A 110,644-nucleotide genomic window follows, 5' to 3' on the forward strand; every position below is an offset into this window, starting at 1 on the left:
CGGAGAAAATCAGCGACGTAAAACGCTGTGTGGGTCATAAGAAGGCACGTAAACGGTTACGCCATGACGCAATAATTCACCTTTGAACCTGCATCTGTAGCAATGAGTGGACCAAAGAAAAGAAAAGTCAACATTGAGTGTTTTTTTACCGATCTGCTACTGGCCCGGCCCGTCTGTCAAATTTAAAACTCATAGTGGCCCCCGAGCCAAAAGGTTTGCCCACCCCTGCCTTAGCCTGTTACCTCTACGGAGAGCTCACAGTGCCACTTTTTTCAGTAAAGACTTTCTTTTGTACTTTGTTTGTCAAGTCGTGCTTTTGGGTTCATACTGGTTTGTCTAGCCGTGACAGTAAATAATCTACAAAATGGAGGAGACCGATCTGATCGGAGCAACTGTGACAAATAATCTGAAACCGGCATGGACAATGACTATGTTTTAAAAATGCGCTTATCCAGAAAAGCCTGGTTTGGACACTTTACGGGCAGAAGAAACATTTCTATTAAAGAAAGAATTATACATTTCTGTCTTTTTTTGCCTAGCTACTAACTTGAATTTTTATTCAAATTAATTAATCAATTATTTTGTATATTTTATTGTAATGTAGAGACAAGGCTTTTAGTGACAATCATGTATTGCGTTACAATTATATGTAAAAAAAAAAAAAAGTCATGATATTTGGCCTCAAGTCATCTGAGGCCTGGCGCCCCCCCTGCAATCTTTGGCGCCCCCCCAAGGGGGGCGCGCCCCCCAGGTTGGGAACCACTGACCTAGAGGATGTGACCCCCCAATTCAAACATGTTCATACAATACTGAATACATTTGAAGCCATTTTGACGTATATTACCTATGTCAATAAGTTTCTGTTTTTGTAGTGTATTTGTCTTTTGTAGAGATCTTTCATTTATTCTTTATATATAAAATCTCGCCTAAAATCTCATCTAGGGCAGCAAATTGTCTAGAACTGGCCCTGGTACTAGGCCTCAAGAGCCTTTCTTGTGCTGGCAGACACATAGAAACAAATTGGCGGGGCGCACTTCGCACGTGCACACACTAATAAATTCCACGCGCTCCGCGCTCACATTATGCTGGGCCCACGTGCCTTAGCACCACTGCTATAACTCCATCCTAGGGGAAACACTGTATATGTGTATATATATATATATATATATACATACGTCCATATACATTTATAGATTTATTTAAAAAAAAGTCTAATATCAAATTTTGTTTATTAAGAAAAGAACTGAACGCCTTTATTGTAATGCACGTTCAAATACCATTACAATAAGTACAAGTACAATAACATTACAATAGCAATCCTGACGCATAATTCATACATATGAAACAATAAATACAAAAATACACAATAAATACAAATTACAGTATATGCTGTGACCTGATCATCATCAGGTCCAATGTAAATGAAAAACGTGGTTCTTTGTGGTTTATAAAACAACGATGAGTTAATAATGATGAAGCCTACGGCAGTCCAACAGGGCATTGTGGAACGTTTAGAGTTGAGTTCTGGTACAGTAGACAGGATTCTTTTGTCATGAGGAAACTAAATTAAACACTTCATTTTGCGTCTCGTACGAGTGTAAACTATATGGATTTGTTGTGCTTGTTTGTCAGTGCAGGTTACATTCAAGCAGGGGAGTGAAGTATGACATTAGCAGGTAAATTATCATTTATAGAAGACACTTGAGCATTGATCTGAAGTTGTAACACTTGGCTGAATTCAGATTGAATCTAGTGGTCCGGTTTGCTGTAATAAAGAGACTGAGACAATAGCAGGGTGGCAGATAGACATGCACAGACAACAGGACATTATACCTCTAAGAATAAAAAAGGCTAAATAAATTATTGAAGAGTTGATGCCCTTGCAGTGAGAAGCAACTAATTAGCTGGTCGTCATTAGAGGAAGTGGTCAGTGTGACAGTTGTGAAGCCATCGATTGCACCTGGCGATTTGGTCGACAATCCCCGGAGGTTAATCATCGACAGGATGGGGGGGTCAAGCTCTCCGTGGCTCAAGGCAGAGGGCCGCTCAATAACCCTTCATCTGGAACACGCTGAGGATCGTCTCAAGAGCCACTCCTCAAATCACCAATAGCTCCCAACTTTATGAAAAGACTAGAAACATGGAGGATGAGGAGGATGAAGAGGATGAGGAGGATGAGGAGGAGGCATGGTGAAGCTGTCTGAAACATTTGACATTCAAACCAACAGAATACTGCAGGGACATCATTTCATAGACTATGCTATGATGGAGTGAAATAAACCTGTTTAATATAAGAATACGAATAATAACGTTTTAATATTGCACAAAGCATAAGACAATAGCACCCATGCAGCCTGTGTACATGATGCATATGACTCCATGGAATAGACAAGAGAATAAATACAATAAAATAATCCGAATGTTAACAACAGATGTCCAGCTCATTAAAGGTGAGGTAGGTAATTCACTTCAGAAACACTTTTTGTTATATTCCATGGAATGCTCTTAACATCCCGATAGCAATGAATATCTTAAATGCTTTGACAATAAATCCATTAAAAAATGTCATCTGTGGAAGCCGTAGTACTGTAAAAAGCACGACCAATCATTTTAGCCGGCCCGGCTAAAATAACTGGATGGCCTACCTGCCTGTCAGCCTTCCATCTGTGCACAAACTTATCTCGTTCACAGTCTTTACTGAGCTGTGTGGGGTTTGTTCAACTTTTAAAAGATGTTTGAATGGTGATATACACAGTGATAGATGTTAAGGACTAACGTTTTTAATAAATACATTTGTATTGATTTTAAGATCTTTTCATACAATCATACGTATTGGGATCATTTGTATTAATGTGGGAGAGGGTGACGAGCATAAGTTTCACTTTCCTTTTTTATTTCAATTCCAACTTTGGTCATGAACAATATGTTTCTCTGTTCATAAAGCATAAAACAACAGCATCAGAGCACGGTGCAGAGTCTCTAGATGAGTTTACAGTAGTCCCTCGTTCTTATTAAACATCCATGTTGTAGTCCGCTGTATAGAAAACTGTAGTTTCCATAGTTTACCCACAGCAGCAGGCGCACATTTATGACGTCCGCTGGCGCATCATAAACACGTCGGATAGTGAAAGTGCAGTCGATTCTCTAAAGTACCGCAGTCTCTTCTCCTAAGTCCTTTTGAATTCTCCTATCCACTATCCCTTAACTCCGTGACGTTTCACTCCGAGGTCAAGGGATAGACGATAGGGTTAGAACTTTAGGAGCTGATTTTTGGACTATTCGTCCGCAACCTAAGTCTGTCGGCCTCTCTCCATCCTCAGTGTTGTGCCTCCTTGATTCCTCTCTCCTCAGGTCCCTTCATTGCCTCCTCTGCTCTCATCTCCTACGGGCAGGATTAAGAAGTGAGGCAGAGGAAAGGCATCGTGGATGTGCAAACTGGGAATTGAAAAGGCCTGAGGATGGATGTTAAAGGGTTAAATAACTTGTTACGTCTATCTCTTCCTTCCCCCCACCCCAAATGAATCCATACACTCAAAGCCACTCACTTGAATGTTTATGAGGTTTCTCTTTTTGTCCTGTTGAGGTATATGTATGATACCAAACACACCCACAGGGAAACATGTGTGGCACAGACATACAGTAATGGAGATATGGGAAATGGGACACCCCAATAAGCTATGTGAAGCTTTGGAATATAGGGGACCAGAGAATAAACAGGAAATATTTACAATGTTTATTTATATATTACAAATGTAAAATAAAATAGAGTTCATGTATAATGCACAGGCTTGGGGAGAACTGCATTGAACTGGATTATGTATACTGTATTCCCTCACAGTTACATTTAAAACATTGTTTTTATCAGACTACTATTACATTTCTAACCATTGGGGATTACTATCAGGATTACAATGTTACTAAAAACCGAAAAAGAGCATATAGTGTTTGTTGTAAAGGATCAGATGTGATCTCTTCTCTGTGAGCTGTACTGTTCTGTAGGATAATACTTTAAGTGTGAATCTAATCTATACGCCTACTGCCTGAATCTGCTTTATGGTTTTCACTTTCTTTGCTTCATTTGTTCTGTTCTTAATTCAGCAGGTGAACCTATATGTTCATAAAATAGTGTGTGTGAGCTTAACTGTGTGTATTAAACTAAAACGGAGCATTTTCTGTCAGCTCAGATTTTAGTTCTGCTTTTTTAAACTGTAGTATGTGCTCATGTGTTTCAGTGTTGGTGTATAGGCTGCTGTCTGAATATGCTGAGTGACAGGCAGGTTTTCCTATAAACACACACACATTTTTGATGCTAGATATCTTGGTTTCTTCTTTTCTAACGTCACATTGTTCTGTTGTCTTACATAATACACTTACAGTAAGTAAAACACATCTTATTGATATTTATTTTCTGTTGTTTTGCATTGCATTTGATATTGAGGTAATCCAAGAGTACCAGAAAGTAATCAGGTTACATCACTTTTATATTTTAATTACTGATTACATTTTTTACAGGTAACTATTATTGTAACAGACATTCTTTTTTTTTTAACCCTCCCAGTACAGACACATTACAAGCTATAAAAACCGACCACCAACCAAATACTCTAACATCTAAATTAATAAACACAGATGCATTACAAGGAAGATAATGATATAAATGAAATGCATTTCAGATTAAAGTAAACTTGTTTATTAATGTATAAGCGTTGACATATTTGAACTGCTGTTTTTAGAACTTCTTAAAGACTTAAAGACATTTGTATTGGTTTATTAATCTCAATCAATACCTGTGCAAACCACACTAAAGCTGGTTCATTTAAGCTTACTTTTTAATTCTTTATAGGATGCTTTTTTTTAGTCTTATATGTACAGTATGCGACGGGGAATAAACTGGGATAAGGTCACGCAGTATGTCATTGATCATATTATACATCAAACAGGCGTAGTGAGAGAGATTAGGGGAGAGTGGGGTAAAATGAGCCAATATTTACTTATGTTGTCCTCTAGGCAAGGAAAAATAAGATAGAAGTCAAATGACAACAACAACCTGTCCTTCAGAGGCCTGTACTACGAAGCCGGTTCAACTTAACCTGGATATGTTTGAGTTAGCCGGTTGACCTAATCCAAAACATACGCGCTCTCGCTAAACGGTCCTACGACGCGGGTTATCAACTGGATCGCTCAAGCCAGCCGTGTCCTATCTAGTTAGGTGCGCGTTCACATGAAAGGGGTGGTATTTGGAGCATTCGACCAATCACAAACACGGACAAGCGTACTGACAGCGCCGCGTCATACTTCCTGAATGAAAAGTCAACTATAATATTAGACAAATATGAAGAAGTTAAACTTTAAACATCCATGACTTAAACACTTTATCCAGGATCAAAGCCACATAGCTGCACCTGCAAGGTGAATACAGCTGGTAAAAGAAAAAGTGTTTGAATGCGTACATTAACAGGTTTATGATATCACTGCCCCGTTAAGACACGATCTGACTTTAATTACATTTGACTCGAGTGTTTCGTCAACTTAAAGTGGACCTATCATGCTATATTTGAATAATATAGTGTAGGACCATACCTATATAAGGCATATTTATACTTTTTTTTTTTCAAAATACCAAACAGATCATGCATTTTAGCCATGCCTCATTTTGCTCAATTTGACATTTTTTAGCTCTGTTTTAGCAAGGGCAGATTCTGTGAGAACAGCTCCATCTACAGGCCTGGCATATGTACTACAGCGTCTCCAGCGCTTTCGAACGGCAATGGCCGTGGCTGTCTCCTCCTGATTGGTGGAGTTGGCCCAATAGCCGTAGCGCCACTGTCCTGACGTCAGGACAGTGTTCAAATCTGGATCAGTTTTTATCAGATCCGTTGCAGCCCCTTTTTTAGAGATTTGGGTATGGAGGAAAATAGAGAGGGTTGTGTTTTCTGACACTTGGTGAGTTCCCTGGAACACCGGGGACACATATTCATGTATAAAAGACGTACAAAAGTGCATTTTGCATGATAGGTCCCCTTTAATGTATTGCTTAAAATAATACTTCTGCATACAGTATGTGACACTGTGAGTGTTGCACGGCCAGATACGGCTCAAGAAGCTGACTCAGATAAGGAAATATATGATACATTATGATGTGATATGATGTGATATGAATGATAATGGGACACATCGACGTCTGCACTCACAGTGCCGCGGACTGTACGTAATGTTACTCTGATCCGGTTACTTATGTTGTGGCAGATATTTAAGTAAGCTTTCTTAACGCTAATGTTATAATAGTCAGATTGCTCTGAAGATGGGAGGTGATATTCTATTCATTTTCACGTTCACACAGTCGGTGATTTTGGCCGGCCGTCTTTCCTGCAACGGCAGTTTAAACTGTATTTCCTTTCTCCTGTCATATAAATTGATCGCTTTAAACTCCGCACACTGAGCTCTGATTGGTCAGCAGGCAGTGCTTTTATCCTGGAACCTATCCTGCTCCGGAGGCTAGCCGTTCAGAATAAGTTATCTAGCCCGCTAAGAAGTGAACCAGCGTCGTAGGACCGGAAACCCCCAGTTTTCCCTGAAGTTAGCTCGCTAACCGAAAATCCGGCTTCGTCGTACACGGGGCCTATACTACGAAGCAAGATTTTTGTTTAGCAAGCTAACTTCAGGGGTTTCCGGTCCTACGAAGCTGGTTCACTTCTTAGCGGGCTTTTCATTCAGGAAATATATGACGCGCTGCGCTGTCAGTACACGGCTTGTCCATGTTTGTGATTTATCGAACACTCCAAATACCACCCCTTTTATGTGAACGCGCACCTAACTAGATTGGACACGGCTGGCTTGAGCGATCGAGTTGATAGCCAGCGTCGTAGGACCGTTTAGCGAGAGCGTTTTTTTGGGGGATTTAGTCAACCGGATAACTCAAAACATATCCAGGATATGTTGAACTAGATTCGTAGTATACCCCCCAGGCCTCTGGATGTCTTCTGTCAATCAACATGAAAATAATGCATCTATCACAAAGGGCCATGAAAATATGATTTGAAAAAGTGGTATTGTGGTCTTGTGGCTTAACATCCAATCTAAGGGGTAAATTGATCCATCTGACCAATTGACTTTTTCAAGTTGAAACTTGAGTTGTGTGGTAGGAATGTTGTTTCTGTCCGTAATTCAAAGCCAGTTCACAGATTTATTTGGATTGAGGCCATGGAACTGGTCAGCAGTTTTTGGATCTGGTCTGAAGCCCCTTCTCTCTCCTGTGTGAAGCCCCTCTCTCCTCTGATGTTCCTCTGTACTACTGTTTTCACTTCCTTTCCTCCTTCCTCTTTATGTCTCTACCCAGGGTGGACTTTCTTGGCATGATGGCTTTTCTACAATGTTTAAAACATCAAAAACTTAACTTAACTTCAGTGCCTCATGAATTAAGCTGAACCACAGACACTTTTTTGGATACAAACTAGCTGAGTCATTCATGCTAATCTTTAGCTAAATGATTCTCATGGTTTTACACCTTGCTAAATAACCAACATGTATGATACATATTTCCAGACCTCGATACGTTTGTTTTGACATAACAGTAATTATACCTGACATGTTGAAAATTAACTTTGACGAGCAGAACATGGTTTATTTTCAGATTAAGAATAAATAAAAAATAAAATGACATTACAAATAAAATCACATAAAAGGAATTGATTTTATAAAATATATTAAAGGTTGGGTAGGTAATTCACTTCAGAAACACTTTTTGTTATATTCCATGGAATGCTCTTAACATCCCGATAGCAATGAATATATTAAATGCTTTGACAATAAATCCATACAAAAATGTCATCTGTGGAAGCCGTAGTACTGTAAAAAGCACGACCAATCATTTTAGCCGGCCCGGCTAAAATAACTGGATGGCCTACCTGCCTGTCAGCCTTCCATCTGTGCATAAACTTATCTCGTGCCCTCATTGGTCATGTGCGCGTTCGTGTGTGTTGGAGGAGGGGCTCTGTAAGGAAGTCTGAAGGAAGGGGCAGATTTTTTCCGGTTGTGTACTTTCAAATTCTAGCGCACTCGAACTGGTTTCTCCATTCTTACCTACCCTATAAGTCAGCACATTTTACATAACTGTATTAGGTTAATTAAAAGCAATAATATTAAGTTGAACCCAATATTTTGTATTTATACTTAATATTATTGCTTTCAACTGACCCAATACAGTTATGTGAAATCTCCCTTCCGCTGTACAATAGCTGCGCACTGCTCTAGTACTAGGATGGGTTAAAAGCAGAGAACACATGTCACTGTGTGCATGTGTATGTGTGTGCCCATTAAAGAGGGTTTCATCCTCCAATTCTATCTATCTATCTGTTGACTTAATACAACTTAATCAGTTTTTTCAGTGTGACTTAAAGGGGACCTATCATGCAAAATGCACTTTTGTACGTCTTTTATACATGAATATGTGTCCCCGGTGTTCCAGGGAACTCACCAAGTGTCAGAAAACACAACCCTCTCTATTTTCCTCCATACCCAAATCTCTAAAAAAGGGGCTGCAACGGATCTGATAAAAACTGATCCAGATTTGAACACTGTCCTGACGTCAGGACAGTGGCGCTACAGCTATTGGGCCAACTCCACCAATCAGGAGGAGACAGCCACGGCCATTGCCGTTCGAAAGCGCTGGAGACGCTGTAGTACATATGCCAGGCCAGTAGATGGTGCTGTTCTCACAGAATCAACCCTTGCAAAAACAGAGCTAAAAAATGTCAAATTGAGCAAAATGAGGCATGGCTAAAATGCATGATCTGTTTGGTATTTTGAAAAAAAAAAAGTATAAATATGCCTTATATAGGTATGGTCCTATACTATATTATTCAAATATAGCATGATAGATCCACTTTAAAGAGCCGACAGATTGTGCAGGTCGTTTATATGCATGTGAGTAGTAGAGGGGAGGCCTGGTTGGATCAGAGATCAGTTTGATATTAACAGGAGGGTGCTGCCTGCTGATCTGCAGCTGCAGGCCTCTGATCCTCCACTGGGCCGCGCTGTTCTCCAGCACACTGTCTCTGTACACCTGCTGACACACCACCGCTCCTCATGGCCATTAAAACAATGAATGATCATTTATTTAGAGGTATGTATAATGTTTGAGAAAATAATTTTAGGACATTAAACTTTGGAATGTCTCAGCAGTTATTGGGCTTACCTGGAAATATGTAATATACAGGTTTAGAAGAGTTACTTACAAATAATCTGTTACATTTAGTTACCTGTAAATACAAAGTGATCAGTGACAGTAATTGAGTATCAAAATGAATACAACTAAGAGTAATGTAACCTGATTACTTTTCATTACTCTTGGAATACCTCAAAGAGACAATAAATATAAATATTTAGTAACATTGTAATCCTGATAGTAATCCCTATTTTTCTGATTATGTCTTTGTAAACTAACTGTAAGCGAATGCAGTCGCTTTTTATTTTATGTAATCCCGTTGCAGTTAATGCAGGTATCATTGCAGTACCTCACCCTCACTTAAAACAATCTAAAGAAAAATCTACATATGTACTAAATATCAGCACAAATGTGGACCACAAATAGATGAGATACAAATTGCTATCCTCACCTTAGACAACTGGCTAACCCCTAACTGAAGACATCTCCAATGTTTTTGTTTGTTTCATTGTGTTAAACCCCTCTTGAGAGAAAGGCATCGAGTTTAAGACGCTACGACCTGACCCTGTAAACAGCCCCTTCCTCAGGTTGGAATATGTTAATAGGTAAATCATTGTATATGAACAATTTGTAAAAAATAATTATATGACTTTTATCAATTGCGGTATATTGGAAGGATGATCATTATTGCATCATTATTCTCATTGAAAAATATATTATGATGAAGATAGTGTGATATTTTTAGAGGATCTGAAGCAAGCAAATTAGTTTTGTCTCCTCAGCACCATAATACTTCATATCAAATGGTATTTGAACACATATTTAGCCTTTAACAAATATTTTTCTTTCTCTAATTTGAAGTCCATATTGCCATGACGATGACATTTAGATTGATTGTGCAGCCCTAGTACATACACTCTGAGTGTTAGAGTTTGGGTTGTACAACACTTTTCCTAAACTATTGACACTGATCGCATTGCTTGATGGTCATGTCAAGTTCAGATTTGACTGAAGATATCATCTCTGAATGAGATCCCTCCCGGGGCATGTCAGCCTCTGAGCTGCAGGCCATGATCAAACCCTCTCTTCCAAATCCTCTTCGACAGAGAAAGAAAACCGGTGTAAATGATGGCAGCACTTTTCTCTTCAATATTTAGCAGGAGATGTACACTGAAAACAGAAAGGGACTTATGGGAAATGTATGTATGGCTTTTTCTAAACAGTTACCCTACAAGACTACATTTTCAGATAAAAACATACATTTTAAGTGAACAAGAAGAAAATGAAGACCCTCTGCTTACAACTCAGGTTTCTACTGATGTTATAACTTATAAGATCAACATTACCTACAAACAGAGAGGAAATCATCACCTTTCATTTTGCATGAATAACAAAAACCTACCTGCTTCCTTCTGTATGGCAAACTCACACTGTGTTATTCTTCTTAATACTATTCATCTTATATAAGAGGAAATCGCTTACAAAGTGGCAGAAATTGGTCTTTTCATGACTCCATGAAAACATGCACTGAAAAAACTAAAACATTGACTTTAATTAAATGTATTATGTCAACAGATTTCAACTAACCTAATACATGCAAGTTATGTGAAATGTGTTGACATAATACATGTAATTCAAGTTAACGTTTCAGCTTTTTCAGTGTATACAGTGTGTACATTTAACTCAGCAAGTAGTAGATAAACTGATAGTATAACACCTGTTTTATAGCTCAGGTAGATGTTGGGAAAACCTTTTTTAAATGAGGCTCAAAGTGCAGAGAAGCAGCTCTTCTCTGAGAACAGATGAGCGGCCGGTGCTGACCCTGCTGATGATAATTGATTTGCTTCAGCTAAATGATATATCCTACCTTACACTAAGCCTTAATTGTAGGGTCACTGTGGTAAATGGTGGCAAATTGCAGGGTTCTCAGAAATGATATTTTAACTGCAGTGCAGACATGGACATGTATAATTCACTTTAAACAACATTTTTGAAAGTAAATATAAGAGTTAAAGTGACGTGATTTTGGATGTGATCATAAAACACTGGAAATGCAGGACTTTCTAAAATGTTTCTTTGTTATTTGGAGTGGGCTCTCATATGAAGAAGCAGAATTGTATTATGTATTAGTGGGATGGACCTGACAGCAGGGGGGGGGGGGGCTGTGTAATGTCAGAGTTAAATATGCAGCAGGTCTGAGATGGACGACAGGTGTCCTTTTTCTCTCCATGTGTAAGCAGCCGCTGCAGGAGGGGTGTGTCCCGTCCCAGGTCAGATAGTTCTGATTGTAGTGATAATGAAAGGTACACACTGTTTGATACAGGGGTGTAGGTGAAGCCGGACATTAAGGTCAGTGCAGCAAATCAATAAGAAGAACTGGATTTTGCATCAATATGATGAGAAAGGCTGGCTCGATTTGTCAGAAACAGAATTAGACAGTCGACTATTAACTTTATCTTTAATTAACATGTGATTTAATGCGCAACACGCATAACACAATATAATAACACACCAAAGAGTCAAATACAAAAAATATATAATATAAAAATGAACAGAAATAAATTAAATGCATTTGAGTAATTATTAATATTATTTTGATTATGATTTATGAATTCAATGTAACAATTATCAAAACAGTAATTGTATTATTATTTATTATTATTATACATTTTTATACATTTTTATTTTTATTTTTCAATGAAGAATAACAAGTTCTAAGTTGACTTAAAACTACATACACTGGATCACCATATGCATATACATTGCAATTATTACAAAAACTTAAAGAATTGGTGCCGTCTTAAGCAAGTATTCAAATGTTTAGACAGTCAGTCAGTTTTAAACGTTTTAAACATATATTTTTGTATGTGTTCCCGTGGTTTATGACAACTGAAATCAAACAATACATGAATAAATGATAATTTAATCATTTTATGTCATATTTATTCTAAGTGTCCCCAGGTCGCAGCGGTTCGCCTCAGCCTGTAGGCCTACTGTCATACTGTCAGTATATTGACGTGTAGTTAGCAGATGGAGCAGGGGGCTGATCTCCACCTCCAGAGGTCATCCTCTCTACAGTCACCACTTGTTGCCAGAGCAGCTCGGGGCTCCAGCATTCAGCAGCAAACACATTTCAAGTATTTATTCCGCCTATCGAGACCTACATGTCTGGATGTTGAATGCGGAACGTTACGCGGACTGAAGCAAGACTCCTGTGATCCGGTTCCTAATATCTGGCGCATCTGACGGACAGAAGCATGGTTGATAATATAGCTACTAAATCTGCTTTGGTAAGGGTCCAGGCTTCTATTGGATTATTACACCTAACTACTTTACATAGTTTTCTATTCCAAATGCATTCATAACTAATAATGTAACTCCATTAGGAACTTTGTTTGTCGACAGTTTATCGGCTCATTTAGTGAAGTTTGTCACGTTCGCTTGTATGAGTAAAATGCAATCCTCTTTATGTTACAGCAGCGGTGAGCCAAACTGTGTAATGAGGCTAATTGGTGGAGCATGTGTTTTAATCGTATAAAGTGCCGCTGATAATAATTTCGCCACCGCCCTCTCCCCGCAGCAAGGCTCTTTCTCGTCCGCCAGCAGCCTTCCCCTGCCCGCTCCCTCCGCATCCTCTCACAGCCTCTTCCCCGGCGCACAGTCCCAGCAGCCCGCCAGCGGAGGCATGAAGCTCGAAGCCGTCATGGAGAACCTGCAGCGGCAACAGGCGGCGCGGCTGGCCCTGGAAGAGAAGCTCCGGCAGGCGGAGACAGAGAAAGACCTCCGCTCCATGGTGGAGTCCCAGATCCACCAACAAGCTCTGGCTTTCCGACACTACCAGGCGGCGATGCGCGGCGCCCTGGCCGCCGGAGTTGCCAACTCGTCCCCCGGGGTGACGCTCCCACACATGGAGGTCCGAAGAGCCGACGAGGACAGCTCCAGACCGGGCAGCGACGACAGGGAGCGGGACGATGAGGGAGAGGACATGGATGAGCAGGACCTGTTGGATGAAGACGAGGAGGGCGAAGAAGATGTCGGTTTGAACCACTTCCAGCACCGGCAGTCCTCGCTCCTGCAGGGAGCCTGCATGCCTCCGAAGAGCACCCCGATGCATCTCATGGCCAGAGTCCCGGCGGCCTTCGCCCCGGGCCGGCACGCAGAGTCTCCATCGGCGCCCCCGCCCCAGCACCACGACTGGACCTACGAGGAGCAGTTCAAACAGGTAGGACAGCCCGAGCTGCTCACACTGAAAGTAGCCGAAGTTACTCCACTGTTTGACCTTCTCCAGTCATGTATGTGCGCTCTGAATAACTATGCGGGTTCTTCATTAGATTTGCCGTCTATTTAAAAAACAAGCTTGTGCCATCTTAGCCTTCCTTTACGCATTTGGATACATTGTTTTTGAGTGTCACTTCATGTTGCTGTATTTTGCATTCTGAAGAAAAACATGGTGATGAAGAGTCTGTTATCCAAAGGCTCTGTGTCGAATGTATTTGCAGATAATAATGAAAATGTTAAATGGTAAATATGTTCATCTATCAGTTTCTGTTAGAATGAGGCTTTCTAACAAACTGCGAAATTAGTCCATAATAATCAAAGTGTTAATGCTCAGCTATAGATCAGATATAAAAAGAACAACTCATAAGTTGACAAGTTGTGAAGATTCACAGCAGCTCCAGATTCCTTTATTTACATCAAAACAAGCAATATTTGATAGGACACAAACTAATATAACTGTATTAAAATGACAGACTATAAAGTACTCAGCTATTTACAATTAATAAGAACACGTTTCTGGTTGCCTGTTTTTTAAAAAGGCGTTCCCTTGTGTCTATTGTTTATATGGCAATAATGCAGTTAAAAATGTTGATGGTACATTAAAAAAATAAATAAAAAGGATATTGCTTCAAACATTTCCATTAGACAAGTTGCCATATATGATCGCTCAAATTGACTTTTTACAAACTAATGACCAAAGGTTTTTCCTGTTAATGTCGTATATCTAGAAAACTTAATTTGTAATGAAGCCATTATAAAGAAGAATTCATGATTTGCTCTTTTATTTTGTTAGCAGCTGGTTAATGACACTGAGTTATTTGATTGATATACGGCTGTGTGTATGTTTCCAGCCGGCAGCAGCAGATCTATACTCTGTGAGCGAGTGTGGATGCTCCATGTCATCCTTTATTTATGATGGATCATTTACAGACTTCCCTAAATGTGATGTGTACATTAGTGACTGCATTAGCGCTGCACATTAAAGCAGCCCAATGCATGGAAATGCAATTTAAATAGGGGCTGAAACCAATAGCCTCAATATAGAGATAATTATGTGTGGAGGATGGTGAGATGAGTGTGTGCAGAGAACGCTCAATCGTCGTTTTCTCTTCACATCTATGCGTCATTAATGCTGTATTTTATAATTAATCTTCAGCTCTATAGTCATGTTAGTGGATAGCTTGCTTGACATTTGCCATCAATGAGATCTGATGGTAAGTTAGCGTTCATTTCTTAAGTTACTACATCTTATAAACAACAGAAAAGCTTCAGCGAATAGATTTAAAATCTACCAGTTATTATTTTTATTATACATGTTCTTGTTTCCCTGTGTCCGTACATGTGTGCTCCATGTAACATCAGGCAGCACGCATGAAGGATTCCTCAGGATGTGCAGTTATTGTGGGGTCATTTGTATGTAGTCATTCAATGTAATGGTCATGGGACAATAAAAGGATGCTTATGGCTGCTAGGCAGACAGAGTGGAGCCAGCATAGTAAGCATGCTCAAAGCTGCAAAACAAAACCACATTTGAAGGCAGTAAATGCATCTTTGGAAATAGGAACAAGATGTGGGCTAAATATAAAAAGGCCTAAGTGAGGCGGAGAACTTTTAATCTGATCTGAACCAAATGGGAGCAGGCGGTGTTTACAGTAGCTGCTAAATCACATGTGTTCACCTCAGGCACAACAGGAAGGCGTGTCAGGCAAGAAAACATTACATTAATAAACATACATATAAAAAAAAACACATATTTTTTTACATAACATTACATTTTCCATTGCTAAATAGAAACAAAAGGTAACCACAACCTAAATATTTATTGTACAGAATGATGACAGGCTGGTGAAACTTATTGAGTTGAGTATTGAGTTTTAATGACCCAGCAGGAGACGACGCAAAGAGATAAGAGTGTAAAACATAAAATAAATTCCTGGTGACAGAAAAAGATGCTGACGACAAAAAGATGCAAGGCAATGAGAGTGTGTGAGGCTGGAGGAACGGAGGGAGAAGCGTGGAGCTTTGGCAGAGGCTCAGGAAATGCAGGAAACTGGATCTGGTGGTATTCCAGCCTGGCTCACACCCAAAAACGCTGGGATCTCCCTGTCTGGCAGCAGCGTGTGTGTGTGTGTTCGTGTTCGTGTGTGTGTGTGTGTGTGTGTGTGTGTGTGTGTGTGTGTGTGTGTGTGTGTGTGTGTGTGTGTGTGTGTGTGTGTGTGTGTGTGTGTGTGTGTGTGTGTGTGTGTGTGTGTGTGTGTGTGTGTGTGTGTGTGTGTGTGTGTGTGTGTGTGTGTGTGTGTGTGTGTCTGTGTGTGTCTGTGTGTGTCTGGGAGTCGGCTCTGTGCCAAACTATTACGAAACAGAAACAAAAACGCGTGCTGCTACACACTCGGCCATGCTTTCTCTCTTCAACACACACCCTTACAATCGTGCAGATATGTGAGCATGCAAATTGCACTTCTCAGTATCCTCTTAAAAATGAACCAATGACAGAAAGAAAATGTAATAGTGCACACTGAATAAACTAAAACGTTGACTTAATTAAATGTATTATATCAACAGATTTAACATAACTGTATTAGGTTAGTTGAAAGCCATACTATTAGGTTTGAATATAGATTATTAGGTTCAACTTAATATTATTGCTTTTAACTATCCTAATACCGTTATGTGAAATTTGTGACACTATACATTTCATTAAAGTCAACGTTTCAGCTTTTTCAGTGCATTATCTTTGGCATGTACAGCCTTGTGTTTAATGGTCACTATAGACTAAACTTTGAACTTGCTTTTAGTGTTGTCAAACCTCTGCTGCTGAATGTGCACATGGATCGTAATCCGCAGCGCTTTACCACACGGCAATAATGTGACCAAGAAGAATGAAAGCAGATATAATGTTCATGTGGCGGGCTGTGGTCTCTGCAAGGTGATTTTCAGAGTGCACTGGAACAGTCTGGAATGAAGAGAAAGACAATGTCACCAATGTTACCTGTCAGTAAGAAATATTACAACACTTTTTGGATTTGAAGAACATTCTCATAAAGTCTGATCCTGAAATATATGTGCATGATTTCTTCACTAAATTCACTGCATCATGAGGACATTTTCTGACTATACTTATATGGGAAATCTTTGTATTAGTACTGCTCCTTTATCTGCAGAATATCATGCATCTTCAAAAGCGATAATGCAAGGCACAGCACGCGTATCAGCAAGTTGTTTTTCAGACATAAGAATTATTGTCCAATACTACCAGACTTCAATCATTTCCTCCAGTCAAATGTATTTCCCTAATTAGTGTTAGTGTTCCTACTCCGTGATGTTTAAAGACAGTCATTTCTAGAGGCTTCACTGAAAAAAACTGAAACGTTGACTTTATTATTAAGTACGTTGATATATATATGTTTTTTTTTAAACATAAAACGATTGCTTTCATCTAATCTAATACAGTTAGGTGAAATCTGTTGACATAATGCATTTAATCAAAGTCAGCATTTCAGTTTTTTCAGTGTTAGTTGAGGGCTGAATTTCTGAATTTGAGACGAAAGGACTTGTTTGAACAGTTTCTCTTAAATCAGTAGAGCAGTTTCGTGTCTCGTGTCCTTCTCAGAGACTCCACAGACAGACAGTAAAGCTGATTGTGAACCAGACGAGACATCTCCCTGTCACGATGTGTCAGTATACAGAGCCACTCCTTGTTGTGGATTGTACCTCTTCCAGCTTGTTTTTCCAACAACTATAGAAAAGTGGTGGAGTGGGAGCGTCAGCTGTACCGGTGTATGATTTCAATCCCCTCCCCCCCCCCCCCCAGGCCACTCAAATTATCCACACTGCTAAAATGAGTCCTTTTAGGCAAATCAGGTGAATGTTTTCAGAACAGTCATCTTTATTCACCTGCAGCTACTGAATGTACTATAGCTTATTTCAAATACTGTCAGTGTTTTTTGAAGTGGATTCAAATTGAAAACAGATTTTAAATCTTACCAATATGGCAATTCATTCAGTTGTTTAGACTCAAGCATGTAATAACAGACAAGATGAATTTATAAGATATTTGTTAAATGGCTCTTTTCCCCAATAAGTAGTGTAAAAACAGAGACTGTGTACCGTTCATTTATTATATAGAATATAGATGATATGGTAGCCTATAGCCAAATATTGACAACTGTAAGGGAACTGTGCAGTGAGGCCACAAACACATCACGGGATTGCTTTCATGAGGATTCTTTGAAGGACCAGATCTTAGATGCAAACATTAGACCTTTCTGCCAATTTCTCAATGCATTTTCTATTGATCTTTCATTCGGTTTCAATTAGGGCTTCATTTTGAAGGCAGATACTGGTATTGATATGTAGGTAATTTAAAATAACAATGTAAAGCCTTTTATTCATCATATACGTTTAGTTTATTATTAACCCAAATTGGGATCAATAAAGTATATGTAATCTAATCTTATTACATTAAAAATACTCATTTCCATTGGTTGTCCCCAGGCAACACACATTGTCAATGAGAATCCTGTAAATGTGGTATTTCAAGAATTGTGACCAGGTATGTGCTACATAGAGTGTCGGTGTAAGAATGAACATGTCAGTGCTCTCTGGAGGTGAAACTGTTTCTAAACCACCTCAAACATAACTTTGCATTTCTGTATTGGCATATCAGTTAACCTAGATACTAAATATCCATCATAAACTCAAATTGGCCGATTTATAAACCCAGACAATTTATTGGTTAAGATTTTGTTTCAGAAAGCTGTTCCTTGCTGCAGGAATGCAAATGAAACTGTTCATATACATTTTTTAGGTGAGGGATCTTTTTATTTTCATGATTCTGGTTAGCACTTGAGATCTCGAGCAGAAATATTCAATGCATTATACCTCTTCACAAAATGAAAATAAAGTACTGCTTTCAGCGTGTTGAGGAAGGGTCTTTGTTTTGAAAGAAAATAAGTAGTTCCTGTTTCTGTCATTCTTCTTTATCTGACCGCTTCTGGGAGCATTAATCCAAGCTAACTCCATGCAGCTGTTCATTTCCATTCACTTGCAGTGTGCTTGAAAAATCAATTAACACACTCTGGAATGTGCGTAAATCAGCACAGTGAACATCCATTCTGGGGTGTACACAGAAATTAATGGAAGCAAATGTATGCCTGGAGAAGTTCACCACTCTACAACAAGTGTACAGTTCAGTGAGATGTATTCATGGTAAAGAATGGATTGTTTCCTTAGTATTTCTCAGCCATGTATCCAAGGGCTCATCTTGAAAAACAATCAGCCCTTCAATCTGACCCTTCCCCCCCACCCCTGCACCACCCACTTTAATGTGACCATAAAAGCCAGCAGGGCGAGCCTCTTTGAAAGAGACACATGCTCCGCACCGTAACTCCCGCGTCAACATTCTGTCAGGGATGTGGAAACCCAGTCTGATCTCATGAAGCTACTGTAAAACTTGAATCATTCACATTGCAACGTTTCTTTTTACATCAGGCAAGACCGTCAATAGGTGAAGCACGTGGGGCCCCAGCGCCCCTCCAGGAACCTTTCTCCACATATTCATCTAACAGCTGTAGGCCACTTTCAAATGTGCTCCGTCACCGGCAATGCTTTAATGGCATTCCTGGATTCTTTCACTGTGTGCCATTACACTTGTACACAGGGCTGCCACACGGACGGGTGGGGTGAAGGGGAACAGAAGTCAAAGAGTGAAAGGAGGATCGGAAGTGTGTGTGTGTGTGTGTGTGTGTGTGTGTGTGTGTGTGTGTGTGTGTGTGTGTGTGTGTGTGTGTGTGTGTGTGTGTGTTACCCCTTTCGCACCAAACTAGTTCCCGTTCTAGCTCCGTGCTTGTACTTTTCTGGTTCCGAACCGGTCCAGCCCCAGTTGTGTTTCCACCGCCCAGAGCCCGACTGGTGCTGCGTCATGACATCACCGTTTACGTCGCTGATTTTCTCCCCAACGCCAGTCACAACAATAGGGGACTGCGACGGGTCGATGCTCATGTTGAATTGACCCTTTTTGGCATTACAACGCTGTTATTAAACTTCCTTAGACAGGTGATGTTAGCATAGCAACTGAAGCTCTGAAGCTCTGACTATCTTGACTGTTCGTTGTTATCATATGGTGGCATAAGCCGTTTTTTTACAGCCATATTTTTTCGGTGTACTTTTCATTATGATTTTACTTGTGTAGCCCATGTACTGATTCCAACCGATAGCTGATATAATAAAAAACAACAGGAAATCGTATGAGGCAGTGTGCTGGTCTTCAAACCGGGAAATATCAGTGAGCAGATGGTCATTAAAAGTAAGGTTTAAACAAACAGCATCACAGTCTGCCTGGTTAGAGTTGGCTCACTTTATATAAGTGTGTGGTGCTGAAGCGCTATTGCTTGTTACAACTTTATTCTCTTCGCCATACCCCCAAATAAACTGTTATTGCTGAGGTTAATCACGCCCCCACCTCCGATGGTTCGTATTTGGATCAAAATCAAAGTTTCAGTTTTTTCAGTGTATGTCATAGAGTTGTATTACTAGTACCACATTGGTGCAGAAATGAGTCGGAATTTAACCAGGAAATTCGTTTTTTTACCACTTCCTGTTCCCTCTTCTCAAAATCACCTTTTTGTTACAACTTGTTCTTGGTAATATGCCTGAAATAACAGATTAACATGTTTTTTTCTACAACATAAAATGTGTCAGTAAACAACCCACTTGTGAATGTTTAAAGCTTCTATGTTACCTAAAAACGGCTGTAGCTAACGTGTCAGAATGAGACTAATAAACATCGTCACGCTGAACATTAGCCGCCTTTAGCTTAGCGCTGGTGATGTGCAGCCATGCGACAGTAATGTAGCTTGTTTATAGCCTTAGGTTAGCTTTTTACATCAGCGATTGCAACATAGAAGTGGTGTTAGTAGAGGTTATCCTGATGAACAAAACGTGTAAGTGTCATAAATCTGTGTTTGCCACAGATTTTTCTGCAATGATACGGAACCCAATGGAAAAATCCTGTTGTCGAGGGAGCCCATGTGATAAATCACTGTATCACTCTATACGGTCAGCTGCCCTGACTTTCACTCTGTTGTTTTTTGGTATTTGTCTTATAATGGCAAATTCATCAGTAATGTGTAACTATAGTGTCAAATAAGGTCCTTTTCTTGTAGTCCTATTTTGTAGATGGTCCCTGTGTGCCAATCTATTGTAAGACTATCATTATCAGAATCAGTTTGCTGGACAAGTACTGTATGGGTACACATAAAAGGAATTGGATTTTCTTAATGTACTTACACACACACAGACATTTTATAAAAAGGTATAAATTAATTAATTAATTAGTTTTTCTCATTTGACTGCGTTTAAAAGTTTATTTTGCGCAGAGGGCTAATTGTTGGCGTTGTTGTATCCACTCAGCCACGGGACTGCCCCGCGTTAAACAGTCCATTTTGATTTATTTTAAATGAGAAAATGAATCAACCAATCGATGAAATGTATATGTTTTCCATTCACATAACAATTGAAAGGGTCCTGAAACATCGTAACACTGAATTGACACAACTTGCAGGAACCCTGGTATCATTAGGACAGTGATCTCCTCATTTCCCCTCCCTCCCTCCCACACACACACACACACACACACACACACACACACACACACACACACACACACACACACACACACACACACACACACACACACACACACACACACACACACACACACACACACACACACACACACACACACACACACACACACACACACACACACACACACACACACACACTGGAGCTGTGTCTCCTCTACTCATCCTGTGTCTCAGTGAGCAGTGAAAGGTGGGCTGAGCTCCACTCAGTGCGCTGTGAGACGTACTTGTTTTCTCTGCAAATGGCTCTTCTCTTTTCATTAAAACAGAGGCAGGGTTAGCTTGTTCAAACATCCACACCCCCCCCCCCCCAACCCTCGATGTGGGTGTTACTTTTTAATCGCAGCAGCCTGGAATTTCTGCAGCTGCTTGCAAAAGCCCCCCTCTCTGTTTACGAGACCTGACTGTTGGGCAAACATTGCCTCACCGCTGCGTCTCTGACTGGCTTTTTCCATCCTGCCATTGTTGGGGAGGCCCTCAGAATTACCATGACGACGTGTTATCTTTTGATTAAATGCATGTGTATCAGTTTTTAAATCTTTGTGCTCCATATCGTTGCTGCTAACCTTGTTATAAGAGAAATGTGGTGTAGCACAATCAAATGGTGCAGTGCTTCACGTCGTTAGTTATGGGGCCCTGAGAGGCCCTTAAGGGTTGATTATTGGGTTTAGAGCCGGCCCTCTAAGAGGGGGCGATGTCACACAAACCAAAGGCTGAAAATAAATGTGATGAAGAGTTTGTGAAGTAAAAGTGAGAGATAAAAAGATGATATGTGAAAAATCAACTATATATGTCTTCCCACTGAATATGAACCAGAACCAGTGAAATATTCCAGCAATCTTCATTAATTTGATGTCAAGGCAATGATCCTTTCAGTCCAGTCATAGTTTGGCTCAGGTTAAACCATGTTGTATATGTATGGATGCTTCTAGACCTCAATTTGCTCCATCTAGAACAAATTCACAACTTTAGGCATCCGTTCACGTCTCTTTATTTGCTTTGCACGAGAGTATAGCAAGCATATTATCTGAATATTATATTATATTATTATATAATAAGGCATGCAATCAAGGTTAACATGTTTGAAGCCATCCATAATATTAGGAAAGTTAACTTGCTGAAACATTTTAAATACCTAGTTTCTGGTTATCCACAAAGGGAAAGGAATCACCAACAGCATGGAAAGGCCCCAGCACAGGGAGGGTCTTGGGCCCATCTAAATAAAGACCACAAAGTGTCCCTGGGAAAGTTCTTATTCAACAAGTTCAATAATGTGCAATGTCAGCCAATTCAATGTAGTTTTAATAAATAAACATTGAAATACCAAACAGTGAGAATTAGCTTATGCTCTCAGTTTTGACTCATTGAAAGTCATGATGGCTTGACCAACAAACCAGTAGTATTTTTGTTCTAATTCCCCAGAAAACCCATAAACAAAAACATCTGTTGTAAAACACTGCAGCAGTCGAATCAACTTGAAAAGTTTCTTTAGTGAGAATGATTGAGACTAAATGACTTACTAAAATATGATTGAGATGTTTTTAAGTGAGCAGGTTGGTGATGCTGTGAATACATTATCATGAACCAAGAATGAATCCTACATGATGTTCTCCTCTGTTCTGAAGACTGAGTGTAAGAGCCAGTATGACGTGCACACAGATCGCTCCCTCCCTGCAGAGGCCACAGATAACAAAGACAGAAAATTCACTGATTCTTCAATATAGGCGACCTTCAGCCTCATTTTGCATTCACTGTAATGGCCAATCAGCATTTTTGTGACCCAATGTATGTAATCAAAAGCTGTACAGTCAATGGCTAGGGATGTGCATGTGCCACCTGGGTAGCTGCTTTGCACTAAGCAGATTGAGTAATCATTGATAGTCAAACGCCAGGCTAGCAGATTAGATTGCTGCCATAAAAGTGCGTTTGTGTGTCAAGGTCTCCGCGGTGCGCTGAGGAGGATCTGTCGCTGCTGCTCAATCGATCCTTGTATGATGAGCACTTTGAAGTGTTCTCTTTCCTGACAGTGTTTCCAAATTAAGCCTACAGTATGTGAGCATATAGGTTCAGAATAGCACAGTATGGGGGTTTCATGTATACCGTATAATATCACTCCACTCAACTAACTTTCAGTAGAAGGTCCTTTCCTTGTTTTAGTTACGTTCTGTACTGCGGATAAGACGCAATGGTGTAAAGTAACTAAGTAGATTTACTCTACATTGTACTTACAATTCAGAGGTAAACCGTGTACTTTTACTCCACTACATTTATTTAAATGTTACTTTACAGATTTGGATTAATGATGTGAAATATAATCAAGTCTTAAATCAGACTTTAGTCAGTGGCGAGCCGTCAGGGCCCTCTAGGCCCTCTGTGAGGGCCTAAGATATTCCAAAAAATAATATTTAAAAACATTAAAAAAAAATTTTTTTTTTTTAAATATATATTTTTTTTAATATTATTTTTGTTATATTTTTCATTAGTTTTACCGAAAAAAAACTTGATTTAATAAAATAACATTTCCAAATAAATAAATCCTTCGAATCTGCCTGTTCAGTCTCTGTTGAATGTGAAGGGTTACATGAAAGAAGCTCACCTGGCCCTCTCTGCGATTCACAGAGGGCCCGCTATTGTAACTGAACGAGAGAGTAATGTCAAATGACAGTACAATTGACCAATCATATCTTCCCTCTAAATGGGTGGGTTTTATTATCGCGGACTAGATGACAAGTTCCGCCCGCTGTGAAACTTTTCTTGTTTCCATAGCAACAACAACTAGCTGCACAGTTCGGGAACTTATGCACTTCTTTTTACTGACAGTGGAGTGTACGGCAAATTTTCAAATTCTGCGAATTATAAAAAATATGCATCGAGTGAATAAGAAAAAAAGGAGCGAGGCCTATTAAAGATGATATTAAGTGGTAACCGCAATTATCTCTGACCAATAAGAGGTCTGCTGTGTGGTAACTCCACCTTCTAGTAGCGGCTGAGATGTTCCTGTAGAACCAGGTACTGTAGACAACTTGTGCTCATTTGAACCCAGGGAAGGTTTGAAACATGAACCGATATACTGCATGTATTTTAAAGGTGGGGGTGGCCGTAAATGCAGAAATGGCAACAAGCTGACGGACACAGAAAGAGATACACACACCAGTTCCATCTGTTGTACCTCCTGTCATAGATTAATGTGTTTGTGCAGGTGTGTGTGTGCGCATAATGCATGCCATTACATTCCTATTGAAGCCTGAGGGGCCCCCGTGTATCAGTGCTCTCCAATATACTCTCATGTCAGATAGAGAAGCAGACGTGTGTGCAGCTTAGCGCCGTGGTCTCAGTTTCTCTGCTGCGGCTCCAGATTGAGGGTAATCTGGACATGTCCGCTCTGATCTGTCCGGGCCAATGGGTCACCAAGATCAGGTGCAACATAAATTAATTAACCTCTCTGTTAATCCCGATTACTGGGGAATTTTCATAATGCTTAGAGACACAGCTATACACCATCATCTGGCTACCGATGCCATGGGAGGTGGGTAAAAACATTAGTCAAATCTGAGATATTGAGGGGATGTGAAGATACAGTCACTAAAATAAACCAGGAGGCGGAGTTTGGAGCTGCTTTGTTCATCGTCTTCCTGACATCAATCAACACATGGTTTCTTTGCATGTGATTTGCATGGTGTACTCTATAGAGATTTTGCATGCATTTTGTGTTTAAGCACCCTTCAATGTGCATGTTTGTCGTAAAGTATAGTTCGACTCCCTTTTTGTCAGCAAACCTTTGACCTACTGTCCAACCCTCATATAGCTGGAACAAAGGAGAAACATGACCATATGTTTACTTTCTACTGGTATTACATATCAAATCACTCATCTGTCAGGTCATAGAAAGACAACCTCAGTGATTTTCTGAAGGACTGCTGATATGGGCCCAGTAGAAGCAAATAGTCACTGAGGCACAGAAAGCTCCAGTATTTGATATTAGTATGTTACGTAAAATATACTATACTTATACTATACTGAGGTTACATATAGTCACTTCTAAGCATCCCACCCTGTCCAAAAAGTCTGCTCAATCTGCAAAAGTACTAGTTGGGAAGTGATGATTGTCACAATATAATGTATTAATACAAAGTCATTCTCACTAGAATCACCTAATTACAAACCCACCTTGGGCAACTTCTAATTATAGATTATAAACTCCCTGTAGCTTGCTGAAAATACCAAATTACCCAATATCAATCTTACAAGTAAGTGTGTCTAAAACATTGTACAAGGGACATTGTACAAATTCAATTAGATATCATTTTGCAATTGTTTGCTCAATTTGAGTATGATGTGGCCCTACTACTACCAATACAAGATTGTTCTGAAAATACACCCTATGCGTAATGGTATTTTAGTTTATTTTATCTTTTATATATCGGTCTAATCCCCTGCATTTATGATTTTCTTCCTACATTTACCTGACACCCACCATTGTTGATTTTGCTGCTGTCTCCACTATCAGGGAGATAAAATCAAGTGTTTCCTCCAGCCGAAACAGAGCCAGAGGGCTGCCATTCAAGTGTTCATGGCAGTCACTAACTTCCCCCCCCCCATCACTAATGATTATCTCCCCCCCACACACACTGACCTGCTATCTCAGATGCCACTACAGCCCCCCTCCCCACACTCATTTGGCTGGGAGTGACAGGGCGACATCAGCCTAACTATAGCTGCTGCTCATGTTTCCTGCCCTGCTCTCGCACCACTGCAGCCCCATGGAAAGACAATACCCTTTCTGGCTGATAGAGAAGTGTGAGGTGACACTCTACTGAGAGAGCCTCCGCAGTCACTAATCAACAGGAGCAGTGTCAGGTTACTCACACATGCAGGAGCTACACCTACAGTACTGAATGACATTTGATGAAATAAATCAGCATTATACTCCGATCTACACTTATGCTGTGTCCCAAATCACGTACTTCTGTAGCCTACCTATATTTGCTGTTTTGAGGGCACACGTGCATCCCAATGTGAGACACAATGCATTATGAATACTTGAATGGTGCACTCGTAGGCCCTCAACAATCGCAGTCTTAGCTATATAATGGAAGTGACACGACCAGCCGTGATTGTGGTTAACACAGCACTGACTTTACTTATAAAATGTAAACATTTGGGAATCTTTTGACAATTTAAGTAACGCACCACATTACTGTTGACAAAAAGAAGCCACCGTGAATTTAATAGGGTTCATTGGGCAGTCTGTAATGATTTGCTAAAGTGATTGATCGTAGCAAGCTAGCTAGGTAACAGCGGCAATCGTGAAACAGCTGTGATTCGAAACAACGCTACCAAAATTCACATACTGCAAATGTTCACAGTGCGTGACATGCAGTGTACTAAGGAGATTATCCAAACTAAAACACAGCATTACTAATACTTAAATATAATCTAGCGGGTACAAACTGCTTTTACAGTTAGCATCAAGCTAACACAAGGCAAACAGGGGGTGTTTCAAAATGTTCAATACAAAAGCTTTGAAAAACAGTCACCCCCTATCTTACCGAAGGCCAAAGCTAAAAGCCTTAAAGCAAAATAAGCTCAATAGTAACATTTTGGATGTGATGAAAGCTAAAAGTATGTAATGATACCGATGTGTGATTATTGAAGTCATGTTGACTTTATTTTCACAATGTAGTGCTTAATTCCACACCATTTGTTTTTGTGATAAAATGTTTTAATGCCAGGTTGATTTACTTTGACGTATTTTCTTTCTGCTGACTATGCCATCTAGAAACAGCTAAGTTAGTAGCTGACTTCACTTGTAGTCAACATGCAAAAAAGGTTTTAGGATTATCCCTATGCTTTTACACAAAGCAATAATCAAATTCTGTAATCTTCCACTGTCATCAGTTAAGATGGAGGAAGGGTGGAACTCTCTTCTGGCCATTGTGTTACGGAAAGCAAATTTACAGGGAAATCAGTGAGGACGATTTGCATGATCCTTGAGATATTTATTCCCGTCGCCAGGCAGCGTTAGGAGCATCCGATCATCTGGAGAATATGAGATATGTGAAGGGCATACTTGCCAACCTTGAGATCTCAGAAATCGGGAGCATTTCAAAACCACCGCGGTAGTGGATCGCCGGAGCTGTTAGATTAACATTAACATGCTTATTGTAGTTGTAAGTGCAATGCCTTGCTGCCTGTAGCTCCTTGATGGAGCATATGTGTGGGCTGGACCTGTATTTTACAGGAAAGGTATGAGCAGAGGGTAGAGTTCTCGATTCTTGTTCTTGTGACTATCTTCCTCCCCATGCTGAACACCCTCTCAGACTTTCAGTTGCGCGCGCTACTAAAGAGACGCGCTACCATGGAAACCAAACAATGGTGTCGCTGTATTACAGTCTGAGTGGAAACAGTCGTGAGTAAATCTGATTTGGTCAGAAATCGGGAGAAATGCGGGAGAAATATGACCCCAGGAGGAAACCGGGAGAAGGCAATGAAATCAGGAGTCTCCCGCGAAAATCGTGAGGGTTGGCAAGTATGGTGAGGGGATAACACAGTGGCTCCTGCTTGTTCTTTGTCTCTGCTCTCAGCTGATTGTGTTGTGCTTCTGCTTCTTTACTCCCAGTTGTTGACAAATGAAGCAGAACATCAGCACACATGAATGTAGAGGGGCTTCCCTCTCCATTAGGAGTGGCACACACACTTCTCCATTTCCATCTTCATTTTGGTAATTCTTCTCTAACCATCAATCCATCCATCGTCTTAGTGAGACCTGTTGTGCTAATGTGGCAGCTTCATCTATCAACTGCACCAGCTAGTCATGACTACATATTAAGATGGGAACACTAATGCAGACAGATCTGCTGTCATGTGATGTGAATGGTGATTTCCCTCTTTAAAATGTATTGTCTTTCAACTTCGATAATGTATTATTTGTATACTATTTAATCAGAGATTACATTTTTGATCAACTCTTTACAATATCTGCACCTTGTTATGCTACGTCACACTAAACAGTCTTGTTGAGTATTATTATATTTGAGACAGCAAGACATTTTTAGTAATTGTTTTATTATGCAACCCAATGTACCGAATGCTATTGCAGTGATGCCACTATTGCATTCTTGAAACATTGCATTCATGTAACAAAACTGAAAAGCCCCTGTAATTACAAACCTGACAGGACAGACGATTTTAAAATAAAAACAATCCAGGGAAGAGTTTGGACCCACTTAATAATAATTAATAAGCAGTCAAGTGGTCAAAATGTCAAAATATCCAATATACTGAACTCCATGGCTCCTGATGCTATAATCAATGGTGTGTCACTATGTGACAAAATAACCGTGTGTGAGAGGGTGAATGTTATTTTCTCCTAAGCAGGTGGCACCTTGTGTGTGTGAATGCTAACATGAGTTGTAAAAGCGCTTTGAGTGGTTGATTAATGCTGTCATTTATCATTAAAAATGCCATAACTTCATTTATGCAGTTTCTACATTGTGAGGATGTTGCTGCTTTTCATTACCTTATTTGTAAAATGTATACATTTTTGGTTTTGGGGTGTTGCTTTAGAAAAACAAGCAATTGAATGGAGTCTTAGGCAAATAATTGAGGTGGAACATTTTTATTTTCTGACAGTAAACGCATTTGTCGATTTATCTAGCAGCAGATTGATCCACTATGAATTGATTTGGTATTTACAATCCAGGAAGGCTGGTTGCGGCAACAGATCCATGAATTTGAAGGCTTATGGATTTATGATACTATGGATAGAAGTCAGGAAACGTAGTAATAATGTAATGTTTGTCAAATGATGGTGAAGTGCACAGAAATAGTTCATTCACATGAGAAAGTCTTGTGTTTCAAATAATGATTTCATTTAGCTGCCACTCTATTTAAAGCTTCTTACAATAGAACTCCAAACCACAAGATCCTGCAGGTACATTTACTTTCAATAAGCCACGTTTTTTATTGCTGCTAGATGAGCTATAGCAGTGAGATGTCAATTGCAGGTGGTCCAGGAAAGAGATCATTTGTGTTATTTATTAACTATAACAAAGAATGGAAAGCAACATTTAAGCTGCACTTGTAATATTTTAAAACAAAGTGAGTGGATTCAAACTTGTTGGTTGAATTGGTCAACCAACAGTTTTTGAGGAACAGCCAGGGTTTCTGGGTGTCTTACATAAATAGTTTCTGTTACAATAACTAATTACCTGAAAACAAATGTGCTCTTTTCTATTACAATATACTCTTTTTAGGTTTTTTGTAACATTCTAATCCTGCTAGTAATACCCATTTTATAGAAATGTTTTATGTTTTTTAACTGTAAGAGAATACAGTTACTTTTTTTTGTATCCCGAATCCTGTTCCTTGTAATCCGTTACTCACCAAGCCTGAAAATACAACAATAACTGATGTTAAAAATGTTTTAGTAGTGATTCAAATGTAATGATGATAAATGCAAGGCTCTTTATGGATCCCATGTACTGAAGATGATATTAAACATCAGCGTGTCCTTTGTTTATGGAGAGGTCCCAGAGGAATTCCACAGCTTATTGGCACATGGAAATTGCTTGCATGGTTCTTTGTCCAGGCTTGCTACAAGAATCGTAACACACACACTTAGTGACGGGAAAAACAGGGATGAAAAGGGGACAGAGGCATGGAAGAACGATAAGTGACTGCATGGACACTGGGTGATAAATAGAGACATTTCCCGTGTCATTTTAGTTGTGACAAAGAAATCCAGATAGAAGTGTGCTCTTTGTTCACAGGGTCAGAGAAGCAATCAGTAAATTCAAGCCGAAGTGTAGCTGAAATCAATACAAACTAGATATAGTTCCTAATGTGCTTATGGATTCCTCAGTGCGAAAAAAGGAAGCAGTTGTACTTCCTGTCTTTGTTTCCTTCTGGTGAGATTGCTTGAGAAAACACGTTGTACAAACAGAGGAAGGCTAGCAGTGCAAGCAAGAGGAGCTTTAATTTATGGCCAGCTTGGTGGGGGGCCATGGGGAAATAAATGGGTCACTTTGATTCACCCACGACCAGGACACTAAGGAAAATGGCGATCCCATTAATAATGTGTGAAGTAAATCCAGGTTTATTTGACACAAGCAGCTATTTTTCACAGCCAGCACAGATGACATTATCCTATTTTCTCCAGAATGAAACCTAATGATGTTAAAAAGGAGCCTCACCAATTTTATCTCCAGTCCTATCCAGGCTGATGACAAATGTCTCAGCAAAGTAAGAAATAGACATGGAAAAGATTATTCAGTGCTGCTCACATGGGAATGAAAAATCAATATTGACCTTGTTGGAAAAAAGCCAGCGGAGACCTATATAATTTGTGAGGGAGTCAGCAGTAGGAAAAAGTGCTGTTGTTTTGTTGGAGTCGAGCCTCATATGATTGTGTGAGAAAGGATGTTAGTGGACAGGGGCCTTCTTCAGGGAGCCATGTCAAACCAATACTCAGTAATAACATGAGAGGAATAAGGTGAGGCTGCATGCTTCACTGTTTAATACTAACTATATACTATATGTGGCGCTTGGCCGAGATTATATCCATCACAAGCGTCCAGTGTTTTTTTCCCTTTATTTTTAGAACTCAAATCCAATTTTCCTTAAAGGTCCCATGTCATGGCCATTTCTACTGATCATAATTCCATTGTTGAGGTCTACTAGAATAGATTTACATTGTTCAATGTTCCAAACTCACATTGGTTTCTCAGGCCCCGGCTCCACGAGGACAAATACGGCAAAACGCATCGGAGTAACGCAAATGCAACCGCAAAAAACCTTCCGTCCCCACGCAATATACACCGGATTGTGTCAAGCTCCACGAGACAGCTCCGTTTACATCCAACCGCTGGAAAAGCTGCAGTACATATGCCGAACCTGTACGTGGCGCTGTAACTTCCTCCACAAAAGCAGCAACTTCCTCCACAAAAGCAGCGAAGAAGAATGGTTGTCATGGCTGCACTTCTGTGTATTCTCCGCGGTGGGGGCCGACAGAACCGGGCAGAGTTTTTCGCCGGTCAGCGTGTGTTAAAGTTTAAATCTTCCGGACAAAATTATAAAAGTGCCGGTCAAAGGTCTTCATTGTTATTTATTGAGCTTTAAAACAAATGAATAACGACGATATAATGATATATAATCATCAAATACATCTCTTTTTCCTCTCTTCTGACAGCGTCAGTGTCTGTCTCATGCAGCAGCTGATCCTGTAATGAGTGACCCGACAGTAAAAATGAACATATTTATAACTAGTTTAGGTAGTTTGAGAGGTAATTAAAATAGCTAAGGGTGATGATCTGACTTGAAGTGTGTGTTTTGCTCCCGCTGCATCACAGCGGCAGGAGCTGCGTGTCTCCGTCCTGTCAGATTAGACTTCACTCGCGTTTATGTCCATATCGAGATAAAGATAAATAATCTGAATTCAAGGAGGAGCTCCTGTAGATGTTGCACAAAGAACTGTAGCATGGTCAGTAGCGACTGGAGCACGATAGCAACCCTGCGGGGGAGAGGCGGGGCTATGAAAACGAATGACCGTATAGGCGACTCCACGGCCCCGTTGGACCCCCCAGAGCGCTCCGTTCCCAGATCTATCCACCTTTGGACCCGTTGTCGTTTGCGGGGTCTGTTTCTACGTTTCCCTTACGGCGTCGTCGAGCTTAGAGGGCTATACGCATGAGAAATATGCGGATTCAACCCGTTTTCGTCCGCGTGGAGCCGGGGCCTCATACAGCATCTCTGTATAGTATGTGTATTCACTCTCTGTCCTAAACGGCTTGTTGGAGCTCCTGCCCCCCCCCTCCCTATGAGCCCAGTGGCCGTCTGCGAGATAGCGAGACACAGCGCAACCCAGCCCGAACACACACACACACCCGCAGCCTGGCTGGGAGTTTGTGTGTGTGCTCACACACCGACTCACAGCCTCGCCACGCGTCCCGCCGTCTCAGGGAGGAGAAATCGGCGGAGCTGCAGCTGAGAAAAGATTGAGTGTGTGTGTGTGAGGAAGTCCGCGGATTGGTCCATTTGGACCAATCCACGGACTTAACCTAACGGCACCGCGGACGTAATGTAACGGCTCCACGGATTGGTCCATTTGGACCAATGGGTCCATTTGGGTATTGTCCCGTCACTGTACCCAGGAAGAAAAAGAGAAATCCCCAACGAGGCGTTCTGGGGCAGCATAGACAGGTCTTTTCTGTGTTAGAGTTTTACTCGCTACAGGGTGTACTTTGAGGGTTTTGACTCTGCAGACCGTTTACATGCATAGAAACCTTCATAACACACAAGGGGACGGGTAATAACCGGAAAAGCATGACATGGGCCCTTTAAGCCAATATGCTGAAGCACTCAGTGAATTGATTGTTTTCACCCAAAAGAAAATCAATACATTTGAATGAAATGTGTTACTGGATATTTAGAAAGAAATAAACAGACATCCACAGTACGGATTTAAAGGGGCCCTATTATCCTCCTTTTCAGGTTTCATAACACCTCTACTGTGCTGCAGCACCTCTTTTCACCCTCTGTCTGAAACCAGAGCCCAGTCTGCTCTGATTGGTTACCTGGCCGGCTCTGTTGTGATTGGACAACTGCGTAGGGATGTCCCGCCCCTTTGCCTAACACATACAATGTGTTGGAGTGCTAGCCAATAGAAGTGTGAGTGTTACATAGTGATGTCATAATTGAACAGAAGTAAACAAAGGAGTCCAATGGAGTTGTTTCGTTGTTACATGCAGTAACACCTATAGAACACACTACAGAGAGGGAACACTCCAAAAACAGAAAGTGTTTAAAAACACATTTAGCTTTGGGAATTCTCCTGAAATGTGGTTGAGAGACCATGGGACTCCACATCTTCTTTAGTGACAGCACAGGCTGAGGTTACCATAACAACAAAAGCTGTCAGATGAAGCCGAATGACAGAAGTAGTAAGTATTTTTCACTCAAACACAACAAAGACCTGTAAACAAGTAATCACTTCATGATCCCTCCCAAAAGCCTTTGCATAAGAGGGGATATCTTCCTTTCTGCTTGGGCTTGTGCGCTCTGCACTCCTTCATCAGCAGATGGACATTTTACAGTTATCATTGTTCTGTCGTCTTGAAGTATGGAGAGTTGGTCTCGTGAAAACAGATTAATTGGTTGATGATCAAAATAATTGATATAACTGAATAATTAAAAAGAAAATTGAAAGTGTTTCCTTTTCATTTGATGGTTTAGTTGATACTGAATTCTGATTGGTCAATTTGGAAGTTTCAAAAGTTTAAAGTTCTCGCTAAGAGGCTGCGGATCTATGGACCATTTTTACTAAGCAGAAAATATGATCATGTTTTATAAATAATTTTTTTTTTAAATCAATATTGTGAATCAAGTCGCTGGTTAATTCAGTAGGTAGCCGTTGAGATCCTTGTCACCACCTGTGTCCGCCTCGCTGCACATCCCTTACTTATTTATACATTTGATTTAGGCATTGTGACACTGTGGGTTTGTTTGGTGGAAGAATGGGTGATGATGTGAAAGCAACAGAAGTCTTGTCGTACGAACACAGTGGGTTTGTGCAGTAACTTGAAGAATGTGGCCCCGCCATGTAATGCGATCCTCTTTAATCGGCGTGTACTCCTGTGAAATCTAGCATGGGCTTGCTGACACTTTGTTTCTGTTTGGCATAAGCTCTGTTTGACGGCCTCTGACCTACTTGTGAGCCGCTGCCCATCAGAACGCTGCTTAGCGCTCCTACATACCTAAGTTGGTCAGAGATCACTGAGGGGATCAACATCAGATTAAAACAACAGATTAGTGTTTGAGCACATGAGGCTACAGCCATTTATGTAAAGGGTGTGGTGGACATGGACCACTTACCTCTCAACATTATGAAATGAAATAAAAACCTCTTGCCCGAAGTGGCAGAAGTTAATTATCTCCAGTGTTAATAATACAAACGTTTTTAGTCTAAGTATTTCTTGGAGTTTATATGGTTATTATCACCTTATAGCGGCTTATCAGCTTACCAAAGCCCCACAGGCCGACCTTATAGGGACATAACGTCAGAGGAACTGTTTCATGTGGAGGCACCTATAGTTTGGTATCACTATGAACACATGCTATTCCAAGCGCTCCTGGCAACGTGTCTTCACATGTCTTGTACCACAAACTGAAAAAAGTAATTATATGTGATTAATCAATATACTATTAGATGTCAGTTTAATGATTTTATATGTATTTTACAAATGACTAGAATTTCTCAGGTCATTTCCTAGAGAGTTGTAACTTGGTTTTTAAATGTCCATTTGCTTTAATCAATTAAACAATTATAATGAATTGATTCACACAAATAGGTCAACATTTAATTTACAATAATAGATTAAACATTATAATTTATTTCCAAATGAAATATCCAAAATGGTTGAAATTGCAGGTATAAAGAACGGCTAAAAGTAATTAATGTATAATTAAATAAAAGTAAACATATAAGAGTTTACAGTTAATGAGAATGCATAATAATAAATAAATACTTGGCTTTTAATGAGAAAGGGAACGTTTCCCTCTTCAATCCACCCAAATAAATAAACATTCACTGTGCTGTGGGATGGTGCATTCACATGCTGGCATTAATGGACGTACTATATTTGATTGTTTTTAATGTAAAACATAAAAACATGGTTTGATAAATAGCTGGCACCTGTGAGATAAGATGCAACAATGTTTGATCCATGTTACAGCCTCTCATATGATGACATGACGACTGGAATCAGAATCAAATTCAAATCTATTTGAATACAGGACGCAGTATCATGCAGAACGGTGTGTCTTCATTTCCTTTGCAGCAGCTCTTCTGCTGGTGAGATTTTAATTGGATTACCATAACCTAATTCATCCAATAGATGGATACAAATCCGAACATATATCAAGTGACACACAACAACAGCGACATGACAGGAAGTCGCCGGGTTGAGACTTTATTTTAAACAACTCGGCCTGCTTTACTAATAAATGAATAGTATTGATGAAAACGTCCTTTGTAGGAGACCTCAGTACAAAATGTAAGTAAGCTACGAGAAAGAAGGTAAGTGGATGTGAATAAGCAGGGTGGGGGATGGGGTGAGCTGACCAGGGGAGGAAGGGGGGGGGGGGGGGGGGGAATGGTAAATTTATGGCTCAAAGTGCCACATCATCACACAGGGCTGGTATTTCCTGCCAGGACTCCAGGCAGCTCCGGCCGCCGTTGTGTAAGCAGATGTCCAAGATACTAGGAATTATATCACACACACACACACACACACACACACACACACACACACACACACACACACACACACACACACACACACACACACACACACACACACACACACACACACATGATTACTTTAAGCCTTTTCTACAACTGAAGCCAGACTGAACCTTAACAATATATAAGTCATGTTTTTGCCTTCACCCCAAAACACTACAAGCTGATAGAGTGTAGCTCCTGGTGCTGTCAGAGGTGCTAAAGGCTGTCCACGACATGAAGGATTCCTCTGCCCTTTCTGCTCCATTCTCACAGTGTGGACTTTCCAAGGGACTTTTATTTGTACTCTTCATCTACTGCAACTTTGAATGCAGCAATGTGCAAAACTAGTAACAAGAAGCAGAACTTTGAACTGTCACTTTGCCTTAAAATGTAATCGGAATAATCAAGGTGATTTATCAATATGCAATTAGATGTCAGTTTAATTATTTATTTATTTGTACAAATGGCTAGAAAAAATGTTTTTCCTAAAGTTGAATATTCAATCAATTAAATAATTACAATGAATTGCTTCACACAAAAAGGTCAACATTTAATTTACATGAAATTAATATATAATGAATAGGAAATATCCGCAATAGTTGAAATTGAAGGTAAAAAACAAGGGCTAAAATAAATGTATGTATAATTAAAATAAGTAAACATAAGAGTTTACAGTTAACGATAATGCATACATAAACACATGTAGACGTGATCTGGTTCCATTACTATCAGAGAGTAAGACCTTAGTATTTACCTACCAAAGATGTACAGGAGCACACAGAAACAAAGTGCATGTGAAAAAGTTCGTTTTCTTGGAAAAAGGGAAACATTAATGGAGCATTGAAACCCTGAACGGGCCCCTCGTCAAGAGCGGGCCTCATGACGAGGTCACAGAGCGGGTTGGTGCCCTTATCTTTTACCTTTATTATTCATATTTCCAAACATATGCTAATGAGCAGTACATCTCGACGTTTGTTTTGGTTCAATTTTTACATTTCTTGTATGTCTGACATGAAAGAATTGAGTACATACATTTCAATCAAATGGTGCCCTGTCAACATATTATGCATATTTGATCAAATGAACATATAAAATACAAACTTAGTCACTATACTATACACTTTCTATACTCAAGGCATGTACACATTGTAAGTCCTAATGATGTTTGAATCCTGAACCCCAGGAGCTACAGCTACCTGGAATTCTATTAAATGAAATTAAATATGGGAAGATTAGTTTTTATGTCCGAAAACTTAGTGTCATAAATGTTAAATAAAATGCTAGCCAGGCCTCATGGAGGCATGGGCTCAGCGAGGATGGGCTCCTGGGCTCAGGCGGTGCTGGGGCTCCTGTGTGCTCGGTCGGGGTGATGTTTGTTGACTGCCCTATAAAAACAAAGGTATCATGGGAATGGCAGTCGGCTTGTCAGGCCCTATAAAAGGCCAGCACACACAGGGAAGAGCTGTTGATTCGGCAAAGCTCCCCTTCTCTACTGCTGAGGTTAATGAGACACAAACACACACACACACACACACACACACACACACACACACACACACACACACACACACACACACACACACACACACACACACACACACACACACACACACACACACACATGCACACAGCTACAGGAAGGAGGAGGGGGAGCTCTTTGCCGTTCTTTATCTGGGCGAGGCGAAGACTTTACTTTGCTCTCAGCTAGTTATGTGTGTTTGCCTATATTGACTAGAGGCAGAAGTGTGTGTGTGTGTGTGTGTGTGTGTGTGTGTGTGTGTGTGTGTGTGTGTGTGTGTGTGTGTGTGTGTGTGTGTGTGTGTGTGTGTGTGTGTGTGTGTGTGTGTGTGTGTGTGTGTGTGTGTGTGTGTGTGTGTGTGTGTGTGTGTGTGTGTGTGTACTGCATTCATCTCCTGTAGTTTCAAATTACAGCACACTAGTTGATTGCAGTATAACACTATACCAAACCCCCATAGCAACTAGAGTCACATGCTGCTGTGTCTAGTCCAACATAATTATAGCAATAACATATTATAGTTACCACATTTGATCATTTCAATTGAGTAAGGGGTTATGTGAATTCAAGTTTTATAGGTAGCTGTCACTGAAGTCTGGCATGCAGGGAACGGATGTCATTTAAAGAGTGTTTTTTAAAACGTTTATTACATGACTGCCAACCCTTTCCACACCTGATGGGCTGTCATCACTCTTTGCTTTTCCATATGTATCCTGGGTAAATATGATATTAGTGATTATTACTACAAAATATGTAGTATGTATATGAGACATAAGAATCATGCCATGCAGCTGCAGAATAACACTTCACTTTATATCTTAGACAGAAGACGGATAACAAGAATAATGAGCCAGATAATAATAACAATAATAATAATAATAATGGAGGACCTGCTTTAAGTCCTTTATCAGTTTATTATCGTGCCGGTGAATATGGCATTGAAACCAAATATTGTGTGGCGTGTTAATGCCTATCCTTTTAACATCATGGTAATAATAGATGAGCAACTATTCAGATTACAAACCACAAATAAATAATTATCTGGGTCCTTTGTTAGTTGAAAGATTCTTATAATAATATGTTTACAAGTTTAATAATATATAATCTGCGTAAAGGCTGATTTGATGTTGTTTTGCTGCCTTACTGCAGCGGCTTCTTTGTAAAAGTGGCAGAGAGAGTCAAAGTTGGCGTCTGCTTATCCTGTGAAGGTTGAAGCTCTGTGAGATCCTCTGAGGCTCACCTGAGGGTACACTTTGCTCATTGAACTTACCTGTCAGGCCACTCTCAAATTCACTCCCACACTTTTATTTTGTTATGTGTAATGTACGTTGTTTGTGTGGAAATGCTTCTTTGACAGTATGATTGACTTTTACACCAGCTGGTCTCTCCTCCTTCACTCACATGTTAAAGCTCTGTTACTTGTTGCTGTGTGTTGCCTGTAGTCGGCCTCAGGTCCTCCTCTGTGTCCCTACTGTACAGCAGCTTTAGCTATTTGCAGTGGAATCTGTGTTGAGGTGATGAAGGGGCTCGCCGGTGCCTCGGGGGGGGGGAAGCAGCGCGGCGGTCCCCGCGGTGTGCCTTCTCATCCTCCGGCTCCTGTATGTCTGCCAGGGCCCACGTCACAGCGCACTTTGTCTGACCCTTCCCACAGCACTTACACTGCTCACTTCTCTGCCAGAGCTTGCGTTGGCACCCGTCCAGCTGGCTGAGTCCCACATGGATGCCTGAGAAGCATGGGAGAGTGAGATTTACACACTCCTTAACCAGAGGAACGTGCTTCTGTTTGTGGTTCCAAGTGTACACATGAGAGTGTGTGTATGGGTTCTTGTAACCATACTTGTGAGGACCAGTTCATATTTCAGTCTTTCTGAATGATGGCCACAATCAAATAATGAATAAGGTTAAGACCCTATTTGCACTTTTAATGTATTTATGTCTAAGAATGCAGTGATTTGTGGAGAAATGTGAAGGACCTTTACCAAATAATCAGACTAAAGTTCATTTTCAAAACATGTCAATTGGATTATAGCTAAGCCAATGCATTTTATTGGTAGATGCTTTTTTTGTATTTGGTGAAGATTTTCTAAAGGCAGAGTGCATTTCACTGCTCTGTAGTTACTGCACCCTGCACGGTAACGATGCTCTAACCCTCCTTTAAATTACTTACCTTTTTAAGGCTAATATTGTAAAATTGAACATTTTCAAAAACAAATCAAATACATGTTTCATTAAGAAATTGACAGAGGGAGTTGCAGTTATTTTTAATGTGGAGTCTTCAAATATTCCTCTTAGGTTGCATGCAAATAGCTCTACTAGCTCCACCAATCAGAGGCTTAGAACAGATGTAGCCTGAGAGACAAAACCCAGGAAAAGAAAACCAAAGGTCATTAAGTTTGTTAGTGTGAGTGAATGTAATAATTGAAGCCAGATGAACATATCAACATCTTCATCATCTGCTTGTGTCTCATCTGAAGTCTGACAGTTTGAGGGCAACTGAGAGAGATGTTTGTGACGTCAAACTGAAACCTGAAAGGCACGAAGGCAGGATTTTAATCAAGGCAGGACTATTGCTAATCCAGAATAAAGATGTCTCTAAAGTTGGAGTGTCCTGTAAAGTGGGTTAAAGTGCTCCACCTCTCACTCCCATTCAGGCTGGGGTCTAGGTGCTGCGAGAGTGAGGCCGTCGTTATCTCCCCTCCATCTTATGAGGAGGAAGTGAGGGGTCTTTTCCCCCCATCTTCAATGGCTCCTTCTCGTTCAGTTGAAGTGCACTAATGTGCTTAAATGGCAGACAGTGGAAACATGCTGTGGCTTGTTACCGGGCAGAGGAAAGGTGTTGTTTGTAATCCCTAATTCTGCTTTGCTTTCACAATGTTGGAATATGTCAAAGTGAAACACAAAATGACATATACAAGAGGTAACGAAAGCATAGCAGAATCTTTGTCATGTATGGATACAGATTTAAATTGAGACTTTATTATGATTAACTCTGCAGTTCCTATAGATATTCATGGACTGGACACTATGAAAAAACTGAAACGTTGACATAATACATTTAATTAAAGTCAGCGTTTCAGTTTTTTCAGTGCGAATGGCACATTTAATGGGACTGTTGGAGTAAATATAAAAGCCTTATCCGATGTGAGGACTAGACAGTTGGTTGTTATGCTCCTGCGAGCACTGAGGCACGTCGCTGAATGGTAACCAGGCATGCAAGGCAAGTTTTTGCAACTGATACAAGCGGCGGGATTTAGGAGTTGGCCTTCCGTCTGGCTGTCTAGGTGTGGTTCTCAGGGTGAGGGTTGTAGACTCGTCCACATTAGTGGCAGACTCAAGATTAGCACCCACGTTTTATGGCCACACAATGACCCATCCTCTCATTCTGATGGCCTCTGTTTGAGGTGGCCATTTGGCTGGTGAAGGCAATACTACTCTGAAGAACTCTGCCCATGAATCCCAGAGCCTTTCATTAGCTCTCCACTGAAATATTATTAGATGTCAAAGGAGACCACTCTATAGGTGTTTGAAACTTGTTTGACACGACCTGAAGCCAAGGTCGAAGCTGACTTTCTAGATTCTTGAGAGTAGTGTCATCGATGGCTAATTACCCCCTCACCACAGACAACATGCCTCTGCTTGTCACATGACCAGGAGGCTCAAATCTGAGTAGAAAGGCCCAAAGTGATTGGAAACTGAACATGAGATGTTTCTTTGTTTATTACCTGGACACACATTCCAATGTTGAGTCATAAGAGCAAGCTATTGGTTTCCAACTCCAACACAACAACTGGCTGTTCTTAGCAGTGAAAAGCAGTTAGCTTGCATCGTAGAAGTAGACACTACCCTTTGCATGTGGACATGACTTGGCCCAGATGAGATCATTAAGGCTTGCCAGATCTCTGACTACAACTGACATTTTGACCATATGCATTATGTGATTTGCAGGTGTAAGACAACTTTAAATAATTCTGGTTTTATACACAAGGGATTGCTATTTTAGCTGTTAAGGATTTAAAAAAAGGTTCACCATTATCTCACACACACACAAACATTCACACACATGCACATACGCACACACGCACACACTCACAAAAAAACCCACACACACACACAGTGGACACCTGGTTGGTTTCCTTCAATCTGTCATTAGGCTGAAAGATGTCCAGTCAATTAGATTACAGGGCAGTGTGCAGAGGGCCTGTCTGAGGTCTTTCCTGGGAACAACAGCAGTATATCAGCAGTCAAAATATGCAGCATTTCTGAACCACTGTAATGGCTCATACTATTACTCACAATGTCCATGTTTGGTAATAACTTGAGCCACACTGTGGCACTGGTCACATGTTCCTTTATTACCATGAACACAAGCACACACTTTAGTTTAACTAAATCCAACCAAGGTCATCACTAACCATGCAAAGACCCCATGTTTACTGGGTGGCAGTTGGATTGTAGTTATTTTATACACTGTAAATGTTTTTTGCTTGATTATTATTCAATTTAATTCGACTTTATTTTCCCCTGTAAATCTGATTGCGTTCAGCAGCTTGCTACAGATGACCAATACACACACAGCGGTTACAAATGGAGAGATTAACACAACTCACAACAAAAAAAGACAAATAATTAGCTTAAAAAACTAAAAGCAAAAATTGGTATACAATGAAAACATTAAAGTTACAGGCTCATGTTTGCTCCACTAGAGGACAATATGAACAGACATGAAAGGTACATTAGGTGACTCCTGCATTATTACCTGATTTGAGGCCCCTTACATAGAGGCCTCAGGCAGCTTTGGTCCCGGGGCCACATTGCAGGTTAATCTATGTCTATGCCTAATCTATGGGTTTGGAGCTGGGAACAGAAAGGGGAGGGGGGAGGCATAAGTCAGGCCTTCTAACTGTTTACCACACAATGTTATTTCCACCATCTACAACACATTTCTAGTCGCGCCAAATTGATTTTCACATGAGGCTAATGGTGTCCTGGAATTCCAACTGAGAACATATGGTATACTTTGAGACATGCCTAAAGCACAGTGAGTAAACACAATGTTAGCTGGTAAGATCTATCCAGCACAAATCAGAGCCAGAGTGTTTCCTTTGCAACCGTTTCAACAAATCTTCAGGTTCATTTGCTCCTCTAAGGCAGCAAGTGATTTAATTCTGCCTCCACTTATTGTGAGCTCCAGATGGCTTCCCTGGTGACCGGGCCCCGAGGCCTGCTGCAGCTCCACTACACCACCCCAAAGCCCTGGACCTCGGGGCCTTTAATCACACCTGCGTCTGTGTCATTAAAGTGGAGTTAATGTTTGAATGGATGTACGATTTGACAGAGTTAATCACAGAGGTCAGCGTTGCCTCAGTTAGGCAGGAGAGTGAGTCCAGAGTGTGTCCACAGGATGCTGTTAATTAAAGGTAGAGGAGGTAATGTTTTATCACTGTACATTAAACCAAGCCTTTCACAACAGTTAAACATTACACAATTAATGGCTCCATGAAGGGACACAAACATGTTCCCCTCCTTCACTGATTTCTAATTAAGAGACACACACACACACACACACACACACACACACACACACACACACACACACACACACACACACACACACACACACACACACACACACACACACACACACACACAGCCAAAGTGCAAACACTGTGAAAGTTGTAAGACAGGAACACAGAGGGTACCAAAGACAGGTAGCAACATGTCAATCACAAGGTAGCCTGTCCTAAATCATACCCTGATTTATCGTCTAATTTACGAAATCACAATTTACTAAATGATCATCATGCATGTTTTAAAGAAAACTACAGTTTGAAGCTATAAACTCTGTAGGAACATATTCACTGAGGTTATAAAAGACAACAATTGGATAGTAGGGCCATTTTCTCATAGACTTCTATAAAATCTGACTTCTTTTTGCCACCAGTAGAGTCGCCCCCTGCTGGATCTTAGAGATAATGCAGGGTTAAGGCACATTGGCGTCTCTTTTTCAGAGACGGAGGTTGACACTTGGTTTTTATAGAAGCAAATGGCCATTGTTAATATAAAGGATTATAGTTTTTTTATCAAATGTTCAACTACGTAAAATGGCTTGTGTCCATACATTGTTTGGGTGTCCACAAACCTTTGGCCGCGTGGAATACAGACCTGCTTTGTTTTGTACTCAGTCATTTGTAAGCAATGAAATGTTCTTTTCACAGTCAACGTGACATATTTTGCATTGATAGCACAACAGAGTTTGATGTTCTCGAACTGTGTTACCACTGTTACAGGAACATTTTCATCTGATCCAGTTCCAGAAAGTCTTGCAATCATTGTGGAATTCATTTAAAGGTTAAGCCTGGATTTATGAAAGATGTGGTTAAAGGTGACTCAGCATGATGGATGTGTCTCTGTGTCCGCAAGCTATCGAGCAGATAGCAGACGCCTTAGGTAGACTTTTGTGACCCATTACAAAACGATTCCGTTAAGCAACATTTCTGGGACGCTTAGTGAGTTCAGGGTGGTGCAACAGCAATGATAGTGACTCATTATCAAAATATAAGAGGACAAATGGTAAAGATTAGCTCAATCATGAGTGTGCTGGTTCTCCAGGTCACATATTAATATGTATCTATGTAGTCTGTCTTTCGAGTGTGATTAATGGTCAACATGTCTGTGTGGTTGGAACAGGTTAAGTTGACATTCGAATTGCAGCTTCATCTTGTCAGCAGTGGTTCGTTGTGTTTCCAACTTATCACTTCTGTATTAGTGAGTGATTATTGCAGGACTTCTTCAAATTGTCTTACATTTAAAAGGGAACAGTAATACAATGTCAAAGTACAATTGTCAAGTAATGCAGAAACTCTGAATAGAACACTTATGTGCTCTTCTTTCAATGCCATTAACCTGCCATGGACTGCAGAACAATATATAGCCTCTATGAGTTAATCTGCCATATTTACATGATGGACCTAAATGTCAATTCATATGCATTGTCCCTTCTTAAATAAATAAATACAAATCATATGCTTGTTCATATGCAGTAAAGTCAAAGTGATGTGTTTTGGCTGTGCACGACTAAACTCTCCATTATACTTATATCAAAATGATCTTAATATTTCATTCAGTCTAACTCTGTTCTTTGCCTCTCATTGAGTGCACACCATGCAGCCAACACACTGCTGCATGGTGTGTTGGCCTTTCTTCATCCTGTCAGGTAAGCAAATAATGAATGTTAATGTTTTTGCTTTGTGTGATGACTCAAACTGAAACAACAATCATCTGTGTCTTCAGTAGACTTTCATTAAAACGTATCCGTTCATTATACATCCTTCAATTCAAACATTCAGAGCTCTGTCTTTCTGAATGATTAGGGCCTGCTGCTGTGAGCGGTTAAATACTGTGTTTGGTATTTTTGTGGCAGAAATCCTTTATGCGACCCACAGCGAGGAAACCGGTTTGAGTTGTGTTTTGAGCGTCTTGCAGTATTCTTTTATTTGCAGCTTTTTGTTTAAACACATTTTGTTTTCATTTCGAAAGCTGCCGTGCGTTTCTCCTAATGGAAATGTGTTGGGCCGTTATAACGCGTTGGCACCTGTCGGCCTCCGTAACTGATTCATTCAACACAAATGGAGATAATATCTGCAGATGGAGCGAGATTATTCAGTAATGTTCACACAGTTACCTGAGCAGTCTGTAGATAACATGTTCAGAGGAGAATGAGTTGCACAACAGTAATGTCACTTCACACAGGTCACCTAAATATGACTGATTGTGTTTGTTTGGGTTATTTTAGCTTATAAAAAGGCTTTATATGACAGTTGAGATATATGTTGGAGCAGATATCATCTCGGCAGTGTTCTCAGCTGGACTTTGGGACTGCTGCTGCTCTTTGATTCCCAATAAATTAGAATTAACATCAGCCAAGGTTTTAAGGACCTACACTATCACATGCTTCCTGTTTAGCTTGAACTCTTTTAAGAGCCCTAACCTCTGGCGAAGAATAAATTAATGGAGCCCAAAACAGAACAGCAGGTCTATAAAGAGAACATTAAGCAGCCTCCTGACATGGAGCAGCATTTTAATATCAGATGTTTAACAGCTGCCTGTCTGACATTGATTAACACCTCTGCTCCTGGTAGCATTCCAACTTCCTCAACAGGTCTATTTGGAGCGCTGGGAGGCTGTTGTACCTCTGGGAATAGTTTAAAACATGAGAGCAGTTCCTGCGTGTCGACAGTGCCAGCAGTAACCTGAGATGGTGCACACATGACAGAAGGTGTTCTAGTAAGCATGAAGGAGTAAATGATTTATTCCAAATGTTGTAACCTTAGGAATGTCATGTCATCCACAGTGCACAGCAATACACTCCAGTCTGGAGAATGAGCCTGTTTGTCAGCAAACACAGCCGATGTGGACAATATGTGATATCAAGTTATCTCATCCAGATTAGAGAGGCCTGAGAAGAGGCCAATGTAATGCCACAGGGTTTGCTGTTGATTGAATGAAAGTTGCAAAAGACATTACAAAGAATGTGTATTTCATGTGGATCAGTTGCATCTGGCCAACAATTTGCTTTATGAAGTTAGTGCTAATAGAGTGGTGCAGTGAGTGTAGGCCGACCCTAAAGTTAACATCACAAGCGCTCAACCTCGACCAAAAGCAATGGGATTTTTGGGAATATTGTAGAAATAAGACCTGTGGCTAAGTAATGATACTTACACGTTTTGTTCAGCAGACCAATCTCCATTTTATTCCCGAAGAAGTTGAAAAGATGACATAATCCTATAAAGGAAATACATCACAGCAACATGGCTTCACATCATCGCTGCTAAGCTAACGGCGGCTAATGTTCAGTGTGATGAAGTTTAGTAGTGTCCTTTAGCCAGATGTTAGCAACCGCAGTTTTTATAGAAGCTTGGGACATTTACCAGTGGGGTATTTACTGACGTATTTTATGTCGTAGGACAAAGTCTCTTCAGCTTGTGTTAACAACAGACCTTAAACACGATCAGAAACATTTTGACTTAGAAATGAGGGAATCAGACGTGGTAAAATGCTAACTCATGGGTTTTAGGCCTCATTCCTGTACCACTCTATAGAGCATGTTAGCATGCTGACAACAGCATTTAGCTCAAAGTCTAGTTGATTGTTGTATCTCTATTTTTCATAATGCCTTGGTCACTTATCATAAACCACGTTCTGCTCATAACATCCACAGTCAGTTACAGAAATAGCCAAAGTGATGCCTTTGTAATTGGTCTGTTCTTCTTATGGCCTGTTTGGTGTAAAAGAACCATCGAAATTCTCTGCTAATAATTTATTTTTCAAAAAATATTAAAGATGGTAAATGATGTGACAGTGCTCACACAACACGATATCAAAATAATATAATAATATTTTAAATTTTAAATTGGTGTGGCCAGAGTGGTCTTCTGAGCAGATCGGAGATGTAAAAAGCCCTCTTAACATACCACCGGAGAATCAGGCAAGATCATCTATAGATACATCAAAATACTGGTGCTGTGCATTAGATATATAAGACATCATTGAGAGAACATCTTTAGGAAGAAATGACAGTGTTATCTTTGTTAAACTCCCCGTCAAATGGTCCAAGATGTTACAGTATAATAATCTGAGGTCAAATCAGCCTTTATTTTTGCAGCACCTTTTATGCAAAACAATAATTACTGTATACACTGAAAAAAGCTGACTTTAATTAAAGGTATTATGTCAACACATTTCACACAACTTAGGTCAGTTTAAAGCAATAATATTAAGTCGTACCTAATATTTTCTATTTCAACTTAATATAATATAATTAAATGAAAGTTAACATTTTAGTTTATTTTGTAGTAAGTGCTTTACCCAAAATCTTAACTGTTAAATCAAATTGACCAACACTTAATATAATATAAATGGATTGGGGTCCTGTAGTGGGCAGTTTGCAGCAGAGGCCTGGGGGGTGCAGTGATGGAGGGGGTCTGCCTGATTAGCGGTGGGAGATTCAGTGAATTGAGCGTGACCTCCGTGTGTCAGCAGATCGTGTGACACGGAGCAGCTTCCAGCCTGTTGCATTGTGTTGGACACACTGCCTGCTGCTCATTGACTGTTCATGCTGAGGCTGCAGTTACACTCTGTGTGTTTGTGGAGAGGGGGGGGGGGGACGTTTCTTTGACATTTCTGGCATTCATTGTGATCTTCTTTATCCCCACCACCTAAATCATTGCACTTTGTGGTTGGCAGTGTTTGTTTCTATCTAAATCATGTGCACATTTAAAGCACATTTCAAAAATAATTTGCAAGAGACAATGTCAAAAGAGTGTGACAGTTCTCCAACTGCTCTTCAGTTGGGGGTGCAGGGACTTTACTTACCTCCACCTCCATGTATCACCTCTATGACTTAACAGAGTCATATCACTCTTACATACTTTCCCAAATATGTTGCTTTTCTGTTTCCATGAACAGTTTGATATAGCACAAATGTAACACTTCCTTTGGGGATGTTTCACAATAAAAGCCTCTAGAATAAGTTCCTGCTTTAAACCTAACAGTGGCTGAACACTCATCCACAAAGTGCAAATGAAAGGTTATTAGTAGAAATGAAATCAATAAATGAGTATTTGAGTAAAACAGAGTGTGAGTTAGGGCTGCTCAATTAATCGTATTTTAATCGCAATTACGATTTTGGCCTGCAACAATTATAAAAACAACATAATCGAAATAAAACTATTTTTTCTTATTTCTTTTCTTATTTATTTATTTTTTAATTAATTTTTATTTTTTTAATTGGGTTTTCAGTTGAATTATACCTAAAGTTCAGGGTAATCAACTGTTAAAAACATACTGTTCACATTTTCTTTTTCAATAAATGGATGTTTTCAAAGTAAATGGATAATCGTTTTTAATAATCGTGATATCAATTATTGACCAAAATAATCGAGATTATGATTTTTGCCATAATCGAGCAGCCCTAGTGTGAGTATGACAAGACTCCATTATTCCTCTGTTGATGCTATTGATGTATTCGAGTCCCAGGTGTTATTGTAAGATTAACAGTGTGGCACAAGAGCAGACACTTATTTTATATTTGGAAGTTCTCATTTTCGTTCAAATTGTATTTTAAAGCAGTGTTCCTCGAACTTTTTCAATAATGTACCCCCTATGCCTATAGTAACAAAAAGGAGAGTTCCACGCTATAAGAGTGTGATTTACTAATCAACAGGGTAATTGAAAAACACTGAAATGCTACATGTTAGATTTTTAGAATCTATGACTACATTTGTGGCCAAACAATTGTTTGTCACAATGCAATGAGATAATATTTGAGTCAGTCTAATAAGGACTGACAATTGAGTGAGAAACATGTATTATTTCTTTCTCTTCAGCTGTATTGTTGTGTCATTCAACATGAAACATCATTGTGAAAGGGATCGGGTTTGTTGCAGAAGTTTCGTCAATTAACGATTGGATTGAAAATAGGATTGTTTTAGAATCAAATGTAGTTTATTGATGTACATTATTTACTTAACTTATTTAGAGTAGTCATTTTAGGCACTTCTGGATTTTACCCCTGCAGTACTCCAAAGTATATATGCACTGAAATGCTGACTTTATTTAAATGTCAACAAATTGCACATAACTGTAGTATGTTAGATGAAAGCAATAATAATAAGTTGAACCTAATATGTATTATTTAAACGTAATAGTATTGCTTTAAACCAGGGGTGTCAAACTCAAATTCATCGCGGGCCACATTAGCATTATGGTTGCACTCAAAGGGCCAGTTGTAACTTTAAGACTATATAAATATATAATATATATAACATAATGTATTATATTACATTATTGCCTCTGCATTGGATTATTATCGGATAGGGTAATAACTTCATAATGAACTACGTCTGAAGGCAAAAGTCTAGGGCAAATAATTGCAAGTCTCTTCAGTGCGCATGTCACACAATGAGATGCATTGTGGGAAATGTAGTTTATTGGCAACGTGCTTTTGTAAAGCATCATGTAACTGTATAATAAACTTATTATATTATTTGCAAGCTCTTGCAGGGCCACAAAAAATGAAGTCGGGGCCGGATTTGGCCCCCGGGCCTTGAGTTTGACACCCCTGCTTTAAACAGTTATGTGAAATCTGTTGACATTTAATTAGAGTCAACATTTCAGTGTTTTCATTGTGGGAAACGCTTCATTAAACTGTGCTAAAACTCCTCAGCAGTGGGACTTCATTGTAAAGTTACAGTCAGTGTTTTACTCGAGGAATGTGTTGGCTGGTGGAGGTTTGAGTGGGGCAGGCCAGTAATGGGACACTGAGCTGTGAAGTGCAACAGGAAGAGGGCGAGGTGGTGCTGAGGGATTTGTTAACCAATGTTGCACACCTGCTTTGGGTCACTGGCTTTTAAATCTATTTTTGATAAGAATGCAGGACATGGTGGTTTTCATGTGGGGATAATTACAACAGTAGCCTTGAGAGCTCCAGGACAAACACAATACGTGCGGGACAATCCCGGCCGACACATACGAGAGGAAAATAACGTAGGAACTGGACTGGAAGTGCCCTGAAAAATCTGAAACTTTGAGGCATTATGAAAATGTATAAAACTGTTTGGACATGATTACACAAAACTAGTAATTATTGCACAGTACAATTCTAAAAAAGTCTCACTTCTACTTCTACTGCTGTGTTCCCTCCCTTGTTAATCATGAGTAATGACAACCTGTTGTTAGGGCTACACTGTCTGTTTATTGGTTAATGGATGATCGTTGTGTTGAGTGACTTAACTACTATTGCACATCATGTTGATTATTCCATCCACAAAACCACTAATGTTAATCATTCAGCGATGCAGGATCCCACAATAAAAATTGCTTACCATTGCAAAAATAAATAAAACATGGTTAACTCAGAGAACATTTATTTTATCTTCAACATGAATGCAGAGATGTTTCCGTCTGCGTCCATTCAGGAAGTCATTAGCATGGGTAATGTATTCCGTTACAATGACTGGTAACCTGTTGAATTATGTAATAAACATAATCTGAGTATCACAATATAAAAGTAACCTGATCACTTTCTGTTACTTTTGGATAACCTCTATCGAATCCAATCAAATAATATCAATAAATGAGAAAATAAATATCAATAAGACGTGTATTATGTAAGACAACAGAACAATGTAACCTTAGAAAAGAAGAAACCAAGATATTTAGTATCAATAATGATTTAATTAATATGAAAACCTGCCTTTCATGCAGCAGATTCAGGCAGTATTATCCTACAGAACAGTACAGCTCACAGAGAAGAGATAACATCTGATCCTTTACAACAAACACTATATGCTCTTTTTAGGTTTTCAGTAACATTGTAATCCTGATAGTATTTCAAAATGTTTTGAAATGTTACAGTAATCTTAGAAAGGGAATACAGGTCCCTTTTTTGTATCCTGATTATGTATTCCATTGCTCTCCAAGCCTGGCAATTAGCTAGTCCTTTGTAAAACAATGATACATTTATTAAAGAGTATTAAGGACTATCGGAGGAATGAAGTAGTTTAACTACATTTAAACTCAGGGGCCTCTGCAACAAGGGGCCTCAATATAATAAAATACAAAACCCTAATAATGCAAGTGTCACTAAAGTGCTCCTTTTCTATCGGTTCACGTTGCCTTCTGTACTGCTGACACACTTATTGTTGCCAGTATTGTTGTGGTTACATCTAAAGCAGGGGTGTCAAACTCAATGTCATCGCGGGCCACATTTGCATAAAGGTTGCACTCAAAGGGCCGGTTGTAACTATATAAATATATAATATATATATAAAATAATGTATTATATTACATTATTGCCTCTGCATTGGATTATTATCAGATAGGATAATAACTTAGTAATTAACTACGTCTGAAAGCAGAAGTCCAGGGCAAATAATTGCAAGTCTCTTCAGTGTGCATGTCACAAAACGAGATGCATTGTGGGACATGTAGTTTATGGGCAACCTGCTTCTGTAAAGTGGCATGTAACCGTATAATAAACGTATTATATTCTTTGCAAGCTCTTGCGGGGCCACATAAAATGAAGTCGCGGGCCGGATTTGGCCCCCGGGCCTTGAGTTTGAAACCCCTGATCTAAAGAATGTGTCTTTCTACAAAGCACAGTCACTGTTGCATATTAATAGTGCAGCAGTGTAGATCAGATGGAGGAGGTTCTGAGGATAAAAGGGTGGGAGGGGCCGTCTGCTGAGGTGGTGTCTGCACTGATTTACTGGGCCTTGTATCTGTCTGTTTGGCTGGAGGCCATGTTGGCCTTTGAAGTGGCCCAGATGACATGTGAAAGCTGCCTTTAATGGTGTGGTCATTGTGTTCCAGCACAGAAGCAGAAGCAGACATGTTGGTCATCTGCACAGACATACAATTAAAAACACATATGTGTGGACTTTTAAATAAAGCTGTGCATCTGTTAAGTATATACACAGATTACTTTTTTAAACTTTATTTTCCATTTTCTTTAACAACATAGCAACTTTGAATTACATACAGTTTCAAAAGCAAAATACAGGAGTGTGCATGTTGTCCATGTTTTACACCCATTACGTAGCGAACCACTTCAACACGTGTATTTCGGTTTATTCACGGCATTCATTTTGTTATTCTACAGTATTGTTGTTTTATAGTTATTTGTTAATGTATATAACCCAATTTGTGTTCTTTGAAATTGAAAAGGATATTGCATTGTGTTTGTTACTTTCGTCGCAGTTGTATATGTCTTAAAGGGCCCATGTCATGCTTTTCCGGTTATTACCCGTCCCCTTGTGTGTTATGAAGGTTTTTATGCATGTAAACGGTGTGCAGAGTCAAAACCCTCAAAGTACACCCTGTAGCGAGTAAAACTCTAACACAGAAAATACCTCCCCAAAACGCCTCGTTGGAGATACGTCATTGTCCATTTGATTCTTCCATTTCGTTCAGGGGTACGGTATGATGTCAAGCCGTACCGGAACGAAATGGACCAATCCGTGGAGCCGTTACGTTACGTCCGCGGAGCCGTTACGTCAAGCCCCCGCTGATTGGTCCAAATTGACCAATCCACGGACTTCCTCACACACACATCTGTGTGCAGGGAGCAGGCAGCTCAGCTGATTTCTCCTCCCTGGCTGCAGGCTGATAACAGACAGTTGGGATCGCGGCAAAATTCTCTCTGCAGACCCATTCTCACAGCGTTTATCAACCTTTTTCTTACTCAATATCAAGCCACACTTATTGTTTTTACTTCGGCTGTGACTTTGTGTGTGCTCAGGATGAGTTTGGCTGTGTTTGGCTGTGTATCGCTAACAAGGAAACAACACCTCCACGGAGCTCAGCGCGATTCACAACGTCCCGACCAATCAGAGCACACTGTGCTCACAAGGAGGGTGGGGGCTGGAGCTATTGGAGCTACAACGAGCCGTTAAAGGCAGAGAGTGAAATTCAGTGAATACACGTAGTTTACAGAGATGCTGTATTACCCCTTTCACACCAACGCAACTCCGGTTCAAGCTCCGTGCTAGAGCTTTTCAGGTTCAGAACCGGTACTTCGGTTTAGCTCCGGCTCTTTTCACACCGCTCAGAGCCCGACTGGTGCTGCCGCTGCTGCGTCATGACGTCACAGTTTACGTCGCTGATTTTCTCCCCAACGGAGCTCACCTCACAACAACAACGGGCCGGGGACTGCGTTGCTTTTAATCATACGAAGCCAGATTAAATTAAATAACGACTTCTCCAACCTTATACTTTTCTCCAGAGTGCCGTGGTTCATTGTTTATTAATGTGTTTCAGCGGCATTTACCGACCGCTGCAGTGCTGGCCGGCTGCTCTTCCACGAGTGTATTCTCCCGTTAGCTCCGGGTTAGCTCACACGGCTCTAAAGTATTCACTGTCTGACTGTCACACAAGCAGCTGATACATATCCCCAGTTCCCCTTAAGTGAATGTGTGTCAGTCTGAATTGACGCTGTTTGGCATCACAACGCTGTTATGAAAGTTTCTCTGGTATAACATGGGTGATGTTAGCATAGCAACCGAAGCTAAACTGACTACTTGCTACTGTAAGTTGTTTTCTACAGGCACTTTTTACCGACGTATTTTTCATTATGATTCTACTTATGACAACCTGTGCAGCCCATGTATTGATTCCATCCGATAGCTGCTATAATAACAAACAAAACGTCTGCCTGCTCTCCACAATGATCAATAACAGCGAACGGATGGTCAAAGTAAGGTACAAATAAACAGAATCACACGAAGCCTGGTGTTGCCTGACTTTATAAAGCGTGTTTTTTTTTAACAAGTGTGTGGTTGCGTTCTAGTCACTTTGCTCAGCACTACTGCTTGTTACAACTTTTATTTGCCGTACTCGCCTTAACTGTTAGCTCAGGTTAATCTCGCCCCCCTCCGACGTAAGCGTGACGTATGCGGTTCTTGCTTCTAGACGGACAACTTTTTGGTGCTCGAAACGAACCGGATTAGAGGCTGCTCCGCTGCGGTGTGAACAGGAAAACCCGGTGCTTTTCAAGCACCAGCACCGAACCGGCCCCGAAACACCGTTGGTGTGAATGGGGTATATGAGAAACCAATGTGAGTTTGGAACAATGCACAGTATAAATCTATTTTAGTAGACCTCAACAATGGAATTATGATCAGTGGAAATGGCCATGACATGGGCCCTTTAAGTGTAATTTGGCTTGGCTTCCTATTTTTTATGGACATGCTTTTATTTTGAAGGAGAGTTAGCGCTGTTGACAGGAAGTTGTTGTTGCTATGGAAAAACGTGACGGAGATTAACGGAGAAAAGTAATATCTACATATAAAGACGGAGAAAGTAAACGATAACGTTTATGGTTAAGTGTTAGCACCCCCCAAAGAGGCACAAGCTCTTACGTTGATATTGGAGATTTCAATAAATTACAAAAAAAGAACAGAAAAAACAAAAACAAACGAATATCCGAATAACGAAAATGAAACCCAAATAGTACTCCAACGAACGAATATTCGGATATTCGGGTACAGCCCTAGTAGAGAGCACAACACTTTGGATTCCTAATGTCTAAACTGTCCCTAATTAAGAAAAGAGAATAGAACAAGAACAAGAAAGCAGCCCAGGAGAAGGAAAGGGGTTAAAGTCACAGAGAGCTGAATTACAGAGATATAAGAGGAGAAGACAGACAGGAAGTAAACAATAAGAGGAACAGCTGAAGAAGACAGACAGGAAGTCATCTCTACTATATGGGCTCTGTCAGTGTTTAAAGACTGAAACAGAAACCCTAATAAGTGCTGCTGTCATTTTAAGTAACATTGCTTCGCTGCAGTATTTTACTATTTGTCACTAGAGTATTGTTTTTTTAGTTCATAAAATCATCTTTAAATTAAAGCGTTGGGTCAAATGATTGATTCATGTATCTGCGCATCGGGTCTTGCTCACCCTCGTCAGGTTTCCTTTCGCAATAATTAGGCGTGCTGCATTTTATCATCTAAAACGTAAACATCAATTACGTCACTTTGTAACTGGAATTCTTCGCTGTTCTAATTAAGTCCTTATAATTGAAATATGTCTTGTAATACGATTCAAAACATGTTGTTTGGAAATACTTATGATAAAGCCCATGTGTCCTAGAAGCACATTGATATTGGAGGACTGAAAACGCTCACTTCTTGAATTGTGGACCAATTTAGCTTTTCTCTTTCAGTTTTTCGTTGCCTTACATTCTTGGGACTTTTAGCAAGGCTTTCTCCGAATGTGTGTGTCCTGCAGTGGTCCATGGTAAAATAACACTTAGAGCTGCCAATATGTGGTCAGGCTGCTGCCACTTAATCCTGTAAAGGCTCACCCTGCCTCTTCATATTAGCTTCCACATCTTCTGCTTCTGGGTGTGTGTGTGTGTGTGTGTGTGTGTGTGTGTGTGTGTGTGTGTGTGTGTGTGTGTGTGTGTGTGTGTGTGTGTGTGTGTGTGTGTGTGTGTGTGTGTGTGTGTGTGTGTGTGTGTGTGTGTGTGTGTGTGTTCACCAGCGGAGAGCTGTTACTAGTGGCACCAAGCCAACTGGAAGGTGGCCAGCATGCCCGCAGCAGCATTGTTCTCTGATTAACATTACACACACACACACACACACACATGCAAACAGACACTCTAGGTGGTCACTTACACATGTACACTTTCACACTAACTTCTCACGAGTAAGTATTTTTGTTTACGTTTTTGTTTTTTTGTTTACGTTTCTCAGCAGCTTTTCATTCACAATGATATTATATTTCTTGTTTTATATTTTATGTCTGCACCATGACAAGTCAGATTCCTCGTATGTGTGAACCTACCTGGCAATAAACCTGTTTCTGATTCTGATTCTGATTCTGATATCTAATTTCACCTCTCGTCTACTCCAAATTGAGATATGTCATATATTCGGAACTCAATAGTGATGGATGAGTATGTCATGAATAAAAAGTGAAGTTCCACTTGGTGCTATATTTTGCTGCAATTTTCACTACTTTATATGAAATGTGTTTCCGTTCTGTAAGTACCTTACTTTAGTAGTTACATTACTTACATAGAATGCACACAGGATTCACACACTGCAATTATGTTTAATTTGTTAACATAATACATTTATTTAGTTGAACGTTTCAACAAGATTTCTTACCCTTTTCCTCACTGAATCTTATATCTTATATCTATCTTAGAAGTCTGACTATCCATGAGATACTGTTCCGATTTGTATCTAAAAAAACACAACATCAATTGCTACTTCGAGTTCTGTTTTCTTGAACTGAAAAAAGTGAAAGTTGATTTTAATTCAATGTATTAGGTTAGTTGGAAGCAACAATATTAAGTCTAAATAAAAAAACATTAGGTTCAACTTAATATTATTGCTTTCAACTAACCTAATATGTGAAATGATACATCTTTTTCAGTGTGGTCTTTTCTAAATGACTCTCTTATTTATTCTGCGTGTTCTCAAAGGTTAGGTCAAACAAATGATAAATGTTTAGCAACAGGTATAGTTTCTGAGAGAGGAAAAGGCCATGCAGGAGAGATTTCCATGTTCAACGTCGGCAGGCTGCCCCCGCTGACCTGCTGACTGACAGAGAGCCTCCAGGTTCAGCTGAACCCAGTGTCCTTCAGCCTTCTCTCCAGTTACTTCACACACACACACACACACACACACACACACACACACACACACACACACACACACACACACACACACACACACACACACACACACACACACACACACACACACACACACACAGAGGGGAAACAGTAAACAAAGTTCAGACAGGAATGCTGCCCGGTCACTTCTCCCTTTCGCTCTCAACCATTTGCAGGAGAACCTGACCAATAGAGTGTAGAGCTGTGTATGAATGACTTCGGCTCATGTCTCTTCTTATTGGACAGATTCCACACTAATGTCATAGACTGTGCATGTATTCAATTAGGTTAGACAATGTATTTTCCATTCCATGTTTTCCATTCCATCCAAAAACAGATGAATAAAATAGAAGAAAAATTAATAAATAAAATATATTATAAAACATAAGAAGTAAGAATGTACAGTGGATGATAAAATAAGTTAGATAAACATAAGAAATTAAAGTAATATGTCCAATAAAGATAAATGAAATAACAATCATATATATATTTATATATATTAATGTCAAATGTTGCAGTGACAGGGACAATGGTGGGTGTAATAGGTTTGAAAAACACACTTATAAGTTCTTCATAAGCACCCTGTTCACATCAGATGAATTGCATATGGGGTTCTCATTGCACAATGATCATTTGGAGCTACAGCAGCTGTTATTTTACATTTTGAATTGTGGGTTTGGGTGTAAAGTCCTCTGCCAACGTACACCTCCGTGCTGCATTCACAACCCGTGATGAACACTTAAAGAGCATTTTAAGAACAGCTCTATGCAGGTAGTTATGAAACAAATAAATGAAAGCCTTTAAAAACGACAAATATGAAACTTAGTAAGTGAACGGCTTTAGCTGAACAGTCAGTAAAGATGGATTTATTTAACTTAAAGTTCCAAATCACATTCTCACATTTCACCATTAATCACAACTTATTGTAAAGTCAAAGTTCCAAAGTGAAAATGATTCTTTGCCATTTTTTCTGAAGCATCTCGACATCTTTGAAAAATGAACGTTTTTAAATATAAACATGTATATTTGAGTTTTACTGGGTTTACCGGCTGCGGTGTGTTTGTGTGCATGTTGACACATGTGTCATTGCCCCTATGCTCATCATTGTCTCTGCATATATGCCTTTGCGCTCCATGGGCCTCACAATTGATCCTGCTGCATTGTCATCCGCTCTGCATTTGTGCACTTAACATTTTTGCAATGGCTTGCTGTTCCTTTACCTTTCGATATTGCCTGCACCATGGACTGCCTGCAGAGCAGCACTCACAATGCACTCACAAACACACACACACACACACACACACACACACACACACACACACACACACACACACACACACACACACACACACACACACACACACACACACACACACACACACACACACACCACCTCCGGAACCCTCCCCTCAACACCCCCCCCACGGTTTCCTCCTGAGTGCTGACCTGCTCTGGTCCTTTAATATTGGTGACAGCTAATACACTTCTAAATGATCAGTTATTATCTCTGGGGCCTCGTCCACAGGGCCCCACTGATTCCAAAGGTCATCCCTCTGTCTTCCAGTATTGATTAAGTGGGCCTGTTAACGTGGCTCTGGGCCTTGCTGAAAGTGAACATAGCCACTAACATATTTCCATCGGCTGTATGTGGCTGGAGAGGCCCATTTAAAAGCCTCTTTGACACTGCTGTCCCCGTGAATAGGGCACGATGAGGAGCATAATGGGTATGCCAATAAGGGAAGAAGTGCTACTGAAATATACGGAGGGCCAGACACACGGAGATATCCTGCTGAGATATTATAGGTTTTTATTCTCAGTCTTTACATTTACCTTTTTCTTTTCAAATGAAGATATGTGTCTCAGTGGCCATAAGAGTTCAGCCTAAGATGATGATCGTGTTTGACTGCCGGTGAAATGTTGTTATCCCACACTCTAATGTGGCTTTTAGGCTGACACAAACACTTATTATTACACTAATTCCAGACATTACTCGCTCAGATTAATTAGACTTTTTTTGCTTCCCTCGCAACATCAGAATCAGAGATCCTTTATACGTTGACCAGCGGGGAAATGAACATTGTTGCATTAAGGGGACATTGCAGATAAAGACAAAATAAAAGAGTAGACTTACATATTAAATAACAAGGAAAGTACATTAGATAAGTGCATATCCAAGGTGTTAAAGATACAGGTAGCAGCATTATGAAGTGAATGAACGTACAAAAGTGATGAAGAAGCATACAGTAATAACAGCAGTAACTAGTAAAACTATATATTGCACTGTTATTTTACAACCGTGTTATTACAGTATTAGCAGCCAGTTGTAGCAGCTGTAAAATAAGATATATTGCACTGCTGGCCTAAAATGTGCTATTTGATAACATTTTCTACGTGAAATCAGATAACACTTTCAATATTAAGATGGGATCATTATAACAGTCTTTGCAATACTGTGATCACGGAAAATGAAATATTCCTGCTGGATGTATTTTCTGGGACTTTAATAAGTGATGAGAGATCGCACCACCTGACAAATACGTGATATTCTCAAAACTAACCAGCTATTTAAAAATGAGTCAGGCACAGTGTTTAACTATGTCAATGACATATGCAATGATTGACTAGAAAAAGTGTTTAACTGACATACAGTTCATTCAGGCTTGGGCAATAATGGACTACATGGATAACATAATCAGGATACAAAAAAAAGTAACTCTATTCCCTTACAGTTACATCCAAAAAATGTAATAAAATGACTGGTATATTTAGAAACTAGTGGATCTCTATAGTGTTTGTTGTAAAGGATCAGATGTTCTCTCTTCTCTGTGAGCTGTACTGTTCTGTAGGATAATACTTTAAGTGTGAATCTAATCTATACGCCTACTGCCTGAATCTGCTTTATGGTTTTCACTTTCTTTGCTTCATTTGTTCTGTTTTTAATTCAGCAGGTGAACCTATATGTTCATAAAATAGTGTGTGTGATCTTAACTGTGTGTATTAAACTAAAACTGAGCATTTTCTGTCAGCTCAAATTTGATTTCTGCGTTTTTAAACTGTAGTATGTGCTCATGTTGGTGTGTAGGCTGCTGCCGGAATATGCTGAGTGAAAGGCAGCTTGATTTCATTGCATTTGGAACTGTTTCTAATATTGTGTCCTCTATAGAAGATAGCACCATGCTCAGAGCTTTGTATGAATGAACAACATGTTTGTGCTCACCTTTTTGAAGGGGTCAGATAAGAAACGCTGATGGTCATTTGGTTGGAGCTGCCAAAGGCATACCTCTCTAAGGCGCACAGATGTGAGAAAGCTATTCATGGGCAGAAAGCATCTTCCTGATGTTGTTCCAGCAGCGGTGTGGCGCTGAGCCTTTGTGCTGGAGGTGTGAGCGGGCTGCTGGTCAGTCGCTGCTCCGGGCTCAAGGCCGCTCACAGACTGTCTTCAAGGAGCTCATTGTCCTCTCCTGATCGGCCATAATCCTCAGAGTTCATGAACAACTCCACCAACCTCTCAATGATCAAACATGGCCTTCTTTTTCTTTGGTAAAAATGTCTAATTCATTCCATTTCTTTCCTTCTTTTTTTCAGTTGTATGAATTGGACGATGACGAAAAGCGCAAAGAGTTTCTCGATGATCTTTTCAGCTTCATGCAGAAACGGGGTGAGTGGTTTCCACAACAATAAGCTTCTTCTTTCAAAAACATTGTTCAGATGTGCACCTTTGCACTATTTTCCTTATTATTACAATTATTACTTTTCAGTTGTCAGTACCTATTAACAGATACCAAAGCTCCCGATGATTTTTGAAGTTTTTACTTCTCAAAAAGTACTTTGAGGTCTATGAGATTGAGTTGAAAGCTGCATAAAAAGCCATGCACTGAAAAAATGTAAACATTGACTTTAATTAAATGCATTATGTCCACAAATGTCACATAACTGTATTAGGTTAGTGGAAAGCAATAATATGAAGTTGAACCTAATATTTGTATTCAAACTTAATATTATTGCTTTCAACTAACCTAATACAGTTACGGGAAATATGTTGATATAATACATTTGATAAAGTTAATGTTTCAATTTTTTTATCAAAACTCAATTCTGACAATTCCAGCTGATTATAGCAAGGTGACCTGGCGTGATCAGCTTCTTCTTAGTGAAGGGCAACACCCTGTTTTCTTTGATTGGCCTCTTATGTGTGATGGTGTGTTTTCCCAAAGTGAGCATTCAGCTGGCAGCCGCTGGTTTTGGAGGCGGGAAATAGATGCGTGTTAGGACCCTTCCATAACATAAGGAAGTTAACCACCCAGCAGAGAATAAAAGGCCCTACCACTTACAATGAAAGTCTATTTTAGGAGCCCAAGGCTGCCATGTTTTTGTTACTTTGAATTCCTTGTTCGGTACACAATGTCTGCAGATACATAATGTCCTCACCTGCCTTGCCCTGACTTATAATGCACAATGGACATGGCATTACAACGCGGGAGTTTTATTGTGGCTTATTTTCAATAAACAATAATTGCTAACCCTAACCCTAACCCTAATCAAGTTCACAACAGAAAATGGATTTGAATCAAAATGCACAGGGAAAATGTTATGTATTTTGATTATAGAAAGCTTAATGTAGAATGAGAATGTAAAAGCTATAATTAAAATCTTTATCCTTTGTGTTTTGAAAAGTCACCTAATTTGGACAACATTAATATTAGTTGGAATGCATTAAAGTTTAAAGATGTCTTTGAATGAGTTTAAATGATTCGTGTTAGGTGATATCTACACATGGATGACATGTGATTTCAGAACAGTTGTAGCGAACAAACTTGTTGGTATACAGTCTTTAATTGCTTTTTACAATTCTTATATTATAAAGACTGAATCTTGAATGATAAAAATAAGAATGTAAGACCAGACAAGATTAGACTATGCTTACAGTAAGTTGTTTTTATAAGAAAGAACAGGAAAAAAAACAAGATAACAATTCCATGGATATCTCCCATTATTATAATTTTGTTTTAATATATACAAACAATCCCATCAAATGTGCCAAATAGCATTTTTTTCAATTCATTTTTTAATTGGATAACAAAATACATTAATATTAAACTATTAAAGTTGAGGTTACAACTAACATCATCCATACGCTAAGAGGAGATTTATTAAAGTGGGAAGTTCTTCAAAATATTATAACAAAATCAGAAAGTGTATGTTTACAAACTTAAATGTGTTATAACACAAAAAAGACACAGTTTGTAGAAATGTCAAAATAGTTGCTCCTGCTCAGAGTTGGTATTAAAAGTTGATATTAAAAGTTATCAGTAATACATATTCAAGAAGAGTCAAGAATTCCCTGATAATGTGAATCAAAGGATAATGAGCTGCTATTAACATTCATAAACAAACTCAACTCCACATGTTGAGCTTGTTCCGGTGTGTTCTGTAAAGGCCCGGACACACCAAGCCGATTTTGGCCGTCGATGGGCGTCGACACGCCCTACTCAGATTGGTGTGTCCCGCACCGTCGTGTCTTTTCAGCCGTGCCGACACCTTTTCGGCCGAAAACCCACCGATTCAACATGTCATGTCGAATCGGTGGGCAGTCGGCCAAAGGCTGTCGGCAAAAGAAATCACTCTGATTGGCTGTTCAGCTAGCAAATCAGTGCATGAGAAGCGAAACGGAAGTGAGGGGCCCAAACAAACGATTAAGAAGGCCAATCTGAGATTTCATTTAACTCCAGCTCTCGACACAGGTTGGGGAAAGCCCCATGAGCTTCTCGCTGTAGAGTGAAAATGGAACGCACATGCTATTTGTTGTTTGTTTATATCACGCAGTCTGTTCTTCTTCTCTTGGTTATCACCAGTCTGTCTTCCGGTTGTTGCCTCTTTTGAATGACGAATACACACTACCGCCGCCTGCTGGTAAGGAGAGTTATTGCCACTCACGCATGCACAGTTCGTACGTGCTTCTTGGCCGTCGGCTGAAGTCTTTGGGGTGTGTTCCAGTGCGACACATGGCCAAGACGCAGAGACGCGAGGCGACACAACAGTCGGGGGTCCGTCTGTGTCAGTTCTTTGGTGTCAGCTTGGTGTGTCCGGGCCTTAAGGTCAGGTCTGGAAAGTAACAGCTTACATGTAACAGGATCAGAATAGAAAAAAAGGCAAAAGAATAGTATAAAAGCAATCTGATTACTGCTAATAAAGAAAATGGGAATTGCAGGATTACAATGTTACAATAAAATGTCAAATAAAGATCAATATATTATAGGTAGACATACGTCCTGAATTTTGGTTTTCATTTAGGTTACTCTCTTTTTTTTAATGCAGTAAGTGGCACCTGATTTATTAAACAAAAATACTGTTTTTGATTTGAATTCCTCTATTAAAAAAACAGCATTTGTAAACTATAGTATTCTGTGGCCGGCCCTAGCCTATCATTTAAGAGGACTTTTGATCCTAAATATCTAAGGTCACAAAGTTAAAGCCACTTATTGATTTTTATTTTCTCTAGTCATTTTTCATATTGTGTTACATTTTAAGGTAATCCAAAAGTAGCAAAAAGTAATCAGGTTACTTCTATATTGTGATACTTATATTATGTTACTGATGATTTTTTTTAACATGTAACTAAAAATTGTAAAACAAATGAAATGTTAAAAGTATTCTTCCCAACCCTGTGTATGTTTACATGAATTCTTCTTTATATTCTAATAGACTAATGTGGTACAATGAACACTATTAACAATTTAATTTAATGTCAGAGTTAAATTCTCAGAGTATGTTCATTTTATATTTCTCTTTAAAATATCTGCTATATTGCCAGCTGCAGTTAACACACTGGATGTTTGACGCATTACTGTTTATGAAAATCTCAAAAAGCGAAGTCCGGTTTGAGTCCAGCTGTGCGCTGACAGCTGCAGAAAGCACACGTTGATGAAGTAATGATGTAGTTGGGTGGTCACTTGGGTTTAGAGACGGTATGGATTGTTGTTGGAGCGTTCAATTAGAGATTGATTTTGGACTTAGTGTAAAGAGACATTGTCAGTGCAGAGCAGATCAGCAGCAGCCTATCTCCACCTCTCGCCTCTGACAACTGTGACTGCTCAAATATCCCAATCAATGTTTCTTGAAAACATCACTGTCATTCAGCAGAGACAAAGAGATGTCAGCCAGGCTGGCTCTCTGCGCAGAGATCCAGTGAAAAGTGTCAAAAATACAGCGCTCCTCTCACCCTGTGGATTTATTGTCTGGATGAATCCGGACCACAGTCGTACAGGAGGTTCGGGCTCTCCTCTGAGCTGGACTGCATTGTATGGCTTGTCAGAATTGAGCTTAAGATGCAAATGTAGTTTTTATTATTTTTTGGACATAGATTGCTCACAGTGCAGGTGGCAGTCACAACTAAACTTCCAATAAAAAAAATGATGTCAGAGGCTATACTAGTATCTCACTGTGATGCCTTTATAAAGGATTCTGGAATTGTGATTTCCCGATGTTTAAAGAAGAAAATGACACAAGCCATCACTAAAGTCACTGGGTAAAACATATCTAAGCAGGTGGACTAAGTACCATGAAACCACATCCAAGTAACAAGTGCCAGAGATATTATAGCCAAATACAACATGTGCAAAAAACGAACAATGATAGAAATACAAATAATGAAATAAATGAATAAATAACTGGCCTTTGGCTGTTTTGGATTGCGAGAAGTGACACTAGCAAGTCTTCAAAGTAAAAGAATCATTTTTAAAATGGCCTTCCAAAGTAACACATTTGAGTGTTTTCTCATCTCACACTAAGTCAGCAGTGACATTGTTTTTTTGTTTTTTGTCAAAGGATCAATTAATTGATCAACAGAAAACAACTCGTCAACTTTTTTGATATTTGATTTATGTTTAATGGAAAAATGTGAGAAAATGCTGTTTTACAACCTCTGAAATATGGAGATTTCAGGTTACACTGGTGACATTTTCAGGTTACTCTCTGTTTGAAATCATATCACAGTGAATGTCCCTAACTCTCTTTACTGAATGACACACATCTTCACCACTAGGAAGCAGGCAGCCCAGTGAGGAGCATCAGCTGTAGGGCTTTGGAGCTCCATGCACACTGTTCACACCTGGTGTAAGCAGAGCCCGCTCAAACAGAGATTGCTAAGAACTGCTCCGACTGCAAGCAGAGCACTTCTGACCAAAATCATTTAATCATAGTTGCAACAATTCAAACATCAGCATTATCCAGTGTGAGGTCCTGCTGAGATTACATGAACTACATTCATCACAGTTGCCATACATACCTTTTGATAGATTTTTGAGAACACCCCCTGTCCACCAGATAACCCACACGAACACTAATTAGTAGTATTAGTTTGAAAATATTTGTAATAAATTAAATTGTATGCAATGAATGCACTTCACATCTACTGTGCATATCGCCATTGTTGAAAAAAGTTTAAGAAACGCCACATTACTCAACACTGTGAAACTTCATTTGTTCATTTCTATAGTAATAAGCGTAACGTTAAAAGCATATAAGCACTTGGGCAAGTTATTGCATACGTTTTATAATGTTTAATAATGCAGTGTGTCATTCAGGATCGGTTGTTTCCGCGACAACTGAACATTGTGTCACGTTAAGTGTGTCCATTCCAGGGTTCAGGTGATTACACCCTATAAAGCATCATTATGTATATGATATTGAATGTCTGCTGTTAAATGGACGTAACCCCACACACTGGCACTTTAGAAACACACTGCCGTCCTGGCTCAGGAGAGCACCCCTTCAGTTTGACTATAGAGGGGCTGAAGATGCTGGTGCACATCTATTACACCTTAAAAGAAAACATGGCAGACTGCTCTTCATTGATTCATTTTCTGCCTTTAATTGTATTCAGCCATTAAGTCCTCGCACATAGGCTGCAGTCAAATGTTCACATGGATTTTAATATTGTTTGTTTGTTAATTGATTTTACAAACCGAAACAGAGTCAATGGTGAGTAAATGATTGTCTGTCTAGCACACGCCGGTCCTCCTAATGTTCTCGTCATCTTTTCACCACTATTTCTCTTGTATACCAACGATGGTCAGACCTATTATAAAGAGTTTTCAGACTAACGCGTGCCGTGTTCTCTAACCTAACACACCGGAGTCTGCTGACAGGCTGCAGTATCCAGTTACTGAAGGAGCTGTTTGTGCTGCTAATGTTTGAACTATGAAGGGATTAAGTAATGAACGATATACATATACATATCCGGTTTAGCACTTCTTGCTTCAACGTTGTTTCTTACTGTACACTGAAAAACTGAAACGTTGACTTTAATGAAATGTCCGATGTCAACAGATTTCACATAACTGTTGAAATCAATAATATTAAGTTGGACCTAATATTTTCTATTTAAACTTCATATTGTTGCTTTCAACTAACCTAATACAGTTATGTGAAATTTGTCGACATAATACATTTCATTAAAGTCAATGTTTCAGTTTTTTCAGTGTAGTTGTGTTCACATACTTTGCCCTTCAGCCAGAGATACATCATCACTGCACTAGTCCTGATATTAGCTCTGACTTTTGACATCAATTGAGTTTCTCTATCAAAGTCATTATTTCAATTCAGTGTTATCACTATCAGTTACATGTATTCAGTCATGTATGGATGCTTGATCTGGACTCCTGTTGCCTTGTATGAAAAGGAAGCCAATGAGTTTGGGATAAAGATGAAGTGGTATCATATCTATAAAAATAAAGCTGCCAGAGAAGTGTCTAACTTTCTGTTTCATTCCCTCTGTGATAGCGCAGTATTTCCCTTATATTTTCTCTTGTCGGAGGGACCTTTATGGCTTGAATCATGCAGCAGATGTTCAGAACACATTTGTGGTGGTGGTGGCTCAGTGTGAAGCAGAGACATGGGATCCTCACAGAGAGGAGCAGACAATGGCTGTGAGGGCCTCCTTTGTGTGTTGATAAATACCCACGGTGATTTACTGTTGCCCTGGGCTGTGGGTATTAATTGATTATTATCTCTGAAGACTAGCATCAGCACTTTTCTCAAATAAGTCAACTTTTGTCCCCCACCTAATTGCTTAAGAATACTATGTGGAAAAGAAAAGGCTACTTGAGAGTTACTGTAAAAAATGGCTAAGTGTTCGATCGCTGTGACACTAAATATTCCTCCTTACTTTGCTCCAGCCTCACCTTTGAGTCGCCTTTCTTCATTTGATGTTTTAGTGCAGTCTTCTCAGAGTGGGCACACTGAAAAAACTGAACCGTTGACTTTAATTGAATGTATTATGTCAACAGATTTCACATATCTGTATTAGGTTAGTTGAAAGCAATAATATCAAGTTTAAATAGAGTATTAGGTTCAACTTAATATTATTGCTTTCAACTAACCTAATACAGATATGTGGAATTTGTTGACATGATACATTTAATTAAAGTCAACGTTTCAGTTTTTCTAAGCTAAGGCCTGTGCTCATGTTCTGTCATAATAACTGTTTATTTAAGTAAATGATTGACAAAATATGCTATTTCCCACACAGTTTGACACCGGTGATAATACTCTCTAAGTTACGCTGCTTAATTCCTCGAGCCAGACAGTTTGACCAAGTTGTTGTTTTGCTTTCATATTGGTAATCCTCTTAAACAGATACATAAGATCCTGAAAGCACTTGTTGTTCAGACACCATTGACTCTGAATCACACAAACAGAAGGCTAAAGAAGCATCTTTTCTGACAAGCTAGCAGTTAGCTCTTTTCTCTTGAAGGACTCGAGGTTGAATCCATGACAATGAAGGGAGGTATTTCATGAAATAACCAGCCTGTACAAGCTGTTCTATTATTTGCCACACTGAAAAAACTGAAACATTGATTTGAATGAAATGTATTATGTCAACACATTTCACGTGACTCATGACCGAAAGAACGAGATCGCGGATACAAGCGGCCCAGATGGGTTTTCTCCGCAGGGTGGCTGGCGTCTCCCTTAGGGATAAGGTGAGAAGTTCAGTCATCCGGGAGGGACTCGGAGTTGAACCGCTCCTCCTTCGCGTAGAAAGGAGCCAGTTGAGGTGGTTTGGGCACCTAGTAAGGATACCACCTGGGCGCCTCCCTAGGGAGGTGTTCCAGGCACGTCCAGCTGGGAGGAGACCAAGGGGTAGACCTAGAACCAGGTGGAGGGATTATATCTCTTCGCTGGCCTGGGAGCGCCTTGGGATCCCCCAGTCAGAGCTGGTTGATGTGGCCAGGGAAAGGAACGTTTGGGGCTCTCTGCTGGAACTGATACCTCCGTGACCCGACCACGGATAAGCGGGAGAAGATGGATGGATGGATTTCACGTGACTGTATTTATGGTAGTTTTAGTCTTTATAGTCAACTACAGTTCAACATTATATTATACTAATTAAAATCTTATTATTGTTCTGCTCAGTTTAACCTTAAAGCAAATAGTTGTATTGGACAAAACGGCTTACAAGCATTACAGTCACTATTGTCCTTCAGTTCATCTCAATATGTATGAGCACTATAAGAACAATTGTGTTAAATATCCTTAATGTAGTTTATTCAAGTGGAAAATTGAATTAGCTTTATTACCATTTAGCTGCAAACATCAGTCTCAGCTTTACCTTGTTAGTGTTTATGCTGATTGACAAATGTTAGCATGCTGGGTAATATGGTAAATATAGCTGCTTTACCACAATCTGTTTGACTTCATACGAGGTACCCTTCTCTGACACACAGACAACACTCACGTCTATTATTGCTTGGATTTTTGTATGAAATGTGTTGAAAAATGGCGATGTGTGACAGGTTGTGTGCTCCCCCTCCTCCTCGTCTTCATTTCGGCGGTTGAGCAGAGCTAGATAAACAGTTGGTTTCCCCTGTGACGCTGCATTAATCGTTCATTTCATGGGTTAAAAGAGCAAAGTCAATGAGGAGGAGAAATTCTCATCCCATTATCGGCTCGGGGTGCAAAGTGAGCGCATCAGCGATGAAGCCAAGCATAAAGATGATTACTGCACTACTAGAGCCCTGATGCTCCACATTGTTCCAATTACAAACTCCTCTGTCTCTGCAGCTGAGGGATTAACTGAAGACCACTGTTAGACTCTTAAAGTGGATTTCTCCCACCTTGTCCACCATTGCTCATTGTAATAATGATACATGACCTGATGAGATAGTTTGTGCTGACAAAAGGCCTCCATCCTCACTCTTTTATTCCTTATATCTCTTTCAGGGAATCAGAGAGACAAATACATCACCCTGGGTATTGAAAGCACATCAATCTTGTTTTAAGAGGCTTGTCTCTCCTCACATTCTGTCAGACAAAGGCTGAGCTTTTATTTATTACCTCAATCGTTGTTTGGTTGGCTATTGTGTCTTCAACAAAATAATAGTTTTATAGATAAGCATGGATGCACATTATAATCAGCGGTAATAAAGATAAAGCTGTAGGAGGGCGGTGGAGCGGACGATATACTGCTGCTTTTGGTTTTGTATCGTGTCATTTGACTGTCAATTCTCCCTGACAATTATCACACTTCATACAGACCCTATGAGAACTACAATTGTGTTGTTACTGTCAACTGTCACTTGAGACTAACTTAAAATGTCAGTTTTATTGTCTTACTTTAACAATGTGATCACATGATTCCTTCCGATATTATTGCAGATCTGCTTTAACCCTTAGATGCATAAGTGGGTCTTTTTGGACCCGGTGAGGTGGTTTTCTTAGAGTATCTTTGTAATTACATTTTTTTATCATTTCACATTCCAGCTATTCCTCAAAAAACATGTTTTGGATATCATGCCATTCACATTTTAAATTTACATTTTAAGAAATTGTAGTTTTTGTATTACTACCCCAAGCTTCCATAAGTGGGTCAAAAATGACCCGCATACGTTTTCTATGGAATTTCGTTTTTTTTTCAAAATGTAAAAAAAATGTCTAAAATTATAAATAGTGAAAAATGTAATATAAAATATTTCTAGTGTGAACCAAAATATAATACTAAATATTATACAAGTGATTTTTCTTAACCAAAATGACAAAAATGGCATAAAAACACATATTATTCTAATACGGGTCCTTTTTGAGCCACTTATGGAAGAGTGTAGGGTCCAGTCCCTCGTGCATCTAAGGGTTAAGCTAGCTAGCTAACGTAGCTTACATAGTCATTTCAAATATACTGAGAAATCACTAACAGTTATGATGGTTTTTTTACTTGCAGCGTTTTGTTTATGCTCTGCTTTTAGTAAACGCTCCACATTTGATTTCAATTTTGGTTAGATATTTCTTCTTTTGCATGTGTTTTGCCTCATTTGTGTTTTTATATTTGTATAGTTTTTGAAAGTGAAGCGCGTTTCTGGTAAAGGAAACACATTATTGTTAACTAGCTGCTGCCTCAATTACTTTTATAATGCTGCTACATATTTTTATATATTTTACCCTTGGATGTGCATTTATTTGCTATTTTATCAACATGTGCCTTCCTCTTTTTTAATAGCGATTTTTGATCATGAAGATTGGATTTGTCCGTTTGAGTACTGTTTCCTTTTTTCAGACAAACTCATACGCCTGTTATGAAGGATCATCCATACTGTAACCTGCTGAAATCACTTTTTGTCTGAATCAAGCCTCTCCGGCACTGTCCTCTCCAAAGAGCGATGTGGAGGCAGTGCAGCTTCAGATTTACTGCCGGTATTGTCTCGTGAGAGAAGGGGAACATCAATCTTTTGTTTTAATAGTGTCTCATTCGTTCAAATGCCAGCACCGCGAAACGAAGCCGTAATTACTGGCCTTAATTGATGTGGTTTTACCACCTTAGACGATACTTCAGAGCTGTCCTCCCCCCTCACTGTAAAGGCCCCACTGCTGTTGTTTGCACTATATTTCTGCCGCTATTGATTGCTATTATGGTAAATCCGATGGGCACAATGGAACTCTATCAGCAAAATGCAGGTTAATTATCTCAGGGTCAACCACTTTGGAATGTTCACAAAGAGCCGGCCGTTCGCTCTTTATTGCCTCACATTAAATTGCAAATACTAATTATTGTCTGCGCCTCTTTTGTCTGCTAATAAGGGGACAGGTTGGCCGTCATTAATAGAAGATTACCTTCCGTTTTCTACAGATTGTTTTTGTGAGTTTTAAACAGGCTTTAACAGACTCATTCATCTGTGGTGCTGTTGTTATTCCTTTAACCTTGTTTATTTGTGGCCCTTTATTTAATGTTTGATATGTAGTCTGTTATATATAAATACAGTATATTTACTGTGAGCATTGGGAGCTTTTGTCCCTTTTAAGATTGTTGCCTTGCATCATTAAATGAGGTTATAGCTGCACATGTTCAACGTTTCCTCAAGAGATCATTCCTGCCTGTCGTTGAAATGAAGCATGTATAATCGATAAAGCCTTTCCAGTGGATGCATATATAAGATATTATAAACTTTTTGTGAAAGTTATATTTCTTGGTGTTAACAGAGCTGTCAGAAATGTGACTGGCTCGAGATAAATTGGCCTTATAAGAAGGTGCATAAGCCTATTGATGGGAGGAACCAAAGTTAATGGAATTGATTGTGGATATTGTGTTTGCTTTCTGCAGGGACTCCAGTGAATCGGATTCCTATCATGGCCAAGCAGGTGTTGGATCTCTACATGCTCTACAAGCTCGTCACAGAAAAAGGCGGCTTAGTGGAAGTCATCAATAAGAAAATATGGCGTGAGATCACCAAAGGCCTTAACCTCCCTACCTCCATTACCAGTGCAGCTTTCACTCTGAGAACACAGTGAGTATGAACACCAACTCTCCCTCCAACTCCTTTGTTTCTCTCCTGAACATAATGACATCACTATGTAACACTTGTGCTTCTATTGCCATCACATTGTTCGTGATAGGCTAAGGGGCGGGAAATCTCTAAGCTGTTGACCAATCACACGGCCAGCTAACAGGCAGTATGAGACAAATAAAGAGCTTTTTGGACATTAAAGCATGGAGACATGTCCCAGTAGAGACACTACATACTGATATGAACCTGAACATGAGCAGGATACGACCCCTTTAATGATGATGTTCCGGTCAGTGCTCTGTTGTTTTAATTCATCTGAAAATATGACTATTTATTTGTTCTTGAAATGCCTATCAAAGGCTTATTTGATTATACGTGCCCAGACAGGTGAAAGGCACAGTCATGTTCACTTCCTGCAGCAGAGTGCATGTGTGGTCTCTACCTCGCTGTGATTCATGCTAATTACAGTCTTTAGAGGGCTCGGCCTTTAATCTGGAGCCTCAGTGTTGTTAGATCACACTGCGTTTGCACTTTATTCTTCACCACACAATCATCAAAGGAAAGTGTTATTTAAAAAAAAAAAAGTATTTAATGAAATATTTGATACCTTTCTAGTAGAAAAGAAATAACCCTGAATTGTATTGCATTTATTGCACTACCCTCAGGAGGTTTATAAACGTTGCACCTTTTTTGGTATGCCTACCAGGACAGAATCAACTCTGTAGACCCCGTGAGCAGTTGTCACTTACAATTATTTAAACGCTAGATAATTGCTATAATTACATAAGGTAAAGATGTAGGGTTTTTGCCTGAGCACGCATCGTCCTCGGTGCAGGATGCTTTTATTAGACCCTCCAGAAAAACGCGGGCTAAAATCCTTGATTATGCGGGCTAAAATCCTTGATTATGCGATTAAACATGCGGGGTTTTCATGTGATTTTATGCGGTGAAGTTGCGAAATATGCGGAAATATGCTAAATATGCGAAATATGCGGGAGGCGGAAAAAAGGTGATTCTTCTCCCACACCCTGTTACTAGGCTACTACTGAATGAAAGTGAGCCCTTTTAAAGAGTTCCTATGATAAACAAGCATACTAGAAGCAAGCTACATCACAAAGTGTTATTTATGTATTTATATATGGGCTATTTTAATCACTCTCTCACACACACACACACACACACACACACACACACACTCTTCTCCGCCTCATTCTGTTTTCATTTACTCGTTCGTTATCTGACCAGCTTCAATCTTGTAGGCTACTCACCTCGTTTTTGTAGCCCTCGAAAGGGTTTTGGAGGTTGATGCCTCGGTGAACGTGAGTTGTTTGGCTTTCTTGTCCGCAGCAGCAGAAAGCATTTTAGAATGTTTGAATGAATCAAAGTGGGTCGTCACCGTCGTTTTTTTCTTATGCTCCAACACACAGTTGCACGGGGTGCAGAATAGTTTCCCCCCACTTTCGTGCAAGACATCGGGGTACTGCTTTGCCCGGTCTTTAGCAGAAATGTTCGTAGGCAAATTAGATGGATTCGATTTGTTCATCTTGGTCAGAGCCGTATAATAGTATAATAGGATATAATAATAATAGTATAATAGTATATAATAATCTATAGGGCGCTGATCTTGTTGTTTTCTCTCTCGTGTGAGTTCCACACATTCACTCTACGGTGTTGTTTACCTGCGCGAGCTGATGACATCACTACTTCACGTTAACTTTTTTTTCCCTCAACTTTGTGTGGAAAAATGCGGGGATTATGCGACCTTTTAATAAATATGCGCCCTTTTAAAAATCTGCGCCATTTTGCTGATTATGCGGTAAATTATGCGATCGCATAATCGCGTTTTTCTGGAGGGTCTATTTTATGAATCTGGTCTCTGTCTTGGTTTTAGGAGGCATAGTTACACACAGTGAGCTGAGAGATATATGAGGTGGAAAGAGCAACAATTTAGTAAACATATATCAAATTATTATTTAAGGTATTATTGTTAAAATTGTAAATGTATATTATTGCTTTCAACTAACTAATACAGTAATAGGACATTTGTTGATATGATACATTTCATTGAGGTCAACGTTTCAGTTGTTTGGGTGCTGGTTACTTAAGATGAAGAATACATGACATCACTAATCACACTTTATTTGGCATGATGGGTAACTGATTTGAACTGTTGGTCATTTTAAATTGGAGGACAAATTGCTCTGTAAAGTGCTTCCTTCTTTCATCCTCCCTCTCTACTCCTGTCTGCAGTCTTTAGTGGTAAAAAGCTGCTGATCAACCCAGTTAGGTGTGAACATGTTGGGTGGAAACTCGCTGGGATTAGGAAGGGAAACATTTTCAAATTGACATGACGTTTTAAGTCATCTGATAAATGGAGAAAGCGGGCTGTTACTAAAATGCATGTTAACCCCTCTGTGATTAAAGGGAGATGGCATTGGGTGATTTATTTATTATTTTTTATTTATAAAAAAACAAAGTGACAAAATTAAATGAAAGCATTTTCAGGTAAACCCTGTAAACGATTCAACTGTTTGAAGTGTCATGGTTTCATTGTGGGACGGTGTTTTCAATGTCTCTCCGACCCTGCACGTATGGATTGATGAAAGAGTGATTGACAACATGTGACAGAGTAAATCATTGCCCTTTCTCCTTCCCTGCAGGTATATGAAGTACCTCTACCCGTATGAATGTGAGAAGCGGGGGCTCAGCTCCCCCGGTGAGCTCCAGGCAGCCATCGACAGCAACCGGAGGGAGGGCCGGCGGCAGAGCTACGGCTCGGCCCTCTTCAACTACTCTCCTGTGGGCACCCCCACCCTCCTGTCCTCACCAAAGATGCACATGTCCCACCTCTCCATGCCCATGCACAACTCTGGCCATCTCTCCCAGGTGCCTGTGATCAAGAAAGGTACCACACAAGATTTAAAATCATGAAACAATCAAATATTGAACGTTTAAAAAAAAAGAGAAGCAAACTCAACACTTCCTCCATGTTGACTGGTTGTTTACAGTATACTGTTTCCACACTCATTCTTTAAAGAGGTCCTTTTAAGCTCTTTGGGGTTTCCCCTTTCCTGTAGTGTGTCCTATAGGTTTTAGTGCATGTAAATGGTCTGCAAAGGCCTGTGTTTCCTCCAGAAGGAGTATCTCTGTATGTACTGCAGCTGGTTCTACCTTAGGAGAGTTCATCACTGTCTCTACCAAACCAAACTTCCTGTGCAAATATTTTGCATTTATGGTCATATTGCTAAGGGGGCTTATTTTCCTGGTGGGCTTTTCATTTGAATCATTAGTTAATGATTCAAGAAGTGAATGCAAGAAGTGATACATTTAATTAAAAGTATCTTAACCATAAAAAAGGCAGGTCTATTAAAAATAAATATTGTAACGCAGAGTTATACCGATGACATGTTGACATAGTAAGGGGATAATAATGTGTAAATATGCATTAAACGGAATGTACCATGGCATTATTAGATAACATATGTTAATAGCTGGATACTTAAAACATTATGTGCAAACCAACCCTTCAGCAGACATTGTGCAGTGTACTTTTTACAAACCGAAATCTGGCACAAAAGCATGAAGTTGGTGTGATGAAATAATAATGATAAAAATAATCTAGGCATGATGCAATCAGCAGGACACCCAAATACATATTTATTTCTGTCACCCCGAAGGATGTTTCATTTCCTCCGTATGAACACTTTGTCCAAGAAAAGCTTTCACATGATGAGTTTTAGGGATCACAACATCTATTTGAGAAAGAGTTGCATGATTCCCCGGCTACATAAGAAGAATTCAGTGTGTTCACATGTCAGGAATATGTGTCACAATTTCCCCCAAAGAGGAAACATCTTGCAGGACTTCCTCATATCAGCGTTTTCCAAGACACACTAATGCCCCACGAAGAGCACAGGAGCGCTTTGATTACAGCTCCGCGAGGAAAACAGCCTCTGAGTAATCAGCGTAGCGTGCCATGGAGACATCAGACAGTTCTTTTAGTGATATCAGTGTAGTTATGCTGGGGTTCACATATTACATAGGATGCATCTGCAAGCATCATGTGTTCCTGATGGGTTGTTCTTCTTCTCACCTTCTGCAGCATGTGGGGGGGCTTTATGTTCCCCAGCCAGCATGACCAACACAAAGCACTCTAGCTTAAACAGAAAACCTGCAGGGGCATCTACGATCTGACTAAATGTTAAATCACCAAGAACAATTCAATCGTAAAGTTTAAAATGATTTTTTTAACATCATAAGATGGAAATATATACAGTGCAAATAGAACCCAAAGACACATTACGGCCCAAATAGACATTATGCACAATTTGTATGGAGAGGTGTCAAAGCAAAAGGGCTGCCATGTTTCAGAGCCTGGGAGCAGTTTTTTGTCACCACAGGGAACAAAACATATATATACAAAAACATTGGCATGTTGTTAAAAAATCTGCAAGAATTCTGGGCGTCAAATGATAAATAATACAACGTTGATTTGAATACTAATGGATTGGAACGCCCAGCAATATCAATTTTAAAGTAAATGAACCTTTACAAGAATCTTACCAGAAATCTGAAACCTAGGAAATGGTTGTGCCACACATTACGAGGTTAATTAATTATAAAATAAAAACATAATTACATACTCCCAGGTGCATTATAATAAGATCTTGAATATCACCGACAGTACTTGTGACATGCACAGGCCTGCAGACTATAAGATATAACCTTCTTGTTCTTCTTCTCTCCAGAGGAGCCCATGATGGCCGGCTGCCTGCCCGGCCGGGGGGGTCTCCCCATGTCTCACAGCAGCCACCACGCAGCAGTCATGGCGGCCCAGGCTCAGGCAGCCGCGGCCGTCCAGGCGGCGGCTCTGGAGCAGCTCCGAGAGAAGCTGGAGGGGGGGGAGCCGCCGGAGAAGAAGAATATGATGATGATGGAGGAGCAGCAGAGGATTGTGCAGCACGCTCTGCAGCAGAACCTGCTGGCCATGGCCTCCCAGCTGCCCCTCAACATCAAACTCAACAACAGAGGTGCGTGTGATCATCCTTTGCAATAATTCATTTTTTATCATTGATGTAGATAGGGTTTTTGAAAAGCTGAGTCATATGTTAAAAGAGGCCAATTCATGCTTTTTGGGGTTTTCCCTTTCCTGCAGCACAGGCAGTATGAGACAAATAAAGAGCTTTTTGAACATTTAAGCATGGACACATATCCCAGTAGAGCAGTGGCGAGCCGTGACTTTTATACCTAGATCCTTTTTGTTTATGTTTTCAAATATTATTCTTTAGAATATCTTAGGCCCCTAGAGGGCCCTGACGGCTCGCCACTGCAGTAGAGACACAAAATACAAATATGAACCTGAAAATGAGCAGAATATGTCCTCTTGAAATTACGACTGCAATTATTTTTACATTTAATTTTGAAGTGAACATTTTTGGTATAAAACAAACAAATTCACATGAAATATTACAGGGCCATGACCTCTGCACCTTATCATTATTAGTAATTATATTGAAATTGTCTGCATGGCTTCCACAATGAAGTGTAAAATGGCTGGCAGACATTATATCGGAGGCTTAAGAAATGTTCAGGTTACAGCTCAGTATGGTAGACTACAGTTTCCCTTTGGAGGGAACACAGGGATTTTAGCCTTAGCCGACCATTTACATATACAAAACCCCAAAAAGCAGAATAGGGCACCTTTAAAGTTGTCTTTTTACTATTAATTGTTACATGTTTATGATATACCCATTTTGTATTTTCTGAACCATTCAACAAGTGTAATCCTGATTTGAATGCATCCTTTAACATCAGGTGTTTTAATGCTGAGGTGGTGAGCTGCCTCCTATCAGACCTAAATGACAGTCTGCCCCTGTGGGCGGTTTCCAAAACAGCTAATGGCGTGCCAGAGGGATCCAGCTGTGGACCACTAATGTGCACATAGTTCATCATATAACATGTGTAATTTAAAGCTCAGCCCCATAGATGTGATGAAGAAATAGTTCTTGTTGACCACAGGCAGAAGGCAGCGTGTCATGAGTAAAAATGCTGCAGCCAGCGCGGCTCCTGACAAGCCATAAGTCACATATGACTTAATGATAGAGGCTAAAGGAAGAATAAGCAGCCTATCTGCTCAAGTGTGATATCATTTCTGTCTGCATCACTGCCTCTCTCGTATTAGTCATAATAGCGGGCTTTGCACTTGATACGTGATGGAAAAATGAGTGAGAATCTTTCCCAGGTTAATTCCCACGCTGGTCGTCTGGCTCTGGCCCTCACATATAAACACTGTCATTTAAAGATTACATCCAAACACTATTATTTGTCTCCACCCAGTTGCACTTAGACAGATAAATGTGTGTTTACAGATGGTTTGATATCACAGCAGCCTTGCTTAAGACCTTTGTTATTTCAGAAACAGTCACATTTATTCAGAAGTTTTCACACTGTGTGCTGTAATAGGACTCATCTATAAGTGACATGTACAAATGGCTGTAACATCTTTTGACAGGTCTTTCTCCCAAGAACTCTTTAATAAAGCTCTCCTTATCCTGTCACTCTCTGAGTTATCACCAATACTCCAGCGAGCGCTCCTCTTGCTTCTTCTGTTCCTTTTCTAAATGCTCATATTGAGTTTTTCTCTCTCTCGTTCTCTGCTCCTCTCTTGACAGATGATAGACAAGAGACCGCATTGAACCTGTCTACCAACGGCATTAGCAGCATCAACATGTCAATAGAAATAAATGGAGTTGTCTACACAGGTAAATAGAGGGGCCGTTTGCTGATGTAATTGCAGGCAGGAAATTCAATAAGTTATAGCAGCACCCTGGTGCTTAGTCCTCTACGCAATTTGATGTCTTTGCTATAAAATCCATCGTAATGAAGTGGCAGTCCAATAGAGTTAAAAAAGTTAAATATCTCAAAATTGGGCCTGTGGAGTTCAGGTCGATGGGGCTTATTGTCTTATGTTCCTACCTGTGTGTGTGTGTGTGTGTGTGTGTGTGTGTGTGTGTGTGGTGTGTGTGTGTGTGTGTGTGTGTGTGTGTGTGTGTGTGTGTGTGTGTGTGTGTGTGTGTGTGTGTGTGTGTGTGTGTGTGTGTGTGTGTGTGTGTGTGTGTGTGTGTGTGTGTGTGTGTGTGTGTGTGTGTGTGTGCACATGTTTGAGCTAATCATTGATTTTATGTATTTTCTTATTATTATTATGTATGTATGTATATATATATATATATATATATATATATATATATAAACTGTAGCCTGAGACACGTAGTTTTAATTTTAACATTTAACCAAATTAGTTTATAGTTGTGTTTTTTTTTAGAATTATTCAGTTTCCCTAATTTCGAACAAATTCACCTACATAGTCATGTTAGGTAAAGCTAATTTTATGTAATTTGAATGTTGTCTCTGCACAGCATACAACAATAAGTATTGTACTTTAATTACTATTTTGACATACTTGTACTTGCTTTAGTATTTCAATTTGATGCTAAATATTCTCCTACCTTACTACATTTTGGAGGCAAATATTGTACTTTTTCCTCTCTTACAGTTATTTATCCCTCATAGTAACTAGCTACTGTAGATAGCCCATTATATGATGCAATACTACTTACTCTATCTACACAGTATTTTCCAAAGTTACCATCATTGTCTCATCATTGACAAATGATAACAATAAAACAATATAAAATGTATTGGTGTATAAACAGATGAATAATATTCTATAATACAATAACACTGTGAACAAAGTACCAAACTGAGTACTGCTATTCAATTAACATTTACAATCAGGAATTTTACTGGAGTATTGTAAGTAAAGAAGCAATACTTCCTCCACAACTGGCCATTCACACAAAAGTCAATCAGGGTTAAATAAAGTTAAACAGAGTTGAATAAAGCTACCTGCACCCTGGCAGGTCTGGTGTCAGTTGTTGACGTGCTCTCTGCTCCTCAGGCGTTCTGTTTGCCCGGCAGTCGGCCATCGCAGCGATGACGGGACAGCGTGGGAGACACAGCAGCTGTCAGACTCAGGGAAAGAGCAGTCCCTCTCAGTTCCAGCCCTCCCGCTCCTCCTCCTCCTCATCCTCATCCTCTTCCTCGCTCCACGGACACAGAAACTCCTCCCCCTGAGTTTCCTGTCCCTCTTCACCTCCTCTCCAGACTTACCAGGGAGGAAATCTTCTGAAAGACACCAAGCAGTCAGAGACACATCAGAGAAAGCCACCTTCACTCAGTTTGAGGGAGGCTTTCTCTTCATCACAATCCTTCTAGGTCAGATTGAAGAGTAGTCAACATTTTTACATGCAAGAAATCTTCCAGCCCCCCGTTTCCCCCTCTTCCTGCTCTGAATTAGCGGTGTGTTTGAGGACCTTTGTGTGTAACCATTGTCTTGAACACTTCAAAAGCATGGTCGCCCTTCAGCTTCAGGTGAAACCTGGGTGAAGCCAAACGAAGAGTCCCTATTGTGCAACATTTCAATCATAACATGAACAGCTGACCTTCAGCAGGAAATGATGTTCGCTTTATGAAGCTCACTACTAACAGCTGATACCAAAGAAGAAAAACAAATCCATATTGGTAAGCACGTCCAGCGTTTTCAGTGAGCATAAGCTCCAGTTATCAAAGATTATAGCGAGAACACAAGCACGTCCACAGAGGACATCTTCATGTAATGGGTGGAAAGGCTGTCTACAATAATTCATATGGTCTAACTTTGGTTAAAGATGTCTCCACCAACAAAAAGGTTACACAGAGTTATGTATGTGTGCATCCAGCAGTCTCTTCTCCTAAACAGTCAGCAGACAATCAGAAACACGTTAGCTAGTTTGTTAGCCAGCAGGCTAATGGGAACATAAGGTCACAGTTAACACATAGCTCCTCCAACAGTATCAAACTGTATCAAATATTAACATGTAATCGTAATATATCCCCAAAAAAAGGATTACAACTACATTTTGATGCAGGGTCCCTCTACAAAATAGGTTTTTTTATTGGGTTTTTGTTGTGCACAGCAAGTAAATTCATATTAAAGTGACTAGAGCAGTTGTTTGCTACCCTGAAAAAACTGTGTAAATATTCACTTTATTTAAATGTTTTATGCCAAAAGATTTCACATAACTGTATTAGTTTAGTTGAAAGCAATAATATTGCAAATCAGAAATAGGTTCAACGTAATATTATTGCTTTCAACGGTTAGGGTTAAGGGTTAGGGTTAGGGTTAGGGTTAGGGTTAACTGATACAGTTATGTGAAACTTGTTGACATTACGTTTTTTGTATCAGCTCAAAACAACATTGGACAATATAAATTGGACAATTTCACCAAAGATTTCACCAAAGATGTAATACTTGCACCACCAACCGTTAGTTTTCCAGACCAGGATGTACACATTATAAGAACCTACCAATTGGGATAGCCAGCATTCAAAAACGTAACATTTATATGAGTTCACAAACACATATTTTGTAGACTCTGCTAAGGCTTTATAAATATTAACTTCTTATTTTTGATTACTTTAATATAATGTTATAATGGACCCGCATCAGTTTTCCATGCATCTCTTTTTTAACGGTGCTCTTGTCCCTACATATTGTATTGTAGATTGCATTCTGGGACATCAACCACATTAAGGAAGAGTTTATTATGCATTTGGCTCACAGTTATTAGCCTTTATATGTTAGCTGTTGTCAGAAATGATGACAGCTAGCTGAGATAAAGAGAGAATCCTTCCCGTGAAATAGTCTGCTCCCAGCCACACACTTTCTCATCTGCTGCACTTCAAAAACTGAAACGTTGACTTTCAGACTTTCAATTAAATGTATTTTGTGAACAAATTTCACATTATTTCATTAGGTTATTTGAAACCAATAATAATAAGTTGAACCTAATATTTTGTAACTTCATATTATTACTTTCAAGTAAACAAATACAGTTATGTGAAATCTGTAGTCATAGTACATTTAGATAAAGTCAACATTTCAGTTTTGTCAGAGTGTTGTGACAGACATGGTGAACATGTAACAAACAGCTGCATTCTGTAGAAGGACCTCAGCAGGAGTCTTCTTCATTTAGGAGGCTGCTGACAACATTAGTTTATTCTTTATCCCCCTATGTTTTTTTTTGCTCTTATCACAAACTTGATTTTTGACTCAAGAAATGCCTGATCACAAAACTTGTCGAATGCATTCTTTGCTCTTAAAGATCGCACAATATTAAATTAGTATTAAAACAAGATAGTTAGTCAAGATCACAGAGAATCTTTCCTTCGCTTAATGACAAGAGAAGTACTTCTTTAAAAACTGTCCTCTCGCTTGCAGAGTGGACAGAGACAGATTGAATTGATGTGATGGCAGACATTGTTCCGGTGCAATGGTTTCCTCATTCATTAGAGCAAATGTTGCGATCGACATCATTGGCCCACTGTTATGGTTGTGGTCAGAAATACTTACAGAAATGTGCTGAGGCTGAGTCGGTAGAGCTGCGGCACATGAGACTGCATTTGTTCTTTGAAGAAATCTTCTGCAGCGCACAATGAGGAGAGCCAGGACCACTAGCATGTAGAATATATCAGTGGTGTTTGTTAACATATAAGATGCATAATAAGCACAAAGCTGACATAGCCTTGGGAAGAGATGAATCAAGAGAGTGCTTGTATGGCATTGAATTCTTTTGAGAAAAGGAGCAGAGCGCTTCAGCCCGAGGCAGCAAGCGATCGGAAATAAAGGAGGCGCACAAAGACGTGTCGTCTGCAGGAAACTGTTATCACTCACACGTTTTATATTGTGAACAGAACCTAGGTTTCGTTTTTTAGCAATGCACTTGTTTAACATCAGAAAGCTCTTCCCTCTTTAAGTTCTCTCTTTCTTTCTCAGCTTTCGATAAGATATCAAATATTTTCTTTATTATGAAGGGAAATGGGAACTAGTTTGAACATATGGGTTTTTATTAAGTCTGTTAAAGCATTTAATTGCAGATTTTATTTATTATGTTTTATATTCAATGCTGCAAACGTTGCATTCAGCTCCACCACTTTGTTGCAAACCCTTTTGAAGAGTTTTCTGGAATGCAGATACCTCACCAATCTCCCTGTACATAGTCATAGTAAAGTATGAATACAAGATATACCTCATAAATTTCATTTATTTTTTATTGTACAGCCACCTGAAAACCAATGTTTTACTTCAACAGATCACTGGATTTTTCTTTTTTTTCATATTTTGTATGATTATACCAAAGAAGGGAATATTTTATTGACACACATCTACCTCATTTGTTATAGACTGTGCCAACAAGCATGTCCACACTCTTTATTGCCGGTGTATTCATGGTGTTTCATATCCATGTATTTGTGTGAACACAAAATGCTTTTCAGTCAAAGACAAATCAATAGATTAGTTAAGCAACATGTTCTAAGTGCTTTTTACGTTGGGTGTTGTGCCGGCGCAACAAAACAGCCTTTTGTGGAACACAGTAGGGACGCTTGTCAAATGAATCCCATCTGCATGAGAACATGAACATACAGCGGGAGGAGGACAGCAGCTTGAACAATGAATGGCTCAGATTGGTGTCAGACGCTCTGATTTCCAGAAAGACTGTAAGGTGCAGTTGAAAAGCAAGTAAAGGACTCTGAGAGTGTACCATTACACTGAAGTCAGACAATGATAGGAATATGTATCAGCTGATATAAGCTCATAGCCCAAAATATCATATTGGCTGAAAAATAACAAGAAATATCAAAAATATGTTTGAGGACATTTGGAAATGAAGCTTGTCCAGCAGAAAGCATTGACCATTTTGTAATGTCCAGTTCACTTCATGTGTGGCTTACTATTCTGTGAAGCAAATGTAAGGATCCTTATTAAATGTTTATTTAAAAAACAAAAACAAAGGTGGGCCAATACATTCGATCATTTTGCAAATTTAGACGACTTAAATTACGTTTCGATTACATTTGCTGTGAATTTCCTCTCGACCCAACCCCCACCCCCACCCCCACCTTTACTCTAGCAACACCACCAGCCGACATTTTGAACTTCACAAAACGTATCAACAGGCAGGTTCACAATATCGTACTAAGCAGATTCATGTTCCCCAGAGGTTGATCCCTTTTGAGTCGCTGTCTTCCTCACCTGATCTCCTGGTCTGACTTCATGCAGATTGTTCACAGTTCCTGATTTAAAATGCTTTGACTAGCTTATGATGACAGTGTAACACTCTAGGCTGAGTACTGGTGATAAAGCTAATAATATATTATGTGACTGTATGTATAGATGGTGATGTTGAATTTGTACAAACACAATCGTGCAGCAGAGGACAATCCTCAGCCAATAAGATGGTGGTTGTGCTTTATAATTCTCATGTTTACTTGAAATGTGTTCTCTAGCAATCAGACAAATGTGCAGGTAGACAAAGTTCAGAGAAAGAATCCCTTCCTTACACACTTTGTGTTGCATCCCTGAACACTGAAACACTGATAGCAGATCAGTATAAATGGACCTCAGTACTGCAGTAGAGTGGTGCATTGATGATGTATTTGTGTTGGCCAATCCGGTAGTTAGCATCGCAAGGGTTCGCTCGACAAAAAAGCAATGGGATATTTCTATTGGATTTGGTTCCAGAAAATAAGATGTGTGGCAAACACACCTTTACACATTTTGTTCAGCAGGATAAACTACACATATTAAAACCCCTTTTTAGTTTTTTGAAGCATAAATGTGATAGCAAGACATCACAATTGCAGGACTTTTCGTCACCACCGCTAAGCTAAAGGCGGCTAATGTTAAGATTGATGACTTTTAGTAGTCTCAGTTAAAAAGACTTCAGAGAATTGGCATTGGAAAAATGCTAACTAATGTCCCGGTTATAGGACTCATCCTGCACCACTCTATAGAGTCGCAAAGTGGGAGAAGTTATTTTTATTTGCAGGTATGCAGGGTTCTGGAGGTTGATGGTTCCATCTGCTGCACCATGAACTCTGACTCTTCTTTACCTGTGATACACCCAACCACTGCACAGACACCAAGAATTTGAGCCGATGACAGCATTTTAATAGAAAGATAAAATAAAATAGTAGCTGCTTCTCCCTCTGTTAAGATTAGGGAGAATAGTCTTAGGTCCATTCACCTTATTACCATTTGAGATTATGATTGCATACGTGCACCACGTTCCTGGATCAGTCAGTCAGAGGTTCTGTAAATTGGAACTACATTGGGTGGTGTTCTTCTTGGAGACTTTTAAGGTGAAGTAACATCTTCCATTTAAGTCAATACAGACATGTAACCTTAAAGGTAACTAAGTGCAACGCCTTTGTCTCCATTCCCTCAAAACAAAGAACGAACTTAATTGTCCAGGAGATGGCTGTCCAAGATGGTGGTGCACATGTTGCCTCTGGATCGGGGCTCACAGTGTACATTTTCTACTTCCATGATCCAGGTGCTCCTCATAGGTCAGCCCTGTCCACACCCGCTGTACATACTGCTGAACGATGCCACTGAACACATCAGATACTGCATTCTTCTCACCAAAGAGTTTTTCAAATTGTGACCACGTTAACATGATTTTTAGGTCATAACCAAAGGCAGAGCAGACAAGCAAAGACAAAGTGACAGCTCTGCATGCAGAAAAAAAAGAATTGACTTATGTAATCAAATAACATGTTGTTTACTTTGTATTATGCTATGCTGGTAGTTTGTAGACACTAATCGCTTTATTAGCTGTGTATGAAGCTTTAAATGTTTCTTTTATTTCCCTTTAGTTCATCTTGGATAAATCCAGTGCATTATGGGAATGCTGGATTGTGGTGCTCAGGGGTTAAAAATGTACAAAAAAGAAGTGAAAGAGATTTTCCTGTTTTGCCATTTGACTTGTAGCGTATTTAGAAATAAAATGATGCTTTTAACTTCAGTGAAACAAGTTGTGTGTTGTTCTTGTTCTTGTCGTGAATCCTAAAATACAGTTCTACAATCTTTCCCTCTTATTCAGAGCGGATCGAGCCGGGTTTATAATGGACAGGCATTCGTTTTACAAAATCAGGATACTTCTGATGATTATTTACTGACATACCAGAGGTTTTAATGTTCTACAGAAGTTTGGTTTTAGTTTAGTTTTTACAAAATATTCTGCATACTGGGCCGATGACCTTTGTGCAAACGATTGGGCTTCATTCACCTGCATTTAAACTGCCATTATTCAGGGGTGCCCTGAGTCACATGGCCTCAAGAGAAATGGCATCTGGGTCATTCCTAGCATTCGGGGGCATTTAAGCCTCCATTACATTATATGATATATTTTGCATTTTAAAGGGCTAATGCTTATTTCTAATAGCTTCCTTTACATGTTTAATCCCCCTCTACTATAAAAAAAAAAAAAAATTTAAATACCATGGATAATCAAAATAACTACTTTGATTTTGGCACCAGTAGGCCAAACTGCCATGTCCCCATTCATGCTTGATCCAATTCAGTGACAGATATAAAAAGAGAAATCAAACTAATTGTGTCTACATCCCGTATTACAGCCGCATTCCTAATATTCCTCACCGAAATGTATTTTTTGTTATTAATATGTTTTTAATTTAAGTTTTTTAAGTATGTTCTGTCCCACGATTGAATTTGCCCCCTATTTCTCTGATTGAAATCCCCCTGAACATGCCCCCTGACTATCTCATGATTACACAAATGTACAAATTATAGTTTTAAATCTGTAAATCTACACATTCGTGATTTGGTTCAAATGTGACATCCAAAAGAATACCTTTTCATCTAAAGATCACCTTCGAAATCCTTTCTTTTCCAATAAGTGTCCCGGGGAGATTTATCATTAATAATGCCCCAAAGAAACGTTTTCTTTTTTTTTAAAAGGGAGACAGACTTTAAAAAATACCCCGTTGGGCTGTGTGTCTGGTCAGAATGGTGTTTTCACACAAATATATTTTGTATTATATTTCCATTCTTGGCAACCTTGTTTTCTCTTCTTAGGCAGCTATCTGCACTGATCAGAAAATATGTTTTACACTTCCCTAAGAATATGAAAGTTCCGTTTGCTTTTTGCTTTTTGTTCCTTGTGTGATCTGACCTCTTAAAGATGGAATGGGCCAGCTTCCTTTAACCGGGTCTGCCAATATACTTTAACCATATTACTTTATTTCAAAGGTTATTGGAGACCTGTCATGTCAGGCCTCATTTGAAAGAAATGTACCTTAACCCTTCTATTATCTTCGTTTCCCCCCCTTACTTTGGTGTTCGCGGTCAAATTTGACCGGTCCTGTTTTAACTGCTATTACATTAACACAAAAACCTTTAATCATCACCAAATTTCATTTAACATCCTTTCAAACTGTAAATATTGTATCAGACTACTGGTATACATGAAACACTGCAGTAAATATACAAAGAATAGACACTGAACATGTATTGCGTGTGCCAGGTGTGATCCATGTGGGGGGATGGGCACATAAGAGCGGGACATGTGTCAAATTGTTGTGTGTGTGTGTGTGTGTGTGTGTGTGTGTGTGTGTGTGTGTGTGTGTGTGTGTGTGTGTGTGGTGTGTGTGTGTGTGTGTGTGTGTGTGTGTGTGTGTGTGTGTGTGTGTGTGTCAGGTGTGATTCACATGGGGGGATTGGGCACATAAGGGGGGGAACACATCTAGAGGATGTGTGTGTGTGTGCGCCAGAGATGGGGTCGTTACTAAAAAAAAGTAATATATTACATATTACTTTAAAAAAAAGTAATATATTACACTACTTCGTTATTCTCTACATAAAGTAACTTGTTACTTTACTCGTTACTTTACTCGTTACTTTACTCGCAGGGCCGGCCCGCCCCTCCCTACAGGCAGATCACGCAGACTGCTAAAGTTTCAAATGTTCTCTTTAGTTCAGTTTCCATTGTCGCATAAGACTGATCCAGATAGCTCTGACCATGGCTGTCCTCTGTCTCCTGCTATCTGTATTTTGCGCAGTATATCTCTGAACGATGCGATGGTGATTCCACTGTGCAAATGGGCAACATTACCTCTACTATGAAGGATGCTACAAGCCTGTCCATCTCTGCTTTGGTTACCGGTCCTCCAAATTCTAATTTGTGCTGCTTCTGAGTCGGCGGCGGCGCACTCACAACATCCTCACTCTGGGTTCGGGGGTCCTTAGCTATTAGCTTCATTAGCATGTGTTCTTTGCAGGTGTTTGTTGAGGTTTGACGTGGTGTTTGCAGCAGTGGATAACAGCTTCTGGCCTGGACACAGTTTGCACCTCACCGTCACATTCCTGTCTATTCTTCGGACGAACTCAAAATAATGGGCATACCTCCACCCCTCGAAAGTTATCGCTGACTCAGCCATGTTTATGCAGCACTGCACGTGGAGATGTGGACGCGCAAGTCGCGCAGATTACGTACATATTGTAGCGTTCGACAAAGGGAGTCGGAAACAGGCTTCCAGTGATTGTCTTTAATAACTCCTTTGTTCGCTTACGGTTATAGAATCCAGCTCAGGTTACAGGTTACAGGTTTGTCATTACTCTCTACTCCACTCCCTAACTCACACTCACAGCAGGGTCAACGTCACGACACCACAGCCCTCCCCCCTCTGCTCCCCCAACCACAGGCCCGCACACCGACCAGCATTACTGTGCAGCTCCGTGATTGGCAGAGAGACGGGGGACGCTTGAGTGACACACCCAGCACCCTATGCAGGGTCGCTACACTACCCCCCTACTACAAAGTTCCTCGCCCACGAGGGACACATAAAAAACTAGAACAAAAACCTGCAACTAAACACTAACCCACAGCAGCGAGAACGTGTAACACATTTTTCTTTAGTTGAACTAGGAAGGTCTGGGTGGACTACCATCCCTTCCAGTGAGACCAGGGCGCATTCTTGTCCTCTACAGGAACCGAGGGGTCTCACTATAAACTTTAACTACCACACAAAGTCTCTGAACCGACTCGGGGGTCGTGTCTGCCTTCTCGGCAGGGGGGCTGGGGTCAGGGGGACAGGGGGTGCCGGTTCTGGTCCAGGCGGGGGAAAGGGGAAGAAAGTGGGGGGGAACTAAGTCACTGACGGGGGGCTGCTGCTCTGCTCGCCGGGGGACCTGGGTGGGGGGTGTCGAGGGGGAGGCCGTGGGCCCCGGTGTCCCTTGGGCATGTGGAGAAGCGACTCCTCTGTAAGGGGCCAACCTGTCTCTGTGGAGCACAACTTTTCTCCCCTTGGGAGGCAGCTGCACTCTGTAGACGACTTCCCCCACCCTCTCCAGTACTCTGCAGGGCCCAACCCACTGGCTGTCCAGTTTTGGGCACCGGCCTTTTTTCCGTTGTGGGCTGTAGACCCAGACCAGCACCCCGACCTGGAAGTGCTGCCCTCTTGTCCTGGTGTCATAGTTCCGCTTCTGTCTCACCCCAGCACTTTTCTGCTGATCGCGGGCAAAAGCGTGAGCGGAATCCAGGCGGTCTTGAAGTCTCCTGGCGTACTCAGGCCCTGGAGGAGTGTCCAGGGAATCTGGCGGTTGACCAAACGCCAAAACAGCAGGGGTGCGAAGCTCTCTTCCTAACATGAGGAGGGCAGGAGAACAGGCTGAGGACTCCTGGACTGCAGAGCGACATGCCATGAGCACAAGGGGCAGATGTTCGTCCCAGTCACGCTGGTGCTGAGACGTGAGGATGGCCAGCTGCTGGCCCATGGTGCGATGGAATCTCTCGACTAGTCCGTCGCTCTGAGGCCGCAAGGGGGAGGTGCGTGTTTTTCGCATGCCCAGTTGTGTGCACATGGAGGCGAACACCCGGGACTCGAAGTTCCTCCCCTGGTCACTGTGCAGGGACTCCGGCACTCCACACCGGCTGAACATGCCGGCCACCAAAGCATCTGCGACTGTCACTGCTTCCTGATCAGGGAGGGCATACGCCTCTGGCCATTTTGTGAAATAGTCTATGGCAGTGAGGACGTAGAGGTTACCCCTGCTTGACAGAGGTAGAGGCCCCACCACATCAACCGCTACTCTCTCCATTGGGGCCCCCACGGGAAACTGTTGCAGTGGGGCATGGGAACGACCAGGGGGACCCTTACGAGCCATACAAGGGTCACAGCGGCGACAAAAGTCTTCGACATCCCTCCGGCACCGCCCCCAGTAGCAGCCCTGGCGAAGGCGGCGGAGAGTCTTAGTGACGCCAAAGTGCCCGGAGCCTGCCGTTCCATGCATGACCTTGAGTACCGCCTCTTGCAGACCCTTCGGGACCACCACCTGCCATCTCTTCTCTCCCGTAGCTGGCTCCTTCCACGCACGCTGCAGTACGCCCTGACACAGGCGCAGAGCCTCAAACTGAGACCACAGCCCCTTGGTTGATTTGGAGAACACTGCCACTTCCTCCCACGGTGGCCGCTGCTGCGCCTCGACCCACTGCAGTACAGGCTGTAGGTCTGTGTCCAGCTCTTGCTGTTGCTTCCACTCTGCCACGTCCACTGTCTGGAGCTCCCGGCAAACGACCTCTTCAACTTGACGAGCTGCAGCACAGACGGTGTCCTCCTCCAGCAGCTCCTTTTCACGGGTCTCTCTCTTCTCACAGTAGTGGCATCCGCCGGCGGCACACGGGCGGCGGGAGAGAGCGTCTGCGTTTGTGTGACGCACCCCAGCCCGGTGTTCCACCCTGAAGTCGAAAGCTTGGAGCTTTTCTAACCACCTGGCGACCTGCCCTTCTGGCCCTTGAATGTCATGAGCCACTGTAATGCAGAGTGATCAGTCCTCACCGTGAACGCCTGGCCACAGAGGTAGTATTTAAAGTGCCTGATGGACAGCACCACTGCCAAGAGTTCCCTGCGAGTGACGCAGTACCGTCGCTCGGCTTTGTTGAACGCCCGGCTGAAGTATGCCACCACCCGCTCCCCCTCTGGTGTAGTCTGTGAGAGCACTCCGCCTACGCCCACTCCGCTAGCGTCTGTGTCCAGGGTGAAAGGCAGACTGGGGTTGGCCGGGGCGAGAACCGGGGCTTCACACAAGGCACGCCGAAGGCTGTCAAACGCTGCTTGACATTGCTCAGACCAGAGGAAATCACTGTCTTTCTGTAGCAGCTGGAACAGGGGTGCAGCAGTGCAAGCAAAACCCCGTACAAACTTCCTATAGTACGAGGCCAGGCCCAGGAAACTCTTCAGCTCCTTCTGGTTGCGAGGATTTGGCCAGTCCGCGACCGCCTGCACTTTCTCTTGTAGGGTGCCGATGCCTTCGCCCCCCACTTTGTGGCCCAGGAAAGTGACCTCTCTCTGCATGAAATGGCACTTCTCTGGGTGTAGCTTCAGGCCAGCGGCTCTGATCCTTTCCAGCACCACTCTTAGAGATCCCAGGGCCGCCTCAAACGAGCCGCCATGCACCAGGATGTCGTCCAGGTAAACCAAGCACTGCTGACGGGGAATACCAGACAGCACCCTGTCCATCAACCGCACAAAGGTGGCAGGGGCATTAGAAAGCCCAAAACTGAGGACCTTGAACTGCCATAGTCCCCGGCCGGTGCAGAAAGCAGTTTTTGGCCTGGCCTCTGGGGCCAGAGGGACTTGGTAATACCCACTGCGGAGGTCCAAGGAGGAGAACCACGACGACCCGGAGACCAGGTCCAGGGACTCATCGATGCGGGGAAGTGGGTATGAATCCTTCTTAGTGACCCCGTTCACCGGCCTGTAGTCTGAGCACAGCCGCCAGCCACCTATCTTCTTTGGGACCATGACTACAGGTGCTGCCCACGGGCTGTCGGAGGGCTCGATGATGTCTGCCTGCAGCATGCTCTGCACTGCCTCGTCACAAGCCTGCTGACGAGCCAGGGGAAGTCGGCGAGGACGACACTTGATGGGGCGCGAGTCCCCTGTGTCAATCTCGTGTTCTACCAGATGAGTTCGGCCCACCTCCCCCTCACTCATGGCGAAACTGCCCTGGAACTCTAGCAGCAGCTGCCACAATTGCTCTTGCTGCTCGGGATTAAGGCCGCCACAGTTCTTCCTCCACACCTCCAATACTGCAGGCTGAGCCTCTTCCACCCCAGTCTGGGGTAACTGGGGAGGGGCTGTGGTCGGGTGGCACAGGCCGGGGGTGACAGGTGTGGAGTTGCCCTGAGTGGGCGTCACCGGGGATAAAGGCAAAGAGGGAGGATTATTTTCAGTTTCCAGGGTACTCACGGGGTGTGTCCCAGCAGGTTCAGCAGGGGTGTGGATACGGGTCATAGTGATCACAGGCCCCCCGTGGAAACTCACTGTGCCTGCCTGAAGGTCCAGGTGGCAACCAGACGCCCTCAAAAAGTCCAAGCCCAGAATACACGGATCCTGTACATCTGCTATCCACACCGGATGCTGCACTTCAACTCCCCCCACCGACACAGTCAGCATGCCTTTTCCTTTCATAGGTGCCAGCTCTCCCGTGACTGTGCGTAGACGCACCGCTGTCGGTTCTAATTGAGTCCCACTGGGCAACACATCTGATCTCACCAGGGTCACTGTCGAGCCTGTGTCCACCAGCGCAGTGCAGGGCACCCCTTCCACAGTGACAGGGACATAACAGGAATCCCCACCACCAGCACGGCCCACCGCGACGATAGGCTCCAAGCCTGTGCTGTCATCTTCTTCAGGAAGGAGTAGAGCCTGGCTCCCCCGGCTGTGCTGTCGGGCTCCTTCCTCGGCTGTCTGTGTTGGTGGCAATACGGCTGTGGTTTGGTTGGTGGGTTTTTGGGCCTGGATCCGCATCTTCCCCTTTATGCGGGCCCCCCGTCGTTTCCCTGGGACCGGCGTGCCTTGGGGCAGTCTCTGGCCAAATGTCCTGGCTGACCACACTCCCAGCAGACCCTGCTACTTGGCCTGTGTGTTGACTGCAGAGTCACAGCCCTTATCAGTTCAGTCATTTCAGCAACCCATGCAGGCTTCTCCTCCTCTCTGCAGCTCCTCACAGCCGGTAGTAACGGCCCTCCGCTGCTCCTAGCAGCTACACTCCACACATTCTCTCTCTCCACAGCCATCTCCAAAGCCGCCTGCAAGGACTGTGGATGCTGCAGCTGTACCTCGACCCTCAAGTCCGCAGGGAGGAGGGCCCTGATGAATTGATCCCGTGCCAGCTCACTCTGCACTCCGGGTGGCATGTGTGCATACGCCCGCCGCGTCAGGCTTTCCACGTCGTTAGCCAACGCCCGCAGCGTCTCCCCAGACTTCCTACAGCGGTTATTTATTTCATTCCGGAGCAGCTCTGGCGGGAAACACTGTCCAAACCGCCTCTTCAAAGCCCCCGCTAACGCTTCATAGCTGTGTCGGTCCTCAGGGCTAAGTAGTAGCAGGCATGAAAGAGCCTCGTCTGTGAGGCACAGAGCTAACTGTAGCGCTTTAGTCTCTATTGACCACCCCCCGGCATGTGCTAGCAGTTCAAATTGGGCATGGAAAGCCTCCCAGTCTGACCTACCCGAGTATTTGGGTGTTTTCACGGACGCGGCGGCTGCTACTGTTTGCTGGGCGCCGCCATTGTTGTTTACATCCAGAATGTCAATGGCGCGAAACGCCGCTGAGGAAGGAGTCATCCCCGCGTCTCTAGCCATCCTCACCGCCGACTCTCTCAGGCGCTCTCTCGCCTCCCGTGCACTCTTGAACTCCCTACTCATGTCCTTCGACCACCCGCATGCTCCATCCTCCTCTCCGTCACTATTTTCTTGCTTCACTCCCATCCTGCCGAACTCATCCATCTACGCTAGCTCACCGGCTAACTCCGTGACGCAGTTACGAGCTCCCGTCAGGATAGACGTCCTTCGTTCGAAAAAGTCACTTCTGACACCAATGTAGCGTTCGACAAAGGGAGTCGGAAACAGGCTTCCAGTGATTGTCTTTAATAACTCCTTTGTTCGCTTACGGTTATAGAATCCAGCTCAGGTTACAGGTTACAGGTTTGTCATTACTCTCTACTCCACTCCCTAACTCACACTCACAGCAGGGTCAACGTCACGACACCACAGCCCTCCCCCCTCTGCTCCCCCAACCACAGGCCCGCACACCGACCAGCATTACTGTGCAGCTCCGTGATTGGCAGAGAGACGGGGGACGCTTGAGTGACACACCCAGCACCCTATGCAGGGTCGCTACAATATAAACCTGCGGCGGAAACCCCTCTTGTCTGTCAGTGTGATTATGACTGATTTTATAAAAGTAACGAAGTAACGCGTGTCGGGGCAATGTTAGTAACTGTAGTGTGATTACTGAATTATAAAAGTAACGCGTTACACTACTCCGTTACCGACAAAAGTAATATTATTACAGTTACCCAACTCTGGTGTGCGCGTGTGTGTGTGTGTGTGTGTGTGTGTGTGTGTGTGTGTGTGTGTGTGTGTGTGTGTGTGTGTGTGTGTGTGTGTGTGTGTGTGTGTGTGTGTGTGTGTGTGTGTGTGCGTGCGTGCGTGCGTGTGTGTGTGTGTGTGTGTGTGTGTTTGATCTGATCCGGATGGTTACTAATTCCTTTTCTTCAGTTTTGACCGGCAACACCATGGGTGTTACAAAGTTGACTAAATCATCCAAAATGTTCAAATGTCTACAGTGAAGGATATCATAAAGCCTTAATGCAATCGAATGTAAAACAAAAAAGTTATGATTGATGAAAGTAGTAAATCGGTCAGATTTGACCCGAAGACAACAGGAGAGTTCAAAACAATTGTATTATTGTTCGACAAGTTTGCTGTTAATATCAGATAGATCCAAAGTACGGTGGCCGACGGGTGCCAACGAGTTGCAATAGACCAACACACTTCCATGAGGAGAAACGCGCTGCAGCTTCAAAAACGATGCAAAAAAAAAACACATTCAACTTGACAAGACATGCGCAGCATTTCGGAAACATTCACCAACTTGACGAAACATGCGCAGCATTAACCAGAAGCGTAAGTGTATTTATATTAGTTTCTGAAGCTGCAGTGCGTTTCTCCTAATGGAAGTGTTTTGGGCCGCTGAAGCGCATTTGCACCAATGAGTACTGAAACATGCATAGACAAACAATATATTTTAGCATGTAATTAATATTAGTAATTATTCCTTAGAAAGTGTGGGTAACCCTGAAATGTGATTGCCAGCTGGAAAGACAGAACCCCAAGTACAACAAACAAATATATATAATAAAATAAAGCACAACTTATAAGATTTAAGGACATTTGCTTTCTGCCGAGGACAGGAAAGTCCTATTCAGCAAGTGCAGGCAGTTTGGTTGAGTGCAGCATTAAGCAGGTAAAATGGTCTAAAGATTGGTTAATTAAGGTTGAGAATCCTGATGTAATTAGGAGCAGCAAAGATTAGTGGCTATCGATGGCGCGACGAGGATTTGCAGGTAATAGACTTATTATTGGGGCTGGCTGAATGTTACTTTATTCTTCTGAATAAACAAAAACAAATTAGGAGCGGTCGTCCAATAATGGGTTATCTTGTCAAGCGCTGACAGAAATCCATGCCCTATAACACAGTGTTAATTTTATGCACCACTGACAAGCACAGTGCTAATCAATAACACTACTATAAAATGAGGTGAAGCATCAATCTGCAGTGAAGGTGTTGGATGGAGCTGTGAGCAGACGGAGAGAGAAATGTCAGCAGTGTTTTGGGGGAAATGTTCTCGTTGCTCGTGGATAATGGAGCCTGTGCACGGTGTGTTACATCCAGAAAGACTGACACAGCAGAGAGAGAGCCCGCTCAGTACTAAATCTGTCAGAAAGTAATCACATTACATTTCCAAGCAGTCAGAATACATACACTGTTTGGCGTGTACAAACTACGACCTGACACCTTCAATTATACACCCAGGCTTTGGGAGTAATTGAACACATATACCTGCATTACGTAATTAGATCAATAAATCAGATTGCCGGTAAATAAAAGAAAGGGATTGTTGCAGGATTAAAATGCTTTAATACATTTTTAAATAAAGATACATTTATAATAACAACACTTAATCTGAGTCCCACATCACCAAATGAAACAAGTCTCAATGCTACCTTCATATATATATATATATATATATGTTGCCGTAGGTAGACATCTGATTTGTTAAACAAAAATACTGTGTTTGCTTTTATTTTGTGTTTTCAACTAGAGAGCATTTGTCAAATATACTATTTTGGAGGCCAAGAATGTATTTAATTTGAAATCTTTATATTGCCTTTATTGGCTGTGGTTTTTCCTCCTTTTGTTCAGCAGTTTGAAACCTGATTCGTTAAACAAATATTCGAGGTGCTCTTCCATACTGTAAGAGCATATAGTGTTAGTTAGTAAAAGGATCAGATTTGTTTCTTTTCACTTTCTTTGCTTCATTTGTTCTGTTTTTAATTCAGAAGGTGAACCTATATGTTCATAAAATAGTGTGTGTGATCTTAACTGTGTGTATTAAACTAAAACGGAGCATTTTCTGTCAGCTCAGATTGTATTCTGCTTTTTTAAACCGCAGTATGTGCTCATGTGTTTCAGTGTTGTATAGGCTGCTGTCTCAATATGCTGAGTGACAGGCAGGTTTTCATATCAATAAAATCATTTTTACTCACAACAGAGCAGACTGGGCTCTGGTTTCAGACAGAGGGTGAAAAGAGGTGCTGTATGAGAAAAATAAAGAGCTTTTTGAACATTAAAGCACGGAGACATGTCCGAGACACAAAATACTGATATGAACCTTAAAATGAGCAGAACAGGGCTCTTTCAAAGTAACTCTCCCGACCCTGTGCAGCCCATGAGTTATTTCTATACAATTTAATGTGTCCTGCTGACTATATTAACATACAGTTCCTGTTGCAAAGGCCCGGTGTCACATATGGGAATATCAGGCACAGGAAAAATGTGTCTCATTCAATTAGGAGAGCTAAATCTGTCTGTCCTGTGAGAAATGGTTGCAAAATACAGAGATGTAAGCTAGATGTGTGCGGGTAGGTCGGGGGATAGTTGTATTTGATGAGATCTGAAACTGAATTTTTGTCACAGCCTTTTCAAACTTAACAACCCTGAGAGTCAGATGTCCCCGTTTTAGTTGATCACTGACGTCTGAGCATTGGACAAAAGCTTGCAATAAAAGAAGTATGATCATTTGTTTGGAAACTTTTTGAGGCAAATCCATTTTTGTAGTTTATATATAGCATAGGTGAATGTATTCTTAGTCCAGTCGATATATAAATAAATATACAAACCCACTTCCCATTAACAGAAGGTCATCTGTGTTGTCATTTTTGAACATCTATGTCAGACATCATCTGCTTCTTGTTCTTTAGCATTGACGTGTTAATATCGGCGGCAAAGAGCCCCCCCCCCCGCTCCTCTCTGCTCTCTCATTGATTCTGAATGGGACCTTTGACCTGGGCTGTGGAATAAAATCACGCCGCGTGTCAGGGAGGGATTGCTCTGCTGATCTGAACAGCCTGATGCTGCTCCGTCGATACCAATTAGCAGCTCCTGAACACACCTGCAGATGCATGCACGCTTTAGCCTAGCTTAGCACAATAACTGGAATCAGGGGAACTATTAGCTAAACATTTACGTAAAAAAGTGCATTGCTATTTGTCAACAAACAACTGTATAAGTTAATTGAAAGCAATAGTATTAGGTTAAACCTAATATTTTGTATTTAAACTTAATATTATTGCTTTGGATAAGCCTAATACAGTTATGTGAAATCGGTTGACATAATACATGTAATTAAAGGTCTCCTATTATGCTATTTTTAGACAGTGGCAAAAATATATATATTTTTTTTAATATTTTTTTAAATATTTTTTTCATTAGTTTTACCAAAAATAACTTGATTTAATTGTATTTAAATCTGTCTATTCAGTTTCTGTTGGAATGTGAAGGGTTAAATGAAAGAAGCTGGTCTCTGCGAGTTACTGTGAAGACAGGAGCTGATTGGTGGTCCAGCTATGAATTCACAGAGGGCCAGCGTTAGTAACTCAACGAGAGAGTAATGTCAACTGACAGTACAATTGACCAATCATATCTTCCCTCTAAATGGGTGGGTTTTATTACCGCAGACTTTATGACAAGTTCCGCCCGCTGTGAAGTTTATGCATGCGTGTTATAACAACAGGTCAAGCTAGGCGGAAGTAGCTAGTTAGCATAAGTTCGTTCATGATGGCTCACTTCAGTGATAGTGATGACATCGTTGTGAAATTATTAACCGAGTCATTTTCAAGATTGAGTTACAATGATAAACTGGAGTGGCAAAGGATCAGCTGCATGACCCCGCCATCAAGTGCTTCATCCAAAAGGACAGGAGGATGGACTTTGTGTTTAAGTGAATTGATCATCAAAGGTAGGCCTAAATCATTTTCAATGTGGGCCGCCGTGCCGACTTAATTCATTTGTAATTGTTACTTGGCTGTGGGTGCCTTGTCATGATAGGTGTTTATATAAATGGTGTTGTTTTGTGTGGTAGAGGGTCGCTGTCATTGATGCATTTTGCACCCCGGGCCGTTGTTTTGATATTCCGCTGAAGTATACGCTGAGACGTAATAACTCTTCTTTTTTTTTGAGGGAAGGGGGGGGGTGTCAGAGGGCCTAGGTTTAAAAGTCACGGTTCGCCACTGTTTTTAGGCATATATTTTAGGTCTCAGATATATACAAATGTATAAAAAACATGTCTATGAAGTGTTTTGCTCAAAATACCAAACAGATCACCCATTATAGCCTCCTATCCCTCTATTTCAGCCCTGTTAGAGAAGTGCTGATTCTGGGTCAGTAGCTTTAAAAAAAAAAAGTGGGGGGGGGGGGGGAGCTTATGCTGAGTATCTGGTCAGGAGAATTCTAGCCAGACACTCAGCTAAATGCTGCCGTGATTAAACGCCATATCATGTTCAAAACCACATCAAGGATTATTTCTGAAACAATATGGAGCTCAAATGCTTTTCTCTTGCGGGTTCACTACAAGGTGAGTTCCTTTTTATTTCCTGCTTTTTATACATGCTCTCTCCAGTACAGGTTAGCTCTGAGTGTTAGCGATGCTTGCTAATGTAAACAAAGGCCATATTACTTCCAAAACACGTCGTGCATTGTTTCTGATAGCGACGTTTCTGATAGGGCCGTGGGCGTAAAGCCAGCCCACATTTCAGATATTACGTCATATCGGCAGCAAATCTGGATCAGCTCCGTTTTTAGAGATTTGGGTATGGAGGAAAAGAGAGACGGTTTTGTTTTCTGACACTTTGTGAGTTCCCTGACACACCGGGGACACATATTTATGTATTAAAGACGTAAAGAAGTGAATTTTGCATGATAGGAAACCTTTAAACGTTTCAGTTGTTCAGTGTATGATCCACTTACTCTTAATCTTCCAGCTCTGTGTCATGATCTGCATGACAGGATGCATGACAGGCAGGAGATGCTGTGCAATCAAAGAGAGCGGTGAAAGAAGGCAAACCATAGGCATATATTTAGACATGTATTTCGGTCATGCAAAGCTTGAAGAAGCTTCTGGGAAATATCTATAAGAGGACTTTTAACGGTTTTTGGTATCTCTAAATACAGTAGAAACCCACTCATTCTATACTTCAGAAATCAAAAAGATTCTAACCTATTCCCTGTAATAAGAGTAGCAATAATGAAACAGATGCAAGGAGTTGGTCAAATATGATGACTTAAACCTAAAATGGAAAGATCTTGTACATTGAATGGAACACGCCATGACAATTAGAAGTTAGGTTCATATCTTTAACGATAGATGTGAGAAATGGATGAAACAACACACAACATTTCTAATGACCCTGCGGTTAGATGTGATAATTAAAGTATGAGAAATAAAGATTTATCTGTTAACTATATCCAATTAATTAATTTATAATAAATTATTTCAGTTTTGTCTTTCTTTCTCTTTTTCTCTCTTTTTCTATATGTGAATATAATTATTTGACTATTTAATGTATTTAACTTTTAACTACATTTCGCTTTGTCGTGTGTGCCCTGTAAGAATAAAAAGTCCTCAAAATGCACAACAAAATAAAAAGTGATTGTTGATATATGATTTATTGTCTTTTATAAATATATATATATTATTTGTATTGTCCTTATTGTTTTATGTATTTATTCACTGAGATGTTTGTCTGTATTACTTTCACTGAATGGGTTATATGAATGTATGGATTATTTTTGTATTTTGTATTTTATTTATTGTCTTGACTATTCTACCTCCATTCAAAAAAAGTGGGCATCTTTCAAGCTATTTGAGCTGCTTTTCCGTGTATTTATAGTGCTATACAAATGTTATCAAAATGGTGAACATGTATGTGGTCATGTGTATGGACTATGGTCCAAAAAGATGAGGCTGTTATGGCAGCGGGTTAAAGCCTGTCGTTATGGGATCACATCAGGGTCCACATTCTCAGTGAACATACCATACACACTAGCTAATGCAAAACCTCAGTGTATTCTCAACATGTGTTTCAGAGAGAGGGGTCTCTTTCAGCTCAAGGACATGTCCAATTCAACAAGACAAAACATGGAATGTACTTGTGGAAGTCTTAATAAGATGATGTGAGGATGAGAGATAAAGGAATGTTATGTCAAGGCCCTGGAACACAATCACAACATCATTACGTGCTGTCATATAATACACTGATCACTGAGATCCACTGAATGGAGCGTTTGGCCAATAGCTTGTGATGGGAAACACTTTACGGCCTAGGCTCTTTCTTTCTAAATAACAGGAACAAATCCTTTTTATCATCACACTTATACAACATAGTTCAAAAAGTCGTTTAAATGCATGCGTCGGGATTATGGAACCAGGATAAGAGAACTTTATTCCCTAAAATGTAATAAATTCATCAACAAACTATTGATATCTTACTGTAACTTTAGGAAGGACAGGTTCAGGCATACAGTGTTACAATTGATACAATGATCTTCCTTCCATTTCATTTTTTGACCTGTGTTTTAGCTTGTTTTATTTGTAGTCTCTTTGCTTCTTAATGACTACGTATATGTGATTAAATGTTACTTGATGATGTGTTTTACTGAATGTTGAAGCTTTTAATGTTTTGTTTTTTGTTTTACAATTGCCTTGTGCTATAAAAAAGAATGGGACAATACTCAACTAATTGGTTTTATTTCAGCCAATGGCTTTACAATTCTCTTTCTACTGCAACAATAAAACACAATAACAACATCATTACCATTATCTAAATATTTAAGGTCTTCCGTAGATATTGATATATGGTGATTTGATTTCTGAGAAGTCAAAAAACATAATTGTTCTAATGTGGGAATATGTGGTTAGATCGCATGAAATGTCCAAGATTTCATAAAAAGGTACACTGATGTATAGGGGAGAGTGGGGTAAGATGAGCCAGTGAGTAAGTTGACCCACCCCCTTTATCTAAGGAACTGTGCACATTTCATGTCATGTGACCATACATTTAGGAAGCACCCATCATGTATATGTGGCTGTGATGCAGAGAAGCACATGGTAAAGTGGTAAATGTGTTTTTTTTCACAATAAACCATGTTCTGCTCGTCAAAGTTAATTTTCAACATGTCAGGTATAATTACTGTTATGTCAAAGCAAACGTATCGAGGTCTGGAAATATGTATCATACATGTTGGTTATTTAGCAAGGTGTAAAACCATGAGAATCATTTAGCTAAAGATTAGCATGAATGACTCAGCTAGTTTGTTTCCCAAAAAGTGTCTGTGGGGCGAAGTGAGCCAGTGGTTCATGAGGCACTGAAGTTAAGTTCAGTCTCTGTAGTATAACATGCTATTTCAGTGTAGTTTTACACTATTGATTTGTTTTTGATGTTTTAAACATTGTAGAAAAGCCATCATGCCAAGAAAGTCCACCCTGGGTCGAGACATAAAGAGGAAGGAGGAAAGGAAGTGAAAACAGTAGGTACAGAGGAACATCGGAGGAGAGAGGGGCTTCACAGAGAGAAGGGGCTTCAGACCAGATCCAAAAACTGCTGACCAGTTCCATGGCCTCAATCCAAATAGATCTGTGAACTGGCTTTGAATTACAGACAGAAACAACATTCCTACCACACAACTCAAGTTTCAACTTGAAAAAGTCAGTTGGTCAATTTACCCCCAGATGGCTCAATGTAACTCTTGACTCGGATCAACTTACCCCTCAGATGGGGCAAGTTACGCCACCAGACCACTCTTTTTGAAGAAGTCATATTTTCATGGCCCTTTGATGCATTATTTTCATTTGAATTGACAGAGGACATTTCCTTTCCTAGAGGACAACATAAGTAGCCTACACATCGGCTCATCTTACCCCACTCTACCCTATTCCTAAATGAACATCCAGTACTCTGTCCCAGCTGGAGTATACTCAGTGACGTCTATCATCAGGAGCCACACCTCCCTCACTTTAAGGATGTCCCACAGTCAGAGAACCCGAGAGAGATTTGTGAATGAATGAGGGTGAAAAGAAGTCTAAACTTCCGCTAAGCTTCATTAAACATTCTTATTTCCTTATTTGCATTACAAAAAGCGGGGATCCTGTCTGCAGAGCTCCGGGCTGTGTGCACCTGCCTCAGCGTCCACTGGACTGCAGGACACGGAACATTTAATATGCAAAAACACACACAAAGAGACAACGTGGGCCTGGTGCTAACCTGCCGACAGCCAGCACACACAGCTGCGGCTCTGCTTTGCCTGACAAATCCTCAGAGACACAGCTGGGACATGGGGGCTGCTCCTCGACACACACTGTCTGTCCCTGTCTGTCTCTGTGTCTGTCTCTGTACCTGAGTCTGTCTCTGTACCTGTGTCTGTCTCTGAATCTGTCCCTGTGTCTGTCTCTGTGTCTGTCCCTCTCTCCGTCTCTGTCCCTCTGCCTGTCTCTTTGACTCCGTTCCTGTCTCTGTGCCTATCTTTGTCTCAGTCTCTGTCCCTGTGTATGTGCCTTTCCCTGTCTCTGTGCCTGACTCTGTGGCTATCTTTATGCCTGTCTGTCTCTTTCTCAGTCTCTTTCCCTGTCTCTGTCCCTGCCTCTGTCTCTCTCCCTGTCCCTGTCTCTGGTCATGTCTCTGTCTCTGTCTCTGTCTATGTCTCTGTCTCAGTCTCAGTCCCTGTCTCTGTCCCTGCCTCTGTCTCTCTCCCTGTCCCTGTCTCTGGTCATGTCTCTGTCTCTGTCTCTGTCTCTGTCTCAGTCTCAGTCCCTGTCTCTGTCCCTGCCTCTGTCCCTGCCTCTGTCTCTCTCCCTGTCCCTGTCTCTGGTCATGTCTCTGTCTCTGTCTCTGTCTATGTCTCTGTCTCAGTCTCAGTCCCTGTCTCTGTCCCTGTCTCTGTCCCTGTCTCTGTCCCTGTCTCTGTATCAGTCCCTGTCCCTGTCTCTGCCTGTCCTCCGGCTCTCTGCTGGCTCTGGTTCTCTGTAGTCTCTGTGTGTGGGACAGTGGCAGAGACAGAGGACGGTGATGGCTGATGTGATGGAGCTGATGTGATGGAGCTGATGTGATGGAGCTGATGTGATGGAGCTGATGTGATGGAGCTGATATGATGAAGCTGATGTTCAGCAGAGTGTCACTGACCTCCTCTGGCTGGAAGTCTGTTGCACATGCAGTGATGCTCAATGAGTATTCACACACAACAGATAGAAATGGCCATAGAAAACATCACTGTTGAGAACCTGAACGACAGAGGTGAATAGAAACACAACTTCAAGCTCAGGTTATTTCTGCCAGCAGCAAAGGATGTTTTCATAATAAGTAGAGACTAGAGACTCTCACAAGGTGGTAGGGACCAAAAGTAGAGCTAAAACAGAAACAATGATTTACTTTCTTGTCACGGCCAAATTCAGGGGCCTGACAGGACTGACTGTATCTCTCACAGATCTCAACAGACCTCAGCATGATGAAGGAGAGTTTGAAGCTGTTCTCTGCTGGGTCAAACACATCCTAGACCTACAGTATCTGTGTACGGAATATTAAAGATGACTTCTAATTGAACTAGGTTTGAACATCTTGGACAACGCCTTCATAGGTAAACTGGTGAAAGGTACTCCCACAACATTATTTCTTAATATCTTTCTTAAAGCGACCTAATATACTTTTTGATGTTTCCCCTTTCCTGTCGTTTTTTCTATATGTTTTTGGGCATGTAAATGGTCTGCTTGGTCTACATAATGACATCACTATGTAACACATGCCTTTCTTTTGGCTTGTGCTCTAACACATTGTGCGTGATAGGCTAAGGGGCGGGACTTCTCTAAGCGATGGACCAATCAAAACAGAGGCGGCCAGCTAACCAATCAGAGCAGACTGGGCTCTGGTTTCAGACAGAGGGTGAAAAGAGGTGCTGCAGCACAGGCAGTATGAGAACAATAGGGGCGTTCACACCAAGTACTTTTCCCACAATAGTTCATGAGAACTTTAGTTCATGAGAGCTCTTTTAGTTCTGATGAACTAAAGCAGATCGCGTTCACACCAAAATGAGTTCCTGGGGGTGGATTAGGCAAATGAGCCGCTGACGTCACCTCTTCTTCTTCTGCTTTGGGTTTACTGGCAGGCCGCAAACAACTTCACGGCGAGTACAGTAGGTGGCGGTATGCACCTTAAAGTTGCAATTCGCAAAAAAACCGAGAGAAGAAGAAAAAAAAAAAACTTCCGCTGTATGCTTCCGTTTAGCTTCCGACCTCAGACACGGTATGGAGTTGACGTTTTGGTGCTCGTGTTATACAGCTTCGTAACTGAGTTATTTAAGCCAATAACTCAGCCACAAATACAAATACAGATCGACCATTCAAATGCAATAGAAATGCTGAGTCGGAGGCGGTTAAGAAGCCTTAACAAAAGGATTGGACGACGAAAAGCACACGCTATGAACAATAATACTATCTAATGTAGGATTTATGGAGTTATGTAGGGCTAATTTGTGTCTTTGTATGTGTTCCAGATATGCGAATACTACGGAACACGTCGTGTCCCGCGCTCTCTCTGGGTGAACAATAGAACGTCGGCCTGGTGGGAGAAGGTGGTACCAATGTGCAGTGGATCAAAGATTTCCGAATGTCCAAGGGCTCTTTTCAACTCCTCTGTATTCGCCTGGAAGCAACGTTGGGGAGACGCAACCTAAAAAAATCGCCTGGAAATTGTAAATTGACAATAAAGCTGATCTTTTGTACAGTGCATTTGGTTCTCTCTTTTATTTACCACAGTCAACAGACACAATTACAATAGTGCAGACACACCTTAGTGCAAAGATAAAATGTCAGTATCAAAACAGTACTCATACTGTATATTTGTATATTAATATGAGTATATTATTATGTTAAATGTGTGTTAAAGACAATGGGATGAGGTTGAAAGCTCTTTAAAAAGCTTTTGTATACCATCTTTACTGTGATAAATACATACATGTTAAGCATACACACCTGAAGAACTACGTTACACACACACAGGTTAGTCTGTGTACCGCTGCACTGCTGCTGGTTTAAACACAGACAGTCATGATGCTAGTGCCGTGCATGTAGGTTCTCTTTTATTTATCAGCAGCAGATCAATAAGTGTCAGTAGTATCAAAACAATATAATAACAGTGGCTATATATATATATATATAATAACAATAGGTAGGCTCAGCAGCAGACACACCTTAGTGCAAAGTTAGGTGTCAGTATTAATAACAGTGGCATATATATATAATCACAATAATACAAAATTAACTGTCCCAGGTGTAGGCAATTTGGGGTGAAGTGTCTTGCCCAGGGACACAACGACATCCTGACTGCAGTGGGGTTTGAACCTGTGCTCCCCTGATCCGAACACCAACGCACCAGACCACTGCACCACACGCCTCCCAACAAGTCATTGTATAGTTTATCAACGACGACAAGTTTTTCTTAATTTTTGTATTGAAGGCCTGTTGGATTTAATCAGCTCGCTTAGCACTGCCAGAAGCCCAGCCTGAAAGGTATTTTGTTGCTCCATCTGGCACCATGAGCAGCTGGTCGTCCGATTCCTGGGCCTTGTGTGAATGCAGCAGCCGTTCGTCGTGCATCTCCTTGGCATGCAGGTCCTCATTCTCCTTGCTGACCATGGCACGGTGGTCCATCGCCATGATGGTGTCAAGGAAGCTGTCATCCCGTGCCCGCTTTCCTAAGGTGAAATATGCAAGATACAAGATCAGTTTAATCGCAACAACGAGACAACATTGTCCAACATTGGACATGGTGCAGGCAGGGACAATGTACAAAATGCAGGTGTAAAGTATAAGATAGGATCAAATAATATCAAATAAAAAATAAATATCAAAGTGCCCTTATTTATTGTTTTGTGCTTAATGTATGCTTGAACTTTGTTTTATAGGGATTAGTGGACATCAGTTAGATGTGTAACCTTCTTTCAAGGCCAGAGTAGTTACAGTGTAAGTGGATTGACATCTAACATAACATGGCTGAGTACAATTATAACAATCAATAAAAAAAAGGAAAAATAAATTGAATTTCAATTACATTTCTACTTAAATGTGCAAAAATATTAGAACATCAGTCTTTGTGGCATGCAGGTAATCAACTGTTTAAGCTTTTACCATTAACATGTAGAATGAATGTTGCAAATGACTTGAAATTATAGCAACTAGGTAGCATTATGTCCAGCTAGCATGCTAATTGCTAACGTTATATTATCGTTTTATCCCGGAGGGGAAAACTAGTTTCTAATCCTGAGAGAAACACCTCGCCTGAAACACACGATTAGTGCCATGAGTTAGTGAAGCAAATTACAGAACATTGCACACTTATTCACAAGTCAAAACGTGTTCATAGCGGTTACGGCTGAGAATAGCTAGCTAGCTAGATGTTGTTAGCCAGCTTGGACCTATGATAACAAGTTCTAGTATGGCTAGCTCGATCTACTGAGCAAATAGAAGTACATCTAAGACCAGTATTGTGCAGATTAAAACAGTGCAGTGCCTGTATTTTATTTTACCTTCGTAGTCGTCCCGACATGACTTTGCCAGGTCTGCTAACTTTGCTGAGCCACGGAAACTGCATTCAGTAGAAGCTTCTGAATGTGGCGCTTCGCGTCCTCCGAGTAAATCGCCAGAAGCGCCGACACATCCTCATCACTCCACCGCTCCGATGATTTATTTAGTGTTGCTATAATAACTGCTTTCACAAAAGTAATCTCTTCGGGTGCGCTGGCCGAAGCGAGCAAATACAATGGCCGCTTACAAAAAAAAATTCAGAGTCAAACGTGCGTGGTTTGCATTCCGCACAGCCAATCAGACGTATGAACTATTTTCTCCCACAACAGTCCCTGCTCTCTAGCAGGGACTGAAAAGCGGGTCAGATGAACTAATTTGAACTACTTTAGTTCCTGGGGCTTTTTGGTGTGAACGCAAATATATCGTAGTTCTGATGAACTATTGTGGGAAAAGTACTCCAAAGTACTCCGGTGTGAACGCGCCTAATAAAGAGCTGTTGAACATTAAAGCATGGAGACATGTCACAGGAGAGGCATAATACATTGTTTTTAAATTGCTTTATGCAGCTCGACCTTACCTGGTTGTCTACAAACACAGCAGTGGCAAACCGCTCGGTGTGATTCCCTCTGTTGGATCCTCTCAGGCAGAATTGATTCTTGTATTGGAGACTAGCCTACAAACTGTGTAAAATGATGACATTACAGCACAGTACAGAGCGTCAGTCAACAATTACCTGAATAAAAGTGAAATATACAGAAATACAACCACATAGTATTAAGCGTTGAGCCACATATTGGCTCACTGGTTATGACTATAATTGCTGATTGAGGACAGGCTGACGGTAACAAGGAAAATACAAAGCTCCCAGAGGAGGAGCTCCTGCAGGAGGAGCGCTAACAAGCCTCCTCACTGCTGTTCATTCACACTATAATGGGGATCTATCCTCTGTCTGCTGTGTGTGTGTGTGTGTGTGTGTGTGTGTGTGTGTGTGTGTGTATGTGTGTGTGTGTGTGTGTGTGTGTGTGTGTGCGTGTGCGTGTGCGTGTGCGTGTGCGTGTGCGTGTGTGTGTGTGTGTGTGGAAGATCGGATTATTTACATTTCTAGTAAATACAGTCTTGTCTTAAAACATATGTAGCATTACAAATTAATTTAGTATTACGTACATTTCTTCATTTCCAGATGTGAAATGCCTCTACTTCCAAATATAGCAAAAAGGTGTAAACACTTGGTAGAAAGGTTTGTATACTTCCATACAGCTTCTGTATATCGACCTCCACTCGCTGCCACCTGGTTTTCTTCAGTGGTGGAAATAAATAAGAACATTTCATCAAGGTTTGTACTCTGGTCCTTTTACTTTACTTGATTATGTTCACCTTTTGCTATTTTATTATTTTATTTTACAAATATTGTACTTTTTACTCTTCACTTCATTTATTTGACAGCTTATGTAACTGTCTACGGTAAGGCCAGTTACCTTCTTTCTGTTCTATTGACCTAATGCCGTTATATGTCATCCATTACCCCCCCAAGCCGTACACAACCCAGCTAACCACCAGTGGTGGAAGAAGCATGCAGATGCTTTACTTGAGTAAAAGTACCAATACATTATTGTCAAAATACTTAATGACAACTAAAAGTCCAAAAGTATTATCAGCAAAATGTACTCAAAGTTTAACAAGTAAATAATAATAATAATAATAATAGATTAATAATAGATTTATTTTGTTAGCGCTTTTACAGGTGCTCAAAGACGCTTTACAGATATAGTGATAAATAAATATATATAGTTAAAGCTCCCATGTCATGCTTTTCCGGTTATTACCCGTCCCCTTGTGTGTTATGAAGGTTTTTATGCATGTAAACGGTGTGCAGAGTCAAAACCCTCAAAGTACACCCTGTAGCGAGTAAAACTCTAACACAGAAAATACCTCCCCAAAACGCCTCGTTGGAGATACGTCACTGCCCATTTGAGTCTTCCATTTAGTTCCGGGTACGCCCTTATGAAACAAAAATATATTGTAATATATTGGTAAATATAATACAATATACTGGATCATACATTTCCATATATGGGAAAGTAGTCCTTATATTTTTAAATATATTGCAATATATGCATGGACCATGTATGGCTATATATTGATACATATAAAAAAAATATATTGCAATGAAAACAAAAACTGCACTATACATTTATATGTAATAGTTTTATTGAAACACTCATTTATCTTTCATGAGTTACACAAGTTTACATAAAATTGAACAGATATTCATAAACAGTTATCTCACTTCGTTTTGTATAGTTACCCACTTTATATATGAACATATGTTTGATGGTAGCCTATATATTAAAAAAGTACAAATTGTCCATTGAATGATGGAAAATAATATACAGTTTATAAATATATATAGACACACACATATATGCACGCATATATATATGCATATATGCACGCATATATATATATATGCATATATATAAATATGCATATATATATTCACATATATATATATATGCATATATGCACGCATATATATATGCATATATGCACGCATATATATATATGCATATATATATAAATATGCATATATATATTCACATATATATATATATATATATTAGGGCTGTCAGTCGATTAAAATATTTAATCGCGATTAATCGCATGATTGTCCATAGTTAATCGCGATTAATCGCAAATTAATCGCACATTTTTTATCTGTTCTAAATGTACCTTAGAGGGATATCTTTCAAGTTTTTAATACTCTTATCAACATATGAGTGGACAAATATGCTTTATATGTTTGTTTTATCATTTGAACAATGACAAATATTCTCATGAATATTAAACACAACAACCTCTGAACATTACAAATATTCGCCTCAATTCAACCTGGAACCTCTCTCATACAATAATACAGTGTGTGTGTGTGTGTGTGTGTGTGTGTGTGTGTGTGTGTGTGTGTGTGTGTGTGTGTGTGTGCGTGTGTGTGTGTGTGTGTGTGTGTGTGTGTGTGTGTGTGTGTGTGTGTGTGTGTGGAGATCGTTGGAGCTATGTGCAGCTCAAGGCATATATGCTCGAATGGGAGCTGCCTGGACGCTGCAATCATGTTGCGCGTACTATCCGTGCTGAGTGTGCTGACTTTTCGTACAATGTCCCACTGTCTGGCTACCTGCATAAAGTCAAGTGCTCGGCGCAGTTGTCGGCGAAATGTCATTGAAACAGCTCCTTATATCCGTTAGCGCAGCTAGCTAGCACCAGATGCTAACAACAACAACACGTAAGGTGTGCCTCGCTCGCGCGAGTCGCGCCACACAAACACACTCCCTCCCGGTCCTCCCGATGGCCAGTCTGGGCCTCCCGGTGAGCGTGGAAGTGTGGTCTGCCACAAGCGGGCGGTAGGAGCGGGGCTGACAGCATCAGCTTGTAGATGGTATTTTACACTCGATGCGCTCTGAAACTACGGCGGCCGAGGACAAAAAATACACATGCGTTAATCGCGTTAAAATAATTAGTGGCGTTAATTTTTTTTTAATTTTTTTTTATTAACGCGTTAACTTGACAGCCCTAATATATATATATGCATATATGCACGCATATATATATGCATATATGCCCGCATATATATATATGCATATATTACGGCCGACCGGCTATTTGGAGTGGAACGCAGCCCATCCACGGCAGACAGCCCAAACAGTATTCGAATGCGCCACTTCCGGCTGACAGTGGCTGACCTCCGTCTTCGCTAAACATAACTCTCTAAAACGTGTTAACATTCTCATTGGACACATTACGTGCCAGTGATCATCACCAATCAATCTCACAGATTTCGGGGAGGCCCCCCCCCCTCCCCAGCAATAGATTGATCTGATTGGCAGATTCAAATCTGCGTTGCTGCCTCTGTCTGTTGATTCTGTCGCTGAGTGTCAAAGAGAAAGCATTCATCAGGTGCTTCGAAACGGAAAATTAAAAACAAACGAGAGGAAAATACAGCACGAGAGTCAGGTATGTGTGTGAGCATTTAAAACTATTTTAAATTGAAATAATTCTGCATGTACACTACAAGTAGTCTAGTTACTTAATCCGTATGTCCCGTCTCTCGGCACTACAACAGCTACATCTAACGTTAGTTAAATTAGCTATGTTAGTTCCCTCGTGTATGAGTGTATAACCGGTCCGCAGCTTTGTGAACATTCAATTTCGAAGATTTTCGATGTTACAGTCAACTGAAGTCGACCCAAAACAGCCAAAAATAGCGGACCTTTAGATCGCTAACATTTTAGCATAAGTAGTTAAGTAATGTAACCACAGTTAGGCTATGTGTTGTGGACTAATGCATTCAAGTTAGTTCACATTTTAGTTGTTATTGCCCCTGCTGACAATTGTGTGGATAATATGTAGCCTACAGTCAATGGCATTTCACATGTTGCTCTCCAGTGTATGTTATTTTAATGTTGATCCATAATACTATATATCTATATATTTTACAGGAGCATTGATGAAATTCATAGGTCGAACTAAGCCTGCAGAACCACAAGTCAAGAGGACAGAGGAGCCAGATAGCAGTGGTGACTGAGGCAGAATAAATAAGGAGAGAGGGCCCATGCAGAGAGGCAGACATCAGTAGTGAGGAATCAGACCCAAAAGGCACGAGGACAGAGGAGCTCGGAGCTGGAGCTGGAAAAGCGCCGTTTTTTCCTGTTCACACCGCAGCGGCGGCGCGTCATAGCTCCGGAATGCGGTTCACTTCCAGCTCCAAAAAATTGTCGGTCCAGAGGCAAGAGCTTCGGAGCTATGACGCGGCGTCTCTTACGTCGAGGCGTGCAGGAAACCTTACTTTGACCATCCGTTCGCTGTTATTGATCATTGTGGAGAGCAGGCAGACGTTTTGTTTGTTATTATAGCAGCTATCGGATGGAATTAATACATGGGC

General features: G+C 40.7%; 1 protein-coding gene across 1 annotated transcript; it reads left to right on the forward strand.

Moving 5' to 3' along the window:
* Positions 1-11,950: 11,950 nt before the first annotated feature.
* arid3c (AT rich interactive domain 3C (BRIGHT-like)) lies at positions 11,951-84,732 on the forward strand. Its single transcript, XM_034118558.1, has 8 exons — positions 11,951-12,453; positions 12,744-13,385; positions 59,650-59,722; positions 70,655-70,838; positions 73,499-73,743; positions 75,587-75,868; positions 77,510-77,599; positions 78,796-84,732. The coding sequence occupies exons 1-8, from the start codon at positions 12,421-12,423 to the stop codon at positions 78,969-78,971; spliced, it is 1,725 nt and encodes a 574-aa protein (XP_033974449.1). The 5' UTR covers positions 11,951-12,420; the 3' UTR covers positions 78,972-84,732.
* The last annotated feature ends 25,912 nt before the right edge of the window (positions 84,733-110,644 follow it).

Source organism: Trematomus bernacchii, unplaced genomic scaffold, assembly GCF_902827165.1.
Source record: "Trematomus bernacchii unplaced genomic scaffold, fTreBer1.1, whole genome shotgun sequence".
Taxonomy (NCBI): Eukaryota; Metazoa; Chordata; class Actinopteri; order Perciformes; family Nototheniidae; genus Trematomus; species Trematomus bernacchii.

What these genes read in the sequence shown, in the direction of transcription:
- arid3c (XM_034118558.1), top strand. Translation starts at nt 12,421, where the DNA reads ATGGTTGATAATATAGCTACTAAATCTGCTTTG. An exon ending in TAGCTACTAAATCTGCTTTG is followed by an intron (nt 12,454 to 12,743) that starts GTAAGGGTCCAG and finishes CTCTCCCCGCAG; the next exon opens with CAAGGCTCTTTCTCGTCCGC. An exon ending in AAATGGAGTTGTCTACACAG is followed by an intron (nt 77,600 to 78,795) that starts GTAAATAGAGGG and finishes TCTGCTCCTCAG; the next exon opens with GCGTTCTGTTTGCCCGGCAG.